Here is a 133,679-nt window from a genome sequence, read left to right on the forward strand (position 1 = left end):
ACAACTTTTGAAACACAGCCAGTATTGTTTTCACATGACTTTTGATTAAATAAAGTGGCAGGCTGCTTTATTTTAAATATTTGGATTATAAAGCAATGCTTGTATGCCTGGCACCAGTGGACAATAGAGCTAAAGATAGCACCACAGTACACACAGACACTTCCACCAAAATGAGAGTACACCTTCTCACCTTTGGAGTCATGCTACTTGTGAGCTGGACAGTAAAGTTGGTCACCACACGAAACCTCTTTCAAGGGAAAGAAAAAATGGCGCCAGGCCTATTCTGAACATATTGATTCATGATGTGTTCCACTGCCACACAGAGGGCCATTTTTTGTGAAGAATGAGGGACAAACTCAATTCTTTTTGTAAAATGTATATGTTAGGCAAAATTGCAAACAAGCACCTTAATATTAGGTGAAATTCACACTGAAATGTTCATGGATTTTCATGAAGACAAACTGATGTGGAAATGCAGAGAGCTGAAGGGGAAACTCAGAGACACTAAAACTGACGGATTCACTTCTCCCTACTATTGTTTTATTTCACGTTCCTTGATAGATTATTTTAAAGCGATCAACTGTTCACCTGCTTGCAGAAATATTCCATAGGGATTAGCCACTATGCAAAATCACTGGAGTTGATCCACAAACAGAACCTTAAATAAATCTAGAGTCCTGATCACAGGTCTGTCCAGAAAATGGTACAGTCCTCAATATTACAATTTCCATATAATCACTTTCAGAAGCCTATCTCATGAGCACTGAGAATTGCATCAGTAACTGCTCTTCATGAACTGTTCAGGAATTCAGGATTCCTATTCAGAAAAATAGCTTGAGTAGCATTAGACAATCTGGTGCTTTAAAAGGTCTACTGCTGTCATTAATGGCTATCAGAATGGGGAAAGGAACCTCTCATTGAATTATGTTAATGGAGAGTAATAAACCCAAGATCCCATAAGTGAACAACTGGGGGAAAGCTTATAGGCAAGGTGGCAAATAAACATCAAGATTTCAAGAAATCTAATCAATGTCTGATTAGGCTAATTGAAGCCTGGCCACTGAAAATTAATGATTTGGAAAATTGCTGTAGTGGCAGGGATGGTGGCATGATAGGGCAAAAACATAGACTGCCAAAGCCTAAGCAAGATAAACAAGTTTAAAAATTAAAAAAATTGTGAAAACCCTCTGTAGATACCCATAGAAATACTATAACAGTGTGTAGAAGTACCAGCTGTACATAACTTCGAACCAAGTTGTAGAAGAGTTTGAGGGACTGTTAGTTGCAAGAGCAAAGGGCCAAATGTAGTATAAAATCCTGAAATTGTTACGTATAAAATATAGCTGTTTTGTGAAAATTGGTGACTTAATAGGATTGAAAAACCAAGTGGTTTTAGAACAAAGCACTTCAGTCTTGAACATACATAGCCGCTGCATTAGAAACATTTGAAACATAGCATGTTCGTCGCTTTTTAGCAAAAATCTAAGTGTACTATTGGATAAATATTACTCAGACAGGAATATGGTCACATTTTCATATTAATTACAGAAGGCTTGGTGCTCACAGAGAAAATTGTGGTTAAAAATAGGTTTTTAATTTAGTAAATCCCCCAGTATTACTCCGTATAGTGAATAGCTCATTCTGCTGAGAAGAAGATCACCCCAGGACCATTTCATTCTTTGTGGTGCATTAGTTTAATCACTTAAAGAGACTTCCAGCAACAAACAATGAAATCTGTACAAGGCAGGAACTTTTGGAAGAAGACCTATTCTGTCCCGGCACCAGATAGCAATATTAAACAGCCTAAATACATTTTATTTTCAGTCACTTCGTATCTTTGGTCCTTAAAAATTAGAATATTATGAGCCCAGTATGTCCCCGACCAGAGGTACTACTCCTTCCCTAACATCCCATGCACTCCTCTTTTAATTACTTACGGTGTAATCTTATGGTCCCTGGGAGGGCATCCCAGGTGCCAGAAGGTTTTGCATATCTCCCTTTCTACAGACAGAACAGGAGGTTCACCAATGGAGACTCCTCATTCTGTCTTCAAAATCTCCAGGTCTCTGATTCTAATAGTAGAAAGGGTAAAAAGGAAGTGTTCCAGGGGCTTGGTTCGGAAGGCATTAGAATCAATAGATACAATAGCCTTCTCTTGCCCTAAGATGCCACAGAAAACTGATGGGAATTAGTAAGAGGATATATTAATTATATTTAATCTACAGATCCACATGTGTTGGTTAACAAACAAAGGAAAAAAACAGCTGGTGCCTGTTTTTAAAACACACAGGGCTAGCACACAAAGAGCCCCAGTAGCAGAGTACTAAGTACAATCATTAAGAAGATTAATGAAGCATAGGACTGGGCTATTAAACCTTCTTTCATTCTGTTCAGCTGTGTGAAGCGGCTGACCTCCCACCCTACTCTCATGCAATGAAGTAGACCACACTCTGAAGTAAGTTTAAAAAATGATTTACTTACTTCATTGACGTCACAGTCGTGCATTTTCCTTTGTACAACAGAAATAAAACAATGCAGGTAAAACATTTGAAATTCAGCAAAGCTGGGAGCTAAAGTTGAGGCATTGCAGTGTGTCGGGGGGGGGGTTAATGTGAATTCTAGGGATCAAATTATGTGATAGAGGAAATTGGAGCTTTCAAAGAAACAATGCGCATATTGATTTTGTGTTCTATTATTGAAATTCAACTAAGTCCATTGATTTCAATAGGTCTGCTCTGAGTATGATTAACATTGGATATTGGTCTGTAAACAGAATGAAGGTGGAGTATATGGGGAGCATAGGGTGGAAGATAAGGTCTCATCTTGCATTTCTTGCTTAGGAAAAGAACCCTCACCTGGTCCTGTTGTTTTCAGATATGGTGAGTAAGCTTTTGCCCTATTACTTTGATAGCTTTGTTTAGTTTGGTTCGTTCTGACAATCTTCATCCTATTTTAATAGTCTATGATGAAAGTATACAATGAAGGATAATTTTTATCAGCATTTCCTCCTTGAGGTCTTATTGCCATTGCGGAAAATCTGTTCATAGACAATGGACAAGAGTAGCTCTATCCACACATACAAGATCCAGATTTCTGTGGGTTAGGGGAGGAGCGTCATGTTTACCTCACCTACTGAAATGTCAAAGGCTAGCTCAACTCTTAACTAATGGATTCTTTTTTCACCCCCTCAGAATTTGATGGGATGATTACTTTGCAGATGAAGTCATTCAACACCCTTAAACTTCTAACAGATGTAGCATCTGCCTCATAATATGTGCATTTATATTATATATGTTGATAACCACATCCTGTTTTCCCAATGGCTACAAAGACATATAGTTGATTCCTGTTACTCTTTTTTCAAAGAAGAATTAAGTTAAACCACGAGCCATCCTACAAGCACAATTTGTTTCCTCCCCAGTCCCCACTGCTCATTGATAGAAAGAGCATCGCCTTTTGTCCAGTACTGTTTCCATAATTATCACTGTAGGATGAGAAACCGGACATGGCATATCACTATGGCCTTAGAGCAGGGGTCAGGAACCTTGTCCAGCCTGAGGGCCACATTCCCTCATAGTCAAACTTCTTAGAGCCACATGCCTGGGGTGAGTGTGGCCAGGGGCCCTTTGTACAATGGTCTACAGGTCTGGAGGTGGTTGAAGGATGGGTGGCAGCTAACAGATTGAGGTTGAATCCTGACAAGATGGAAGAACTGTTTTTTGGGGGAAGGGGTGGGTGGGATGGGGGTGGGGGCCTCCCTGGTCCTGAATGGGGTAATTGTGCCCCTGAAGGACCAGGTGTGCAGCCTGGGAGTCATTTTGGACTCAAAGCTGTCCATGGAGGCACAGGTCAATTCTGTGTCCAGGGAATCTGTCTACCAGCTCCATCTGGTACACAGGCTGAGACCCTACCTGCCTGTAGACTATCTCACCAGAGTGGTGCATGCTCTAGTTATCTCCCGCTTGGACTACTGCAATGCACTCTACGGGGCTACCTTTGAAGGTGACACAGAAACTACAATTAATCCAGAATGAGGCAGCTAGAGTGGTGACTGGGAGAGGCCACCAGGACCATATAACACTGGTCCTGAAAGACCTACATTGGATCCCAGTATGTTTCAAAGCACAATTCAAAGTGTTGGTCTGATCTTTAAAGCCCAAATGGCCTCAGCCCAGTATACCTGAAGGAGCATATCCACCCCCATCGTTCAGCCCGGACACTGAGGTCCAGCTCCAAGGGCCTTCTGGCGGTTCCCTCACTGCAAGAAGTGAGGTTGCAAGGAACCAGGCAGAGGGTCTTCTTGGTAGTGGTGCCAGCCCTGTAGGACACCCTCTCATCAAGGAAATAAACAACTACCTGACTTTTAAAAGACATCTGAAGGCAACCCTGTGTAGGGACGTTTTTAATGTTTGATGTTTTATCGTGTTTTTAATATTCTGTTGGGAGCCACCAAGAGTGGCTGGGGAAACCAACCAGATTGGTGGGGTATAAATTTTTATTAGTAGTGGTAGTAGTAGTAGTATTCAGCTAAGCCTGTTATTAAATGTCTGCGTGAATCTGACCTTTATTTCTTAAAATGCGAGTGAATTGTGGTTTGAGTGGCTGTTTCTTCTACCAACATGAGGAAGAACATAACACAGTGAACTGAATCAAAAGCAGGTTGTAGCATAGTGCTCTTGCCCCCTCCAATTTCCTGAGCTTGTTGAAAGTATAATGCACAAGTGTCGTGATCCTTCATATTCTAATGTGTGGTTAAGTCCCCCTGAAGTTAATGGGATGAAATATGAATAATTGTTTACGGAACGGCAGCCCAGGATATATAAATACCATTATTTATTTACATTTGTTTGAAACTGTAGAGATATTTAGTGACATGAAAGCACTGAAAAGCCTTAATTAGAAATCGGAACAAGATGTCAAAGTAACTAATAGGGCATAGTAATAATGCACTCCGCAGTGTGTAGGTAAGTGGGAGTTAAGAGAAGGGCATGACCCAGACTTCAGTGGGTGATGTTCTCAGGAAGATCTCTAAGTAACAATGTGCACTCTGGGAAACAGAACTTGAAGGGCTTAAAATGAGCTTAAAAAGCAAAACGAAGGAGGGAAGAGCCTACACTAATTGCACAAACCATGTACCCATGATCACATTAAAGTTACTAAATCCACATTTGGGACTAACAAGCGGAAACTGCTGAGCGAATGATCAAACAGATCTCAGCTCCCAATTATCAAACACAAAGCTGGAACTATTTTTATGTCTCGACTATTTTTGGAAACCCTCTATTTTAACTTGCATTCAAACTATGTAGATCGCCACTGAAAGGAGCCACAATGTGATGCTAAGGCTTTCAACTCATTAGGACAAGGAATGTTTTTAATTCTGAAGGGAGGAGGCAGAGAAAGACAACATCAATTACAGGAACATGAAACAACTCCCGAATTCAATACAAGGGATATATTATTAATTTAAGGAATCATGCTCTTTCAACTTGGGATGATTGCCGAGGAGATAGTTGTAACATCTTAGAGATGATACATGTGTGCTGTTTTTACAAGAGGCACTAAATTTCCCTGGGTTTCAGTTTTCTTATCAAGCCTTAGCTCAGCTGTTGGGAATGGGCTATAGGATAGTGCTCTTTGTCCTTTCAGCAGTTCTGCAACTGAACAAAACAGCAGTTAACACTTAAACCAGGGCAAGAAGCTGGGGATGCAAACTGATTTCCAATCCTGGTTAAGCACACACCCCAGTGACCTTTAACTGCAGTTAATATTGTTGTCAACATAATGCTTAACCATAGTTAAGGAGTTAGGGGGTGAAACAGCTGGAATCACTGTGTCCACATAGTTTAAGCACATGGTTAAGCAATCAAAAGTGTTATGCCTGCACTGGGCCAAGAGCGAAAGTGTTCTTCCTTGGTTGTGCTGGTGTTTCATAGATGCGCATTACAGAGGATCCAGGAAAACCTGATACGGTTATTACAACAACTCAATAGGAATGATGTACAGTATGGATTACATGTTAGATCCGGACACACTTGCCATTGCCATGACTGAGGCAGCAATCCTATTATTTTTGTAGTGTGTGCGTCAAACATTGATATATTGCATCTCCAGGCAGTGAACAAACTGTACTCAGAAAACAACCAGTATTCAGATGTACTTAAAACCACAATGCCAGCTATTACAAATCAGCCAAAGCCAAGGCAAACAAAAGGTCTTCAACATGAATTAGAAGTGTTAGAGTGTTGGTACATGCCTTATTTGGGGGCAAGGGCAGGGGCTATTCCAGGGTATGGATGCCACCACAGAAATAGCCATCTTCCTAGCTGTTGCCAGGTAGGCATCTGTAGGTTACGGCAAACTCAGGAGGGTCTCTGAAGATGATACACACTCACCTCCGCTCAACGCAAAGGGGCTTTTGAGGAGTCATGTATGGGATTGCATTGTGGAAAGAAAGAAAATAAAAACCTAAATATATGGGTAAGCTTTAAGTCTACTCTGAAGAGAACATTAGACTGTTCCTCCAGCCTTGAAGAGAGTGTTCTGTCCCCTGTTTGTCCATCAAGTTGGGTAAGTGGAAGTTTTATGGTCCATTTATGGTGTATTTAATGAACACAATAAACGCATATGGGAATTTGTACTCACTGGCTTAGACGGCTTTAAAGGGGGATTAAAAAAAACTCAAGGAGGAGACATCTATCCATGACTGTTAGCTAAACAAAATCTCCAGGGTGGGAGGCCTTACACTTCTCTGAATGATGCTAGCTGCTGAAGGACAGCTGCCTCCACTGTCAAAGGCAGTACTGCTTCTGAATACCTGTAAACTGCAAGAGGAGAGAGAGCTGCTGCTTGAGGTTCTGTTTGTGGGCTTCCCACAGGCATTTGAGTGGCCACTGTGAGATCAGGGTGCTGGACTAGATAGGCCTTTCGGCCTGACTCAGCAGGTTACTCTTACATTCTTATGACAAACAGCATTCTGTTCCTTTGTTAGGGGCTTTGCAGAAGCATCTGGATGGCCACGGCTGACTCATCTTATGTTTTGAATGTTTTGAACTGGAATAAAACAGTGCTAGTACCAGGAAAGGTGAGATAAAAAAATCTAGCTTGCCCTGTCTGTTCCCAACTTCAGGAAAGAGCATTTCAGGTGCAAGACCCCCCAAGATGGCAGTTCAAATTATTATTATTAGTAGTAGTAGTAGTAGTAGTAGTAGTATCCCACCCTCCCTGGGCTCATATTTGTGTATTTTACTTTATTTGCAGTAAAAAAAAAAAATTAAATCTATACCGCCATCACCAAATGAGCAGTGCTAAGAAAGAGTGCATTTGAGCATGTACAAAGCTCTCTGCAGCACCAATGAACAACCATTCCTTGCTATTTGGGATAATGGGCTTCCCTGCTGTGACTTTTGGCATGCTTGAGAACTTAAGAGTTTCAGCAGTATACGTTGCCTCTAATTGTTAAGGACTTTAATAACCTATTCTTTGGCAGTTTTACAACTTTGTCTCTGAAGAAAATTATAAGTCACTTGCATTGCAGCAGCCCCTCCCACCTTAAGCCTGAATCCCACCCAAAAAAAAAAAAGCCCACCTTTATGCAGCAATGTAGCACAGCCTTCCAACCTTCCTTTTTATATAGATTGAGTTTTGTTTTGTTTCTTTAATTCTCTGTGTTTGGTTTCCATGGAGGGGAACCAATTGCGGCGAGTGTGCAAAATAATGTCAGGCCAGAGAGGCGTTTCGTTTTATTTTGCTTCAGACTTTTTCTACAGCCTGATTGGTGGAAGCAGCCTGATTCCAAGAGCACGTTGCAGAGAGACCACGTTTGGAGCGAGGCCCGTTGGGCAATGAACCTTGCGGGCTATTAACCCACAGCCTGCAATTTGTAAATGTGCAGGATACTGAGTCAGTAGAAAAATAATTTTAAACATCTGTGGTATTCTTCAATTCCAGATTAATTACACTGCTCAGAATCTAACGTTAGCCAGAAATTTCAAGCCTTTCCACTGCTATGCTGGGAATGTTGTAGTTCCCTTTGTATTTGTCACTCCTTTCTTACAGCATGAGGGTTTCTTTGCTATCCCTTGGCATGCATCTTGTTTCTCTTACCCTAATTCTCTTCTTTCTTTCTTTCTTTCTTTCTTTCTTTCTTTCTTTCTCACTCACCAAGGGTTATTTATTACAGTTTCAAGACTAAATGTAGGGCACGAACGGCCCTATCAGATTGTTAGCATAGAGACATAGGCAGTTCCCTTCTACCGAGTCAGACCATTGGTCCTTCTAGCTCAACTTTGTCCACACTGACTGACAGCAGCTCTCTGGGCTTTGAGGAAGGAGTCATTCCCAACTCTACCTGGAGATGCCAGGAATGTAACCTGGGACCTTCTGCAAGCAAAGCAGATGCTCTGTCCCTACTCTGCACATCCCCTTCCCCCTTAACCAAATGGAGCATAATCAGGGGGAGACATGTTTGGTGAGGACAGGAGAGAGGGCCTTCTCGGTGGCTCCTCCCAGATTGTGGAGCCCCCTCCCTACCTTGCTCTGATTTCATTTCACCTGCAGCAAAAGGCTTTTTGTTCCGATATGCTTCTGGCCACTAAGTGGCCGTTGTGGCAGGGACTTCTAAGGGTGGGTGTTTTCAGTGCTGTGTTTATTTTATTTAAAAAATATTTATATTTGTTGTGTGCTTTTAGTTGTATCCGTTTTAATTTATGCTGGGAGCCACCTTGGGTCCTGCTTTGGGAGGAAATATGGGCTATAAATAATATGTTTTTAAACAAACAAACAAATAAATAAATAAATAAATAAATAAAGGTAGGGACTGCCATTTCTCCAAAACAGGGGCTAGTCACTACCATTTCTGGTTTCCATGAACTCATGAAAGCACTGGATTGTCCAGACAGTGAAAGGCCTCTTGTGCCCCCTTTTTATTGTTTCTTCTCTCACATCCCAGCATATCCTACCCCTGCAGAGGTGGTGGAGCATGGCAGAACATTTCCAGGCCCAACCTGTGTCACCTTCATAATGCTCCCCCCATCTCCTCCTTCCCACTCAATGCCAAACAAAACAAAACAAAACCTGTAGGAGCTTGAACAGTCTATTGAATACCAATTCTTTCCACACAGCACAAGCTTATGGGCTGTTCAGCACAATATTTCCAGTTTTCCCCACATCAGAAAGGGGTCTGGGATATCTGCAGCCAATGTGCATTATCTGCATGGTTTCCCTGTCCCTGCAAACCCACCCACCCCCCAAAGTCCCGTTCACGAAGCTGCCATCTGCGCAATGGCTTTCTCAAATGTACACATCTCAGCTGGACTGCAGAGTGAATGTGGATTAAGTTTTCCTTCCAGACTGAAGCTGGTTTGAGGGGAACTGCATCGAACAATAGTATTCGTCTAGAAGCTACGGGCTAGCCCTGCATCATGGGTAACTGTGTGTGTACACAGACTCCAAAGCCAGCAGTGGGAGCACCCTGGAGCCAGAGTAAACAGTAATGTGTACACAGCCAAGGCAAGAAATAGTCATCAGGGCAGCTGTTCCTGTCCTCCTACCACCCCACCCACCCCACAGCTGTTTTTCTTCCTGTAGGGGGAAAAAGCTGCTTAAGATTTTGAGCAGAAGAACAGACAGAATGGAGGGGGTTAAGCAGCCCCTTTTGTGCTTTTCCCTCCGCCCTACCACTTCACTGTTGAAATCTGCAGACTCTGAAGGTCTTTCCCTCCTCCTCCTTCTCCTTCCAATGTTTGATGTTTGAGGAAAATATACACACAATTGCAAGCCACATCTAGTTGGGACCAGCTACAACTCTGGACAGGAGAGGATCCATGAAGCCATGGTTTCAAAACAATAATCCAGGGCAATGTAGAGGGCTGCATCTCTCTCTCTCTCTCTCTCTCTCTCTCTCTCTCTCTCTCTCAAAGTTATTGCCACTATTCTTCCACCAGCAGGAGCACAAGCCCTATCTGGTTTTGTTACACACAGAGTCATACATTCTTGCGCTGAATGGCTGCCAGAAATGCCAATCAGAGCCTTTGTTTGGCACCACCACCAGCCGCTTGGGTTGCCAGTAGCTGCTTGTGGTGAGGGCATCACTGGCAGTCAATCAAAGGCTCTGGTAAGCATTATTAGCAATCAAGCTGAGGTAATAATCTACATGTGGGTTGTTTTTAATGGTCCAGGGTTGGATTTTCTAGAAAGCAATTGCTGCTGCATCCCACACCAACCGCAGTCACTTCGACAACCAATAACAAAATGAATCCGGGAAGCTGAAGCCTCTTGACTACAGTCAGTTTTATTTACTTCTCTTTTAAAAAAGTTTTTATTTATACTTTTCAAATTTATACATTTCATTAGTTTTACAATCCATTTAACATTTCGAAATTTGACTTCCTTACCCCTCTTTCTGCGGTTCCTTAAATTTATTTTTTAACATCTTCTGCATATCCAAATTCATTTAAATTGCTCATTTAATTATCTACTGTAAATATATACTGTTACAAAACTGCAGATTGTTACAATAATCCTGCTAATGTTTTTATCTGTTTACAATTTATCTGTAAATATTCAATAAACCATTTCCATTCTTTTATAAAAAGTTTGTAATCTTGATTCCTTATTCTTCCGGTAAGTTTCGCCATTTCTGCATATTCTGTAAGTTTTTGTATCCATTCTTCCTTTACTGGGACTTCTGCTTCTTTCCATATTGGGGCAAGTAACATTCTTGCTGCTGTAGTAGCATACATAAATAAATTTCTATACAATTCAGGTAGTTCTGTCCCTATAATTCCCAAAAGTTTTATTTGTTGATTTATTTTATTTGAAAGATTTCTTACTCACCATTTGTTATGAAGTCCCAGAACAGGTTCCAAGAATAGGATCATACAACTATAAAAAAATAAATAAAACAATTCCAAACCAAAGCAGCAATATGTAAGTTAAACAGGGAGGGAGGGGACAGAATAGGTGGGTCCCACAAAAATACAGAAAGGTCAGGGCAAAGAGGTGTATCTTCAGTATATGGCAGAAGCTGTACAATGAAGACACCAGAAGCATCTTTGTGGGAAGAGAGTTCTACAATTTAGGGGCTGCCACAGAGAATCCCCTCTCCCAGGTCACCATTGAGGGTGGTGGACCTACCAAGAGGAAGTCTCAGCACAAAAAGAGCTTTTAAGCTTGGCATGCCAACTCCAGAAGACTAAGGATCCTGGCGCAAAATCTGGCAGCCCCACAAGAGCTTGCAATAGCATCCCAGAACTGGTGTGTCAAGAGGGCCTTGCCCTCCGAAGCAAGGCAGAGAGCTCAAAAGCACTTTTCGTGCCAGGTCCACTTGGGCTACCCAGAACAATAAGAGCTTTTAAGCTCTCTGCCTTGCTTGGGAGACGCCCAACATCTCCAGAAAGCTAGGGGTGCTTCCGCAGGGGCAGTGCATTTTTGCACCGAACCACCACATAAGATGTGATCATACTGTATGGTGCCTATGCAGCCTGACTCTTTGGGTGATCTTTATTTCACTTAGTAGGGTGGGTCTACTGAAACTGATGACCTATCTACACATACTAGGGAGTTTCAATGTGCTCAGTGGGGCCTATTTCTGAGCAAAGCTGTATAGGACATATTTTATTACTGGATATCTGTGAAAGCTATACAGGAAGCGAAATGCTAAATTTTGCTACATGTGTAAGATTTTCAGCACAAACCTAATAAGAATGTTCAATGTTCTTTTTCTTCAGGCAGTTGTAGTTTGTTCTGATAGATCAGAGGTGGAAAGAATAAATATGTGAAAAAGAAAAAAAGAAAACTGGTCAGAATTGGGGGGAAAGGCATTGCCATAAAAGAATAATGAATGGATTGGAGCATTCATTAGTGGAAAAACATAACAACATTATTCCAAGCAGCTCTAGTATTCAGAACAGCATTTTTGTACACAGTGGAGACATAACCCGTGCAGACGCTGAATTTGGCAGTCTTAAAAGGAATACTGTTTTCCCAACGATGAATTTTGTCAACATATTGGTCACAGATATGCTTTCATTCTTCAGCACAAAATGTCTTCGGGTTCCCCATCATTTTGATTTTAAGTTATCTGCAGTGGACAATTCTATTTACACCATTTCTAAAGGAGTACATCCCATGGAGCATCGTGTGCTAGCTTTTTTGTAGCCAGTTCCTTTATAGCGCAGCAGTCTGACCACTGTAGGTAGCAAGCCCTTAAACTTCATGGACCAATGATCTGATCCGATGTGGCAAATCCCATGTTTTCATTCCACCCGCTTTGATGTCATTCTGGTTCTTTCTGTTCCAAGTGTTGTATTAGTCACAATTAGAGTGTAAACTTCTTGCAGGGGGGAATTTTTTGACATATTTTTAAGAACAACTTGTGCATATGTCAAGCTCTGCAAAGCAAAGATGTGGGTGTCCAGATTTAGGGAAGTGTATGTCTCATTAGCTGGTTTCACATCTGCATTCTTCTATCATTCTAATTGGGGCTTTCCAAAATGTGCTGTGTTTTTTCACAGGAAATGCCAATTTTTCCTTTTTTTGTGGAAGGGGATCCAGATGATATTCCTGGAAATTCTGCTAGCCCTCAAGCCAAAATCAAAAAGAAAATTCAGCAAAGAATGCCTTGTACTACTAAGTAGCATAGAGCTGGTTCACAAATTAATTTCCAACATTTAATGCTGAGGTTGTCAGCATAGTTCCCATGGATGCAATGCCTTTAAGGACTTCCTCTGGTGACCCCACCCTCTTGCTCCCTTCATCATGTGGTGGCAAGGATGGTAACTTCCCCCTCCCCACTGAAAACTCCATAGAGCCAAAGGAGGAAATTTGAGGAGTGACACTCTTTCCTGCTTCCTGTTTAAGCTCTGTTTTTCAAGGCCCCAAGTGGCATCTGGGCAGCTGAACAAAAAGCTAAGCAATAAAAGGAATAGGAGGTGGGAGGTAGGAGTGAAAATTGAGTAATCCAAGAGACTGGAGAAAAGTAGATAGAGCAGCCAGCATTGAGAAAGTGGGGGACCACAAGAATTAGGGGGAAACAGAAAGAGACAGTGGAGAAAAAAAGAAGAGAAGATGGAGTGCCAGAATAGTTTGATAGGAGGGGGGGAACCAATTAAAATTCTGCAGATTCAGTGGTACCTTGGGTTACAAATGCTTCGGGTTACAAACGCTTCAGGTTACAGACTCCGCTAACCCGGAAGTAGTACCTTGGGTTAAGAACTTTGCTTCAGGATGAGACCAGAAATCGTGCGGTGGTGGCGCAGCAGCAGCAGGAGGCCCCATTAGCTAAAGTGGTATCTCAGGTTAAGAACAGTTTCAGGTTAAGAACGGACCTCCGGAACGAAATAAGTTCTTAACCAGAAGTACCACTGTATTTTACAAGCCATGTAACTTGGGTACAATTCTTACTTGTTTACCAAGTTTTGTGCAAAAGCCTCTACATGTTGTTTTGTTCAGGGTTGGAGTTTCTCTTTGCTTATTTGTAGTTCCATGTGTCTAATTCCATGCGCCCCCCTCCCCGCAATCCAGGAACTTCGGACTTTGCCATGTGGCAAACCTCTTTTGAAACTATTTCAAAAGTGATTTGTGATAGATACATAGTGGTTGTCTGTCTGTGGAAGTAAAATGCCATGGGGCATCTTTAATCCCATGGTTATACCTGATGGTTCTTGAGTTCCTGGCCAGTGGTGTGTTTTGTTTTGCTTCTCTCTGCTTGCTTTTGCTGCAATATACAAGTGGCCAATGCTCTGTTCTTCCCATACGAAATCAAATTCATTTTATGAGCACTAAAGATCTACCCTTGATCATTATTAAGGCATCTGCCCAATGTTAATGAATAATAATAGTGCATGAATAAGCCCAGTGATGATTAAGTTTATATTTATCTGGATGTAGGTTATTAAAGGAAGATTACATGTGATACCTACATTTCACTGAGTGATTAGGAAATAACTTTTTTCTTCTTGCAGGTACTGTCACTTCCAGTGAGGCAAGGGATACTAATAGGCCCATTCATCACCGCTTCTTTAGAAATTATTTGGCTTGGGAAATCACTTAGGAGCACTAATTTTCCTACAGTGATGTGGTTTCTGATTGCTGGAGAGAGAGAAAATGCAATGTGAAATTTCAAGTGCATTCAACAATGTTTAATTGGTATCACCATGTAATCTTTTATAGGCCTAGTGAAACATCTTCATTTATATTCAGTGCTTCTGGATTCTACTTTTAAAAAACTGAAGTAGGATCATCTACCAGTTATTCTGCCAAACCAGAAATATGAGAAAACACATGTGTCAAAGAAGAGCCATAGGACTATAGATGAAGAACATGTTGACTTGAAGTATATCGGGTATACCAGCTGAAATAGAAAGCAGTAGAAATCTTGACCAAGGGATAGAAAATCACTGAAATTCCGGGTGGCATTTGCAAGAGAGTCCTGTATGTATTTTGATGGATGGATTGCATTTCTATCCTACCTTTTTCTCCAAAGAGCTCAAGGTGCTGTACATGGTTTTCCCTTCCTCACTGAATCCCCACAACATCCTACTGAATGCGCCTAGGATTGCAATCTGAGTCATACACACTGGGCTGTATTCAGTTAACCTTTACTGGGCCTAATATGATCATGGTTATTAATTTCAGTGACTCTACTCTGAGTAAAAGTGAACTGACTACAACCCATTATTATTGCTTTTCCCAAGTTTTGCCCTTCAGTGCAATCCAGTAAACTAACATTACTTAACTGCAGACCAAACCAACAAACTTGTTGGCTGTTCAGTTGCCAACAATAAGCTTACTTAGCTTACTCACACAAACCATTCTCGTTCCTGTGTATTAATTTATGCAGAGTGACAACTTCTTGCTTTTATCAGTGGAGCCACATACACAATATGGAAGCTGAAGAATGCAGATGGCCTCCGGATGCTTCAGTTTTGTGTGCATGGTTCCCCTGATAAGAGTTTAGAAGCGATCACTTTTGCATACATGAATGTGCAGGATAAGAACGCACATAGCCTTGTGAGAAGAGTCAAGTAGGAATATGGGTACAATAAAATAGAAGTACTCAGGATAACAGGAATGAGCTCTGGGTGTAATTTTAGGCAGTTCAGGGCTTGAAGGAAAGTGGCTGAAAATGACTGAACAAGGTGGGATCAAGAGGCAGGGCTGCTGGACAAAGTTCGGGATCCACCAGTTGTTCATAGTTCATCAGAAAGATATTCTTGGAGGTAGATTCCACGAATGGTTGCATATTTTCAAATGGTAATGTTCTTTTCTTTTCCATCTATAAACCCTATAAGGAAAAAAAGGAAAGGAAAGGACAAAAGGACTGCCAGTTTACTTTTATTATCACTTTATCCTGCTGTTCAGGGTTTTTTTAAACCTTGCAGAGTGGCTAATGGATTAAAACATGAAATAGCAATCAGTTATGTAAAAGCAGCATAAAACAGTAACAGCAGGAGGAGAAAACAAAGAAATCAGTTTAAAAGAGCATTAGAAGTCAACAGCTAAAGCACCTGAGCAAATAAGAGTAATTCACTTGGTGGTGAAAAGACATAAGACTTGGCACCAGGCTAGCCCCCCTGGGAAGCACGTTGCAAGATCAGGAATCACAATGGTATGATCATCTACAGTACACAGATACATTTGAAAGATCTGCCACCTAGAACATTTTCAGGTGCTACAGAGATATATCTCTTCTTGTCTGCTGATGAGTCACTCTTCATTTCATTTGCTTGACAAATATGTTTTGTGTGTTTTTTGTATGGCATTAGAAATTAGTAAATTGAGGAAATCCAGGAAGTGTAAGCAGACTGCTAGAGCCACTCTGGGACACCTCATATTAACAAATTGTTTCTGGGACACTTCATATTAACAAATTGTTTTTCTTTGCTTTATTTTTCATTTCTTCAATTTGCACGTTTAAGTTGTCAACACATTCTTCATTTTCTTCCACTCCCATTCTTCAGAATCTTATAGCTAAGCTTGTTTTCTAAAGCATGCAATTTATTTTTTCAGTTTTCTCATTTCATTTCCACCTTACTGATCTAAAGACTTGATCTTTGATCAACTGCAGAATAACCTATCAATTGTTGTTGCTGTTGTTGTTTCCATACCACCCTTTGTCCAAGAATCACAGACACACACCAGTTTAAAAGGTCATAGGTTGTTTCATTAGCCAAAGGCCTAGGAGGAGGAGAATGTTTCTGCCCGGCACCAGGTAAGCCTCCCTGGGGAAAACTTTCCACAAGTGGAGAGCCACTGCAGAAAAGGCCTGCTCTTGTGTTGCTACACTTTGGACCTCTTGTGGAGGAGGCACACAAAGAAGGGCCTCTGGTGATGATCACAGGTGATGATCGCAGGGTACAGATCGCTTCATTTGGGAAGAGCCAGCCCTTAAATTTGAGTGACATCCAATTATGTCCACCCACCTGCACAACAGAAATCCACTTGCACAATGGGAATTCCAGGTTCTCTCCATTCACCTTCACTCCAGCCCGAGGAACTTTCAGGATGGGGTTGCTGCCATGGACATTATGTGAATGTCTATTTTAATGAGCTGAATAGAGTGGAAGATTATGAGTCATGGGGGTGTGGAGAGTGTGAACTTAACAATGTTTGGTTTATTATTTGGTTGCTATTTTGTTAATGTTGTTAATATTGCTCTATAGATTATAAATGCTGTATTGATTTGTTAATTATATAATAGAACTTAAGCTTTAATTCTGATGTTTAGCGTGTTTTTAGCTTGTTGCTTTGTTAACAGTGTTTTATAGATTGTAATTGTTTCATTGGTGAAGAAGAAGAGGAATTTGGATTTGATATCCCACTTTATCACTACCCTAAGGAGTCTCAAAGCGGCTAACATTCTCCTTTCCCTTCCTCCCCCACAACAAACACTCTGTGAGGTGAGTGGGGCTGAGAGACTTCAGAGAAGTGTGACTAGCCCAAGGTCACCCAGCAGCTGCATGTGGAGGAGCGGAGACGCGAACCCAGTTCCCCAGATTACGAGTCCACCACTCTTAACCACTACACCACACTGGCTCTGATTTAATTACCGTATTCTATGTGATTCTTGCTGTGTTTGTGATGGTCTATTATGTTCTATCATGTTATCATTGTTTGTAAGCCGCTTTGGGATTCATCTGAATGAAAAGCAGCATAGAAATATAATAAATCAAATAAAGGATGCATCACAATGAATCTTCAGGTTCATCTGCTACTGGCACAGTCTGCATCACTGGGTCTTTTGTTTGTCATGAAATTTGCTCAGAGGAGTTCTGAATGTTCTCCTTTGCCCTGTGTGAACTCCTTTGCCCATTATAAAGCTGAGCAGAGAGTGGAAGATCTACTGTCTGGTTTATCTCAAGGAAGTTGAATGCCTCCCTATTTTAACAATGCCTCCTACACTATTTACTAGCATTTGGGGTCTAAGCTGCTTTAGCTGTTGCTGACAAGCCTTTTGAGTTTTTCTACTGAATAACAACAGGACTGATAGGATTATGTTTTGGGCAATGCCTCCACCTTTTCCCAGATCATAATATTCAAATATTTCTGTTGTGAGAGGCTATGTGTTAGAGACATGTGATACTCATTGGGCCCTTCTCATGTAGTCTCCAGTGGTTCCAAGGAAGAGGTAGATTGAAATGTTGTAATTTGGCAAATTTGGTTTCTATACTTACCTCTTCAGCAACTTATTAGTGCATTCTGACAACAGAATATTATGTGTGTGTACATGTGTAGTTATATATAGTTATATCAACTTGTTTGGAGTATTTAACAGATTAATGGGAGTTTGTTTACTTTTGTTAAGTCTGATTAACTGAGCACGATATGAATTGTTGTAACTTTATTGCTTGGCTATGTCATACTGTGTAACACTCTATGGCAGTGTGTTGTTTAATTGAGAAGGTTTAACTATTCATGGTTAGGGAGAAGCTAAAATCCCAACTAATTTTCTGATAGCGCAGCTGCTTGGCTGGTATAACAGTGAGGAGGCTACACTTACAGTTATATCTCAAGGATAAGAATTCATGGAAGTAATGAACAATGATATAACTGAGAAATATCTCTCCCTGTATGAGCCCACTGACCAGCTAAGATTCAGTCATTGACCTTGCTGTCCATTTCCCTCAGCTTCCCTTCTCTCCTCAGAGTCCCCTTCTCCTATGTATCTTCTTGCTTCACAAACTCACCTACCCACTTTTTTCATAACTCCTGAAGACCCTTCCTTCAAAAAGACTTCACATCATTTTCCACAAAGTTTAAACAGACGGATTTGGGCATGTATTTGTCTGGTCCGGTTGCTCAACTTTTGCAAGCCTCCTGTCATGCCAGTAGGAATATTAGAAGGCCTCATTTTGTTTTGCCCTGTATTTATCTCTTGCAGCACTGTTTCCATTCCGTTGCAGTTTGGGGGGGGGAACTACATTATTCATCCCAATGTCCACTGTGGCAAAATTACACCATGTAAGTTATGCTACCATCTTTCATTCACCTCATTCATTTCAATGCAAAGGAAAACAATGTAAATGAAGATAATAATCAATTACATAGTGTTTGCAGACTGAAAGCAACAACCACGGCGAATTCCGATCGTATTCACTAGATTGATTTCCCTTCCAGACATGGGACAAATAAGTGGACACCAGCAATTTCCACTCCCTTGGAAATTATCCAACATCCTTATATTCCATGCAAGGTGCAGGAAGACAGAGGCAAAATGTTACCAGGGATCACTCTTTTCTTCTGTGTGGATAGGTTTTGTTCCCTTTGAAGAGATCACCAATCACCTCTGAAAGGAAGCGAAGATGCTCAAAACAGAGGCTCATCAAAAGAGTGAAGTGCACACCAACCTATCAGCATTGCATATATACTGATACAACGGGCCCTGGTGCTTTCTGTTTCCCATGAGTGATTTTTCGAGAAAAAGAAAAGAAAATAGGTGCCAGCCTGCACTAAGCAGTGCACTTCTCAAGGAAAGGTTTATAGAGTGGAAATATTTACTAAGAATAGCTGACCATGAAAATTCACTAGAGCATCAAGACAGTTCTGTAGTTTGGGGAAAAACCTTTAGAAAGCACATTCTTAAAAGCAACAGAATAGACGATAGCTTGCAGAATGCAATTGTGCTGAAAAGAAAAAAGCTACAGTCTTCTAAAGAGTGGAAGTAATGTTGGTTTTCTGCATGATAAACAAACTGGGAGCAAAGGTACTCTTTAGGGCCCTTTTTGCTTGATCAACATGCTTCTTACTGCTTTTTAGCCTCACAGTCCAATCCAAACAATATTGATATTGGAATATCTCCCTGACAGTGTGAACCAAAGGATGTTTACTCAGTCCAATTAAGTTCAATAGCATTTACGCACTTACATATGCACATTTATAGTATTGCAGACTGAATACTGGTTCAAACTGCATGAAATAGAATAGATGATTGTCAATGAGACAAGAAGTAGCCTTCAGACCATGAAATATCCATCAGACATGGTCTACTCTATAAAAAAAAAAGTTTGACATCTAGCCTATTTCTAACAACACGGTCTATTTGGGATAACCCATGTCTCATTATAGAAACCAGGCAGTCAGGTGGTACTGTCTGTATATAAAACTGTTGTCATATGCTAGATAGGTTTGGTCTAAACATGGCCATGCGGCTTTCTTAAAACCTTACCCAATAAGGGTTCCATGTGTTCTTTGCTATGTTTAAAGGTTCCAGTTCTGGGTGCCACAATTTAAGGATGACAAGCTGGAACATGCGAGGATCAGTTGAGGAAGTTGGGTGTGTTTTAGCATGGAAAAGATGAGAATGCGCAGATCTTCAAATATCTAAAAGGCTGTCACATGGAAGAGGGAGAAAGCTTACTTTCTCCTGCTCCAAAGGGTTGGACCCGAACCAATGGCTTCAAGTTACAAGAAAGGAGATTCCAACTAAACATCAGGAAGAACTTCCTCACAGTAAGAGCTGTTTAACGGTGGAATGGACTCCATTGGAAGATGGTGGATTTTTCTTCATTGGAGGTTTCTGAGCAGACGTTGGATGCTCATGTGTCATGGATGCTTTAGATTCCAGCATTGCAGGGCATTGGACTAGATGATCCTCAGAGTCCCTTCCAACTCTATGATTCTTTGAATATGAATACATCAACCCAGAGTGTTCCCACGACACAGCTGCCTGGTATTCTTATGTGGCATGATGAGCAGTTGTCAACAATTCTGCTTCAATGTGAACTGAAGTGCATGGATATGCTTTTTTAAAAACAATACTTACCTGCCATATGTTTAAACCAGACCCTGGTATAATCTATGTTCTTAAAAGTACTCTACAAATGACTGTTCACTAGACGTTAGAATAAATAAATGAAGTTAAATAAGCTGTTGTAAAAATATTAATACAAAAGTCTATTTCAATGAGAACTGGTTCTCTGTTGTTTCTTTGTGTCATGTTAATAGGTGTTTAAACTGAGAATGTTAAATGAAATGAATTCAAGTGAAAAATCTAGCTATTTGAACATCTCATTAAACTACATCTTGAAGATGCTTTTTCATCTGAATAACAGACAGAACTTACATTGTACCAAAATAGAAATACAGCACCTAAAGCTACTGTTGCCCATACCTTCTGATTTATCAGTCTTTTCTATGGCTCTGTTGATGTGGAAATTACACTTTTAAAAAAGCTCTGGATAAGGACTGTTGCTGGGAGAGGTGAAGGTCAAGAAGGAGCCAGACAGTGGCTCCTTCTCAAAGAGAAATAGATGTCCTGCTTCTGAACTTTTTATTCATGTGAATGTTGCCAGAGTAGAATCTGCTCCACTTCTTCCCAGCATATTAACTTAACAAGACAGTGTGAGCTGTGGGTCAGGAAAGGCCCTAGTTCAAATTTCACCTCAACAACAAACTCTTAATCAGCAAATAAGATGTGCAAAACCCTGTGGTGTCCATAGAAACAGAACCTTGTAGAACACCTTTCCCCATATGAGATCTGATCATCTCCTATGTCCAGCAATCCAAAAGATGGCTATTAGAGAAGAGCCTTTTCAGGTGTGGCCCTCCTGTCTATAGAAGCTCTCCTGCAGTTGACTTGGATGTATTTTTGGTGTCATGCAAAATTCATCTTCTCCCAGGCATTTGAAGGTATTTCAGGGGTGCTTGAGTTTATGTTGGAGAGTGAATAGAGGGATTGGTTTTATAGTTTGGCAGCATCTCATCTGTATTGTATCAGTTTTAAACATCGTACTGGTGTTGGGAGAAATTGCCACTAAAATGCTGGTGCATTTTTCATGAAGACTTTGTTTTTTAAAAAAAGCATTGCAAGCTGAAGTGGAAATGTGAAAAACTGAGCTTATGATTGGAAAAATGAGACTGACAGAAGCTGAAAGTGACAGATTTGTCTACCCCTACACAGGACCAGAAATCCTCTTCTAGACTGGGAATGAAGAACCAATGTAATGACATACTTAGCCGTATAGCCTCTGACCACAATGCAGCTCCCTCCTTTCTTTCTAGGTCATCACTTACTAGTACTGGCACATAGACAGCTTTATGAATTGGAAGCAAACAGTGTGAGAAGGGCAAATTGGTCAAGGGAGTTAAAGTTCATTTTAGTTAACCTTATGTAATGTGTTGTCCATTGAATACAAAATATTGGATTTGGATGTGGGCAATTCAGGCTCAGATTCCAAATCAGTCACAGCTTCACAGGGTAGGAAAACGACTGACACTTTAAAAATATATATATATAAAACATTTTTTAACAGATCTATCAGGGAGGAAAACCCTGAAAAACTCTGGCACAGCAATCTCCTTCTGACATAATACATGCTTTCGTATGTGACCATAGATCTAATAATTTAAAACAATGCAATGTGAGAATCAGCTCTTGAACTAACTGCAGCAGACTGAATATTTTAGAGGGAAAGCATTTTGATGCTGTAGCCTCTTGATTAACCAGAAAGAATAGTTCTAAGAAAGGCAATCTTTTATTAAAGCCTTCAATTTGTGATAGTTATGAACTGTTGTTTTCCACGCCAGACTATCTGTTCTAGACAAGATAGATATGAGAGGATTATTTTCAAAAGGGTGTTTAAAAAGAGAGTGTGTGTCTTTCATTATTGAGACTACTAGTATTTTTGTATTCAGGCAGAACAGTGGTGGTTATAACTGATTTATGAATATTAAAAATAGAGGCACATGGAAGTTGGGACAGCTGCATTTTGATTTTCTGTAGTTCTAAATCAAGAAATGCAGCAACTTTTTTAAAACGTCACAAACTTACGTTGCTATATTTTTTATCATTAAGGAACTGGCATTCATATGGCAGATAACCCAAGATTTCACTGACCTTGGCAGCATTCTAGAGCAATCAGTCAAGAGATAAGCATGCAATGTTCTTGAACAATTGCCTTAGGCACTGAACATACTTTCTTCAATAGTAGGCTAAAGCATGTTTTTGTTCCTTCCCTTATTTGGAACATGGACTTTTTCTAGCTTAGTGGAAAATGTCATGCTTTATGTTCTACCAAAAAAAAAAAATTAGATCTCCAAGTATTTAATAATATTCTGCAAAGGTGGTATCTCTACTCCTGTTTTAGCTGGTTGTATCTTTTAAAACGTGTGGAGAATCTGTAGACCTCCATATGTTGCTGGTCTACAAGTCCCATCAACCCTGACCATGAACCAAGCTGAATGGGACTGATGGGAACTGGAATCCAAGAACATCTGAAGAGCTTCATGTTCCCCACTCCTGTTGCAAAAGCTATAAAAAGAGTGATTTCCCATGTTTCCTGCTTCTTCCATGGCACTCAGGAAAGGTCAAACAATTTGTCCGTCTAGCCTGGTATGCTGAGTAGCAGCAGAGTATTTGGCAGAGCTGTTTCCCATCCCCTGCTATCTGATCCCTTTAAACTGGACATGATTTGGGGTTTAAATGAGGGACCTTCTACATGCAAAACTACAGTCCCTACCATAGGGCGGGGCTTCAAGGGTTGACTCAAACAGTTTCACATCACCAGGAGCACTTTTCTTCCCACAAGAAGTAATTCATGTGTTCAGCTGCTAACATCTAATGGTTAGACATCTAGGGTAAAATGCAACAGATCACTAAGGCAATCATTCTGTCAGTGCTTGGCTCAACAAAACATTTCCCCCCTCTCTTCCTGCTGCATGCCCTCTAAATTTGTTCTAGCGGTTCCCCCAACCCTCTGGAGCAGATTTGGTGAGGGCATGGATAGGCATGGGGCAGGGAGGAAGTCCCATTGCACAGGCAGAAATCCTTGCACTGGCAGGATGCATTAGAATCCTGCTCATAATAATGTAGACACGTGTGTCAACCTACCCCATAGTAATTTCTGTCCGTTAATATTTTTGTCCACGTGAATGCACATTACTTCTAGTAAAGTCACTGGAGCCTATGTATGCAACACACACAAGTAAAGTTATGTTCCCTAAAATTAATGGCATACTTATGAAGGACATGCATATGAAGCAAACATTGTTAGGGGGCGTTACAGATTAAGCCAGTATGTTCAAAGACAGCACAAAATTTGGAATGAAGCTGAAGCAGACATTTGTCATTTTGTCATTTCACTCACTACATCATACTTACCTCTTCGTTAAAGTGTAGAGGACTCTATCTCAAGTCATCACACTTGTCCACATTTGCTGGGGGGGTGATTTTCCTGCCTTGATGTAAACACCAAAGGGTCCCAACAAAGTCAACGTTTGTTGACTTAGAAACTAAGGTGCTAAGTCAGTGGCGGCCAAACTTGGCCCTCCAGATGTTTTGGGACTACAACTCCCATGATCCCTAGCTAACAGGACCAGTGGTCAGGGTTGATGGGAATTGTAGTTCCAAAACATCTGGAGGGCCGAGTTTGGCCACCACTGTGCTAAGTGGTATATATATACTTCCTTGACTTCCCAATCATGGTTTGTTTAAGAGAAACAAACCAGCAGCTCTGTTTTGCACATAATAAAAAGTCAGCCTGTATTATATAAGCTGTTATTCCCCACTTCCCTTATTTTCATGTTAAAGAAATAATATATCACCCTTTGGTTCGGATAAGGTCACATTCATGTCTATTGATTGAACCAACAAAACTTGCATTTTGAACATTACTCTTTATAGTCATTACTTGCTCAGAACTGAAATATCACTATTCAAAATACAGTATGTTTTGAACACACAATGGGTGGTTTTTTAAAAATGAAATGTGTAGCAGGAATGAACAGGCACAATCCTGACCTTAGGAAACATCCCACTGGGTTGTCTTCAATAGGAGTCAACACTAATTTACTCATTAAATTACTTCTGTAATTATTAACACAGCATTCCTTCGACATACATTGCTTCTAAGTAGCTAAATAGTGCACAAAAACCTTGCCCAGAGTGGTTCATTCATATTATACCCAATTATCAAAACAATGTGAGAGCCAACCATAGTGCAATAGTGCAGTGGCAGCAACTAGCCTACTAAAATATCATATAAATTGGCCCTTATATTAGGATATTAGATCAGCACGGCAAATCAGAGAATTAGCACAATAATTCTCACGATAAAGTGCTGACAAAAGCCATATCTAGGTGCTTCCCATAACATGTTCCAATGGTGACTCCAACAGCCCCATGGAAGGGGATGCACTGGTGTGACAATCTTCTACACTGTGGTACCAATCCATGCGCCTAGTCTCTTAAACATAGAACTAGTGTGCTAGCTTTGTCATGCCGAAGTGGTTTCTAAGCAGCAACCCAGCTAAGCATACGGGATATATACTTGGTCCTTTAACCCTTCCCCATATAATATGGCTTAGGCCCAGGCTATCTGAAGGACCATATTCTCCCATTATGAACCTGCCTGTGCTCTGAGATCTTCAAGCCAGTCCCACCACCCTCACAGGGACATTGGGTAGGGACGCAGGACAGGGCCTTCTGGGCGGCTTTGGAGCTGCCTTCCTAGAGAAACTAGACTGCCTCCCTCATTGTTGTCATTCTGCCATCAGAGGAAGACTGTTTAATTCTGGCAGGCTTTGGAGAACTGACTACTAACAAAGGCTTTTAATAGTGCTGTGCTGTTTTCACTATCTGCATCTTAATAAATTTGTTTCTACATTATCTTAATTCTATTATAGTTTAATTACTTTTTAACTACATGTTTTTAGCTATCTGTGTTTTATCCATATTTGCTTTAATTTTTCTGAGCTCCCTTGAGTCCTGGTTCTGGAGAAAAGGTGGAACAACAACACCAAAACCACAGCTTGCCTTCAGGAACTTGATTCCTCAGAGCTTTCTTTTATCAACAATTTAAGTATTTATTGATCATGGTCATAAAATATATTCCCCACTGAGGCCAATAGGACACTCAAGGACTTGTTCACATCAACATTAGCAATGGGCAGCAAGGTAAAGTGTCTCATTAACATCTCATTACATCCCTGCTGCTGCAATAGATTGTGTAACTGGAGAAGCTATAGTTTAATTTCATAATTGCTTCTAAGGGAAAGAATAACTTTCACTCAAACGTGGAATTATTTGCTATGGAGCAAATTGACCCACAGCAAGTTATACTTACATACTTCATCTTCAGAAGCAAGAGTGATATGAGACTAACAAAATGTTTTCCCCTTAGTAGGTAAATCAGATATTGTCAAGGTTTGTACAAATGAGGAGTGTCTTCTTCTAACAGTGTTTACCAGGAGGTGCTAGTCTGCATTGTGCTCTAGCAATTATTATTAATAATAATAATAATAATAATAATAATAATAGAATTTATATACTGCCCTATACCCAGGGGTCTCAGGGCAATCAACCTACAAAATAATTTTAATAGGAATATAATGGGGGAAAATTGAATCTACATATATTAAGGCAGCAATCTTCAACACATTCACCCCAAATAAGCACTCTCCTTCAATGGGACTACTTTATAGGTAAATGGCCTATAATAACCCAGTGTTCATATATCAAGGAACTAAAAATGCAGTAATTTCTTGCTATATAATAAAAACATGAGGTGTGTCACGCTGCAGCTTGCTTGACCACAGAGAGGGGCTGCTGTAAACTACAGTGTGACGACAGTCTTGGGAGAGCTGCTGGGCCATCTCAGCAACAATGGAGGACAGAAGCAGGCAGCCCAGGCAACCCATGAAAAAACAGTCAGGGTAGTTCTTCAGCAATCATCCTGCTCTGCTGAGGCCACCATGACTACATGCCTCACTGATGGTGTTTCAAATTTTCCCCACAAGGAGGACAGTTGCTGAGGAGCCACCCCAGCCTGTTCACCAGGCCACCCACCACTACCTTCCTCTTTCTTACTAGAGAAGGTCTAAAGGGAGTGAGATGGTTTCTTCACAGCTCGCCCAGGCTTCTGCCACCTGCCTCCTCCTCTCAAAAGGTTCAAGGAGAGTCAGGTGTTCCTCTACAGGCTGCATGGGCACCGCCTCCTACTTCTACCTGGAAAAGGCCTAGGTTCAGTAGGAGGGAAGCCTTGCCATGCCTTTTCAGTCTTTCCCTCATCCAGGTAACATCACTCTGTTAATGGGAATTCTCCTGCTCTCTGCCTCAGCCAGCAGCTTTGGAATCTGTACGAATAGCAGCAGCAGAAAAATGAGAAGATCTAATGGGTTATTGGAGGGGGGGGAGACACATACAGAGAGTGGGGAGGTGGGAATCAGGAGGGGAGTATGTGGGATTGGTGAGTAAAGTGAGCAGGGGCACAGCACCTAGTAAATATTATATTAATTTCAAAAGTAACATTACCTTTTCTGCATAATAAACCCTACTCTTTTCCCTTCCACCCATTCATGATGAAAAATACAATCACCTTTTTTATGGCAGGAAACTAAATCAAATATTTCAAAGTCAGAAACCCTCTAGTCACTCAGAAAAGATGGTATTATCTTTTCCCCCCTTTTGTCCTTCATAAAGAATATGTTCCTTGTGAGACTTTTCCACCTCCTCTGAAAGACACACATACCGCACACAAAATTCTAGGAGCAAAAGGGGAAGATAAGAGCTCAGAACGAAACAAGATAGAATATTAGCATTAGGAGATAACTACAGTGAAAGCATTTATTCCCACTGCATGGGGATATTCAGGTGATCAGACAAGAATTTTGCCCATGAATGCAGACCCATTGCAGCACAAGAAATTAAAACGGGCACACTCCTATTAACTATAGCTTCCCACTTCATCCAGTTGTTTTCATAGACTACTTTGTTCCAGAGTTTGGTAACCATAGTTTACTGGGTGCTGATGAAACTGGAAACTATAGGCAATAAAAAGCTTCCTGGCTTAATCTTGGTTTATGTGAAGAGAGAAAAGGGTTTAAAGCAAAAACAACAGTTGAGTAAGGTGAGATATAATCACTTAAACCAGCTCAATGTCTTTATTTTATGCAATACAAGGCATTTTAATAATTTTACTTGCTCTGTGTTGTAGTTTGTTTCTTGTTTGTTTCAAACATTTGTACCCTGCTCTGATGGTGCTCTGATGGAAGGGGGGCGTGAAAGTGTATGTTTAGAAATCAACCCACTGTATAAACATAAATTACATTAATTGCTCCGCCCACATTTGTCTTTGGCTCTATTCACCACTGTGGTTCACATAAAGTTGCCCGGAAGTAAATGAAGGTCTTGAGCTGAAAAAAATCCTGCCCCCAAGTTGCTCTAATTCATTCCTATAGGGCAAATTAAAATGGAGGACAGTGTTGCACCTGTGACATAAGCCCATCTACTACCCATCAGACTGAGTGGCCTGTCCCTGAGTGGCAGGTACCTCACAAGGAATATAAAATGTGTCTGAGCACAGAGAGGTCCTTGAGATATAGAAGATCTTCACACACTTCTTACTGGACTAACTGAAATGTGGTCTCTGCCTGCCTCCAAGATATATGTCAAGAAATCTGTTCACTTCCACAGAACTCAACATGCAACATCTTTGGGAAACTACAAGAAAAAAATGTATTTATTTTACAGGAGCAAAGTCAAATTTGGAGATTTTGACCTTTGTTTTGTATTGTAAATTAGTGCCATGGTTTCCTAAACTCTGATCTATGATGGACTCCTTAACTGTATAATCCTATCTGCTCAGAAATCATATCACATTGGGTTCAATGGAGCTTATTCTTAGATAAGTTGGTATAGAACTGGACATCCTTCCCTAGCAAATTCATGCCACGGCAGGCATACTAAAAACAGTAGCATAGGCAGTGCAAGATTAAAGAACATGCCAGCCTGTGGGCAGAACTGATTTGAGGACATTACAGTAACTTCCCATCCCACAGACACAAGCTGAGAGATCATCTGATGGGAAAACAGTCTTTAATCACTCACTTTCTACCCCAAACAAGTACTGTATTCTGAACAGCCTGGCCATGTCATGAGTCAGGCCAGGTGTGCAAGATGTTGAATTGCTGCCTCTCCTGCAAGTCAAAGCAGCTTTTTGGTGTCTTCATGAGAAATTCAACAACTGAGCCTTTTCCCAGCAGGAAAAAAGATTCCCATTGGGAATTCCTGCCTGCAATGTATTAATAAAAGGCAAGAGGAGCCTTGCTTAGAAGCGGGTGCTTCCCCTCCACTTCAAACGCGGGCGGAGAATTATCATAAGGGGCACACAGCAATCGAGGCAGTGAAGACAAACTATATTCGGGATTCATGAATTTGACAAATGAGGACCAAACACCACGCACTTTGCATATATTACATGTGTGCCTGAATCGGATTAACGACCTGCTCTCCCCTGCTCCACACACACTCCAGTAAATCATGGGAAACTTTTCTCTTCCCCGCCCCCCTTTTTGCCCAGAAACAAGCCCTGTGCAGGGAGGAGAAGTGAGCAGCTTTTCTCTTTTTGCTTACAGACCATTTGGCCTGCCACCCCTTCCTCAAGCAAGTGTTCTTCGACTGCGGTTGCCTGCAGACTCGACGTGTCCTACGTGTCCTCTGCACAGCGGTGCTTTCCTCCTGCCATTAGCAAGGATGCTGATTGCCGCCGCCGCTGCTGCTGCTGCTGCTGCAACCGCGAACATCTGCTACTGTTACACAACGAGTCAACAAGGGAGCGAGCAAAGGGCGGGTGGCAATTGCATTGCCGCCCAGGAGCAGTTGCTCACAGTTCTTGCTGATATCTTTCTCGGCAGAGAGAGAGAGCTAGTTTAATAAAAAGGAAAGCGCCCCCCAAAGTGTAACATGGTGCAAATCCCACCCTACTCACAAATAGGACAGGGAGCCTTCTAGTGAAGGCAAGATAAGGAGCAGGAGGAATGGAAGGCTGCGAAGGATTATGGGAAGAAGGAGGGCTAAGCATAGCTGTGGCTCCTTTCAGACTCAGGGGAAAGGAGCTGTACATTTGGGGAAGGGAGGCTAATGGGGGTAAAAACCTAAGTTTTTCTGAGGGAAGGAAACAGTGTATAGGAACTCTTAGCAGAGCTGCAGTTGAAAGAGGGAGAGATTAGCTGCAGGTTTTTAAGGGTATGCAGTGCCAGTAGTCATAGGTATATCAGTAATCTGAAATGTTAAATTGTGTTATTAGTGTTATTGCGGTTTTTGTTGTATGTGTTTTTGTGGTGGTTGTTATTATTGAAAAAATGATTAAATAAATTAAAATAAAAAAGGGTATTCAGTGCCGGATTTACATATAAGCTAAACAAGCTATAGTTTAGGGCCCCACTCTCTTGGGGGCCCCCCCAAAAAATAAAGGGGGGAAACTGGATGTGCATTTCCAAAATATAATACTTCTTCTTAATTGTATTTCAATTCAACCATCACTTTGATAAAATACATATATTTGATAAAATACATATATTTGATAAAATACATATATACTTTGATAAAATACATATATTCAACACACAAAACAGTGACAATTTGTTGTTGACAAAGGACAGCTGGACATATAAAGGGCCCCTTTACCTTCAGTAGCTTACGGCCTCATCAAACCTAAATCCAACCCTGGATATGAGAAAGGCGTTTGTACCCAAAAGAACTATAATTTCTTATTAGATAAGAATTCTCAGACCATTGTAATGCTTGAATCTTAAGGGGAAAACTGGCAGCAAGTGAAGGACTGAAATCCTTCAATCCCATTCCCAGCCCTGTATTCAGAAGCAGCTCTTCCTGTTTAACATGACATGGGATGTTGTAGCATCAAAACATAGCATCTCGTTTGGTCCTAAGCCAGGGTGTATTTTAGAAACATTCAGTGCCAATCTTGACTTTGCTGATCAGGATCAATTTTTAAAAGTGCCTGTTAATTTGAAACAAATGCAAAGTTAAAAAAAACCCATTGGGGTTCCCTAGCAAAATAGTCCAACTGAATTCAGTGGGACTCGAAGTAGGAGTACAGTGGTACCTCGGGTTAAGTACTTAATTCGTTCCGGAGGTCCGTTCTTAACCTGAAACTGTTCTTAACCTGAAGCACCACTTTAGCTAATGGGGCCTCCCGCTGCTGCTGCGCCGCCGGAGCACGATTTCTGTTCTCATCCTGAAGCAAAGTTCTTAACCGATATACTATTTCTGGGTTAGTGGAGTCTGTAACCTGAAGCGTATGTAACCTGAAGCGTATGTAACCCGAGGTACCACTGTATCTGCCTACATGAAAATCAAGCACCGTTGAAAAATGTTTGCAGTATTTACAGGAAAGATGTAGGAAAGTATGGATGGGCTCTTGTGGATAAAGGAGGGAAAGAAATTGTTATACAAACTGATGCGCTTAAATGCAATGTATTTGTCATACTGCAAGAACCTGCCGTATACTAAGTTGGCCCTTCTTGCTACTTTTGATGGCTTTTCAAATTTTACACATCTTGATGGTGGTATCACATTGTTTTTATTGTGTGTTTCCAAGATACAGTATGTTCATATTCCCAACTCACCACTATATTTTAGTATTGGGAAGCTACATTAGTGTACAATCTTAAATAAATAAATTACATTTAATTGTTGGTTTTCAGCCCACCTCCTTAGCCATAAGACCAAGTTTTCATTCTTTCTTACATCCTAATCCTAAATAACAAACCTGTTGATTTTTAGCAATAATTTAAATATGCCTTCATGAGAACTCATTCACATAAACAGTGTGATAATTCTAGGGATTTGCATTTAAATTTAAAAGAAGTGTTTCTCTCATTATATACTCAGAAAGCAATACTCTTGCCTTAAAAAACATTTGTGTTACCAAGAAAAGCATCTTTTGTGTTACTTTTTAATTTTAATTTTATTGAAGGGATTTCAGTAGAGTGGTATGCCAAACAAAACAATTACAACAATGCAGCTACAGTGATAAATCTTAACTATGAAGTAAGCAAGGATTCCAGTCATGCCCATCCTTCCCTACTCAATTTCCCATTCCTTTTTGCTTCCTACCCCTTATTCAAACAGAATGGGGGAAATGTAAAAAAAGAAGAGAGATGAGAACGGGAATGAGGAAATTTAAAAAGGGTGAAATTACGGTAATTAACTTACTTGTCAAGTTTGCCTGAATAAAATCTTGTTAAAGTTCAGAAATGTTAGCCAGTTACCTGTTGCAAAAATATTAACCTATTTACTTTAATTATGTAGTTGAATGTTCTCAGTAAACATCCTAGCATTAAAAGAGATTAATGGCAGTTCTTAAATAATTGGGTAAGCTTTCTTATTAAAGACAAACTGTCCAGTGGTTAAAGAAAGAGACAAGGTGACGAAGTCAAAAATTAGGGTAGTGTGTTGCATTGAGAGCATCTCAAATGCAATTTGCTTCTCACTAGAACAAGCAGAGCTAATTGCCCACCTCTCACTGATGATGGAGAAATTAAAATGCTTGTTCATCTCTTAATGTTTGCTTCCAGGCAAGAGCAAAAATCGATCACATGAGTAGCTCTTGTAAATTCTAAATGGTGAATCCTATCTTTTTCCACTTCTTAATTGAATGACACTTGTGAACATTATCTCTGGGACAGATACACAATTAATTCATGCTCACTGAGAACCACTTGGTACACATAAAGGATGTGCAAGTGAGTTGTGCATGTTATTTCCTTGTTTTTGTAGTGTCATGTGAAGGAAAAACTCATGCCTAGAATGGATGCAGCTCATTTATCTCCCCAGTGGGGAAGATACACAAATTTCCCTTTAACACGAGACTCTGAGTGTGGAAAAGAGAAGATGTACATATTCTTTTTCCACATCATAAGCAAACATTATCATAAAGGCTTGTGATATAATGTGTCAGGTAGGGACTCTGTTAAGATCCATTAGCTTTTGGCTGAAGATGTAACATTTTTAGAGATGCAGAGATTCTCTGTGTCCCATCCAAATGTACCTATTTCTTTCCAGATCTGAGCTTGGGGGGGGGGGTGTATATTCTAAAATATCAAGGCGATACTAGCAGCGCATAGTTCTAATTGACTTTCCTTCCTCACTCCAGATGTTGCAGTAACCCACCACCCAATCCTCATAGCAGGCTTGCAGTTCTAAAAAGTTTCCTTTCTTAGCTGTTAATATGAGGAACAAATATATAAACCTTTATAAATTAAGGTTGAAGTTTTTAAAAAGCAAAGGCACATAGTCTTTGAGGCATAGAGGGAAGGGCAAGATTGAACTAGAGGTTATTTCAGTTGCAAAGCCAGGAGGAAGCAGGCTCATTATTCCTGGATCTCAGAGATGATATATTTTGTAATTAATGTGTTTTCTCACATAAAATGATTTCTGGATTTTGCAGGGGCTTAGGTGCTCAAGTTCCTCTTCATCATTTTATTATTGTTTATTTATTACATTCCATCCCACCCTTCTTCTCAAAGGAATCCAGCATGGTATCACAGCTTCTGCTGCTTCTTTGGCGATCACTCGTAGCTGAGTAAGATTGTCTTCCATGAACATGGTTTTAACAGTGAGTCCGTAAGTGACTGTAGAGGCCAATTCTGGATCCACACGTCCTTCCACAGTGGGGTCATAGGTTTCCGGACGGGAGTTGATCACGGTGAGGGTTGGCCAAGAGTGCTTTTCTCATAGCACATTTTGTCCTGAGTTTGAGTATCTTCAAAGCCCAGGACACCTTTGGTAAAGGCTGTTCTCCAATTGGAGCACTCGCAGGCCAGTGTTTCCCAGTTGTCAGTGTTTATATGACATTTTTTTAGATTTGCCTTGAAAGAGTCTTTAAACCTCTTTTGTTGACCACCAGCATTATGCTTTCCATTTTTAAGTTTGGAATAGAGTAGTATTAGCCTCATTCTCAGTAATGTATTAACAAATATAAGCAATTCAGGATAGTCCAAGAGTTCTCAAGCTTTCTACCCCAAAGTCCCACTTTAGAGGGCTAGACATTACAGTAACATTCCTGTTCTGTCAGGTCTTCGGCTAATTAAACCAAAGACCTTTTAAACTAGGGGTGGGTGGGGGCCACCAGGGGGCGCATTGGAAGATGGCCGACAATAACATCTCTCCGACCCACACGAGGTCGATATGGGAGTAGGCAGCCTCCCTTCGTTGCCCCAAGGGAATGGGGAACGCTGCCTTGCCTGCTGTGTCGATAATTCACCCCCGGATTCGAAAGAAGGGGGTGAGGGCACTAGGCACAAAGCCCTTGGGTGGGTCCGGCTCTCCCGGACGCTGTCTCTGATCGCACACTGGTTTGCATCAGCTCGAAATATATAATTGGAAATGAAGCAAATGCACATATTTCAAGTGAAGAACAGGAGTGAAGACTGCTAACTGAAGTGACGTCTGTGAAACGAGAGCAACGGGTTGGATTTAATGGAATACAACATGAAGAAAATACACCAGGTTCAGTATGCCGGAGCGGGACTGGATGGGGGGGGGACTTTTTTTCTTTTCTTCTATGTGATTAACCAATAACCCCTCCTCAAAAAGAACCGTCGCATAACCGACCTAAGCAGAATGATTAAAAACTGTGTGGAAATGATTTACTACCAAAAGTTTGGCTTGTGAGATAAAGAACAAGGGCTTTTGATGGTGCAGCAACAAAAAGGGAGTCGCCATTTTGACAGGTCCTGTCGAAAGATTCATGATCGGGAGGAGGAAGCTTTGTTTTCATATTGGATTCCTGGTAGAACCTCCTCGAGGACTGAGAAAGAGGGACAGACCTGTGAAAAGTGAATGAGTAGACAGCAAGAACGTTTTTCTTTATGGAAGCGATGAAATACGGCAGCTGTCTGAAATATGACTCTTGGACGAACGGAAAAAATCCACACAGGAATACGAATTTGTTTCAACCCGCTTATGGAGACAATCAGAGGCCACAAAGACAAAGAGAAAGGAAAAATATATGAAAACAACTAGAAGAGATGTGGAAAACAGCAAGAAAGGATTAGACAGAATTCTGAACATTATTTGGACAGATTTGTGGACTTTTAAAGCAGCAGCAACAAGAGGGTTGGATCCCTTTCGGAACTTGAAATATGGGTACCCCAACAAAAATTTAAAATTAGGCTCTGTAATTCAGAACTTATGTGATTTGATTTGATTTGATTTGATATGATATGATTGGTCTGTTAATAAAAATTATTTTAAAAAATAATAAACTGGGGGTGGGTGGGTGGGTGGGTATTGCTTTTGTTTGTTATGTATTTTTGTTTTTTATATTGTAAACCCCCCTTTTACCCTCCAATGAAGGGCAGTATAGAAATGTTGAATAAATGAATGAATGAATGTTGGCCAAATCAGCAATTTATAAAAGAGTCCTAAGTCCAATCCACTGTGCTGGAAATGTTTAGGCTCCATTGGCAATGAGGAGGGGGATAAGTCCTCTGCTGCCAGAGAAGCAGCAGTATTTCATGCAGCTGATAAATGCCTAGGTGGAAGCTATTGCTGGTGATAATCCCACCTGCAAATCAAAAACCCCTAAAACAAGGCAGAGAGCAGGGGTTGGAGGACAAGGATCCTACGCCAGTCTATCTACCAGCCATGACTCCAATGTGGACCTGGCACAGCAAATATTGACAGTTTTTATGCTCCTTGGCCTTGGCCTGCCATGAGTGGCAGGGCTTTGGAGATGCAGCTGTGGCTCCTCCTCTCCATTAAGCCCGATGCTCCTGGTGAGGAGTTAAGATTGTAGCCCTGGAGATTTTCTATAAACAATGACAGCCTGTTCAATACCAGAATGAGTACCATAATAACACGATTTCACTTGACATCCAGATGCCACAAATGAACTGGCTCATGTTAGTTAAACCTGTATCAAGTTATTTTTTTAACATCTGGGGGGGCAAGGTCAGTGGAATGACATGGAATCCAGTGTCTCTCTTCAGCAGGATTTTTAAAAAATGAAAAGCAGCCTCAGTTGGCTGTGACTCAGAGCAAAAAAAGAGTTGTCTGCATAAAAATCCCCACCAAACTGGGGGGCAGGGAGCGTAGACAGAGGTAAGGAAAAAACGAATACAAATAATGTTCAAACCACACACTAAACAGAATTTAACAGGAAATACCCTGAGGATCAATGAGAATAATTTGTTTGATAGGCTTATTAAAGAACTTCAAGACAAAGTGAATAATGAGGCAATGAAATCTTGTGGCTGCAGCAGAATAGGACGATACAGAGAGATGATAAGACAAGAAATAAATCTACCAAAATGTTAGATAAGATTTCAAGCAGACAAATAGATTCAAATCAAACATTGGGTGAGAGCTATTTAAATTACACATAGGTTTTGAATCCATAGTCAATATTTAAGAAAAATTTCTGTCCAAATACGTCCAATTCAGTGTAGATACATTGAAATCAGTGGGCTTCTCAGTCGTGTTCATTGATTTCGTTGGGTATGGCTTCAATATGACTTAGTTGGCTATAACCCAAAAAAACTCCACCAGTCATGCAGTGTTTAAAAACTTTCATTCATATTCTATTGAATATAAGATATCGTAAATAAAATTTATTGCATGAATAAACAAAAGCAGGGGACGCGGGTGGCACTGTGGGTTAAACCACAGAGCCTAGGACATGCTGATCAGAAGGTTGGTGGTTTGAATCCCTGCGACAGGGTGAGCTCCCGTTGCTCGGTCCCTGCTCCTGCCAACCTAACAGTTCCAAGCAACGTCAAAGTGCAAGTAGATAAATAGGTACCGCTCCAGCGGGAAGGTAAACGGCGTTTCCATGTGCTGCTCTGGTTCGCCAGAAGCGACTTAGTCATGCTGGCCACATGACCCGGAAGCTGTACGCCGGCTCCCTCGGCCAGTAAAGTGAGATGAGTGCCGCAACCCCAGAGTCGGCCCACACAATTTAATGCAGAAGTTCTTGCTTCTGATTTTCATTAACCACAGTTACATAAATTGTGTGGACCACAAACTGTAGTTAAAGTTTACTATGGTTTGCTTTAAACAAGCCAGCATCATAATGTATGGTGGGAATTCTGCTTGTTTCAGACAAACCATAGCAAATATTAACCACATTTTGTCGTGTTCCGATGACACAACAATCTGCATTTAATCTCAACCAGAAGCACAGCTTTTGAACTACTATTCACAGAGCTGGTGCACACATAATGCTAACTAGGACTAGTATGAACAAACTAAAGAGCTGTTCATCTGCGGAACCAATTCCCTTGGGAGGTTGTGGACGCTCCTTTCTTGGAGGTTTTTAAGCAGAGGTTGGATGGCCATCTGTCATGGATGCTTTAGTTGTGATTCCTGCATGGCAGGGGTTGGACTAGATGACCCATGGGGTCCCTTCCAACTCTACAGTGCTATGATTCTGTGACTTAACACAAATATGCAAATGTGTGTGTTCCAGGACAGGAAATCACACTGACTTTGCTGCCCTGGCCCTGCTACTGAGTTCCTCTGAGCAAAGCTCAGTGACTTATAATGTTCTCTGAACTTGGACTCAAGTTTTTCTCCCTCCAGATGAACCGCAAGCTACAACCAACATCTGATCTTGGATTTACAGTTTTTGACAAGCTGCAGGCCCAGGTTTGGACAACACACTAAGCCAATACATCACTTAGGTCACAGCAGAGCAGCGGTAGAAGAACCGAAGGCAGAGAGTGCAGTGGTAGCCATTTCCTCCACAGGAACCCTTATCCTCACATTTTTGTGCTATGCCATTCTTTGACTTAGTGTTACGTGTGAAGCAGCTCCCAGTCCTACTGGAGGGCAGAGGGAGGGCACAGTCCAAGGCTTGCTTTCATCATGCTGAACTGTTGTTTAGCATGGCATCTGAACATGGCCATTGCCAGTTGAGTTAAGCCAGAAGTGACCCCAACATACATTTCTGTCACTCTACATATACAACATAATTTCTTCATAATATATTTGGGTGATTTCAGCATGACAAAGGCATTTTTTCTTGTGTAAAACTTGTAATTATGGAAGACATGGCCTATTTTTTATTATTTGCTGTTTCTCTGATAGTACTGCAAGTAAGCCATAGTAAACTGGCAATTTAGGAAGACATTTTCAGTGAGAGCTTTCTAGGTAAAACCTGAGGACACTGCAGTCAGTGCTGGCAGGGATAATTGATTCTGGAAACTTAAAGGGAAGCAGGGGGCCTCAAGGGCTAACAGCACAGATAATTTAAGAAGAATCTGGGTGTCAAGTATCTGAAAACAGAGAAGAATAGGAGAGAGTTAGTGTGGGGAGGAATTACTGGCAAGGGTTTGGAAATGATAAATTAATTGTAGAAAGTATTTAACCAACTAATCTTCAATAAAACCGGAAGACCAATATAGTCTTAATACTTTTGCACCTCCTGCTGCTAATTATTATTAACATTATTACTGCATTTCATTAACTTAAGATATACACTCCTGTATGTCAAATGATCATGGAGAAGATTTACATTAAACTAATGTATCTTTCATCCAAAAATAGCAGCAGTACTCAAAATATTGTAAGCTGTATTTATTACAATGATCATTTTTAGTTGTAATTTGAACTTATAAAAATATATACAATTTAAAAGAAACTAACAGGAGCTATATAAGGGAGGTAAAACCCATAGAATGCCCCCTGTATGTAGCACTCTGTTACTCTTAATTTTCTCTGGATTATACTGAATATACAAGTCAAAGCGAGGATGTACAAAAACAAATATGTTTGTTGAGATAAGAGAGTATAGAGAATGTTCACAAAGGCTAACATTTCACAAAAAGCAGATATAGAGATACATCTGTTTCTGGGCTACACCACTTCAGACTACTGGATGGTGATGACATCACTGAATGACTCATCAAACAAGCCTTCATGTGAAAAACTAGCACATCAGGGGAAAAGCTAATAGAAACCTTCACCTTGACATCTAGCTGTCTACAAAACTGTTGTATAGAAAAGGTTGGGTGTTTTGGTTATTATTATTTTCTGTCATGGGAGCTGCCACATTTGAACTTGGACAGCCCAGAAATTGGTACAGTGGTATCTCGGGTTACATACGCTTCAGGTTACATACGCTTCAGGTTACAGACTCCGCTAACCCAGAAATAGTACCTCAGGTTAAGAACTTTGCTTCAGGATGAGAACAGAAATCGTGCTCCGGCGGCAGCAGCAGGAGGCCCCATTAGCTAAAGTGGTGCTTCAGGTTAAGAACAGTTTCAGGTTAAGTACGGACCCCCGGAACGAATTAAGTACTTAACCCGAGGTACCACTGTATATTTTCTCAACTACAAACACTAAGCCAGGCATAGGCAAACTCGGCCCTCCAGATGTTTTGAGACTACAGTTCCCATCATCCCTGACCACTGGTCCTGTTACTTGTTGTAGTCCCAAAACATCTGGAGGGCCGAGTTTGCCTATGCTTGCACTAAGCCAAAGTAACAGTACAAATAGGATGCTTGGTATCTTACTTGGTCACAATGCATAAGCTCTACACCAGAAAACAAGTAGTATAAAAATAATGGGCTGCATGAAGGCATAGGGACAGGGGGTGGGGACACACACACAAGCATGTGACTAATACACCACCACTGACAGAAACACATATTGGCCTTGTTTGGATGTTAGCTTCAATCTCTTGCATTCCATCCACTGTCTGCAAGAAATTCATAGAATCATGGAGTTGGAAGAGACCCTGGGGGTCATCTAGCCCAATCCCCACTGCAGTGCAGGAATCTCAACTAAAGCATCCATAGCATATGACCATCCAACCTCTGCTTAAAAGGAATGAGAGTCCACCACCTTCCGAGGGAATTTGTTTCACCATCAAGCAGTTCTTACCATCAGAAAGTTCTTCCTGATGTTTAGTCAGAATCTCCTTTCTTGTAACTTGAAGCAATTGGTTTGGGTCCTGTCCTCGGGAGCAGGTGAAAACAAGCTTGCTTCTGTGTGACAGCCCTTTAGATATTGGAAGATCACTATTATATCTCCTCTCAGTCTCCACTTTTATAGACTAAATATATCAAAATCCCTCAACCATTCCTCATAAGGCTTGGTTTCCAGACCCATTATCATCTTGGTCACTCTCCTCTGTACACATTCCAGCTTATCAATATCCTTCTTAAACTGTGGTGCCCTTCGTTTCATTCAGGCCTTTAAAAGTAATGATAGTGCATACACATAAATACCTGAAAAGAGTTAGCAATCTCTGACATAAATAATATATGCTATGGATTCCATTTTGCTTGTTCTAGCTTGTATGCTTTATATAGTCCTAGATGTTCTGCCCATGTATATGTCAAACGTGTTAAATAAAACTGGATGAGGTTTTTTATTATTTTCCCATTTTAATTTTGATTACAGTTAGAAATATGACTGGTCGTTGTTGGGGTCTTTTGTTTGCTAGTTCTAAAGTTGGTTGAATAGACAACTCATAAACAGTTATCTTTCTTTCAAATCGCCTTCACTGTGAGAAAAGCTGTTCCCAGTCTCCAATTTCATACGGGAGAAGCTCTGGAATAGGGAAATGATGGCTAACCTCCAGAGGCATGAAATTAATCCTTTTAACTTTAAAGGAAGATGAAGCATTTTAAGTGTGCTGGAACAAAACTGAAGGAAACAAATGGTGCAAACAGCAATGTTCACTCTGTGGTTTAAAATCAAATGTGTTCTATGCTTAACAAAAATTATATTTCAGATTCATTTTCCTTCCAGTTCATGACTGTTTACTTAAGTTTTTATCTTAGGCCAGATATCTGCTTTAATTTGGTTCAGGTTAGGTCCAAACTAAACATAACATGGCATTTCTGTTCTTCCTGCCTTTTTTGTGGTTTAAAAACAGCTGCTGAGGGGTGGGGACAATTGGATCTGGGCCACAGTAATGGAGAAGAATAGGGTAGCCCTTTTTGGTGTGTCAATTGGCTGGCTGACATCACACGCACACCCTAATCGCCACAGGGACAGGCAGGGAGAAGGTGAGTACAATACAGGTATCTATCTCCCTGCTTTATGATGGAGAAAATTTTAGTCAGGGAAATGCTGTAAATGAAGAACTAGTGCCAAGTCCACCAGTACCCCCCAATCCAATTTGTGGGCCCTACAGTTGCTTTTTGAGAGCTGGACCATAAAGAAGGCTGATCGCCGAAGAATTGATGCTTTTGAATTATGGTGCTGGAGGAGACTCTTGAGAGTCCCATGGACTGCAAGAAGATCAAACGCATCCATTCTTAAGGAAATCAGCCCTGAGTGCTCACTGGAAGGACAGATCGTGAAGCTGAGGCTCCAATACTTTGGCCACCTCATGAGAAGAGAAGACTCCCTGGAAAAGACTCTGATATTGGGAAAGATTGAGGGCACAAGGAGAAGGGGATGACAGAGGATGAGATGGTTGGACAGTGTGCTTGAAGCTACAAACATGAGTTTGACCAAACTGCGGGAGGCAGTGGAAGACACGAGTGCCTGGCGTGCTCGGGTCCATGGGGTCATGAAGAGTCGGACATGACTAAATGACTAAACAACAACAACAGTTGCTTTTTAACAAAGATTACAAACATTGGGAGATGCAGTCATAGATGTGCAGTTTGGCCCCTAGTTTAAGGATGCAGTCACACACAACACATTCCTGTTCATCTCTCAGTGACAATATCACATGGGCACTTGTAGCTGTGAAAGAGCCCTCACTGTGCAACAGTACATACAACTTTCACATCAACTCATACACAGTATTTTTCATTGCAGGCAATGTATATGTATGGTGAGCCACCTCTTTTTTCATCTATGCTGCTTTTGATATTTTAATAATGTTTTCCATTTTAGTTTGATGCTATTCCATTTATTAATTTTATTGTCGGGAGCTGCTTTGAGTTCTTTTTGAAGAGAAACTGTGGTACAGATCCCTAGAATAAATGTATGTATATATGAGGATATAACAGAGAAGCAATTGGGAAAAGATGGATCCTTTATAGAATTTATCCAGCTCCCAAAACAATGTGCATTGATAATCAGAAGGTTTTTTGAGCAACAGTGAAGGCTCTTCTCTGTTCCAACTATATTTTGAGAAATGATAGCTCCCAGTGAGTCATCAGTAAAAAGGAAGAATAGGAAAGATTGGTGGACATACCTAGGCCTGGTCATCCTCTTGTTGCTTAAGTAGAGCTTTGCCCTGCCAGCCACTCTCAGGCTGCTGTCCATCAAAGAAGTCCTCTGTGAAGAGGATTCCTGAAGTGATGCTGGAAGTGTCCATGTTTCCCTGTGACTGCTGCCATTCTATCACTTTTGTTCTGATTTTGCTCAGAAATGTTCTTGGCTACTTGAAATAAAAGTTAGACCTCTCTTCTCCTCAAAGCATGTGATAAGACTAAGAAGGAAACAACACTCAGGGTTGAATCCAACAAAGTAGCAAGAGTAGTAGACACAGCAAAATCAATGGACCTTAAGTCCATTGACTTCAAAGTATCCAATCTGTGTATGTCGAAGGGTGCATCTGCATTATACATTTAAAGCAGTACTGTATCGTGCCACTTTAAATAGTCAAGACTTCCCTCAAAGCATCCAGGGAAGTGTAGTTTCTTAACGGTGCTGAGAATTGTTAGGGGACCCCAGCTACAATTCCCAGAGCTCTGTGAGGAGAATGTGGATCTCTTAGCACCCCCAGACAAAACTGCAGCCCCGAGTATTCTTCGGGGGAGACCGTGATTGTTTAAAGTGAAATGATTTGGCTTTAAATGTATAGTGCAATTGGTAGCTAAGTTGGTTCAGCCCTTGATCAAAAAAGTCTGCAACATATTGATTCTTTCCTGGAATCGATTTGTTAACAGGCTTCTTCTAAAAAAACAAACCAACAGCAACACACAAAATATTCAGTATTCAGAGAAAACCAAACCCTGAATTGCACTAGTTAGCAATATAAGTATGTGCAGCTCCTGTTACAAAAGGGTGGGAAGAGCCTGTCTTGGCCTTAAATTCATTCTGCAACATCAGTTATCCAATGTGACTGGCAGAAGTCCAGAGAATGTAGTATCCATGTGAGCAAATGCAGGCAACCCCCGATTTGTGCTGGAGTTGCGTTCTTGGCCTCTGTGCATGTCAGTGGAGTGCACATAGCCCATTATGGCCCCGCCCCCCTTCCTACCGTCTTCCAGGTCCAAAAGGATCCCCACATGGGTCAACGTAGTCGTGCGTCAACTGAATATGCACAAAATGATCGCCACCTGTACGTTTTTAATAAAATATTTACCCTCTAATCCCATTTTATTTTCAACAATATGGTTAATGGTTTCTTTTCGTGTGTTTGTGTTGTTCTGTTGCATGTATTTTGTTTGTGAAAGCTCTTAAAAATTAAAAAATATGCAGTTTTTAAAAATTCTCAAGTTAAATAGTTATCATTATATTTATTTTTCAAATTATACTACAAGTTTGATTTTGTTCTGCAGAAAATGTGTCTAAAGTGATTCAAAGTGGATCAGTTGTGTCTGGATCAGTTACCACATTACTTTTTAAGGCAAGTAATGTGTTAAAAAATATTTAATAAGAACCAGAACTAAATTCATATTTTAAACTTTTGATTGAATTTTTAATTTATATACAATCTTCCTACACAAGATTCATGTTAAAGTTGGTTTACAGTATAGAAAACAACAACAATGCATCGACAGACACCAATGAGCATTTCAATAATATCAACAACATAACAATGTACTTCAAAATAATAAGCAGTGGTTGACTCCCTGCCCCTCACCACTTTAAATATAAATAACTCCACTGTTCTGAACTGTACAGATGCAGTTGTGAACAATTAATATTCTTTGCCACCCTCAAATGGACTCTAGATCATGTTGAATTACATTTATCATGAGTTTCCTTCCACTATGGCCCCATGCACTACATTGCCTTGCAGCTCTGTGGTATACCATGGGGTTATATGAGCTCCGTGTAGACATGGTACCTTTCAAGCATATTTGAAGCACATTTCACCCCTCAGAGAATTCTGGGCACAGTATTTTGTTGAGGGTTGGCTGGGCACTGTAACTCCATGAGTGGTAAACCACAGTTCCCAGAATTCTTTGAATGTTCTTTAGTCCAGCTATCTGAGGCAGCTGGCACATGGGGACTCCCTTCCCACCACCCATTGTAATGAAACACTGCAAGTCCCCATGGAACAGGCATGTCCAAAGTCCATTTCGGGGGCCTAATCCAGCCCCTGTGGCAGTTTATTTCCAACTTCAATCCTAAAAGAAACTCAAGAACTCCAACCTTAAAAGAAGCTCAGCAACTTTGGGGTAAAATCATAAAAAAGCTCAACAACTTCAATCCTAAAAAATAGGTCAACTTTGCTCAGCCCCCATGGCCCTTCGCTTCATCAAATCTGGCCCTATTTGAAAAAAAGTTTGGACACCACTGCCATAGAACCAACAGGATGATGTGCCATCATGTGCAGGAGGTGGGGAACATGGCTGGGTTATCTTTTAAAAAAAAAAATTACAAGAAGAGACCAGTTAGCAATGTGGTTGTTGGGTCTACTCTGTAAAAGGATCTGCAGGACTAATAATTCTGAGGAACTGATCTTGTTCATGAGTGGATCAAATCAGGTGAATTCACTTGGAAGATTTGTCCCCGGGTCCCTAGTAAATACCTAAGTCAAGACGTGAGTGACTAGGAAACCAGGAGACCCAAGCTGATGAAAACCTTTCCCATCCTGTTTCTGAAACCTTTCCCATCCTGTTCCCTGATGGTGCAACCTTTATATCAAGAGACCAACCTCACAGAAAGAACCAGAGTTTAAAGTGGCCAGGTTATGTTTCCTGCTGCCAGTGACTAACAAGGGATGTCACAGCGTCAATGTTGATTTCTCACAGGATCACCAACCTGGATGTCCCCAACACCATACCCCAAGCCACCTCTTGTGCAAGGAGACTGTTAGGCAATGTGACAGAATTCCTGCCTGATACACCCAAGACCAGATAACATATACCCAAAATTGGCAGATTGCTGGGCACAATACCTGAAAAGAAAGGTGGAATCATGATAGACATCACTGGATCAATGATACTGTTGCCAAAAGAAAAACCCAAAAAGCCAGCTAATGTAACTGGAAGAGTTAAACTACACACCCTCCTGCCCTCCTCCCTCAGTGATTCATGCAAGGTCAGCATACTGATCCAAGATTAAATTCCGGAGGGCCCATTGTTTTCCTGTTTAGCAACAGTAATAATACCAAATAACCACCCACATAATTTAGCTCTCAGCATCCCCTGGGACCAAGCGTCCCGTTTCACTGCAGTTTAATCCCCCACAACTCACGGTGTGTTCAGATGAATTCCCATATGAATACCAGAAAAAAGGAAGGTCAACTAATAATAAACCTTCTTCCAGGACAAAACTCCACGCTGTCAGCTTCACCCTGGTCTTGGCAAACAAAGCTCCACACAAGGAGACTCCCTGCACTCAGGACTGCTTCACACATGGCATTTTCCTCTAAAGATGGAAAGGATGGAGGAAAGTATACACACCTGATATCAGAGACCTGAGTATCTGTCTATAACTTTGATCTGGCAATTATGCAAGATAAATTACTCCAGCAATTATTTTAGCTGGCTGACTGTGTCATTCTGCTCTATTACTTTGTAGCTGTAAAGACAAGTCGACTTCCTTACACCAGTGTGGTGTAGTGGTTGAGAGCGGTAGTCTTGTAATCTGGGGAACCGGGTTCGCGTCTCCGCTCCTCCACCTGCAGCTGCTGGGTGACCTTGGGCCAGTCACACTTCTCTGAAGTCTCTCAGCCCCACTCACCTCACAGAGTGTTTGTGCTGGGGGAGGAAGGGAAAGGAGAATGTTAGCCGCTTTGAGACTCCTTAAAGGGAGTGAAAGGTGGGATATCAAATCCAAACTCTTCTTCTTCTTCTACTTCTACTTTAGCGAATAAGGTACTTTTTGTTGTTGTTAGAATAGCTTTCTCTGCTTGCCCAACTCTAATTTAGTGATAATGGTATTGACAGCATAGTCTCTGTTCTCATCAGAATCTTCTCATTCCAGCAGCCAAGTAGATCGGGGCAGCCAATGCGATACCCAACATTTGTTGTTACGATTCAACTCTCATCACTCCCAGCCATCCTCAACATCCCACCCTCAGCCCACCCTCAACATCTGGAGGGTACAACTTTTGCTACACCTGATGTAGCAATGTAGAGCATTAACAGAGCAATCCTATGCATGTCTACTCACAAGTAAGCCTCGCAGAATTCAATGATACTTAACTGTCACCTTTGTGTGTATATCGAGAATGACTACCTCGCAGGCTAGATTTGGGCTCTCCAAGACCCCAATAATTTGGCAATTAAAGAAACACATTATTTATTTATTTTAAATTGTTCTGCCGGGTTGTTGTGAAGAACTCACCAGCCCTCCAAAAATCAGGTGCCTCTGCCTTGAGTCACCTTGCAGCAGCAATTACATTATATTATTATATTATATTATATTATATTATATTATATTATATTATATTATATTATATTATATTATTATTATATTATATTATTAATTATATTATATTATATTATATTAATTATATTATATTATATTAATATTATATTATTATAATATTCCCCATTTTCATTCTTCCTTTCCCTATGTCATCCTTAAAACACCCCTGCTAGGTGGGTGAGGCTGTAAGACAGTCATCCAGTGAGCTTGAACCAGGTCCTTGTCCATCACTCTAACCATTTGGCCACACTGCTTTGAAGGCCATAGAGCACAGGAAACAGGAAAGAACACTTATTCCTAAGACTGCTTTGCAGCTGCACAGCACCAGAAGATGAGGCTCCTTGGCATGGGAAAATTACAACACTGTAATGGGAAGCAAAATGCTGGAAGCCCACCCCCACCCCTGGCTGGTCTATTTGCTTGAATGGGGGTGGGGGGGTGTTAGTGTTAGCTGACCCTTGTATGTAAGATTACAGCCCAAGAAGGCAACATGCCTAGGTGGGACAACCTTAGGAGTCCATCTGGCTTCAAATCCCTACTCAAACATGAAGCTCAGCTTGGCTCAGTTACTGCCTCCCAGCCTAACCTACTCCACAGGCTTATTGTGAGGATACAATGGGGAGGAAATAGGCAGGATGTGCGGCAGTTGCATTAAACAAACAAATGCAGTATTAAATAGGAAGGTGCATGGTGCCTTGAAGGACGTCCTTTGCTAACTGCCACAATACTTGAGGATGCATTTATTTATTATTATTTATTAAATTTGTATACCAACCTTCATCCATACATCTCAGGGCAGTTCACAGCATTAAAATACGTGTTGAAAATGCAAAATGCATAATAAAATCAAGAACGAAACAAACCAATAACACCCCCCCCCCAAAAAAAAGTACTCAAGAGAAGAATATTCCAGTACTATTGTGGATGAATGATTGTGCACCTCATTACTTTTGGATAATCCAAAGGGAACCAATACTGGACTTTGCTCCCCATTCTGTCCTTCTGCTTAGTATTCAAGAAGCTACAAAAACATCAGTACACTATGGATTATCTGTACCAATACTTTAGGTCCAAGTCAATACTACCCTATCAAGGATCTGACCCAAACGAACCCAGATCATTTAGTGTGAGCCATCCTCAGCTCTAGAGTTGTTTTTGTGGGATAATGTGCAGACATGCTCCCCATGGGGGAAAGTGGTAAAGTTTCAAACTTGCGGGTTAATATTTAAAGTTCACTGTGGGGTGGGGGTGGGTGGGTGGGTCGGTGGGTGGGTGTGTGGGAGAGAGAGAGAGAGAGAGAGACGCGCAAGGTTGTCTGCCAGAGATGGGCTTCCGTCCCTGTATTATCAACTGTCTTGACCCTGCTAAGCAACGCTTCCAAGAGGGCGCGAGCACCACAGATGTAGAAAACATGCGGGCGGGTGGGACGTGCTTTATTCACAGAGCAATTATCGCGTAGCCTCCTTTTTACAGCCATATAAACCTGCCATGGGTGTTTGCTTACTGCAAAACCGATTGCCTCCGTAGATACCGGGAGGCCGGTCAATCCTGCAGAGCCGCCTTTAGCCCCAACCTCCCGAAGTAAGGGCAAGTACACACTGCTGTGGCTCATGTTTGTTTACTAAAAAAAAAAAAAACGGAGAGAGGGATGCCTGGGCCGAGGATCACTGGATTTGTTTGCAGAGCAGAGACGCCTCCGTTTGAGTGCCAAAGCTACCAGCAAAATGTGCACGGAGAAGCCGCGCGCCACCTCGAAAGCGTGGCTTGGATCTGGTTGTGCGTGCCCCGGAGGACGCGCTCCTCCAGGAATCCTGCAGGCTCTTTTTGTGCGGGTGTGCTTGCGCGGGCGCAACACACCACACCAGTATGCCTGTGCAGTAGGCAAAGGGGAAAGGCTGGGAATAAGTTAGCCCTTGCTCGAAAGTAGCCCTATTGAAGAGCCCTCCCTGTTACCACGTGCTGGAAGGGAGCGCAGCCATTGTGGGAAGATAAAGAAGGGGGCCAGCTTTCTGTGAAAATGCAAGGGCTTCAGAGTTGCCTCTCTCCAGGACTGGGGAAGGACGGTGACATTATATACAGATGGCTAATAATAATAATAATAATAATACCCATATCGAATAGCCCTGCAATAAACGTCCACGCTGGGAATGTACGACAGCCAGCACCCTAATAGCGTGATAGATCAGGGCGAGGGAAGGGATGTAAACAGATCGCGGCTGAACACGAAGTGCCGCTCCATCCATAATGGTGAGCGATGGCTCTCGCCGCGGCCAGGGTTCCTGTTCCCTCTCATCGCTCTTGCCCCCCGGCAGCCCCCCGATCCATTTCCGAGATCTGTGAAATGGAGGTCCTTAGCAAAGCGCGCCGACCGGAGGACATCAGCAAACCCACGTGTCACTCAGGCAGAAGGAACAGGATTCTTTGGATTCCTTCCAGTTCCGCCTGGCTTGTTGGGTTTTCTCCCCCCCTTCTTCGCCTGCTCCAGGTTTTACTTCTGGTTGCCTGTGAAGGCTTTCGCTCCTCCCTTTTGAAATCCTATATTAGCTGTGGCCAAAGCTGGGTAGGAAATACAGCTCATTGTTGGCAAGTGCTGATGAGAAACGCGCCGAGGAGGGAAAGCAGCGGCTCTGAGACTGGTTTATGCAGCAGCAGCAGCAGCAGGAATAGCAATAATATAAAGATTATACTCCACTTACGCGAGCACAGAGGAGGGGAAAAGACAACCGCTTGCTCTATGCTGGGAGATCTTTACTGACTGATTTTAGCAACACGTTTGGAGCAAACAAGACAGAGGGCGTGAGGTGAGTGGCGCGCAAAGTGGGGGTCTCTTTTTTGACGGGGGGGGGGGGCTTCTTCCTGCAATGCGATCAATGGGGATGTTTGGAGGGGAGAGGGGGCCAAGGAGTGCATTTTCAGCAGGACCCCTCAATCCACTTCTTCTCGGATTGCAAACAACCCTTGCAGACTTTAAATCCCCAAAGTTGCTCTTGACAAGGAGAAAGGGAGAAGGTCGCGCGCCGCTCTGCCTGCCTTATGTAAGCCGTTTTGTGCAAGGGCATGCTAAAAAAAAAATTTAAATAAAAGAAACGTACGCGGTTGGAGGCAAATGAATTCTGGTTGGGAGGAAGGGGGATTGTTGATGGTGTGCACGCTCATTTAGCTCCGGGGTGTGCACGAGTTGCGGTGGGAGGGATAGGCGGCTGTATCCTTCCCCTTTTACAAGGTGCCTTCCTGCCTATTGCAGGCTGGAGAAAAGAAACCCAGAGCCGCCTGAGAACTGTAAGGAAACATTGCTGTCAGGAGGGAAGGACCTGTCCGGGGTAGAATTCGTGCCGCGAGGCGTCATTACCCTGCAGACGGTTTCCTAAGGAGAAAGGCAGTTTAGTGAGAAAAGCGGCGCTGGTTGCTGGCAAGCGCGCACGCACACCCAATGTTTATCTCTTTCTTTCTCTCTCTCTCTGTAAACATTAACTTTTAAAGGCTGGAAATGGCAGACCACATGATGGCCATGAACCACGGGCGCTTCCCCGACGGAACCAATGGGCTTCATCACCACCCAGCGCATCGAATGGGAATGGGTCAGTTTCCCACCCACCACCACCAGCAGCAGCAGCAACATGCCTTCAGTGCCTTGATGAGCGACCATATACATTACGGAGGTGGAAATATGAATGCAAACAGTGGGATCCGGCACGCCATGGGGCCGGGGAACGTGAACGGGGGGCACCCTCCCAGCACCCTGCCTCCGACGGCGAGGTTTAACAATTCCCAGTTCATGGCTCCTACGGTTGCCACCCAGGGGGGGCCCTTGACGGCCAGCATGCAGCTGCAGAAGCTCAACAACCAGTACTTCAGCCACCACCCGTACCCTCACAACCACTACATGCCGGACTTGCACCCTGCCAGCCACCAGCTCAACGGAGCCACCCAGCATTTCAGAGACTGCAACCCAAAGCACGGCGGAGGCAGCAGCGGCGGAGGCAGTGGCGTGCCGGCCTCTGTGCCCCACGTCCCTGCAGCAATGCTGCCTCCCAATGTCATAGACACTGACTTCATCGACGAGGAGGTGCTTATGTCCTTAGTCATAGAAATGGGCTTGGATCGCATCAAGGAGCTTCCCGAGCTGTGGTTGGGACAGAACGAGTTTGATTTCATGACGGACTTCGTTTGCAAACAGCAGTCCAGCAGAGTGAGCTGCTGACTTCTTGCCAAACAAGATTTGACTTTTTTTATCTGTATGAATGAAAACATTCCCTCTAGACACAGTATTTCAAAGGCTTTTAGGAGCTCAAGTATCTGGGAAGCAGAGTAAACTATAAGCTTGTATAATTGTTTCCCCCCTTTTAAATTTGCTGCCACTTTTTTCTTCTTCTTAAACGTGGACACTCCATTATGCCCTCCCCTTCCCTATAATAATTTTAACTGATTCAGTCTTTTTTAGTAATTCCTCAGCTATAATTTCTTCACTGGCAACATACCAATTATTTCAACTGTTAGATATGAATATTGGCAAAGTGCTTAATATTGTGGATTTTCTATAGGCTATCATTTCAGATGACTGAAAACTGCATTCAAATTCTGAGTTGAAGGACAAAAATCTTGCATTAGTTGGTTGCATGAACTTCAGGGTAGATTCCTGCACAAATACTGCCCTCTTGCTTTGTTTTTAACTATGCATTTGCAGTGAAACTATTTTTTTTTTTTTTTTAGTCTGCTGAACTGGAAGCTTAACAAATGTGGGCCAAACCCTCTCTGATCAGGAAAAATAGTACTGTTACTTAAACTCTGCTGCCTGCTCCCTTTCTTTCCTCCCTACCCCCCAATCTGTACAGACAATAATATAGTGTGAATGGAATGGTGTCTAGTTGTTGGGGAAAGCATTTCATAGGATTTTATTTTATTCTGGTTCTATCGTCAGCATATTTTCATTTTGGCATTGTGCTTACATAGTTTATTCAGTACAGGGGGGGCAAACTACTGTGTTGAAAGCTTTTTAGGAAATTTGACAGTATTTTTGTACAATTATTTTGAGAACATACTTGTTAATTTATTCTATTTTAATTTGCCAATGTCAATAAAAAAAAGTTACCTGCTTTAATTTTTTCTAGACACCAGTTACCAAATTTTTTTCTTTAGAATTCTATTTTTTTCTCCTCTCCACCTCACAAATGTTTGATACATATAACCCATTTAACTTGTTGAGCTGTTGGGTTGTGTGAAACATTCTGAAAGAAAATCTACATGACACCATTGTATGCTATATGTCATGATCAGTGCAGAAAGTTTTTTTTAAAAGGATTTAAGCCTAATTATGACATCAGTCTCATAAGTAACATTGTAACATGCCTGTGTGATTTTATCTAAAGTGAAATTGCCAAGAGGCAACAACTTTGTGATTTGCCAATTTACTTGCTTTAAATGTAGTCGTCCAGAATTATGATGCATAAAAGTATTTATTCTATTTATCTATTAAACTTTAATTTTATAAATACTCTCACTTATCTTATCCATAAGACTTGATTCTTCACGTAAATATATTTGCTGTCATGCAGAAGGGTTCAACAAAAGACAGGTTTTGTTCCCTCTTTAGCATCTAACGCTGTTAGCAAATGATAACCAAAAAAAACCCTTGCATTCCATGAGTTTTCACTGGGCAGAAAGAAGGCAGAAAGAAGAGAAGGAGAACTTTGGTGGGAAATGTTTTCATTGGGCAAAGTTAAACAAGTCTTACTGTCTAGAAGGTGAATCCTGACACCAAAAATGAATAACTTCCACATTTTGGCATAGAAGAGCAGAAACTGTGTATATACATTAAGGCAAGAGTAGGCACTATTTCCCCCCCAACAATAGCTAGGATCAGGTGAAATGCCATTTCAATAGTAATACGAGTAAAGGAGGTGGTGTCTTTGACAATAGATTTAATCACATATTTTTTTTACAAGGTCACAGCAATTGAATGCGCGGACCTGACCCATCATTCACCAAACTCTCTTGTAGAATAACACTGAAATACATGCAACAAGTTTAGACCTGTCCCCCTATCTCATAGTAACTTCCAATTCAGATATGGTGGCATGTCATGGTTCAAGACTCCATGTGGGAAAACCTTCTGGGAACAATAATTGTTGGGTTTGAACTCTCTTGTACCATGTTTATAAAATAGAAAAAAATAGAAAAAGGTTAGCTGGCCAACCATTCTTATTACTGCATCTAGATCTGTGGCAGTCAGCTTGGGGGTGTGTCTTGGTTTCTGTACTTTTTCTGTTGTAACACAAGGCTTGCCTTTGTCGCCTATCAACATTTTTTTCTTTCCAGGTGCTCTGCACCTGTTCTCTGCCATGTGGCCTTGGGATAGGTTCCTATAGAGGGGGGAGGTGGTGGTGAAAGATCAGGTGGTTGTGGCTTGAGGGAGAGAACAACTGGACTAGAACTTACTTTGGTTCTTCTAAGTCTTCCATATGAAGATAATTCAAAAAATTCCCTATGGTTTATGCTTGTGCATCAACAAAATCATTGAATATGGGATGGCAAGGGCAACTGAGAACAAGGGCATTGACATAAGCAAATAATCAATATTTGGGGTTGTGAATGCTTGGTTTCAAGCAGTAATTGCTTCCAGCCATCTTACCATTACATTAGGATTTTATATTTTTGTCTGCATGTGTTATTTACAGGAATACAGGTATAGCTGTGTTGAAACCTTGCATCAGTTTATTTTAAGGCTCTCTAATCTGCATCTTTGACTTAGACTTAACAGAGGTCAAGTTTTGACCTGGATGGCTTGGGGTATTTGGCTAGGAAAGTGTGTGGATCCAAGATGTCTGACATTCTATACTTCTAAAAAATAGTTGCCTGGCTAATAAAGCAACTTAGGGGCCTAACATTACTTAACAACATGTTTTTAAACTAGAAGGTGTACTATTGTAATTTAAATACTCTGCATAAACTTCATGGGATAGTTCTGCTTTCTTTGGTGACTGATAGAGCAAAGAACTATAAAGTTATGTCTACGTATTTCTTTAGGTAGGAGATCCTTCAATAATTGGCATCTCTTGATCATACAAGGAAAAAGTTCTTGTTTACATGCAGCAAACTGCATAATAAGTTTCAGTTTATCAGGTGCTACGAAGCTGTCAAACTCTGCTATCAAGTGTTTTTTTCAAAAAATATTTAGGGTTTTTGTAAATTTATTTAAAGGGAGAGCAATTTCACGTATTACACGGCCACAAGCTCAGATTTTTCCAGTGAGTGTACATTTGATAGGGAGTTATAGCCAATATTGGCTCTTTTGAGTTTCCCTATGATATTATGACAGTTCAAAGGTACACCTACAGCAGAATCCTGTGTACAATTACTTGGTAGTAAATTCCATTCACTGCTTTTAGAATTGCAACCTTCACAGATCTTTCCATATAAAGCAACCCTAAGCTCCTAGAGAAGCTTAAAATATACTGGGAGTTGGATTACTCTAATGTTTGTTTTGTAACAGTATATAAAGTCACAACACAGGTTCACATACAGCTGAAAAGCAATGTTTTGCAAACATTTTCCTGAACCCTGTCTCTGAGCTGAAGTTTGGGAAGCGTCAGAGCTTGACTCCTCAACTTCTGGCAGAACAGATCAGGTCCAAGCTGCTCCATAATATTTTCTGTAACTTTCTCTAATAATAAAAATAATAATAACTTTAAACCACTTATTTACACTAGACCAAAGTGTATAATTATGATGTGAGCAGTGACCTAGTTTGCCAGCCATTGCCAGATTATTTTGCAAACTAGGCTAGGGGAAAGAGTGTTACGTTCCTGTTTAAGTTGCTTATAGCACAGGAAACTTGACCTCTGTACTTTGGCTCTTTTTCAAAAAGTTCTCATATGGTACATGAGCTCTACTGTTCTTTAAGCCTTGGCCATAAATAGACACGGCGCTTTATTTGCAATGGAGATCAACGATAAGCCGTGTGCAGAAGCAGCACAAGAGACACTTGTTAAGAAAATAGGTGCTGATGAATAATAAAACAGCGTCGCTCTCTTGCGGCGAGCGGTGACAGCCACTTTTGCTGGTGCTGAGAAAGACGTCTCGCTGCTGCGATGCAGCTGGCAAGAACAGTTAGCTCCTCACAGCTGTTTATGAGGTGCTCAAGGGAGGCACACTAAGAAGAAGGTGACATCTATTGTGCAGTTTATAGTCTGGATGACTTTTACAACTGCAAAAGCCTACGCGGCACATAAATTGATGTCAACAGTAAAGGCCAGATCCTTTAGAGCAAAATATTAATCCGCTAATCTGTTATGGGTGGTCAGCTTTGAAATGTAAACACTCGTCTTCATGCCTGAATATATTAGGCGTTGGTGCCACCTTGTGGAATGTAGAGCGGAATTCAATGAAAAGAATTCCTTTCTCCCCATCCTCCACACAAAAGGAGCCATATAGAGATGTTAGGCAAATACCTAACTAGACTACGGTAATTGTGTGGAAAACGGGGCCTGAGAGAGAAGAAATTATTCCGGCCAATGTGACATTTACCTTTCAATGTACTCCTGGATTAGTTGACCCCTATACTAAATTTTTAAAAAGTTTCAGTTCTTTTGGTGCAGTAGATTTAGCCCAGAGCACTTTGAATCTGGAAATTGGGGTTTATATACTAACTCAAAGCCAAATGACCCAGTGCAGTAATAGCATGCTTAGGAGCAACCATGCTTCTTTCTTTTTTTAACAAAAGCAGCTGTGATCTAGATTTGGGACTGCAGCACAGAAGCAGGGTTGTTGTTTTTTAAAACCCTTTCTCCCTGGGCCAGGCTCCCAATCTGCATCAAGGTCCCCATGCTAGGGATTATCAGAAAAGGAATTGAAAATAAAACTGCCAATATCATACTGCCATTATGCAAATCTATGACGTGACCTCATTTGGAATACCGTTTATAGTTCTGGTTGCCTCACATCGAAAAGCATGTTGTAAAGTTGGAGAAAAAGTTGAGAAGTGGGCCAATTAAATAATCAAGTGGATGGATCAACCCCCCCATGAGGAAAGGTGACAACATTTGGGACTTTTCAGTATAGAGAAATGGTGAGTTGCAGGTAAGGTGATATAAGTTTATAAAATGATGCATGGCATGGAGAAAGCAGACTGAGAAAAGTCCCCCCCCCACACATAAGGCTAGAATCCGTAGACGTCCATAGAAGCTAAATGTTGGAAGTTTCAGGACAGTATGCCCCTTGCATAGTTGTTTTCTTCAAAGTATTTTTTAAAGTATTTTTATTAAGCAATTTCAACATAACAAATTATCAAACCATATAATCACATACATTGTTTTCCCCCCCTTTCCCCCCTTCCATCCCTCCCTCCGCCTGCCCCACCACCAGGGACATCCCTCAGCTCTTGCATAGTTAAATTATGGTGCTTGTTCACACAAGAGGCAGTGATAGTCACCAACTTTGATAACTATAAAAAAGGATTAGCTAAATCCAGGGAGGATGTGTCAATCAATGGCTACTAGCCATGATGAAGGCAGTGCTCTGTCTCCATGGTCGGAGGCAGTAATTCTTCTGAATACCAGTTGCCGGAAACTGCAGGAGGGGAGAGAGCCCTTTTGCTTGTGAGTTTCTCCCAGGCATCTGACTGACCCCTGTGATGCTGGAGTAGAAGTTGGCTTCATCCAGCAAGCCCTTCGTATGCTTTTAAGAGGTGTGGCCAGTCCTAAACATGCTGTTCATGTCATTTGGCCTCCAGGGCTTTATACTGATGGGAAATGAGCCAAGTGGGGACCCGCTCCAGAATGGCCCGTGTTGGAGGCCCCCATCTGTTTCTTGCTGAGAAACAACTTTCCCCACCGCTATCTGGCCTCAAAGGGCACCTCTGAGGCAAATATAAATTGGGGAGGAGATTTTCAGCAGGAAACCAATGTGAGGGCTCCATTTAAGTAAGGAGCGTGTTTTGGATTGGGGGTCCCATGTGATTGTTCTTTTGTTAGTGTTAAAGCTAACCAAGTTTACGCACATTGGATTCATTAAATTTATCTCTTATATTCATTCACCTGTTGAACCAACCATCCTTTTCCGTGTAATGCCAAACACTTCCATGACCAAGGGGCAAGCGTATGTAAATGAAGGGGTATGACTTATAAGGGTTAGCTCCGTTCTTAGTGGCTACAACTGCTTTTCTTAACACCTGTCATTTTTGAAAGTCGAATCCTATTGCTGCAGTTTAGCTTTTTGTTTCACCACATCAAAGACAGACACAACAGCATATTTTAAACAGAATATTTTACTTAGCAGTACCAGGAGTTTCTAGATATAACAAAAACAAGCAAGGGAAAGAGAAACTAGGCAGGCAACTCGGGATGCCACTTAGCTTTTTGTTCATTGGTATATTAACCATTCCGTGGCTGGTTTTCTCTCACTGCAGTGGATGTTCATTAAAAGCTGCGGCTTTTCCCAACAGTTGCCAAGACTGTCAGTCAAGCGTGACCCCTTTTAAAATAGAGTCTAAAGCATCATACACATATGTCGACGAGATTTCATGAGTTCTTGGGACATTAAATCCAGAGTATCTTTGATCTCAAGTCGAGTTTTACATAGTTCAAATGAAATAGGAGTAATTTAACATGATAGATGACAGGCCATGGCCGTGCCTGTGGGAAATTTGCAGTAACCTACCTGCAGCCACTAGATGTAGCTGGCACTCTGTGCACTTTGGATTCTAAGTTGTTTGTAGATTGATTTCTAATACAGTGGTACCTCGGGTTAAGAACTTAATTCGTTCTGGAGGTCCGTTCTTAACCTGAAGCAGTTCTTAACCTGAAGCACCACTTTAGCTAATGGGGCCTCCCACTGCTGCCGCATTGCTAGAGCATGATTTCTGTTCTCATCCTGAAGCAAAGTTCTTAACACGAGGTACTATTTCTGGGTTAGCGGAGTCTGTAACCTGAAGCGTCTGTAACCTGAGGTACCACTGTACAAGCCTCAATTTGTGCTGCAATGTCCTGCTCTGCCCAATTTTACCTGTGCTATTTAAAAATGCTTTTCAGCCTCTTCCACTGTTAACGCACCTGTGTGGAAGGCAGACGCTCTTGTGATAGGTTTCTAAAATGAACTGATGGTCAGAAAAGCAGGTAGATCTGCAATCAAATTTAGTCTTCCGCCAGTAATTCCACACACACCCCTCATTTGGGAATGGCTTTAAAAGAAACCCACAAACATTTTAACCTTTCCTCTCTGCATAGAAATGACTCTTTGGTGACAGGTGTGCTGTTGGAAGTGCCCAGAACAATGGTTCTGGATGATTTCAACAGCCATGCTGAGGCTGCCTTGATGACCAGGGTAGCAATGCATGGGTAACCTCCAGGTTGGATTACTGCAATGCACACTGTGTGGGGCTGCCCTTGAGGGTGATCCAGAAACTGCAGCTAGTGCAAAATGCAGGGACTTGACTGCTCACCAGAGCAGGATATTACTACCATGTTATACTGCTGCTGCAAGAATTGCACTGGCTCCCAGTTAACTACAGGGCTAAGATAAAGGTGCTGGTTCTGGTGTATAAAGCCCTATACTGCTTTGAACCAGGATAGCTAAAAGCTTGTCTCGCCTCTTATACGGCTAATCCATCCCTATGCACTGCAGGTGAGTGCCTTATCAGGACATTCATTCCACGCAAGATTGGAATTGGGTTTTTAGAGTAGGAATCCCCTCCCCTTAAATATTAGACAGGTGCCGTTTCTGTTGCCTTTTCAGCACCTTCCTGAAGACCTTCCTCTTCCAAAAAGCCTTCTAAGTAAAGCTGTTTCCCACTTTGCATCTGTATCAGAATCGCTTTTAGATGTTTCACTTTATCCCTTGTGCATTTGCCCCCCTGAGCTGCTTTGGGAGGAAAGACGGTGTCAGGGCTGGCTCCTGGTCCCAGCTCACAGAGGACCAACGCTGGCTGGTATTTATGTACAAAAGTCTTTATTGAAGTACAGTTTCCATTTCCACGCCGCAGAGCTCCAGCTCTACGTCTAGACTTTAGACCGGCGAAGCTCCATCTGAGTCCCCGCCCCCTGTACACCAGTTTAAGACTCTGGCTTTACTCCACCTCTTCTTTCTCCTCTGGGTCCTGCTGCCCTCCGGGGCCCCTGTCTCCCTGGATTCCTCTGAGGCTGACGATGACCCCCCTGACTCCTCCCTCTCTCTTCGGCGGGCTTTAGGACCTGGCTCTCTTCCCGGGCTGCCCACTGTGCCTCCCTCCTGTACATTTGAACTTGGCGCGCGCGCGCGTTTAACTTTCCTGATGACCGTTTCCTCACTCCCCGACGGAGGTGTGGTCAATCCTGCCTCACGTTCTCCCGCTGGCAGCGCTCCACCTGATCCCGATGCCTGGGACTCCTCCCCCCTACTGCACTCTGGGGGGGACGTGGGCCCTGATTTCCAACTGCTACTCTCTGAGTCCCCTCTCCCCCCTTCTTCCCGAGGTGTCCCCCTGGGCACTCCCCTTGCCCTGACCATGGGAGCTCCTTTCTGTGAATCGTCCGATTCACTGGAAAGACTCAGAGACCTCGGATCGCTGTCATCGCTGACATTTCCTTCGGACTCCTCCCCTTCACTCTCCATTTCCTCCTTATCCTGTGCCTCTGCTCCTGAACCCCTGACAGACGGGTTATAAATTTAACAAATCAATAAATATTAGAAGTCCTTCTGTTTTAAAAGTTGGAAAATTCCACTCCTTCACCACAGTCTATAGCCCAGGTTTGTTCTTGGCTGCAGATCATGGTTAAGGAGGAGAGAAATTCCACATTCGGAATCTAACTATACTACTAACCATCATAAAAATAATTCTGCATTTTAAACCACATAATTCAATAAATGTATCCAAACAATGTAGGTGACAGTTATACAACCCTTCTATTATCTGATTTCTTTCGAAAACCTCTGCTGCATTTAGGGCGCAAAATTATTCCTAATTCTGAATAAAATACAATCTACAGTGTCTCTTGTACCGGTAATTATCATAGGTTATGGCTTGGAATAGGCTTGGAAATCTAGGTTTAAATCCCTGCTAATTCATGAAGGTTATCAAGCGACCTTTCAGTTTGCCCAACTCACATGGCTGTTTTGAGATACTTAAAAACCAGATAATCCTGCATATTCCACGCTGAGAAAGGTTGCACTAGAAATGTGGATGGATAGATTTGCTTTCACTGGGTATGAATCTGGCTCCTTCAGCTTTGATTGATGATACACACCAGGCTCCCCCAACCTTCGGCCCTCCAGATGTTTTGGCCTACAACTCCCATGATCCCTAGTTAACAGGACCAGTGGTCAGGGATGATGGGAATTGTAGTCCAAAACATCTGGAGGGCCGAAGGTTGGGGGTGCCTGATATACACTGAAATTACCCTCAGTAAGTGTATGCAGATCTACTCAGAAGAAAGCCCTGCTGAGCTCACTAAGGATTGCTAACAGGTTAAAAGAGTATAGGATTGCAATTTAAAACTCATGTTTTGATTTATTTACATAGTACTAAGCCATAGTAACTCTTGGTCAAGCCTTAGTCAGTTCAAGGCTTATTTCCTAGATTTTTCATAATAATAATAATAATAATAATAATATCAGTGCATCTGTGGGTTGTATCTGTGACTTAATGATTACATGCCTTACCCAAGGGATACACTCACATATTCACTCACTCACTTCCTACAGACTCACTCGCTAACTTACTTGAATAGCGCAGAGTGCTGCATAAATGAAACCATAATAATTAATTCCCACCCACCTTGAAAGACTTGGGAAATTTCAAAACTCTTAAATCCAGAGCCAGTGGGGAATTCCTCCAGATCCTTGGAGCAGCTTTCTTACACAAATCCAACTTTATACATAGGTTTAGAATAACATTATTTGCAATAAATCTGTCATATTTAAAAGGTTTTCTGTGTCACCTAATTGGTTCTGCAATAGTTGGCCTCCACCACCTGGGTACTGAAGAAGAAGGCCAAAGAAACTGTTCAGCTCATTAAAACCTTTTCAGTAATTTGATGGTGGAAAACTGGGGAAATAGCTGTTATAAAAGAAACCTGATTGGAACATTCAAAAGATGTATATTATCAAAACCTCACTTAGCAAAATGTACTGGTTCCTATTGATGACCAAGTCAGATTAACACTATGTTCAGAACTTTGTAGGATAAGATCTGTGTCCCTTGATATGGGACAAGGTTGTGATGTTGTCTTGTCCTCCAGAGCTTCTGGGTTGGAAGATCATTGGTAGTATCCCACTTTCTCTTTCCTTTAGTGTTTTCTAGAAGGGACTGGTGCACATCTGGACTGGTGAGAAGGCAGGGACCCCAACAATAAGTGGAGTCAGAGACAATGGCTGGTGGAGCCAACCAATTCTACTTTTGTCCCCATCTTCCTATTGCTCTGTTCTATAAGAGTAACTGCAAGGGTGGCTGAGTTTTTGTCAATAGCATCTCTCAGAGTGGTGAATGGTACTATTTATCAGGAAGAAATTCCAATGAAAATCATCATTATTACATATTTTTCATGGCTGTTTATTTGTACATTTTATATGGATGTTTTATGATTGCCTATACTTATAATAGGCAATATTATACTTATAATAGGGATGCGGGTGGCGCTGTGGGTTAAACCAGAGCCTAGGGCTTGCCAATCAGAAGGTTTGCGGTTCGAATCCCCGCAATGGGGTGAGCTCCCATTGCTCGGTCCCTGCTCCTGCCCACCTAGCAGTTCGAAAGCACGTCAAAGTGCAAGTAGATAAATAGATACCGCTCCGGCGAGAAGGTAAACGGCATTTCCGTGCGCTGCTCTGGTTTGCCAGAAGCGGCTTAGTCATGCTGGCCACATGACCTGGAAGCTGTACACTGGCTCCCTTGGCCAATAAAGTGAGATAAGCACCGCAACCCCAGAGTCGGCCACGACTGGACCTAATGGTCAGGGGTCCCTTTACCTTTATACTTATAATACCTAATAAAGGTTTGCGAAGAAGAGAGAGTAACACTGATGCCCCAGTGAGCAGGGAGTGATCTGGGGGGTGTTTTCTGCCCGCATCCGCTTTGGGGGGGAGAGAAGCTGTGCGCCGCCAGCCAGCTCTTTGGCAGGAGCGCAAATTCACCTGATGCCGCTGCACACAGTAAGCACTCCCTGGATCGTTTCCTGTGTGTGGTGGCATCGGGGGAGGTTATGCTCCTGCAAACCAGATGACTGGAGGGAGTGCAAATTCACCCTATGCCGCTACGCCTGGGAAACGATATAGGAAGTGTTTCCTGCCCACAGCTGCATGGGGGGAAAGGGTCAACAACCTTGGCCAATCTCCCCTCATTTTCTTAAAATTTAGCCCCCCAAAATTGGGGGGTCCTGATACTAGGGGGTGTCTTATACACGGAAAAGTATGGTATATAGCATAAAAAGCCATAGTAACTCTTGGTCAATCCTTAGTTAGTTCAAGGCTTATTTCCTAGATTTCTCATCTTATTTAGAAGGAGAAAGCATCAGTGGAGGCTTATGCACAAATCGGATGCTCTCCCCAACATCCCCAGTCGGCACTATGCATTTAAAGCAACACCATACCACTTTAAACAGTGGTCACTTCCCCCAAAGAATCATGGAGCTGTCAGGAAACCCCCTTATTCGCCTCACAGGGCTACAATTTCCAAAGTTCCCTGGGAAAGACGGATTGATGGTGAAAGCATTCAAAGATTAGCAGCTCTGTGGGGGGAAATAGGGGTCTCCTAAGCAGAGGCGGAGCTAGCTGCTCCGGCTCCTGGAGCGGCGCACATGCTGTGCACCTGGGGGTGGGGCTAGCTGCCCACGGGGGTGAGCCAAGCGTCCCAGGGGGGCAGCGCAGCGATGTCACATACACAGACCCTCAGGGATGACACCTGGGGCAGACCGCACCTCCCGCAACCCCCTTCCTCCACCAGTGCTCCTAAGCAGTCTCAGGAGCCTTAACGTCCTGCTGCCATTTGGGAACAGCATTCTGGAGAAAGGGCAAGTGGAGGACAAGGGGCTTCTCCCTTGGTTGCCGGGAAGAAGGCAATGCTCCCAATTCTTGGGAGCAGAGGAGAATGCTTTCAATGTATGGTGTGTGCGGAGTGCAACTTTTCCCTGCCTGTGTGTTGAGCTGCACCTGCTGAAATTCCTTCATCATTCCACACAGTTGTTAAAGGCCCAAGAGCTCTGTTCTGTTTGGCATTTGGTCTTGGGAGCTCGCAGCCAAACTCTGGAGAGGAGTATTCTTGCCTGCTGTGTCATCCACTCCTCCCGCCCTCTGTGGCAGGAACAGAGGGAAAGTTTCCTTTTGCTCTTGGTTCTTCCTCTCTTGTCGTTCTTTTGGGCCTCCTCCTGCCATCTTCTTCTCTTCTGCTCCTTTTTCTCTCCTCAGGTAAGTGTGACAAAGTCGATAGCTGGCAGCATGGTTGAGAAACAACTATGGAAGTTTTCAAACAATATTTTGGGGCACGAGCTTTAAATAGTGTGAGCATGTGATTGCGACTATGGAAGAAGAAACTACAGCTGCAAGCCCGTATCCACTAACCTGGGAATAAGCCCCACTCAATTCAATGGGCCTTACATTTGAGTAGTCACATATAGAATTGCATTGTGAGGTAAATAGCCTTACCGGAGCTTCCAGTGAAGGAGGCCAGTGTGAAGTTGATGTTTTTTGGAGGAGGGAAATTTAAAGCAGGATTAGGATAAGACTGTGCAGTATGAGGAAACTCTTGTATTTTCGTTGCAAAAATAAATAATGGTGGTTAGGATTTAAGCACAAAGCAAAGCAGCCTATATGTGTTTCTAGAACAGTTTTGGCTTGGGGGCTGTTTTGAAACTCTGACACTATGGATTTCACATCTCTTGAATTCATTGTGCATCAGAGTGCCTTTCCGACGTCCGTTTTGACAAACTACAGTGCTTAAAGCCTTACAGAAATTGCACAACTGTAATTCTGTATACAGAAGAACCATGCAGCAAAAGCAGCACTGGACACTTGACAGGTGTGTTGTTTAGCTTTTGACAACAAACAATAATAGAAGCGCACTGTTTGCTTTTCTCTGTGATGCTCAACTTTTAAATAATCTGCACTCAGTGGCTGACAGTGTAAGCCTATACCTGCTTACTTAGGGAGTAATTTTCACAGAACATAATGGGACTTGTTTCCAAGCACATAGGCCTAGGATTTGGGCTGTGAAATATACCTATGGTGAGCTGGCATGGTAGAATTCTTTATTTGTTTTGTTGGGTGAATGTGAGGAATAAAGGCAGTTATCAAGGATCATCACTGTCATCCTTTTTTTAGATGGGCTTAAAATAACTCATGACTTCAGAGCAGGTGCCATGTGTCTTTCTGTTGGATTTGAGGGGAGGGGGGCGGGAAGCTAAAAATAGGCAAGTCCTGCAAACTTCTGAACTCCTCTACTGGGAGAAAAAGACCTTGTGACAAGGAAAGTGGCACTTTCTGTAATTCATCCCTGCAGTAAAGAGGAAGACCCAAAACACATTTTTTAAGGCAGCTTGCTTTTGTTGGTTGATAAGTTGCTCAGAATCTATTTTAACATGAGTACCAAGTATAATGAATTGGTAAGAGAAGCTTAGAAAGGGAGCTCCCTCTTGGAAAGGGAGAAAACTTTTGCTCCGACTGTTAACAAGAACACCATTGGAAAGGAATGTGTTAAATAACTGCTGTGTTTTTAGTGGTAAACAAACTGGGTTCAGCCACAACCTCCTGAAGTGGGTCAAATACAGGTTAACAGCACAGGGCTTCCCCATGTATAAACGTACTCTTTCCACATCAGTATACCTGTGTATGGGATACACTACTATCAAGCTGTGGTTAGCAAGTGGACATAGGTGCATAGATTAAAGTTGCACATGGCTTGCTTATTTTATAAACTAGATCAGTTTCCTTTCTGCCACAAAAGCAATATATTCTTGCATGCTACCCCAATCTCTGAGCAGCATGAGATTCCAGGGATTCCAGGCACATACCCAGAGTTCGTGTTTCCTTTTGGAAATGAGGCACAGCAGAGACTGTGGTGTCTTTACGATATATGGTTTATTTACACATTTATACAACCTGAGCCTACGATGGAGGCGTTCACAGCATTAACACCCCAAAAGGGTCTTGTTTCTCCCATAGCTCAAGCCTTAGATTCAAACAGAAATCAAGCATCGCTCTCAAACATTGCTCTGACTCTCTCTCTAGCTTGCTACTTTACTTCTAGATTACAAAACTCTGTCTTTGTCTACTAACTAACTGGGAATGGTCAGCAGGTCTTGAGGCCGATACGAAGATTATGCCCATGACTGGTGTGGGTTGCAGTTCTGCAGTCTATCATGTCTAAAATAGCATTTTATTTATTTATTGTTTGCATGGGCCCTACATGGGTCCACCACTTAGTAAGGAGCCTGCAGCCTTTTACTTCAGCTTCAGCCCTGACAGCCACCATTGATCCTGAGACTAAATAACAATACGAGGATTCTTCTTCTGCATTGAGCTGCCCTCAAAGGCTGTTTGGTACAGTCAAACCTCTTCTTACGTCCACCTCCACTCGCGTCCATTTCGCCCAATGTCTGCGGCAAACCCGGAAGTAACCGGCAGGTTTGCCGCCATTCACACATGCGCAGGAGCAGCAATCGCTGCCTGCACACAACAGCGCCTCTCTCAGCGACCCGTTTCAACTTCTAGACGGGCCTCCAGAACAGATTGTGGTCGTGAGTAGAGGTTCCACTATATTTGCATCTGTTGTAGCACATGGGGGACTGTCTTCTTCATAGTGACTTGGGCCCACTATACCATAAGCCTGGTGCCCTCTAGATGTTTTGGGTTACGTGTCCCATCCAGCCCAAGGCAGCATTGCAAATAGTCGAGAATAATGGGAGTCGTAGTCTAACAACAAGATTGGGGGAAGCTGCTCTATGATATGTTGATCCCAGTTTCTCTCTCCTTGCTTATGTTCCAATCACAAAGTCTGTGATTTTCTACCAGCAATTTCTTGATGATGCCCTCTGTTGAAGATAAAATTGCCACAGTAAATCAAAGAGGTTTTTTTTACTAATGTGTGCTAAAAAGAGATAGAGAGAGTCAACACTGGGCAAAATAATGGGGCATGGCTTTTTGTTCTGCAAAAAAATAATCTTTTGGGGATTAAGGGTTTGGTTTACTAATGGGAAATGATTTCTTACATAGCAATTCACGGCAAATTACTGGGAAGAAATTCCCCTTGGTTTGAGTACTTTCAAGTTAGATCATGCATACAGTAATACGTTGGATCAAATTGGCAGACAAGACATGTGACAGAATTTGAACCACAGTAATTATGAAGATCAAGAAACGTATGTCTGCAAAAATACATTGCCTGCTTAATAGAGATGACACAGAACCAGAGCAAATAAAAGACTAGATGACAAAATGGGCTCAAAATATTGGAGAAAACATACCACTCGTTACCTGGGATATTCTGTGGTAAAAGGCACATTGGTTCTCCTTAGATATGGGAATAAGAGGAAATTCCTTTATCACCCCAGTTCAAATACAAAATATATAAATAAAAATTAGCCTCCCACACATTGGAACTACCAAAAGGAAAGAGGAGATTACTTTCATATATGATACAACAAAAATATATCTCAGGGAAAAAGAATGAGACAATTTAAAAAATCTTAAGGTGTGAAATTCCTCTTCATCCTTTGTTCTTGTTGAACTATGGAAAGTTTGGCTACGCCAGAACATAAAGAATTAGCTGTAATAAGAATAAATGTGCTGGCTGAAGGAAATTTTCTCTCTTTTTTGCAACAAAATATTGTGATTTATTGATTAAGGAAATAACTTTTCTCAGCTTCCCATTTCTTGTACAATGAAACAGTCCTCTGAAAAGCCTTTAGGCAAAGCTGAAATGAAACAATGAATACCATGACTATGACCAATGAATCTTGTTTAGATAAATCTATTGATGCTAAAAGAAAGACTATGGCCAAGTAGTTTCTGATTAATCGCCATTAATTGGGACAAATGCACAAAACCTACAGTTTTTCCAGAGGGCTGCAGTGAATGGCAAAACTGTTTGAATGTGTGTGGAAGGAAGATACATGAAAGGGCTAAATAAATAAATATCTAGGTTGGCTAAGATGCCAGTGCTAAATATAATCTTTACTACTATCAACAGGCATGGCCTTCTTTGGCAGTTTTTACTCTATTCTTGATTGCTGGTGTAGATAAAAGCCTAACTTTGTCTCACACCCAGGTAACATCCCAAGAATGGAGCATGACCAAAATGGAGCTAGCCCTCAGCCTGACCAGCAACCCCCACCTCCCATAAGCAGCTCTGAAGCGCTGCCTACTGAGAATGGTCTAGAGAAACAAAGTGAAAAGTCGCCTCCGAGGCCTCTGTCCCCTGAGAACGCAGCGCATTCTCAGCCTGAAATAAAGCTGTGCGATATATCTGAGGAGTTGAGCCGACAGCTGGAGGACATTATTAAAACCTACGGGTCAGCTGCCAGCCTGGTGGAGGAAAGGAATGCTAAAGCGACAACAGACAGACCTGAGAAAGGAGATTCCTTTAATAATGAGGATGGAGAATATGAGGATGCCCATGACGAGGCTGAGAAGGAACAGGCAGCTTCTGGGGATGCGTCTGGATCAAAGGAATCCAGCAGCCAGAAAGAACAGAAGCTGGAAAAGAAAATCCTGAAGGGACTAGGCAAGTAGCTCCTTGCGTAACTGAAATGCAGAACTTAATAGGACTCATTGGCTATGTTGGATAAGGCGCCGCAGTGGTCGTCTCCATAACATTTAATTGTTTGGTACCAAAAGTACACATTTTCTTCTTGGCTCTGGCCAGAAACCAGTTTTTATTTTTATTTTTAATATGTGACGCAATAATGGACATACATGGCAATTAACTGATGGTACAATTCTGTACATCACACCTAGACTTGTATATTTTGTGGGTGCAATAATGCAAAGCAGCATTTACCAGCAGTTCTCAACCTGTGGGTCCCCAGATGATGTTGGACTACAACTCCCATCATCCTTGAGCTCTGGCCTTGCTAGATAGGGGTGATGGGAGTTGTAGTCCAACAACATTTGGGGACCCACAGGTTGAGAAAGGCTGATTTAGGCTATTATTATTATTACAGTCATAACTTGGAAGTTGAATGGAATCCGTCCAGAAGTCCGTTCGGCTTCCACAGCGCTCGGAAAACAAAGCGTGGCTTCTGATTGGCTGCAGGAAGCTCCAGCAGCCATATCAGAAGCCCCGTTGGACGTTCGGCTTCCAAAAGAACGTTCGAAAACCGGAACAGTCACTTCCGGGTTTCAGTTATTTGGGAGCCAAAACATTCGAGAACTAGGCTGTTAGAAAACCAAGGTACGACTGTATTGGATTTATATACCGCTTAATTGCTAAAGTATCTTCTTCAGTGAGTGTTTCATCCATCTTAAACTTGCACTAAACATCATACTAAAAATTAGTCTGGCTATCTGGCAAAATTGTGGAAATAGAACCACTGCAACAAGGATCACCAACCTTTTGGAGCCCATGAGCCCATTTGCCAACCAGAAATCACGTGTAGCACATGGGTAATGTATGGGTAGCCACAACCAGTGTAGCACAAGGGTGCTACAGTGACAACCCCTACGCTACTACCATACTTAAAAGAAGGTCACCTAAAGTTGCTTCAGAAGCACCTGGCAGAAATCTAAAGAGAAATGTTCCACACAAACTGCTGCTAACATTTCCGAATATAGAAGCCAAAACCAATCTAAAATGCAACTTCCAGTTGTTACAAATTCTTGTATTTTGCATGAAGTGCTCTCTGAGAATGTCCTTTTTAAAAATTACTTCAGGAAAAGAAGCTACCCTGCTGATGCAACATTTGAACAAGCTGAATACCCCAGAAGAGAAGCTGGAGATCCTATTTAAGAAGTATGCTGAACTGGTTAGTATAGCAGCTATGGAGAAAGGATAGAGACAGCCCCACTTTAAAGTGTATAACATCTAAAAATAATATTGTAGAGCTGGTGAAAGAGCAGAAAGGGGACAGCTAAAACAACTTTTCCTCTCCTGGGGGCTTTTTAGCAAGCAAGGAAGGATATGTTAAGTGTTTGAAATGATGCATGGTGTGAAGAAAGTAGATTGAAAGAAGTTCTCTCCATCTCTCATAGAATACAGCCCAGGGCCATCCAATGGGGATGAGATGTAGTGATGGCCAGCAGCACAGACAACTATAAAAGGGAATTAGCCAATATATTATTCACAGAATACCGGTTGCTGGGGTGCAACTTGTCCTCATGTCCTACTTGAGAACTTCCTTTAGGCACCTGGTTGGCCACTGTGGGAACATTAGGAAGGGCCATAGCACCGTGGCAGAAAATCCCATGTTCAATCTCCAGGTGGGGCTGGGAAAAGCGCCTAGCCAAAACCCTGGAGAGCCACTATTGAGCTAGATGGGCCAGTGGTCTGATTTGGTACAATATGCCTTTATATGTTCTTAGCATATTCCTGGACTTGGTCTTATCCAGCAGGCAGGGCACTTTGTATGCTCTTATATGTGATGCGCTGTTGGGTTCTTGGGTTACAACCTGGGGGCTGATATTATGCTTCTAAGAGCCCTGCTGAAGCAATAAGAAGAGAGAACCCCTCCCCCCACACACACATATGGTTTTTCCTTGGACCTCTCATTTGACCCCTCTAAGGTCTGATGTTGGGGTCCTGCTTGAGGCAGCAAGTAGAGGTGAGGGGTGAGGATGAAGGAGCAGGGCATATATAAGGAATAGACCAGCATAGCTTCAGCCCCATCATGTCCTGCTCTTGCTTTATCAGGCTTGCAACTTGGCAAGCTTAGTTCTGAGACATTATATTGTTAGAGGTTTGTGGGGGCTGAATGCCTTGGTTTAGTAGTTGGAATTTAATTAGAGCTTGTGTGTTACAACCAGGGGAAAGCCGGACTCTCTGTGTTTTAAGATAGATTCATGTGTGTATTTCACCTGTGTGCTAGACACGTCTAGTCATTTGTTGTTGTTGTTTAGTCGTTCAGTCGTGTCCGACTCTTCGTGACCCCATGGACCAGAGCACGCCAGGCACTTCTGTCTTCCACTGCCACCCGCAGTTTGGTCAGATTCATGTTTGTAGCTTCGAGAACGCTGTCTAACCATCTCATCCTCTGTCGTCCCCTTCTCCTTGTGCCCTCCATCTTTCCCAACATCAGGGTCTTTTCCAGTGAGTCTTCTCTTCTCATGAGGTGGCCAAAGTATTGGAGCCTCAGCTTCACGATCTGTCCTTCCAGTGAGCACTCAGGGCTGATTTCCTTAAGAATGGATGCGTTTGATCTTCTTGCAGTCCATGGGACTCTCAAGAGTCTCCTCCAGCACCATAATTCAAAAGCGTCAATTCTTCGGCGATCAGCCTTCTTTATGGTCCAGCTCTCACTTCCATACATCACTACTGGGAAAACCATAGCTTTTACTATACGGACCTTTGTTGGCAAGGTGATGTCTCTACTTTTTAGAATGCTATCTAGGTTTGCCATTGCTTTCCTCCCAAGAAGCAGGCGTCTCTTAATTTCGTGGCTGCTGTCACCATCTGCAGTGATCATGGAACCCAAGAAAGTAAAATCTCTCACTGCTTCCATTTCCTCCCCTTCTATTTGCCAGGAGGTGATGGAACCAGTGGCCATGATCTTCGTTTTTTGATGTTGAGCTTCAGACCATATTTTGCGCTCTCCTCTTTCACCCTCAATAAAAGGTTTTTTAATTCCTCCTCACTTTCTGCCATCAAGGTTGTGTCATCTGCATATCTGAGGTTGTTGATATTTCTTCCAGCAATCTTAATTCCGGCTAGGGATTCATCCAGCCCAGCCTTTCGCATGATGAATTCTGCATATAAGTTAAATAAGCAGGGAGACAAAATACAGCCTTGTCGTACTCCTTTCCCAATTTTGAACCAATCAGTTGTTCCATATCCAGTTCTAACTGTAGCTTCTTGTCCCACATAGAGATTTCTCAGGAGACAGATGAGGTGATCAGGCACTCCCATTTCTTTAAGAACTTGCCATAGTTTGCTGTGATCGACACAGTCAAAGGCTTTTGCATAGTCAATGAAGCAGAAGTAGATGTCTTTCTGGAACTCTCTAGCTTTCTCCATAATCCAGCGCATGTTTGCAATTTGGTCTCTGGTTCCCCTGCCTCTTCTAAATCCAGCTTGCACTTCTAGTCATTTAATTAGCATTAATTAATTATGCTGGGCAAACTTCCTAAGTTGTGTCTTAGGTGGTTCTTAACCCTTGGAAATCAACAGGAGTTGAAAGGTCATGGAGTCAGCCTAATTTCCTTTGAGGGGATGGCCTGGGGATAATGAGCCACACATCGAAAGGGCAGGAACTCTCCCTAAGTTAGAAAAGGCAGAGACCATAAATGCTAAGGGAGAACTGTTTGACAGGAGGAAGTTAGGGGTCAGAGAGAGCTTTCTGCTGGCTGCAAGGCTGCAGTTGTTGTGAGAGGAACAGAAACTTACTGGAAACTGATGCTGCAGAACCTCTCAAATCTACACTCAGGTTGTATATATGTGCAAATAAACCATATATCATAAAGACACCACAGTCTCTGCTGTGCCTCATTGTCCAAAAGGAAACACAGGCCCTGGTATGTGTGCCTGGCACCCCCAGAATCTCACACCGCTTAGAACATTATAAAAGCAGAGATCAGGTTCAACAGACACCATATAATACAAAGAGTCTGATATTATAGAGAGATACGGAATAAGCCATAAGATATTAAAATCAAAACTTTAAAAAAGCATTATCCAGAATATTTTTCAGGAGTAAATTGGGCTGAGGGAGGGGAAACAGCATTTTGGTTAAAAATGTTTTTAAAGAAGACTGTAAAAATTGATAAGGCAGAACATTTGCTTTTGAGGTGATGCATGTCCACCCTTGTTCAATAAACTTGTACAGGAATGACTGAACAAAGCCTGTTTTGACCACCAATGCAAAGCCTTCCAGCTTCTCCAGGGGGGAAAGGAGCAACCACAAGTCAGATAATTGTTTTCCTTTCAGCAAGTGTTAAAATTACTTTATCATTTTTTAAAAAATGAAAAAGGCTTGCTACAAACCTCAAACCACCTGTTCTGAAATGAACAGTTACAGCTTCAGGTTACAGGAACCAGACTTTGGTCTGACCTCATATTTCCTTTGGCCAGCATCTATTTAATTTGGAACAATTTCTTTTGGAGCTGTCCACCTTTAAGTAATGCTTATTGAAATCTTGGTTTTTCAGCCACTTTCTTTTATCATTGTCTTGTGCTGTGCCCAAGGGGGATGACAGCTTAGCAAAATCTATGCCTGGGCTGAGATGAGTGAGGTCAAGGAAGCTGCTGAAAGGTCTTGCAGTGATGTCATGGGTAAAATTGTCAACTTTTAAAGTGAATTTTAGTCTTGTGCCTCTTTACCAGCTGTGAAGCCATTAGTAGGTGGTGATGCTTATCTCAGTTCTATAAAAAGCTTTGCCTGGTGATTTCTGCATAGCAAGCTGCTGTTAAAAGGTGCAAGCTCAGGCAGCCAGGACAATTCCCTCCATTCCCAGGGCAGATGCAAATGCCGGTCATGGCCACCATCCAAGAGTTCTGCTTTCTAAAGGTAAAAACCACTATACAGCTAGCGGCCTGATTTGCTGGGAAAGTGGTTTATTAGGAACAGGATCGTTGTCCTAGCAACTTATCAATCAATTAAGCACAACTCTCATTTTATCTCTTTGCTGTAAAAACAAATGAGAAAGGTTTTCCAGCAGTCATGGGAGGCAGATGATTTAATGGTTCCCTGCAGCAAACCAGAACTCCCACTCAAATAAATATTAGTTTCTGTTTCTGTCCTCCCTTTACACACACACCCCTTTATTTTTTAGCTGGAGGAACACCGTACTGAACAGAAGAAACTAAAGTATCTGCAGAAAAGGCAGGCACAGCTCACAAAGGAGAAGGACCAGTTGCAGAGTGAACACAGTAGAGCCGTCCTTGCCCGAAGCAAACTGGAAAGTCTCTGCAGAGAGCTACAAAGACACAACAAAACCCTGAAGGTAAAACACTTCCTCTTCTCCCGTTGCTTTCCCCCTGGGAAAGCCACTCTTAAACCACTCAGAGCCATGCTTTATAGGCATGGAACAAGGCCTGAGAAGAACACACTGACAACTGCACTAACTTGTCTATTCCCAATCCAGAAAGTCTGGCAATTTGTAGTCCTGTGGATAAGTGAAGTGTCTTTAGCAAGGAATTTTAAGCATTCTCGAATCCCAGTTCAATGGTCTTCAGAAGATGCCATGACACTATTTCAAATCAGTTTAAATATATTGTGGCTGATGGCCAAGGATTCTCTTGTGCAGTAGATTAGTTTTTCAATGGCGGTCAATGTTTGGGAGTCAACTGGCAAACTCTGACAGGTTTGGAGTGTGTGTGGAGAAATGGCTGTTTTTACACTATTGGAATGAAGAGAAAAGAGGGCTGTGAATTAGCTCAAGTCTGGAAATGCTTGAAAGTACAGGACCGCTTTTTGAATAGCCTGGTAGCGGCACACTGCCTCAATTTTTGCTCATATTTGTACATTTGTAAGCAAAGTAAATGTAGGTTTCCATTGCTCCAAATCCATTTTGTGCTGCCCAGGCAACTTTACAATAGTATAATGTAGATGTGCTCCCTGATTAATGTTTTTTTGAGTGACAAGCATGCTGACTGGAGTGCACCTTATTCTAAGGTTACCAGATTTTTTTCAATGAATCCAGGGACACTTTTCAACTTCAATCAGAATGGATGGATTTTGTCAGGGGACTGATTTGTAAATGTGGGGACTGTCCCCGAGAAACAGGGACGTCTGGTAACCTTACCTTATTCCCACCTCTCACATTAGGAACAATGACCATCTCCTAGTTACTTATTAATGCTGTGCCATAATTGCAATTTTTGGGCTGTGCTATTGTTTCCAGTATTTACAGTTTTGTGCTAAAATGACTGAATCGTAAGTATAGGTATATGGCCCAGATTGAGCATATGGTAAATTTACTCAGCATCTCTCTGGATTGCATTATGAGATTCCTGTTGATTTATGTATGACAGATGTGAGGAACCTTACAGATGTTGATGGACCACAACTCTGTCATCATCAATCATTGGCTATGCTGCCTGGGATTGATAGGATAGTCCGACAATATCACAGATGCCCATCTGTTATTGTATGGAAACCAATGTCATGTTAACAGTGCTTTTGATTGCATCTGAAGTGAAAGAAGACAGCTTTGCTCCCTGTTAAGGAAACAAATTGCAAGGCATTGAGGTGGGCACTTTGTGCTTTGCTCAGTTGGGTTACACCAGTGAAACAAATGACAGTGTTATTTGTATTGCCAGGCCAAAGTGCTTTTCAGATATTTGTGTCCTTCTTGCCAGCAGCGTTTTAGCACTGAGGCACTTCTGCAAATATCTATTGCAACACAAGCCACAGAATGTATATCCAGTCATTCAGTGTAGCCAATGCATTTAATTTTGATAAACCAATTTGGCACTGGGAAAGACCTTTTACTTGACCCACCTTGGGGGGGGGTTGTTGTTGTTTTTTGTATTTCCCATGTGTCTCTCTGGCATAACATTGCACATGTTCAAATGGGAAGATGTTGAAACAGTGGCAATGGGGACCTATATGCAATGAATTTATGCTATGCTGCCACTGTAATGTTTTAAACGGCCAGCCAGCACATGGGTGCATAGTCTGATAACTGCTCCCAATCCTAGCTAGAAAACAAACAAACAAATTAAATACAGTGCTATCTCGGGTTACAGATGCTTCAGGTTACAGACTCCACTAACCCAGAAATAGTACCTCGGGTTAAGAACGTTACTTCAGAATGAGAACAGAAATTGCATGGCGGCGGCACAGCGACAGCGGGAAGCCCCACTAGCTAAAGTGGTACCTCAGATTAAGAACAGTTTCAGGTTAAGAACGGATCTCCAGAACGAATTAAGTTATTAACCCGAGGTACCACTGTAGCTTCAACATATTATATCAACAATCCTTCTAGTGTGTCACAAGAGTGGAAATGGGGAGGTAATCATTCCAAATCCTATGTGTGCTTACTACAAAGGAAGGGCTGCTAAATTCAATAGAACTTCATCCCAATTAAGTGTGCATAGAATTGGAGTCTCAGCAACATTTTTGCAGTCTCCACATCCATGTTTGTGCCTTTTTGGATTAAATGAATTGCAGCCAAATACTGCTTTCTTAATCTATTTTTTGTCCATTGAGGGTACCTGATACCGTAGCATGGGGACTACCTTCAGCTTAAAAGTACTCTGCTAGAAACCTTAGTCTTAATTCAGTTACTATATCTTCTGTAACAATAAATCTTTGTTTGTGTTGGTCTGCCCAGATGTAACTCCTTGCTCTTTTCAAAGCTACTATCTCATTAGTGGATGTTTTTATGCTCATTATCTGGCTTCTACAGTGCACTCTTTTTTTGCAGGATACACTGGTGACAACTCCCATTTGTTCTGCAGCAAAAGTGAACCGTATAAGCAGCTGCCCTGCTGTTTTTGATCTTGTAATCTGAATTAAAGTGGCATCTTAAGTCTGACAAGTGAGATGGAGCCATGCAGCTCTATCCCTGTCTACTGGCCAACTGTTGTCTTGAGTACAATACAGGGCCCAGCTCCACAACCCTGCCAGTATTATATCAATGGCCGGAAGCCCTGCCAGGCACCGTGGTACAAGTTCATTGCTCAGATTCAACCCACCAGCACACGGCCAGCAGCTTCTGGTAGGAAATCCTTTGTTCCCAAACCCCATGAATCCTGAGAATAAAATGCCAGCTACAGACATAGGCTGTTAGTTACTGCCTTCTTGGTCAACGTACTGTCAGCTTTTGCCTGATTTTTGGCAGAATGTGACTGAAATTAATTGTGTGCCTCCACCTTGCTTCCAGAATAGGGCCAGGGAGGCTTCATAACATGAGAGGGCTGCTGCTTAACAGGAGAATCCCTGAAAGACATACACCCACATAGATACACACATGCGCCCGCACACACAAAATCGAGTGGAATAGAACAAATAAACCCACACACTCCCAAGCCCCTTAAATACAGGAGATAGTGGTGTACAATGGTGTAGTGTTAAATTTTGAAGTGCAGGAGCTCATCAAGAAAGCTCTCAAAGCCATGTTCCCAAGAAGAGTCACAGGCATTCTCGTAGTACCCAAATTATTAGGAACACCGGAAGAACAATCCTATATAAAATTTCCAGGGAGTGGTTTCCATGGAACTCAGTGATTCTGACTGCTTGCATTCACCTTGGAAGACACAGTGAGTCTTAACAAAAGATCACCAGCCTGTTGAAATGAAGCCTTTGGCTTTTTCTTGAGAAATGCAAAAGATCTTGCTGAGAAGTTTTCCTGCTGAAATTGCTAGCATGAAGCCTATCAGAGAACAGAACTATCCAGCCTCTCTTTGATTGATTGATTGATTGATTGATTGATTGATTGATTGCTTTGTCCAAATCTGCTACAAATGAACTTGTCAGCTTTATCACCTCATTTATGTGACAGGTCAAGGAGGGTCCATTGGTCTAGTATATGACACTGGTGGTTTTATTAATTTGTGAATTGCCTTTTATATAACTCTCCAAGTGATTTGCAATCCAACAATAAGAATCAACTAAAAAAGATTTTTAAACTATACAAAACAACTTGAGGTGGGATTAAAAGCACTGCAAATAAACACCCAATTTTTTTCATATAGTTGGAACAGTTTGTAGAAACAAAAATGTCTTGTTTCTAGAAAGTATAAGTAGTCCACACCTGTACAAAGGGTGGGTGCTTGTCATATCTCTACAGTCTTTGAGGTAGGAATGGGGAACCTGTGGCCCTCTAGATGCTGTTGACTCCAACCCCCATCATCGTTCTGGCTAGAGATGAAGGTAGCTGGAACTGCAGCAACATCTGGAGTGCCACAAGTTCTCCATCCCTGCTGTGTGTCTACAAAGTTGACTTCATGGATCAGGAAAGGGATGGGAGCGGGGGGAAGAAAGGTAGACATATGTTGTCTTTTATGCATGTGTTCACATACGTTTACCCCATTTTTTGATCTTCGTCCTGAAGGTCGCCTTCAAAGATTTCCCACACTTACCATAAAATAAAACCATCAGTATTTTAAACAGTATTTTAAACTTGGCAAAACACAACTGGAAAACTTGCATAGTGGTACAATCCTGTGCAGGTTTCCTTGGAAAGAAATCCCACTGTGTTCTGTGGTGCTTACTCCCAATGAAAGAAATAAAATGGAAGAAAGCTTTCCCCTTCCTTTTTACATATACAGAGACAACAAGGGAGGGAAACCCGTTTGTAATGTTTATTTAATTGCTGTTGCAAATTCTAAGTCCTCAAATCAGAGCAAGAAACATTTCAATCTCAATATCGTAAATGAGGCGCAATAATGAATATGCCCCCAAAAGTCATTATTTTGTCTGCCCTCCCATTCCTGTTTGAAGGGCACCCAAATTCCCCCACCTGCAAAAGGATGCATCTCTCATTCACTACAATAACAAAAATCTGGATGCTAATTATCTCCTATGGAAATAATAGCATTTGCTTTTATATATTGCATTACAGGAGGAGACCCTTCAGCGAGCACGAGAGGATGAGGAAAAAAGGAAGGAGATCACTAATCATTTCCAAGGCACCTTGAACGATATCCAGGGGCAGATTGAGCAGCAAAGTGAAAGGAACATGAAGTTGTGCCAGGAGAACAGTGAGCTGGCAGAGAAATTGAAAAGTATCATAGATCAGTATGAAGTCAGAGAGGAGGTGAGAACAACATGCAAATACTGCACAAGGCTAACTTGTGCCAGATCTGTTGCTGTAATTTCTAGTCTTCTCTGTTCATTCCTCTTGCAAGTGCATTCAGGTTTTGGCAAAAAATCAGCATAGCTATTTAGTGTATATGCTCACCCACCCATTCACTGCAGGTAAGTTTCAAAAAGCATCTCTAAAGAAATATGCAAACCAAGAATCCTTCTCTCCTTACATGCCCAGTTTAGGAGCACAAATTAGTAGCTTATTGATTTGATTATTTATTGGAGTATGCTCCATACTGGGTATACCCAGGGTATCTAAAATCTAAATTTTAAATATCTAAAATATTTGCCTTTGGCTGTTGTCACGCTGGTGACTGAGTGCACATGTAGTAGCTAAGTTTAAACAGGGTGAGGGAAGCCTGAGAAGCCCCAGGCAGAGCAGTCAACCCAAGCAGGTCTTCCAATGATCTTCCTGTTGTCATTGCTGCCACTGGTGGAATGAAGGGGGGAAATGTCCTTGTCGTTGCCACTGCTGAGAGAAGCCCCAGAAGAAGGTGGCAGGGACTGAAGGGAAGAAAGCCTTTCTGCCCTTCATTCCCACCCTGGCAGCTAGTGGCCCACGGTCCGAACAGGAAGAGCGAGTGAGGAGGCAGAGGAAGTAAGCCAGGCCCAGGCAGGCAGGAGGACTGAGTGGGTGGAGAAAGGGAGCATTCCCTTCCCAATATCACTGGCTGCTGCCCCTAACCAAGGCGGAAGGGAGGTTGGTGCAGTAAGTGGCAGCAGAAGCATCAGATTGCCTCCATCGCTGTACTCCCATGACTCACTCCTCCCCTTTCAGTTAAGTGTCAGTGACCCAAGAAGTCAGTCAAGCAACAGTTACAGGGAACCAGGCAGAGGGCCTTCTCGGTAGTGGCACCCGCCCTGTGGAATGCCCTCCCACCAGATGTCAAAGAGAAAAACAAGTACCAGACTTTTAGAAGACATCTGAAGGCAGCCTTGTTTAGGGAAGTTTTTAATGTTTAATAGATTGTTGTATTTTTATATTCTGTTGGAAGCCAGATGGGCAGGGTATAAATAAATAAATTATTATTATTATTATTTTTTATTATTATTATTATTATTATTACAGAGAGCCCCACCTGCATCATCTCAGCAGCCACTACAGTTGGAGTTTAAGATGTTGTGTGAGCAGGAGTTCAGGGTACGGTGGGTAAGCAGAGTTGGCGAGCAAAGTGAGCAGGGGCAGAAGCCCCAACATTTAAATATGTCATGCTTACTTGACTGTTAACCCTGCTATATTCAGTTAGGCCAACCTTAGATAAATGTGCATAAGGACTGCAATTTTATATGGAATTTTTAAAATCTAAAAAGCCATTATTTCTATAGGCAGGAAAATCACTACATCTACAAACAAAATGCATTGCAATGTGTTTTCTTCCAGCACCTAGATAAGATATTTAAGCACAGGGAGCTTCAGCAGAAACTGGTGGATGCCAAGCTGGAACAGTCGCAGGAAGTCATGAAAGAAGCCGAGGAACGACATCAGCGAGAGAAGGAATATGTAAGTTCTTGCCTTTAGCTTTATTTTTCCCTTTAGGCCAAGCACAGGTCTGGAATGCCATCTTCCCATTTTAAGTAGTTGTTCCTGGTCTGAACTGAGACTAGTGGCCTCCCATCTCAGCACTGAGTGGGATCCATCCTGGTTTAAAATCTGTAACAATACACAAGCTGGTGCCACTGGGCCTGATAGGGCAGAAGGCAGGGGGTAGGGGGCGCCTGAGCCAATGGCAGGCAGAGGCAGCTAACTCTAGTTTTGCTTCCATTCTCTTCCCTGTTCCACAAAGTTGACACTGAAGGGGAAGCTGACAAGCAGTTTCACCACTGGAGTGGTTGTAATTTTGAGAGCAGGCAGGTGGGCTCAGGACAGACCAAAGCCAGTGCAAACAAGCCTACAGTTTGCTCAAGCATCTGATGCCCCCATGAGAAATTATGTTTGTTTGCCATAGCGATATCCTACAGCTCTCTGGGTACACATGCTGTTATCCATGCTTCTGCTTACTTCAGTCTTGTGATGTCTATTAGACCGAGACAGGAACTAGCCTGAAGGCACCCAGTGAGATTCATGACCAAGAGACAATTCTGAATCCAGATCTTCCCAGTCCCAGCATTCTTCACACTAGGCTACACTGGCTGTGTTATGTTTTTGTGCACTAGGGCACTTGGAAATTATAGCTATCTAAGCATGAAGCTTACCAAACACAAGACTCCTTTAACATCTCTGCTTCTTTGCAGTCAAGTACTCCCCAACTGAATTATAACCTACCTACAAACAAATCGGAGTGAATGGTCGGTAGCCAGCTGTGTCTAACCTCTCCACGTTTTTTTGTGCGGGGTTTTGGCAAATAAATCCTGATGACTGCTCAATAAACAGGTGATCTGGAAGCAGCCTTCTTTTCAGAGGACAAATTGAGAGCAAAAAGCAAAGGCTGAAAGCAGTCGCCATCAGACAATGGAATAGCTCTGCTGCCTCCCTGTGGCATAGGGGAAGCTGTACTCACTCATGTGGCTGTTTGTACAACTAGTCGTGTTCGTCATATTATTAAAAACTGAAATGTTGAATGCAGTACTCTTATCCTTACAACTTAAAACATGCCTTAGGAAACATTTTCCAGGGATGCACACCCCTTTTCCTAGTTATCATGAATTTCAAGAGCTCCGTAGACATTTTATCATTACAAAATTGGCAACTACTCTTAGCTGCTGAGAGAAAGACACCCCCGCCCCAAATTTCCCTAAGATAACCAGCTTAGTATCCATACAGAGGGGCTTGATCTAGCATTGATACAGCAGGTAGCCAGTTACCATCAGCATCATACTTCATCCCCAAGATCAGGTCTAGATTTAAGTGGAGGCCATGACCGCATGCATTCATCCAGATAGGTATTGCTGCCACCGAACCAGCTTCAGCATTCGTATGAAGGGGGCCACTCCAGGGAGCCAATTCCAGTTTCATTTTACTAACCCAGCTTGATGGGTCATTACTAATTTTTCTTTAGAAAGGGGACGAGTTCCATTTTGACAGGTTGCTAAGCGTTTTGCCTGCAGGCGTTGGTTTCACAGGAAAAGGCTGTTGGAAAATACCTGGGCAGGTGGGTGTTGTTACTGGTATTGCCTCAGACAATATGTGAACCAGTAGATAAAAGCCGGCTAACTTCTTAATCATGACTGCAGCATTCTTCTGGTTTTTTAGTGACTCCTGGTAGAACTTTATGTCCAGAACCTTGAGGTTGTAAATTCAGTCTCAAGCATGACTGGAGGTTATAAATTCGTGAGGGGGGTGTTTGCTAGCCTTCTGAATTCATCTAGCTCCCCAAAGCAGACTTGCATCGTGAGAAGAGAAACTGTAGGTCCCCCCCCCCCATGTTGCTTATCATAATACATATTTTTCCCCTGAGGCTCAATGGTGCTAGTCACCACAGTTCAAAGTTCCAGGCTCTTTGGGCAGCCTTGGAATTGACAGGTTCTGCATGACCCATTGCTACCTACAGCCACAGCAACATTTGCTCTCAACACCAGTGCTATCAGCTTATTAGAATTGCAGATGAACTCCAGGTTCCATTGACTAATTGGCAACTTCCCTCTGTCCATGTCTTGTGAATTCCCATTTATTGAAATTAGGCCAGAGTGCCTTTCTGGAGCAATGAAAATTGTCTGTGGTCATAAGAAGTTTGGAGAAATTCTTCTCTGAAAGAGTTATTTACTACATCCCTGTCTTTTAATTAGAATGCCAGTTTAGACAGGAAAGTTCAGGCAGAAGGGAATCAGAGCAGTCCCACTGAGGCTGTGCTAAGCCTAGCCTGGAGCAGTTCAACTTTAACAAGATTCTTCGGACGTTTCTATAATTCTAGGAGTGGGCAAGAGCTGAAGAACAAGCTTTATGGGTGTAAACTGCATTCAGTAGCACTGTACTATATTCTTTACGAATTGGTTTCTGCTTTGAGTCCTTCCTCATTTCTGCTTCATGTTTTATTAATAAAAAAATACCAATATTTGTGTCTGGCTGAGCAGGTTAGCTTCTGAAGATTACCTCAGGCTGCATTTTTTATTTTAATTTTTTTCCAAAAAAAAATCATGCTAATTTAAAACACTGCTTTGAACATTTGCTTTTATTGCAGGGTAACTCCTAGGTGTTTTTTTAAATAAATATTTAAGAGAAACTTAAAATACATTTGCTACAGGACATCAATAAGACCAGAGAAGGGGGGGGGGGGACGACTGTTTAGTGAGCCACAACAGATTACTGGAAAAAATGATTTCTGCCTCATCAGTTATGCTGGACTTCTTCAGCATCCCAGCTGGAATATGTGACAGTGAAGGCCTGATGAAATTTTTAAGCAGTGTCAAAACCCAGACAGTTTGCAGGATAAATGACTATCCTGAAGCCCGACTTGGCCCTCAGGCTATTCAGCATTTTGTTTCATACCGTTAAACACAAGCTACCTGTAATTCTCCCAAAAGATTTTATTTTTATCTTGCTGCTTTTTTTTAACCTCTGGTGAAGGAAGTAAAAAAAACTCACACCCACCTATCATTTTGAAACAGCCCTTGTGTATATTGCTTAACTTCATTGCTCTAGCTTTTGCAGGAGTTGTTTGGAAAGTTAGAATGCCAACAATGGCAGACCATGCTAACAATGGCAGACCTTGGGGTCTCAAATTTCAGCAGTGCCAAAATTTGGTGCCCCCTGCCTCTTTCCTTCTGTTCTACATCATAGTTGTGGCACCTCCAAGATAGTAATGTGTGCAGTGCTTTTTTTTCTTTAAAAAAAATGTTTAGGGGTACTCTCATTTTCCTACTCATATTGAAATACTGCCCCTCAGTGAGGCCAAACTTAGATTCACAACATGTTTAGGGGTATGCGTACCCTCAGAAAAAAAGCACTGTGTGTGTGTCTGTGTGTGTGTGTGTGTGAGAGAGAGAGAGAGAGAGAGAGAGAGAGCGCGCTTTGCAAGTACGTAGGTGGATTCTAAAGACTTTTGACTGAAATGAAAAGTCCAAGTATTCCCCTGCTATTCCTTTTGTGTCAAACACAGCTACTTAACCAAGCTGCAGAGTCGAAACTACAAGCAAAAATGCTGAAGGAGCAAGAGACAGTTCTCCAGGCCCAGGTGAAGAACAGCTGCTGTCTGTATGATGTGCCTCTTTATTTGAAGGGGGGGAATGAATGTACTAAAGACAGGGGAGAGTTTAATATATGGTTGCGCTTTACGCTTCATTAAAGCATATCCTCTGCAAGCAAAGGTCAGATGAGCGCGCACTTGGGAAGTATTTGCATTGATCTGTCCATAATCTAGGCCACATCTCAAGGGGCAGGAAGAATCAAAACATATGATGACCAGGGTCAGAGGAATATTATTATTTTACTGTATGGGGTCATTTTCTCTTTAACTTTACACCAGCAATTATTTATTTAGTGCAGAGTGGGGAACCGATGGCCTTCCAGATTTTATTGGATACCAGCTTCCATCAGACGCAGCCAGCATGCCCAGTGGTCCCTGCCCCTGCCTTGGTGGTTTCTTCCATTGTCCCATGTCAGAGGCTATTAATTATTTGTTCTCTTTTTTATTATTTTTGCAAGCTACTTTAGGTATGTTTCACTTCATGATAGTTTTATTTCTAATGGGTGGTTAGTCTACGGGCCATATCCAGCCCTCTCAATCATTTTCTTGTGGTTTCCAACCCACCCTTTCCCCCCATTTTTTTAGAAAAGTTGTTTTTTAAAATTGAAAATGCAAAAATATTTATGACCCCTCACCTCTCCAAATGTGCCCTTTAAAGCAAACTAAAAATTAGCTATACTTCCTTTTATACCTCGGACAAGTCCACTTTGACATGTTAAGTCCCCCTTGTTTTATAAGATTATATATTCTGCTTTTTAATCAACTGATTCTCAAAGCAGCTTGAAATTGACTGTAATACCACGTACCTCGAAAATGGAGGCAGACATGGGGCAGATCATATGGCAAGATGAGAGTTGTTGTTTTTTAATGGATATGTGATGTTCCTACTTCCTGTTTTCGAGTCAGTTACTCCTGTGTACCACGACCTGTCAGCTATAGAACAAGTAACAATAAGTGGAAGACTTGAGTGCAGGGATAGTCTTAGTACTATTCTTATTGATACTCTCAGACTAGGAAGTTTTGCTAGATGGAGAAGGCATTTCAAGGCTTTAATGGGCAGCAAAGTAGTAACACAATTCCATAACTTGTTTTCATGTTTACAAGAAATAGGTGAAATCATGCAAATGCTACTAAAGTCTTTTAAATAAATTTGTTACTGGATTAATTTATTAAGAGAGAGCCACCCCTGTTATGTACTGTGCCCTTATGACAAAACAGCAGAGGTAAGAGAAGAACTGGATTTATGAGAGATTGAAATACATAAGGGAGAGAAGACATAATCTGTTCAAAGGGAGGAAAGAACGCATTTAAAAAATGCAAAAGTCTTTTGCCCTGACCACTAGAGGTCCCTCGCAGACCTTATCAAGCTTCAGAGCATCCAGCACATCTTATTTACTTACTTTGAGTGATGCTGGTGTTTTAACCTAATAACATATGTGTTGGGTTTTTTGCTTCCAAGTGCCTTTTTCCTATTTTTAGTTTTTGATATCCTCCTCTCAAAAGATCATTTGACCCAAATAGATTAAAATATTCTGTAAGTATAAAATAAATTATTTGCTAAAAATCATAGTCTCTTTCATCTTGCTCTCTTCCTGCAATAATTTGAAGGTTTGGGCAGGGGGTTCACCTTTCTCGTTGTGGAACGGTGAACGGAATTTGTGGAACTGACTTATGTTTCCTTTCTCTGAATGCAGCTTGCGCTCTATTCTGAACGATTTGAGGAGTTTCAGAAAACCTTGACAAAAAGCAATGAGGTGTTTGCCAGCTTCAAGCAAGAGATGGATAAGGTCAGTTAATACATTTTGTCTCTCAAATCTGTTCTGGAGGGCTTGCCATTTTGGTAGCGGAGGCCAGTGAATTTTCTTCAGGTTCACATAAGACTTGTTCTGTTATGGAATCAATCAGAAACACATTGACATTTTTCTGTAAGGTGCAATGGATACCATTAAGAGTCAAACTCAAACAATTGGATGCAGGGCAGTATTGATATTTAATAAATAGTAATAATTAACCCTGCATTGCTGTCACACAGGTGTGTGTATACCTTATCACCATTAAACATTGCTGGAGCACAGAAACTGCATTTAGTGGCCCAAATATGAATAAGACATTTCATCATCAGCATCATCAATTTGTATGCCGCCTTTCCATAGATAAAACAATGCTCAAGGCGGCTTACAACATGACAAGATTTACATACATAACAAAAGTCATAAGCAATAATTAAACACATCAAAAAGTACACAACCAAATGGAAAACGATTTCCACATAAATCATAAAATCTAAAACGAAGAATACAGCATTAATATCAGTCACAATGTAAAATGACATAGATAAAAAATAAAAGCGATTTAAAAACAAAACAAAAACAGAGCCCTCTCTGCCTAGCAGCAGTAGCAACAGTCCTTTATGGAGCCTGTCAGGCCCCGCCTTAAGCCAGGTGGAGAGAAGCAGGGCAGGGCCCTTCAGGCTCCCGGCAGGTCAGTCCTGCTGTATGATAATCTATTATTATTTAGCAATAGGTAAGAGAGGGTAGGTACTTTTTGACTGTTCTGCTGTGTATGGAAAGTGTGCTAGGGAGAAGAGATTTAGATCAACTTTCTTGACATACTAACTTTTCCACAGGTATTTACTTGCATGTCATTCTGAGCAGGCTGTCCTTCCTAAAACAGCATCACAGATATCTCCCGCTGCATAAGTCGAGCATTTTATGAGCTGCCTTGCATCCTCTGCCAGTACCTGCTTGCACTGCCAAAGTGTCCGTGGGTCCATATGACTTAGTTGTTCTGCCAGCTATCATTCACTCAGAGATTATAAATATGGATCAGAACAACTGACCCTTTTATTTTTTTTTAAGAAGGTGTTCAGTGCTGACACTGTTGCAGACTATCATGGGGCAGCTTGTAATTTGTGCAAAGCACTTAAAGATTGATTTCCAAGCAGTAAATTATTTCCCGTGTTAATTATCCACAAAACCACACTGCCATTAAGGTGCTGTAATGTTTGTGTTATTCATTTGAATTAAGTGACTAATTCATTGAAAGCAAGAACTAATAGAGTAAAAGAACTCTAATGGATTGGCAGTGCTATTATAGATGCGTGTTGCTCTTGCAACAAACATTTTGTGAAATCACTGACTTGTTACTGCTTTGAGGCAAGGTGTTCCACATACATGAGATATTGATGTGCGCACACCTTGATGTGTGGGCTTTCAGTTGATCTCTGAAAAAAAGGAAACAGTAAATCTGACAGGCAAGTAGCACTTGGGGATCCAGTTGACAATGTCTTTTTATTCTAAGACCTTTATTTTCCACCAACAAATGTATTTTCACATGGGCAGAGTACAGTCAGAGATTTTTGTGAGCTGATCCCAAATTGAAGTTCCCCCATTTCATGGTATGATAAGTGATTACAGTCGTGCCTTGGCTCCCAAACAAATCAGCTCCTGACCACCACAAACCCAGAAGTGACTGTTCCGGTTTGGGAACTATTTTTGGAAGCCGAACATCCACGACTTCCAATTGGCTGCAGGAACTTCCTGCAGCCAATCAGAAGCTGCACTTTGGTTTTCAAACGTTTTGGAAGTCAAATGGGCTCCTGGAACAGATTCCATTTGACTTCCAAGGTACAACCGTACTGCCATAAGTCAAACTAGAACCCTTGACTATTGCCAAGGTTGGGATCAGCACTTGTTCACATGGGATATGTGTAAATGCTGGCTTGTTCCTGATGCCAACTGGATTTTTCCCTTCTTAGATGACCAAGAAAATGAAAAAGTTGGAAAAGGATACAGCTACGTGGAAAGCAAGGTTTGAGAACTGTAATAAAGCTTTGTTGGACATGATTGAAGAGGTGAGAAACCATTCCTTGAACAATTTTAAATTAATTACGCATCAATGACGCAATCTCATAAATTGTTCTGAATAATAGGTCTCTGATACAGCTTCCATTGTAAAGTTCATAAAGCATTCACAATCACAAAGGGGCCATAGTTCAATGGTACAGCATCAGCTTTGCATGGAAACAGTCTCAAGTTTAATACCCAGCATCTGCATGCTTGCCTGAAACTCTGAAGAGCTTGTACCTGTCCGTGCAGACAATACTAAGCAAGATTGATCAATTCAGTCCGACTTGATGTATGGCAATGCAATGGAAAAAGCAGTGGGAAACAGCTCCAAAAGCTTAAAATCACTATTTTGGGGAAGGTTTCCCCAAAAAAGCTAGACGATTTTGGGGTCTTCCTAAAAAGTTTTGCAGGTGTCAGGAACGTTACATTTTGAAATATAGCAAGAGGGTTGGGGTGGGTGTTTTCAGAGCGGTTAAAAAAAGATGGTCACCTTCTTGCAGAATGTTTTGGGAAATTAAATTCTAACTTAAAAAAGGTAAAGGGACCCCTGACCATTAGGTCCAGTCGTGGCCGACTCTGGGGTTGCAGCGCTCATCTCGCTTTATTGGCCAAGGGAGCCAGCATACAGCTTCCGGGTCATGTGGCCAGCATGACTAAGCCGCTTCTGTCGAACCAGAGCAGTGCACAGAAACACAATTTACCTTCCCGCCAGAGCGGTACCCATTTATCTACTTGCACTTGACGTGCTTTCGAACTCCTAGGTGGGCAGGAGCTGGGACTGAGCAACGGGAGCTCACCCCGTCGCGGGGATTCGAACCGCCAACCTTCTGATCTGCAAGTCCTAGGCTCTGTGGTTTAACCCACAGCGCCACCCACGTCCCTAAATTCTAACTTAGTTATTGGCTAATTAGTGGCAACTAATAAACGAGGGGGGGCAAGTAGTTTATTGTATGTGGGATGTTTAAGCACCTGAATGACTAACATAGAAATGTAAGTCTTTCAAAAGGAAGCAGATTGGTCCTAGTTCTGAGATGGGGATGCTGCCAGTATGAATGGGCAGGGTGCTTTCTTGACTGTTTTGTGGTCTCTGGGCTGTGGAAGTAACTAAAAATAAAGTATCACCTTTCTTTGCATGGATGATGTCGGGTGTGGAGAAAGCTATAACATTTTCTCTGAGCAAGATGGTTCGGGCAGGGAATTAAAAATATATATACAGAGATGTTTTAACATGACATTCTACTCCAATGTGAACTTCACATTGCAGAAGTGAAAGTCTAACAGCATATGCTACGTGTAGTTTGTAACTTCCTGACTTGACTCCCTCCCCGCACCCCATTCTGCCAGTAAATGTTTACTTCTGTAACATTTGGCCAGCTCCAAAGATTTACATAAACTATTATAAAGACCCCAGAGCCTGTAGAACCACCCCAGAGAACTGTAACACCTGCGGAAGTTGCGAGAAATAAGACTGTGTCAGCAGGAAAAACACTTTGCAGAAGTGGCCAGGCCACTTCTTGATTGGGGAGGTCACTTTTCAAGCCACGTTCTTTAACCATCTTCCTGATTTTTGCTTGATCTGTTAAACTGGCCCCTCTGGTTGTCCTGTGCCATTTGTCGACTCAGCAGCCTTCAAACGCTTTGTTTGCTCTATCACAGAAAGCCATGCGAGCCAAGGAGTACGAGTGCTTTGTAGTGAAAATTCAAAGGCTGGAGAATCTGTGCAGAGCTCTTCAGGATGAAAGGAATGTGCTGTACAAAAAAATAAAAGATGCAAAATTCCCTGAGGAGAAGGAGGAGGAGGAAGAGGAAGAGGAGGAGGAAGAACAACCACCACCACCACAACTAAGTGGACAGGACGATGGTCTGAAAAATGAGGCTAGTGTGAGCTCCTCTGTTGTAGACCAGGCTGCTGCTGCTGCTGAGCCACCTGCCACTGATGAGAACATTCTGAAGGATCTGGCTGCAGCTTTCATGGTGACCCATCATGAGGGAATGCTCCCAATAACCGCTGATGTGGACACACCTGAAGCCCTGGTAGCCACTAATGTGTCTGAAGAACCGTGTAATCTGCAAGCATGTGGTCCAGTTTGTCCCCCAGAGCCATTGCTCCCGATGCCACAAGACACAGAGAATCTCTCCATACAGCCAGCAGCATCCACACCCACAGCAGAAAAACATGAAGGGGACACAGCGAAACAACTTGCTCAGGGTCATCCGGTTCTGCAGTTGCTGGATGCTGACATGGAAGGAGTCGATTAGTATAAATGTGATTATATTTCTTTCCCAACTGCCACCCTTTCATATATTTTTGTTCTAATTATGCGGCTTTAAAATGTTCACAGATTTGCTCCTCATAATTGTGGGACGTGTCTTGTGTCTGTGACATCGAGCCCCGTCAGTAGCGATGCATTTTCAGTTTGCCCACTTTTTCATCAAATCAAAGCAAAAAAGTGCTTTCCTAAAGTGTCACAAAATGCATGGTGTTTGGTCCCATCAACCCGTTTTGAAAATCCGTAAGACTCCCTACTTTAAGAACGACAGCACTTTAATTCAACATGCTCTCACAAACACCTGAGTGTGTTAGTTTGGTCTGAGGTGCCACAATGTTACTTCTAAATATAGGAATAAATGTTACATGGGGAGGTAGAAGCTGGAAAAGCAATCAGGTGAGGGTCAAATCTTATCCCAAAGTAGCTACTAATTAGTCGGACAGATTCTCCTGACTTCAAGCAATTGTGTGTATCCCTGGGACCCTGATTCTTTTCTTTACCCCCAACCAACGCAATCCTTTTCTCACAAGAAAGAATAGTTGTCTATGAGTCGCTAATGAAGTGTTAGATACAGAGAGATATGAAAAATAGTTAGTGAGATTATTATTTTTTATTTTACTGTAGGCCAGCCTACAGGCTCCTCAGTGTTGTTGGACTCCCAACATCCATCAGACTTGATGGCCTTACTAGTTGGAGCTGATGGGAGTTGGGAGTCCTACAGTATCTGGAAGACTATAGGTTAGCTGCCTCAACTGAACTATTTACCTATGTGCCTTGCTTTAATACTTTACCCTATGTCACTTACAGTGTCACCATTTCAACAAGTTTGGTCACAGTTGATCAATTTGTCATTAAGTCTCATTGAATTAAAGTTGTAACTGTGCCCTTGGTGTACTGCATAACATAAAAATTGAAGGGGTGGTTTTTTTCCCTTGTAGGATTGGATGGATTAAATCTGTAGAATTCTATCCTGAATTTGATAATTTAACTGTTTTGCTTGCTTATCAGTAGTTTAAACACTGAATTAATACAGTTTCAATACCTATTACTTTTCTGCTTTCCTTGTTTCCTCTTTTATTTCCTGATTGTCCATTTTCTAACATTCCTACAAAACTTGTATTATGTACAGGGGTTCCAAACACACATTTGCTGTAGGCTTCCTAATTATCAACCTTGATTAAGTAGGTTAGAATGGACAAGCCGTATGATACATTCAGAAATGAGAAACACCAACCTGTTGGTTTTTTTCTTTACATTGTAGGGGGGATGGCAATGATTGGGAATCACCAGCATATAGGCGTCATTAAGCCCAGCAGGGGTCCTAATTAGGCCCACAAGGCAATTTTCCTCAAACCTCATAGGCCTTCGTAACACCTAACGTCACAGGTGACATCAAGCGTGGGCAGGTAAAGACTTGGCTAGCATCTAATACACTAGAGACGTTCCCCATCAGGAACTCCCTAGTGCAGCCAGTGGGGCTGCTGCCAGGACCTATCAGCTGACAAGCGCTGACAGCACACCTTCAAAGACACTTTCTGTCAGTGCCAGGGTCAGCTCCTTTGAAGTCAACTGAGATTAGGACTCATGGTACCTGCCAGATCTCACCCTGATGGAGGCTTATCCATTTAGGCCATAACTGCAGAGGGATTTGAACCAGCGACCCCTCCCTGCCTCACAGCACAAATCCTTAGCCATTAAACTACACCAATTCACCTTTCAGTGCTGCTGGCTAGATTTGGGACTCCTGGGAGAAGCCTAGCAGCTATAAACACGTTTGAGGACATGTCTCCTTTGTAGGCCTAAACTGGAGTAGACTTGTCCTTAGCATTGGGCAATGAATAAACCTGAAAGTTTCTCTGAGCAAATGTATCCGAATGACTACTTTATTTCAGAGGGCATTTCTGGGTGTGTGAGAATTGGCATGTCTCCAAGACAGATTACAAAGGCTATAAAAGACTACAAAGCCAAAAAAAAAAAAGGAAAAAGTTTCATGTAGGCAGAGTAACATCAAACTTTTTGATCCTTCTCACATAATATCCGGGAAGAGTCCACACAAACCAGCCAAGGGAATAATTAATGGCCTGCAAGTCTATGCGTGAAGTCTGTGATTCAGCAGCCACACCTGTGATGCAGAATTAATGAAAGGCAGCAAGTAGTAAGCTTGCAGGTTTTGAAAACTGGGCACGGGTCCAGAACAATAGCTAGATGCTCATGCATACTATTGCAAATGGAAGAGACTGCACCTGTGAATGATTTTTGAAGTTTCCTACTTGCCTTTCTTGTCCTACACACCATCTCTCATGAACCATCTTGGCCTGCATTGTGAAGTATACCTAGAATACAGCAAAGTCACGTACCTGAAAGCTTCAAAATACCAGGTGTTCTGGGAGAGGAAATGACTGTTAGACCAATTTTAAGTCTGTGGTGTCAGAGTTTTCCGCTGTCCCCCTTGAACCCTTTCACCATTAACTGCCATGCTTTTGTGTATGAAGATTTAAACAAAACCTTAATGAAGGAATGAATTTTTTAAAAAAATGTAGAGCCATCTTAAAATAATCCAGAAATGACCAATATTATTAATGACCAACTGGAGCTAGAACAGTATCTTCATTCAGGTCCAACTTGCAGATCATTTCAAATCTCTGACCTTGCAACACCAGCGGCTTGTTCCTTTGTGCTTCTAACACTTGTTGAGAGCTAGTGACCCACCCACACGGAGAGCACCGAAATAGCTTACCTTTATGTAAAGAACGAATCGACAGTAGAAGCACATCTTATATTTTGATCTCAGCAGGTCAAGTGATTCACACCCTTGATTCCAGAAAGCTGCATTTTCCTGATGTCAGCAGAAGGGTGTATCATTACTGGTGTTAGCTGACGCTATTGTTGGCCGTTGGGCAGGGACGTCCCAGCGTACACAGCCCTTACGCGAAACAAAATTAAGCTCAACAGCCAAGACAGATTGACAAAAATGGAAAGGAGCAGAATGTGCCCACGGCTAAGGTTCAAAAATAGCAAGCCCCTGTCCACACAGCTAAAAGACTTTCCAGCATTTTTTTAAAAAGCAGCTTAACTTTTATTGTTCTGTTCTGTTTTCAAAAGCTATTCCTTCTGACCCCCCCCCCAATGGCTTAAGTGAGAGGAAATTTCATCTGCAGAACTTGTAAATGAGCAAGTGAAGATCATGAAAGCTGAGGTAAATATTCCTATATTCCTAGCCAAAACAATAAAACTAGTTACTGACATATGAGACCAACATCTGCCATTAGTTTAACTTGCTGTTCCTTCTCTTCATAATACAGTGGTATCTCGTGTTACAAACACCTCGGGTTACAAACACTTTGGGTTAGAAACTCCGCTAAACCAGAAGTAGTAGCTCGTGTTACAAACTTTGTCCCAAGATGAGAACGGAAATCGCGGCGGCGGCAGGAGGTCCCATTAGCGAAAGCGCACCTCAGGTTAAGAACAGACCTCCGGAACGAATTAAGTTCGTAACCTGAGGTACCACTGTACTCTTGTAAATTTTTGTTAGGGGGCACCAGCCTGATGCTTCTTTTTGCCCCAAACTGGCTTCACGCAACAAGATGAAAGTGCTGCCTGTCTTTTTACTTCGTGTCCAGATAGCACTCTAGAGAGTCTGCCAAATGTATTTTTGCATTTGCAAACACTCCATTTCCTTGGCACCTTCCCATTAAGTTACCAACATTCAGACTGACTGACACACCTGTTCCTTTTCTGCAACCTTTTCTGCAGTTCCTTTTCTGCATCATCTACTGTGATGAAAGACTAGAAGCACATTTGGGTACTATTCAAAACATTCCAGGATGCTGATCTACCACAGTCAAACATAATAATAATAATAATAATAATAATAATAATAATAATTTATTATTTATACCCCGCCCATCTGGCTGGGTTTCCCCAGCCACTCTGGGCGGCTTCCAAAAGAATATTAAAATACTGTGATACATCAAACATTAAAAGCTTCCCTAAACAGGGCTGCCTTCAGATGTCTTCTAAAAGTCTGGTAGTTGTTGTTCTCTTTGACATCTGGTGGGAGGGCGTTCCACAGGGAGGGCGCCACTACCGAGAAGGCCCTCTGCCTGGTTCCCTGTAACTTGGCTTCTCGCAGTGAGGGAACCGCCAGAAGGCTCTCGGTGTTGGACCTCAGTGTCCGGGTAGAGCGATGGGGGTGGAGACGCTCCTTCAGGTATACTGGACCGAGGCCGTTTAGGGCTTTAAATGCTGGAACATGCTGGAACATGAGCAAGAACCGTTCCTTGTGGTGTTAACCCATTCTTTTCTCTACTGGGGGAAATACTCAATACGTAGAATAGGAAATCTCTAAGATGCACCATACAGGCCACACATTTAAAGTAGATTTAAAGCATACACACACCCAAAGAATCCTGAGAACCACCATTCATTAAGGGTGCAAGGAATTGTTCCTCTGTGAAGAGTAAACTACAGTTCCCAGGATTCAGGGAGAGGGTGCTTTAAATGTGTACACAGACTAAAGGTGCTGAGCATTTGTAGTCATAGGAAACCTCTGCCCATTCAGAGCTGGAGATTATGGCCATTATACGGGAGCTGAGGTAAACACCATCATTGTGGTTTTTTGTATTAGTTGCTGAAGCTATTTGCCCTGACAGAGAAAGTTTGCAAGCATGCACACGATACACAAGTTTTCTCCACAATATCTTCTGTGGGAGGATTTTAATCAGAAAAAGCTTAGTGGACAACAGTTCTCCAATCTCCACACCCAAGTGCCATGCAGTTATTAAAACACACACACACACACACACACACTTGGAAGACTCTAATCATACTCCCCCACATCTTGTCTGGGACCTTTTTTCTGTGGTCATGCAATTCCCTGGGTAGCAAGCAATCATAACATACTACTTCCAGAGTAAGGGGGCTCAAAGTGTAATATCAGCAAATGAACTAATTTGCTTGGCAAGAGGAGACAGTCACAGGGAGAAAGCAGAATGGAAATTCACATCTTGAGCTGCCCTTCAACAAAGATGTTTGCATAGGTGTAAGGCCACTATGCACGCAACAGGAAATTCTGGTGTATAGTTTCCTCCACTGTAGCTCCCATATACAGCAAGACAACCTGCAACAGTTTTAAAACAGGCTTGAGTCACTGGGGTAGGGCCACAACTGTGGAGAGCTTGGGGCGGGGGCAAGCACAGTGGGATGTGCAAATAACTTGTTCTTTGGCCCCCTTAGACTTAAGCTGTGCCCATGTTACTAAAAACAACAGGTCAGCTGCACATCAGTTGTGTGCCAGTGCACAGTCACTTGCTGCAATTTGTACTGTTCTGTTCTCATCTGTTCTTTGGCTACCACTACAAAAGATGCATCTGCGCTGCCACATGAACAGTCTTCCTAAGAAGAATTGTTGTAGATCAGACTGTAAATTTTTAACCACAAACACCCTCCCTTTTCCTTGGAATTGCAGGAACTGGCAGGGATCAGATGCGATGGCAAAAAAATCAAACAGATTATTAAGGAGACTTGGCTTTTGATTTTAATTGCCTGTGGCTGATCATCAGGGAAGGTGGGAGGTGTAGCCGAACAATATCTGGCGGGACACAGCCCTGCTTTAGGCATTCCAGATTAAGATGCAGTAGATGGTTCATTCAGCTACTACCAAAATCCTGGCAGTGGCAACTAGCTTCAACAGGAAGGCTTGCGAGATCAGTTTATCTCAGCGATGCAGCTCACTGGGCTACTTGCCCTCTCTCACCCTGAAGTAACTCACAGAGTTGTTGTGAGGACAAAATGGATCAGCCCTGTGTATGCTTCGACAGCCCCTTAAAGGAAGAGTGCGAAACAAATATGAAAATAAAATTTTAAAAAGCAAGCAGCGATTGTGACACATTATCAAGGGCTAGTGCACAACATGGTGAACCTGTAATTATTATTGCGGTTGTTTCATTATTTATACCCCACCCATCTGGTTGGGTTTCCCCAGCCACTCTGGGTGGCTTACAGCATATATAAAACATAGTAAAACATCAAACATTAAAAACTTCCCAATACAGGGCTACCTTCAGGTGTCTTCTAAAAGTTGTGTACAGTGGTACCCCGGGTTAACTTAATTCATTCTGGACGTCTGTTCTTAACCTGAGGTACCACTTTAGCTAATGGGGCCTTCTGCTGCCGCTGCGTGAATTCTGTTCTCATCCTGAAGCAAAGTTCTTAACCTGAGGTACTATTTCTGGGTTAACGGAGTCTGTAACATGAAGCGTCTGTAACCCGAGGTACCACTGTAGCTCTTTGTCTCCTTGACATCTGAAGGGAGGGTGTTCCACAGGGAGGGCACCACTAGCAAGAAGGCCCTCTGCTTGGTTCCCTGTAACTTCGCTTCTCACAGTAAGGAAACCAGCAGAAGACCCTCGGAGGAAGTCCGGGCTGACCAATGGGAGTAGAGACGCTCCTTCAGGTATACTGGGCTGAGGTATAATGACACCACACAATAATCATGAACACAATTCACTGCAATTTATTCTTTTATTACAGATAAATCACAACCAAAAAACTTAACACCACACAAAAATGGCATCATAACCAATTATTTTAAATTTCATCAACATTCATTTGCTATGTACATATTCTTTCCTCTGCAAAAGTGCAATCCAAAACTGTTTTGTTTTTTTCCTTTTGGAAAAAAAGGCTTTTTTGACAAACGTAGCGGGGCTGGCTTTGTAACCTCACAACTTTGTCCTTGAATACCTCGTACAATAAAATCAGAGAGAAATGAACATAAGCTTGCGACATGTCTTCCCATCAACAGAACACACTGACAGAATCACATGTTGCCTCAAACCTTGCTCTCAGAAATCCACCCATTTCATGTGTTAGTTATTAACAGACAAAAGCCACAATCTGACACTGTCTTAGGTACACTTAATGGATTAGCAGGGCCTTGTTTGATTGTTGCCACAGAATCATACTAGATGAAGTCAAGCTCTACACTTTAGGGCTCTACTGGTGCTAAACATCTTAGGACTGCATGTAGATTTTCTGCGCTTTTCCCTCATACCATTTTAAATGTACTTTTACAACTGGGATGGGGGCACCTGTTGCCCAACTCAAATTCCCATTAGTCCCAGTTTTGGCAGTGATCAGAGATCATGGCAGTGATCAGAGACTCCAACAATATCTGATTCCCAATGCCTTTTTTATAGCAATAGTAGGAACAAAATTTGGTTTATATCTGCAAGTGCCAAAAAAAACCCCCAAACCCTCCCATTTTCAACGTGTTAAGAGGTGTGTGATATACGAAGCTTTCTGTCATGTTTCTGGCATAGCTTTATCAATGTGAGTGCCTCGGTAAATAAAAGCATCCTGATATTTTGGGGAGAAACTATATGAACATGGAACTTAGGGGTCTGTTTTCTCACTAAAACAAATAATGGATGAAAAATAAAGACTTCCCAGGTGCAATATAACCCAGGAGTTCCCAGAGAGGCCTTCGCTGCTCCCTTGCCATGAAACTGTCTTACCCCACAAGGCAGCTTGGCCGCAGAGCGTGAGAATCGTAGCAGAAGATTCACAGTAACTCTCAGCTTCTGAAGAAAGGATTGCTTACCAGGTACAGAACCGTGTGCATCTTCCTTGCATGCTTCTTTTGCCAGATTAGTGCTGATTCCTATGTGAGGCTGGCCAGGCCAAAATAGAGCAGGTAAGGAGCCACTGCTTACCTGGCAGGCATTCCTCCCATCAGGATGTGTGAGCAGAGTGCCATGAGGAAGCAGGTGAGAAGTGATGCCATCATGCCTTGCACTCTGGCTGTAACCGGGAGAGCAGTCCAGGCACCTTCTGCAAACCACCAAGTTGGCCATCCCTGCCTGGAAGTATTACATTAAGCAACAGAACAAGACAGCCAGGCCCATATTAACTCAAGGACAATTGCCTTAAAATACAGAATTTCATGGCTATGCTGGTTTCAAAACAAAAATACTCTGATCGTACTAAAATACAGTGGACAATTGTGCATGCTGCTAATATAAAACTGCTTGCATCTTTTATGTGCAACATGTTACTCACATTTGTTGCACATAAAGCCACTGATACTTTTTGCTGGCAAAATTTAATATCCTTTTTCGCACAGGCCTCTTGGTTTAGCGCCTAACCTTTCATCTGATTAACACTGTGTCCTTGCAATTTAATTCCTGCAAATACTGGTTTTTTTAGATGGTGACACACAGTTATGCAGTGGTATCTCAGAAAACACTGAAATTCCATCTTTGAGGGTCTCAAGTGCCACTTTCCAGTGCACCCGGGAAGATGCATTTGAACAGGGTCTGTTACGCTTTCGTCAGTACAATCGAAGTGTCCGTAAGAAAGCCACCGATTTAAAACAACAAGGAGTTAAAAACCTTACCTAGCCTTGGATGGGCTAGACCCATAAATTATGACTCCTCCTTAAAAGGCAAATTAAATCTGGTAGTATGATCTGCTTTACCACTTTCGGCTGGAATATTAAAACTTAGCCTGAATCTCCCTTGTCATGGTCATCTGTAGTTTCAGATACCAACTCCTACCACTCTTGTGCCACCATTACCTTAAACTCTAGGAATCAGCAACTTGAGAGCACAATCTGGCTCCCCATGGAGTGCCACTTGGCAATATAGGTGCGTGGAAGGCCTAGGAGCTATGGCAACAGGGCCTCCTGGCAGTTCCTGTTGAGGAAGCAGGGGAAGTGGAGGCCTGGCACACCCTCTGTGCCCTCCTCTCAATGGCCGTTCTGTGAAGCTACTTACTGAGCACAGCCTTCTGTGTACAAACTGCAGAACAGTGAGGCTGTTTGCAGAGGCGTGGGCTTAAGCATGCATATAAAACATGCACATTAAGTGTGAGCTCAGGGCCTCTGTGAGCCGCACACAGATTTCTTGAGGGCAACCTAATCAAAAATGCAAATTTGGAAGGAGTTTCAGGCCTCAAATAGTGAGGCATACAATGACAGAACTGCCACCATTCTTCCCTTCAGATGCAGAACAGTCAGTCAGTGCCACATGATTTGAAATCCATGCAAAATGCCTAGCTGTATGCAGTATACAAACTGGAAGATAAAATCTGAAAATGCTTATATCCAGTTCAGCTGAAAACAAACAAAAGCTTAATTGCAGCTGACCTGCCTTGATTGCAGTTGTTCTGACCTCTTGATTAACAAAGAAAAATATATATGAAAGTGAGTATTTTGGGAAGTGAGAATTCTAAGTAGCATTATTTTGATCCAAAGACTACATCAGCTGTTCAAGCAGTCAGAGCTGTTGCAAGGACTGGACATTTTAATATTAAGCAGAAGCCTTAGTTTACGAGGCAGCGTACTGTGTGTTATATATTCGCTTTATTAGGTTTTTGCATTCTTTTGAGACTGTGTGACTCATTTTAAATCCATAGCTGCCTTAAGTACAATGGAGGAGTCACATCTTTGCAAACTATATTTTGCCAAGCTACACAGTGTCTATTATGCAGTAGGGAGTTTGGGCTGATTAGATCCACTTACGGTAAATTTCATGGAGCTTAAGTGTGTATTCTCGTGCACTGAGGTTGTGCCAATGACTTAGGATCAACCTTATATTGATGAACTGTGATTTGCTCTTCCCATGTCATTTTCTGCACCTAAAAACAGCTCAGGGGGTAGATCTGATCAGAGCTTCAGTGCACAAGGGGGATGGCTAACCCCACTCCATCCAAATAAAACAACCAGGCAACAATGTAGTGGCCTATGTGTTCCACCGGCTACAAGGACATTTCTGCTAATTTACAGAAAGTAATTTAAGCTACTTCTCTTAGGAATTTTTTTTATGAATAATAGTCCCATAAAGTTTTCAAGCAGATCATCCATTTTCAATATCTGTTCCAAAAAACAAAATACTCCAGACAATCAGAATTTAAAAGATAACATATTCCCTCCTTTAAAAACCAAACATCTTGCACAAAATCATAAGGAGCCTATGATAAGAATTAAAATACAAATATCATGTGAAATTTTTGTTCATAAATCTCACTGGTTTTGATTCTGAATCTACTGGGAATGCAAAAATCATTCAGTTCATTAATTTCACTTTGGATTCCTCAACCCAATGCTAAATTACAGGTTTTACAAGTTAAGTAAAAATGCCATTTCAAAATAGGTATCCAAAAGTAGAAGTCAACTGGTTTAAAATAAGGTAGCATCTACCTTCATATTTTAGCACCACCTAGATCATGGCCAGGGTAACCAAACAAGCAAAAAGAAAGAAAGAAAGAAAGATGGAATTTAATTCCATGCACCCAAGGGGTCTTCAGGGCACTACTACATGACAAAGTGCTGCAGTTTGTTATATGGCACAAAGACCTGTTAAAACAGAAGCCCATTCTGTGATCCAAAGATGCTCTTCGGAACCTTTAGCCTGCCATTCCAAGGCATCTCAGCTGATTCCACAATTCCCATTTACACATGAGCCTACACACAATCTTAGGGCATGCTTACACCAATTCTAGTTATTTTTTAAAATGGGATGTTTGGACAAACCCTGTACCACTGGTGCATACCAGCTTGGCTCGAGAGAAGGGTTATGTTCTTTAAAATGTAGTATTTCATTTAGTTTATCTACCCTACAGGAAAATTCAGGCATCCGAGTGAACCACTTTAAGCAACACAATCCATTTGGTTTGTACCTCATTTCCTACATTTGTGCAGTAAGAGACAAAAGGGTCAAACCAACCGATGCACGGAACCTCTTAATAACAGGTTTTGCACCGAGCTCAATAATCCTTCTGAGAACCGCAAGAATTTTTTTTTAATGCTTTCAAAGAAGCTGAACTAATGCAACTAATTAAGATCTCAGTGTTTGTTTTGGTAGAAGCAACTTCCCTGACTACTAGAATTACAATGTTAGCGGAAACAGTATGATCTGTCAGTGAGAGTAGCTCCGATTATCAAATATATACTCCAGGAAGACACTATGCAAAAATAAGGGGGGTTGTTTTTTTGTTTTAAACAGTGCATTTTCTGACATAGCATTACATTCATTTGTCAACGTTTTAAGTTCACCTCATCAGACAGAACCTCAAAGTATATGAGCTAGCACTACTTATACTATCAAGACAAGATCTTGCTCCCAGGGATGACGGTGGCAAATTCAGCAGGGAACAACTACGTGGGAGTTTCTCTTGCGAAAGAGGCAAACACTGGGATCTCATCCAGCCTGACCACCAACCTCATCCAGACACAGCAAATGCACAGAGTGGATCTAAGGGTAAGATGTGAGGCTTTGTGGTTTAAACCATGGAGAGATTATGCCAACTTGAGACCCTTCAGAATGCCTTTCTCTTCTCAGTGGCCCACACATCATATTGGAATGTGGAGTGTATTTGAGTGCATGGGGCCAGGGCAGAAATAACGACAAAGAGCTCCTTAGCTAGGAGGTCCTATCACCCTGTTCCATAGATAATACTCCATCCATCTGTAAGGACAGTCATAGGATTTTCCATCCACTTCTTTGAGCCATTTATGAAGATCCTCCCCCTTCCCTCCAAATCTACACGTACAACAAGAAAAGAAATCTATTTGGAACCAGTCGCTGGTTTCCGTAACTTCTCTCCATGTCTTGAAGTTACTCTGCCCTAATTAGAAGAGAGTGGTGTTCCCCCCCTCCCTGCTTAGATGAGCGCAGAGAGCGAGAGACAATCTGTTGCCCCATCCCTTGCCTTCAACTGAGATCATGGCAAGAGGACCACGGTTTTGATGACACATATCTACATTAGGAACACATGTACACAATCACACAAAGCTGCTGCACTTTCTTTCAGTTAGAAAAAAAAAAAGCCCCCTCCCCTCCCCCTCACAGAACAGATCTTATAAAAGATATGTAAAATAAAGGAACAATACTCATAAAATAGCTATTACTATGGCAAAGCTTTTGTCAATAAGCCTCCAGAACTTTAAACGACGAAAATGGCTTCACAAAATGGTAGTCCAAGTTTCCGCAGTGTGGGCACTGCTGAACATTGCTGTATTCAGAGAAATACTGCATTCCAATACGTACATCTATAACAGGTTTCCCACAGTGTTTACAGTTCAGTCGAGCCTGGAAGAGGGTGTGAGGAGGCAGGGAGACAAAACAAGAGATGTCTCAAAAATCATTTACTCGCATACAATTCAGCCAGGAACTTGATACAGATTCTCACTTAATTCTTTGCACTCGGGCAGACATGTGTGCCCCAGTAAGTGTGAATAGCATATATGTTTGGAGTCAGGCAGGCATGTGTTTCTTTTAAGACTTAAAACAGAGGGTTGTTGTTTATAACTGTTTTGCCTACTTGTGCAACAGAGAAGTAAAGACATATTTGATTAAAAAACAACAGAGGGTGGTATCAAAAGTTGCCATTGCACTTGTGCAACAGGCTTCCGTTTGCACAACAGAAGTTCCTCCTCCTTTCCTCTCCCCTGCAGCTCCCAGCACACCCTCAAACTCTGCTCCAGGGGGTTGGGGGGACCCTCCGGGGCAGGTTTGGGGAGAGGTGCAGGGATAAGAGAGGGAAAATAAGTTCTGTTGTGCAAGCAGAAATCTGTGCATGCAGTGCTGCATGCAGCCCAGAAACACCGAAAGAGAAACTGTGTCAGGATTTGTTTTGTGGGGTTTTTCCAACAAGCTTTCTACATATGCCTACCTTTCGTACTTGAAAGGCCGTGCATCTATTTTGTTTTCAGGTACATGTGCCGAAATACAAAGAAATAAAGTAAGAATCAGTCCTGAGTAGGGAGGGATTGGAAGTGCCTTTTTATGTATTCTGTCTTAGTCTCTGACCTTCTTGTTACCAAGATAATAAATCTATGGGCCCTTTTCAAGCATTCAGCTGTATAAAAGGAACAAGGCAGGAAGGAGGGACCACTGATGCAACAGACTCTGCCTCTCCCTCATCAGAAGGCTTTCAGGAAACCCCCATGCATAACATATATACAGTGGTCCCTTGCATCTTTTCTAATTATTGCCGCCCTCCCCTCTCCCCCACCCCCAATGCCTTTTATCTAGATAAATTGAATGGAAATCTCAACTGTCTTACTTTACCGATCAGAAATCTGACTCTTCTTCTTTTCTGCCTAGTTAGAGATAAGACAGAAACTGTAATTCTCTATACTAACCTGACAACAGGGAGACGCTGCTAGAATATCATACGTGTACATGGTTCCCAGTTGATGCCAGCTTCCATCCCACCGGGACTTGCACTTTATGCAGATAATTTTGTGAACTCCTTCTAAACAGTCTACACAAACAGCATAGAGGTGCATGAGCCTTCCTGTAAAGAGGAAAACAAAGATTTGGTACTCTGAAAGACATTTTTGGTAAGAAAATGCATTCTGAAAATGTTAGGTATGTTCCTAGATACAATAAACGAAAAAGGGGAAGTTCCAGTTTCCAGACATTTCCAGCTACCGCTCCCCAAGTACTTTGGAACTGCAGTAGCGAAGTATTTCATCCATCTATGGTTAGTTTGGCCATTTTATAGTGGCAGATCTTAGGAAATTTTTGAGAAAGACAGAGAAAGATCCCATGTTCTACTTGTAAGAGACGTACACTGTGTGTGTAGAAATGAGAATGTGGTAGCATCCTGAACTCTAGAATGTATTTATTTATTTATTGCTGTTTTTAATATTGTATTGTGGATTTTATACTTTTGTGATCACCTCCCTGAAGCTCATTTTTGTGCCGTATGTAATATCTTAAAAAATATAATGCAAAACTGCCCTTTTTAACTGTGTATGTTATACAACAGGTATGTTTCACAACTGGTTTACCAAATTTTAGGCCTGTGCTCTGGAAGTACCTTAATAATTTCTGGAAATTGTACCTAAATGCATGTGTCTACTTAGATGTATCTACTGAGGTACTGCAATAATTATATACATATAAAATTACTGAGAAATACCCAGCTTTTGGCACATATAAAGGAACCCCTCCGTGCTCCCATTTGGCATGTTAAAAAACGGGCACATGAAATCTCACACGCTACTTTTCCAAAAATATATGAATAACATGAAATGTTATTCTCACATCCCACTTTTTATTCTAGAATATTAACGACAGCCACTGAAGTTAACAAGGGAAATATAGTATCTTTGGCTATGGAGGGGGAGGGAGAGAGACACCGCTTCAAGAGGTTGAGAATTGTTAAAGTATAGATGGGAGAGAAACTAGGTGGTATAGTAATAAAACTTTGCAAGATTATAAATGGCCTGTAAAGGCAGAGAGAGAAATGATTTTCTGTTTTGAAACAGTGGAGTTCATCCTGTAAAGAAGGCAGGAAGTTAACATAATCAACAGTAACTTGCAGAATAGGTGGAATTCATCATTGTGTACCATGGTGGCTATTAGCATACGAGAAGGTTAAAAGTTTATTGTAGAGTTTTAAAAGTGACCAGTCATGGTAGCCCACAGAGGAATTGATATAGCCAGGCAGGTTTACCTCGGATACCAGCAGCTCTAGACTAGAAACGGGGAATAGACGTGCCTCTGAAGTAGCCTCCAATTCCATGATGGTTGGCCGCTGGCCACTGGCCGTGCTAGCTGGGGCTAACAGGATCCAACCGTAACTGGCAGGCCAGAGATGCCTCAGCCCTACTCTAAACAACAGGGGATGTCTACCCTGAGCATGTCCTCACTCTGAGCTTCCTAAGGCCCTCTGGTTGGACCTGCTGAAGACAGGATGCTTGCCTAAATGTAGCTTTGCCATGATTTAGCATGGCTATTCTGATCTGATTATGCAATATATATGTTGAGAAATTCCATGACTGGCATAATTTGATAGGTCAGTTGCCTTTCTGTCTTGCAAAAATTTCAGCAAGTGAAGAAAATAACAGAACCGATTTGGGAGAAGAGGGAGGGGACATTGCATTGCAAAAGTGGAACGCCTTCTGTGAACAAAATGATTTCCTTGGCTAAAACCCATTGAGTGCATTCAAAGCTTGAAACCTGCATATAAGCCTTTTACACAGTCGACTATTAACTATTCAAAGAGTAGCTCACACTCTGACTGTTAGTAAGCAACAGTCTTAAAACACTGGCCAGAAGGTACCAGTGAAGTAAAAAAACAGAGATTTTTCAAAATATTCTCACAAACTGGGCTTTGTAGGATTGTAGTTCTCAACCTGCCTGTTCCTCTACAGCCAATCCCACCAGCAGCAGCCACTTCCTTGCTATTAATCGGCAATTATTGACTTCACCACTACCACTGTGGATTGTTCAGCAGAGGTTACTCTCTAAAAACAGTAATGCGAATGTTCAGATCTAAACATTTAATATTAGAATATTAATTTCTGATTACTATTTAAATGTTTAAAAAATGCAAGCATTGAAGTTGTCTAAAATTAACTCTGCAGAAAATATGTTTAGCATTTATGCTACACAATTAAATCATATAGATCAACAGCACTAAGAACCAACAAGTGAGCATGGTGTAGCACAGGCTTCCTCAACCTTGGCCTTCCATATATTTTTTTGGCCTACAACTCCCATGATCCCTAGCTAGCAGGACCAGTGGTCAGGGATGATAGGAATTGTAGTCTCAAAACATCTGGAGGGCCAAGATTGAGGAAGTCGGGTGTAGTAGTTAGCATGTATGCCAGACTACGATCAAAGAGACCAGAGTCTGAATTCCCACTCAAGCATCAAATGCATTGCATGACCTTTGACCTTTCTTCACACATCGATCCAAACCACAATTGTACATGGACATGATGCACCCTCCCCTTGCTCTCCTCCTCCCGCATGGCCAGGAAAAGGACTTCTGTGGAGATTAGCTTCCCTTTGAAGGAAGAGCAGCTCCTCTTGTAGTACAAACCAGGAAACCTGACTTACAATGAACTTTAGTAAGTTTTGAAACAAGCCAAGTTCAATCCATGGGTTACGAAGCTGGCTTTTTTAGCTAACCAAACTTTTAAAACTAATTATGTTCATCACCTTGAGCCCCTTGAAGAACAAAATCATGGAAGAGAGATGTAATTTCTTCTAAGCTGCTATTGCTATTGCTACTGCTACTGCTACTGCTACTACTACTACTATTATTATTATTATTAAGCTGCCATGAACATCTGCCAAGTTAGGTTAGTATGAATTAATGAAATAAAAGTCTTACATAGATGTCCTGGTTGGGCAGAACAGAAAATCATATAAGCCCTTAGAGAAAAGTATTCAGGAAACGCAAAAAGTATCCCACTGACCAAAAAGTATGCCATTTCTCCATACCACAAAGTCACTGCTTTAACTCAGTTCCAGGAAATAAAAGAAGAGCTCAGACCACAAGAAATGAATCAATCTGTACATGGGCTGGGTGTGTAAATATAGAGAAGATTCAAATGTGAAAGCAGGAAAGTGGTGCAGTGTCTATACAACTCTACCTAATTCAGAATACCCAGGTTACTCAAACCCTATCTTCCTTCTGGAGGCTGTCAGTGCCCCACCACTCTGGCCACTCCAGATTGGTCCAATTCACAACTATTTTGCAATCCTCTAAACCAGGATTGGAAGCATGCTGCAAGAGTGAACCTTGTGAGCAGATTTCATGACATATGAAGTGCGTGAACTATGGTTAACACACAACTTCAAACTATGATCTGAAGTAGTTTTCAAACTCTGGTTTGAACACTGCCCAATGTAGATACAGGGAACCAGAGTCACAAAGAACTAAAAACCACAACCTCTACCTTCCTCCACTCTATAAACACGTAGTTGGAATATTCTCTAAACTTTCATATATCCATCACGGCATACCACTTCATTCTTCTTCTCCTGTCCCTAACCATGTCATTTTTCACTTCTTTTGCAGGGACATTCCACCCCACCCCCATCAACTCTTCTACCCATATCACTTCATCCCTGGCAGAGATCGACATGTTTGTGAGAGTAAATAAAAGTCTGTAATTGAGGGCTGAGGCCTAACAGTAGGCAGAGAAAGAGCAAAGCAACCCATATTCCTTTCACATATTAGCCCGACTCAGAATTGGAGAATATGGCACATGAAAAGGCCACTGTGACAACACTAGATCCACTTTCTTTCCACCCCTGCAATCCCTGTTGTCCTCAACTGTATGAAGCAGAGGAGCCTCTCATGGAGACAACCCATGTGATGTTGAATCTTGAAACCCCTCTCTGTAACAAGAACTTTCACAAGTAGAAGCAGCTTGCTCACTTCAGACTTGTAACTAGCATGGACTGATGGAGATAGAGATGGATCTAACATCTTCATCCCCGTGTTCCCACTCCTGTGTTAATATTCTTCCATTTCTCTTACACCTGAACAAGTATAGAGCTTCTCTGCAGTTAAGCACAGTTCCATGGTAAGGTATATTTCTGCCAGAAAACGCAGCACAGTAAATGAGATATAAATTGCAAAGTTTTCATTAAGAAATGAAGCAACCCATACCTTGAAGGTGACAGGGAACATCATATTCAATTTCATCATGTCTTGATGGGCTAAGAAACAAGGTTCCATCCACCAAAGGAAACTGTTCAAATACTGGCAATGCCCTGTGGCATAATGCACAGTTGACAACATTTCGGTGACTGGCACTGAGCGCTGCAAGAATGAATTTCCGTAGATCTTCTCCTTGACCAACCTGGGCATCATCTTCCATCCGAACATGGAAAGTGTTCAATTTATGCCGGGGGATGTGAGCAAGAAGTTCCGATAGGTCAAGCCTCCTCAAAAACTGGACAGGGGCATCAAAATGTCCCGACCTGTGTGCTTGTAGCCCAGATGCCCCATAATCGAAGTGGGCATTCCGGAACATGCCGCTATTGGCCATGTTCTTCCTGTGAGGTTCTAGATGAATGGCGTTCTTCAGAAATTCTCCTAAGTATCGTGAAGAGCGAGGCCCACTGAAATGTGTGGGGGCAAGGACAGAGTAGCCGGCGGGAGGGGACTGGCCTGGAGAACCACAGGGAGAACGGACTGGGTAGCTACTGCTAGCAGTGCCTTTCTCTTGAGAGTTCTGCCGATCCATCGAATGCCGCCGCTGGATATCGTGGTTTAAACCTTTCTGCGGTTTGTTGGCAGGTCTGCACTTCTTAACATCTTCCGAGGACTCCGAGGTTGACCTCCCAGTGCTCTTTTCGGACACAGACTTCTTCTTCTTCTCGTCTTGCATCCGTTTTACTTGGTACCAATCGGTGTCTTTCTTTAAGTGGCCTTGTCCACACCGGCAAGAGCAAAAACGAAAGGCGAGATCATATCCCTTCTTGGTCCACATGTTTTGTCTACACTGCTTCTCATTCCAACTCCTTGCTCTCCCGATGCAATTGAACTGGGCCAGAATGCTGCTCTCCCATTCATAAAAACACTGAAGATGCATCCAAGTGCTGTAGGGACAATGTTCATTGTTGCATACCACTTTCTGGTAGTCGTCTTTTTCGAGGTCAACAGGCCGTCCAAAGCTACATATCAGTGGGGTAGCACAAGCAGCTTCTGCAGGACAAAGAACAGATAAATGTATCAATTGTATTGTATTGTATGCAATCAGTATCTGCCATTGTTATTCAAAGGGTTCAAGAGCAAGTTATCCTGAGACAATCCAGGGCTTCTGGTACACAAATGAAGCTGCATGAACACACTGGTACTATTCTACAAACTGAGGAATGTGTAATGGAGGGATCCATATCGTTTCAAGGAAGGGAGATATCAAGCCACTTAACATATTTTTCCGTGTATAAGACAATGCTTTTTGCTTAAAAAAAAAGATGGCAAAAATTGGGTGTCGTCTTAGACACAGATAGTGAATGCAGAGAGGGGGTGTGTGATTAATGGCTGCAGCAAGCAGGCGATCGGCAGCAGCAATTGGGTGAGTGATTGGTGGATGCGGCAAGACCTGTTGGTGATTGGCTTTGGCTGTGGCAACTGGGCAGGCGATTGGCAGTTATGGCAAGGCAGACAAACAATTGATGGCTGCAGCTAGGTGTACGATTGGCAGTGGCTGTGGCAAGCATTCAGCAGTGGGGGGCAGGCGGGTGAGCAATTGGCAGAAGTGACCTCCCCCACCCCCCAAAAAAGCTAAACAACTTAATTTCTTAATTTTGGGTTTTAAAAAACAGGGGTCATCTTACACATGGGGGCGTCTTATACACAGAAAAATATGGTATGTTTTGCTCTCGACAGTGACTAAGTGAAAATTCCTCCAGAAGACACCAGGAATGTCTTGTTTAAGATACCAGGTTCAACAATTATTTATTTTACTTAGGGTGTTTATACAACCCACTCTGTAACAAAATTCTCAAGATGACTCACAACATTAAGTAACATTATCAATTGCAACACCATGTTCATTGAATTAGTAACAAAATAATTTAACAAGTTCTGTGTTGCATTGCTGCCTAAACATAATGCATCCTTTATAAAAGGACCCACAGCTCATTATTTCCAGGTCAGCCTTCATCCTAAATGTTTTTATTTTAGAGCCCAAAATTAATCAGAAACAAGATTAAACTCTGATTGCTATCTTCTCCAAACTGTGCATGTCATAAAGAATTTATTCAATCAAGCCATATGGGTTAAATCCACCTTTTAAAAAACTGTGTCTACGACTAAGCAAAGACAAGCCTAAGAGTGAGAAGATGTTTTCAAGCTCTACAATACTAAAAACAAAACATGCTTGTGCATTCCAATGTCAGAATTTCCCATGGCCTTTAATACACTTGATGAACTTCAACCAGCTGTTCTAATAAAACACAGACTTCCAACAGTAAAAGTCTTTGCAATTTCACTTTCAGAAATTAGACCTCCTGGTGTGAAGAAAATTGTACCTTAGGAAGACTAAGAGGTATGAGGAAATAATTTGAGTTAAATATCTTGCATAAAAACATAAGGTGGCTAGCTCAGGTTCTACTAATTCTTCCAGATCGAGACCATAAAATCCACTAGCACACAAGTAAAAGAAGTGCTCAGAGAGGAAACACCCCTTTTTATACAGTCCTTGAAACTAGTGAACCATTGCAAAGTTGGCAATTAAAGAAATCCAAATCAATTAAATTTGCAAATGGCTCAAACCTAGTTTTGCATAGGTGCCCCAGAAGATATATTCTTTCCTATGCGAGATAAAAAGAGGAAATGCCTCTTCTAAGATTATCCCTACAACTTGCAATTTTAGAAGCATTTGTATACAAAATAGGGGTTTTTTAATTTTTTAAAAAACCAGCATTTCCTGATTAGTTACATACTTTAAGTTAAATTAAATGGCTCAAACTTTCAAGTCATTTAAAGTGATCCATTTGATATAATTAATAAATTAATTTCAGCCCTACTAGGAAGGCACAGCAGATCATATATTATTTAGTAAACTTTTTACAAATGCAATTCTATACATGTTACATTTAGTTCAATGGAACTCCCAGGTTGCGTATGTATACTATTCAATAAAGACTGGTAACACCCACTTTTGCACCATGGGCCTCAGCATACTAACCACGGGCTAATGCGGAACACATCCCCAAAAAGGTTAGCTATCCCTAATGGGCTACTAACATAAGTTTGACCAAACTGCAGGAGGCAGGAGTGCCCGTCGTACTTTGGTCCATGGGATCACGAAGAGTCAGACACGACTAAACAACTAAACAACAGCACAACAAACCCCTAATGGATCAGACTGCCATGTTCTGAACCCTGTAAACTACCCTCATCTCAACTTGAAACAAAAGCAAGTAACTGCATTTGCTCACATTCATTGTTGCCTCTCCTGTTCCTCTTCTCTCAGTTTGTTTTCTATGCATCTGTGACTGAGAGAGATACGTACATGTAATTTGTGATAGAGAGACGGGAGAGATTTGTGGTGTTTATGTTGGATGGAAACAGAGCAAGTTAAAGAAGACAGTAGTACCTCAGGGTAAGAACTTAATTCATTCTGGAGGTCCATTCTTAACTGAAACTGTTCTTAACCTGAGGTACCACTTTAGCTAATAGGGCCTTGCGCCGCTGCTGCACGATTTCTGTTCTCATCCTGAAGCAAAGTTCTTAACCTGAGGTACTATTTCTGGGTTAGTGGAGTCTGTAACCTGAACCACCTGTAACCCGAGGTACCACTGTACATCTATTTAGGACAATATATATACTGGGGAGAGAATATCAAACCGAAGAATACAGCCGGGGGGGAGGAGGAAATAATAATGGGCCACCTATGGAAAACTCAGCTTCATAATGAAAAATGAAAATTTCTCCTCAGATCTGAAAGCTATGCACACATTCATTACGTGTATATTACCCCTAGTGTGTTATGGAGCACAGAACTGGACCATGACACAAAGAAACATGAAAAGGTTAAGAGCAATGAAACATGCCCTGGAATGAGCAATGTTAGGCACATCATTAAAATAAAGAAAAACTAATAATTGGACCCAACAAAGATAAAAAGTTACAGAGCAAGTGGGAAAGACTGCAAAGTTGAAACGGTCACATGCAGGGCATGCGGCAAGAGAAAGTTCAGGTTGCTGGAGCAAAAGCAGTGCTGGTGTGGAAACCCTACAATATTAACAGACCATGGGGACGGAAATATATGTGATAGATGGACTACTAAAACTAACAGCAGGGTTTGTGTGGATGCAGCAAGAGCAAACAACAGAGAGAACTGGAAACAACTTGGAGGTGTATACCCAAATATACAGGTGAGATGCTGTAGAAGATGTTTGATGGAGGGAAGGATATATATGTTTTCTGTGTGCATGTGAAACAAAGGGGTATAGTCTAATGCAGTCAGATGTAGTTGGGCAGAGAGGGAATGTGTTTGAGAGAGAGAGGAAGAGGAGGTTTATGTGCATGGGCAGTGCGTGTGAGAGAGGAAGACATGTACCTGAGGAAATAGAGACATATTTGTGTGGTTGTGTGTATCTGAAATTGCTTGGTGTGAGAGACAGACATATACACAGAGAGATGCATGTGTGACTGCATGTGCAGGCAAGAGTGTGGGGTGTGGCTGCCTCGTACATTTTCCCTGGTGCAGGGAAGGCTGCTTTTGCTATTCGACAACAGCATCATTGTGTGTGCAAAATCAGTATCCTTTCATCTCCACAATCGGGACCAGCAGGACACAGCTGACTTCCCATGGAGTCCCTATGAAGTAGGGCTGGGGGAGCAGTGATTGTACTGTAATCTCACTAATTTATTCCTATGCCACCCCCACCACCCCCCATGGTTTTAATAAAATATTGTCTATAAGGTGTTGAACACTGTTATTTTATTATGTGTATTTTAAAAAAAATTATTTTATTTTTAATCGTTCATAACAAATTCAGTAGAAAAGGGAAGAAAGGGCTCGGAAGAGGGATGGAAGAGGCGTTTTAAATTTTATCAAGATACGAGTAGTCCTAAGGTACAAAATACATGCAACACCAAAATTACATATGCAGATTTTTGTTGAAAAATTGTATTTCAAAAAGAAGCCACATTAGCAACTGGCCACTCCAGAATCTGTTAAAACCATTGAAAACTGCCTAGCATGCAAATAAACATAAGCCATGAACTATGAAATCTGATTAAAACATAAAGCCAAATAAGTTTAAAATGCTTACTAGTGTAGAACTCCAAGCTGCCAGATTCATGTTTAAATCAAAACCTCAGTCACTATGCACTATGAACTAGGAGTTCACCTCCTAGGTAAACAATTTTAGCCTGCCTAGGACCACATTTAAACTGTTCTTCAGTGATATTTTAAAAGGTATTCACTTTAAACCATTTCTCACTCCAGATTCAGCACCAAACCCAAGTACATGTGCTGTTCAGAAAAAATCAACACCGAGGCAAAAAAAAAAAAGGTAAAGGTAAATGATCCCTGGATGGTTAAGTCAAATGTGACTATGGGGTTGCGGCACTCATCTCACTTTGAGGCTGAGGAAACCGGCATTTGTCTGCAGACAGCTTTCCGGGTCATGTGGCCAGCATGACTAAACCGCTTCTAGCACAATGGGACACCATGACGGAAACCAGAGTGCATAGAAACACCGTTTACCTTCCCACCGCAGTGGTACCTATTTATCTACTTGCACTGGTGTGCTTTCGAACTGCTAGATTGGCAGGAGCTGGGACAGAGCAATGGGAGCTCACCCCATCGCAGGGATTTGAACCGCCGACCTTCTGATCGGTAAGCCCAAGAGACTCAGTGGTTTACCTTTACCTCACCAACATCACATTCTAAATTGTGTAGACTACTAGAGGGGTCTATAATCCCCATTTATCATACCTGGTGGCAAAGGGACTATGACATAATTTGCCTGTAAGAAGGGAAACAGATTCAGATAAGTCATGTTTCTTGCATCTATGCATATTATTAACACTCAGTATGAGGATACACTTCTTTCTAGTGTGTGGAATGGTGGGAGACTCTGTTCAAGACTATGTTTTGGACATTAACCACTGGGAACACAATAAGGTCATAGTTTCTTTACACATAGCCCTGACATCTGATCTACTTAAAAAACTGCCAAGTACTGGGGTGGAATGGGGCCAGAAAACTACACAGAGATGTCTTCTTACAAAATTATGAAGAAAGCCTAATATGTATCTGTAGCATCCTGTAAGAAAGGTGAATAGAGATTGATTTTACATGTCAACTATGCAGTAGCAATACAAGAGGCTAGATGATGATGTAAGTCAAGCAATCTTCTTACAAGAGTTATTCCGAAAGGATTTGTAGATAATATGAAGTGATATTCAACAGAAAAAATAGCTTTAGATTGGCATATATGTTGGAAGCAATTTTGTAACATGGAATTCAGAAAACATGCAGCTCTCTGAAGACAAGAAAGCAGTGAGCTCTGGAATTTAACATTACACTATTCTTGTCTTGAACGCCTGCTTCCCAAATCTATCTCAGAACTTCCAAAATAGGTGATCTGAAGATTGAAGTAAATATTCTAAGAATTTTATTTACCACCTTTGTTCATAAAAAACCAAGTCTTACACAAAGCAACACTCCACATACCTGAATGATCAGATATAGCTTGCAAAAAGGTAGCAGTTGCCCATCTAGCGTAAGGGGAGGGAGATTATTAGACAGTATAAAAAGTGTGTGTGTTCGAGTGTGCAGGTAAGAACATTGCTGTTTTCACTTCACTTGGTACCTTTAATGTTAGATATTTTAAACTGTTGTCATCTGCCCTTTGTGGTGTTAGGTTTATACTGTATGACTCAATAAATTAGACTTAGTCGAAACTGCCATCTTCCCAAAGAATGCTGCTGTTCCCAAACCACAGCAGCTGCCTGATCAGATTCTTGCTTATCTCTTACCACCAGCTACTGCTTCTAAAGTAGTTTGTAATCGTTCAAAGATAAGTAATAGAATTGTGCCCAAATGTCTTGCTAAAACTTTAATCAGAATGTTAAAAAAGCACACCACATTTGGGCAGTTTTTTCAGGAATTGTGTCAAAAGGACAGCAGAAATATTAGTTCTGTGATCCATGATTGTGACCTGAATAGGAAGCCTTGCCTCTCTGTAAATGGACTTGATCTACTCTTAGTGCAGTAAGCAGCCAAGTCTGAATGGATGCACAGGATTGTAGCATCATCACATCCAGTGATCTGATTAGGTGGGATCACATGAGGAGAGTGAAAGGGGGGTAGCTACTGAGGCAGCAAAAGGCTGATAAACTGCAAATACCGACCCAGTCATGGAGGCTAAAGGTAAAAACGATAGATTTTCAGGGTCTCCCATATCACTACTTTTGAGATTAGAAATGAGAAACATTCAGCTCAGCTTTTATAACCACAACAGCAATTACATCTTTGTACAACAGCTATGAGGTGAAATATAGTACGTACACGAGCTCTTAAAAGAGACATGGTAAAAGGAGCAGCTAAGTACAGGCCTAATTAGGTAACACATACCGTACATTACAACTTGCAACAGTGGAGCTTTTAGTAACTATAAAGTGACAAGCAAGTTTTTAAATGTTGCATTAGCCAAATCCCCTTCAATCAGATCACTCAAAAAACTCAAAACAGGTTAGTGCTTGTACAGGAGCTCTAAAAGCAATCAAGCTTCTATAGAAAGAAGGATGAATGCAAATGTATTCCATTTACAACAGTAAAAGGAAAACAGTTCTAAATGGGGTATATTCAGGTTAAACCAAGTACTGCTGTCAATGACAAGTATTTGGTTCACCCACGTGCCTCTCTCATTTTTCAGGTAGAAATCAAACCCTCTCTTCTCCAGGCCAGGGGTAGGGAACCTTTTTTGATCCTGAAGGTCAGATTCTATTGTCGCCATCAATCCAAGAGAAGGAGGCCAGTGATGGGTGGGGTCCAAAAGTTGGTTGGACCAAAGTTTGCCACACAGATGAACCATAGGCAGACACCCGCACATCTGCACACACCCTCACACACACCCCATCAGCAAAATCTCCAAATGGGCAATGCAGTTGAGGAGGGTTAATCTATTATTATTATTATTACATTTATATCCAGCCTTTCCTCCAAAGAGCTCAAGATATACACTTTCCCCCTTTACATTTTATCAACAAAAAAAGTCCCACTGCCAAGAATGGAACAGATCCCAATTTCCAGCTTTTGATTTGGACCAAGCACTTCTTAGATGCCCACACAAGCTTTGCTACCAGCGCTGATTTATCTCTGATCTTCAACTCAGATCCACATTAACTTCCTGCTGCCCTCTCCTCTAAGATAGTGACCCAATGATAGCTGTATCTTGAGCAGGAAATGGTTCCAAGTCTTTCCACCTTGCAAACAGGCAAGCATGTGCACTTATACACATGCACCCATAATTAACCCATACTTCTTAGCATCCCAGCCAGAGCATGAACTGCAACAGGGAATTTTGGTGCATCCTTAGCACGTTCCTTACTGCCCATATATTGAGAGAGAAGGATTAAAAGCTGCATGAGCTTCTTCTCTCTAAGTGACAAGGTACAGTGGATGGATTCAACAAGCCGGCATAAACTCAACTCAAACACCACCTCAGCTTGAACCTTCTCGTGTATGAACAAGCAAACCGTGATTTAGAATTGCTCTGTGCTTTCATTTTCTGCTGCTGGCTCACCACTCAACTTTGAAAGTTCATTTCCATCCCCATAGTACAACAGCCTCTGGAGGCAATTCTAGGAAGTACTGTATAATGAATACAACATTTTTTTCAGTCACTTACAGGAACGGAACAAAAGATACTGTTTCATACATCGCAGAAATCAGCCCATGTATGGCTCAATGTCTAAGCAATCACGGCCAACCCTCCATGGCTGCCCAGCTGTTAATCATATGACATCATATGACATCAGGGGGCTCCAATCCCAAGCAAACCAAAGCAGCTTGCATTCAGCACCCAATTTAACAGTACCAAAGGCAAACCACGCTTGCTAAGCAACAATCAAGAGTGAGAGCCCCACACTTGCAGAGGGACAATCAGGACCCTTCACTCCGAATTGAAGCAGCAATAGGCAACCTTTCGTCTGTTGATGGCTGCCTTTCTTCAGGAGTAGTATGTTGTGGACCACATGCTGCGGGCAGGACGAAAGCCAGCAGTGGGTGAACCAGAACCAAAAGTGAATCAGGTCACCCCATCTCTTTCTACTCCTTAAAGCCCAGCAGGCTGCTGAGGAAGCAACCAGGAGATCTGATCTGAGTGCTTGTAGAAGACTTTTGAAATTGGGTCAAAGGCTGCATGTTTTCCACCCTTGCTCAAAAGCAGAGAAACAGTAACAATAATTAAGTCAGAGAACTGTAAGATAGCACTGAATGGCATTTCAGGACAACCTTGAATGCAGCCTATATAAGGCAAACCTTGCAGGTCTGGGGTTGTTTTGTTGACTAGCTGAACAAACAAACCGTACTTGTCAGGGATTTGTAACATTTTGCAATGCTGATTAATATCAGCTAAAAATGGCAGCTTCTGTACAACTATGAAGAAATAAAGCAAGTCTCTGCTAGCATTCATTCCAAATTGGTCTAAGACATTGGTCCAACACACTGGTAGAGCCCTCTCATGTGCCTATACCACCCCTGAAAAACATCAAAACCTCCATTCATGTGGAAATCAAGGTGGCATGCTACCTTTATACATACAGAAGCTTATAAAGTGATGTGGGGTGTTTTCAAACACCCAGTACCTGAATACTGAGCTGGTAGAAAGCCTTGAGAAGACAGTATTACATGCTAAAAGTTGCGTGTTTGAATTAGCTCTCAGCCAGTAGAATAGGTGTAAGAACAAATCGTAATTTCATAACAAAAGGAGTCCAACTACTCTACAATTTCACGTTTCTTTTAGTAGGGGCTACTTAAGGGCTTTTTTTAAAAAGGCAAGGGCTGCAACTGAGTGATGGAGCATCTGCTTTGCAGGCAGAAGGTCCCAGATTCAGTTCTCGGCCTCTCCAGGTAGGGCTTGGAAAGATCCCTGTCCAAAATTCTAGACAGCCACTGCCAGTTAATGAAGAGAACATTGAAGCTTGATGGATCACTGGTCTGACTTAGTATAAGGCAGTTGCGTATATACCTAGGTATGATATATATGGCAGGACATGGGCTATGTGACCCTCTAGATAAGGATTCCTCAACCTTAGCCCTCCAGATGTTTTTGGCCTACAACTCCCATGATCCCTAGCTAGCAGGACCAGTGGTCAGGGATGATGGGAATTGTAGCCTCAACACATCTGGAAGACCAAGGCTGAAGAAGCCTGCTCTAGATATAGTCAGACACCAACTCCCATCAACCCCAGCCAGCATAACCAGTGAGCAAGGGTGATGGAAGTTGTAGTCCAGGAACATCTGGACTTCCTCATCCCTCACATACGGACAATCCATAAAGTCATTATTTTTTAAAAAAGAAATCTACCCAACATGTATATTTTAAAAGGAGATTCAACTCCAGTCGAGAGGGTTTTAGCAAAAGAAGTTGACAACACAATATACTTCTACAGCAGCCATGAACATTTCATGAAGATCTAAAAGCTTAAGACAACAGCGGTGACAGGTTATAGAAAACGGGTTGTGCAGAAGTATGAGATGCTGGTTGCATTTGTATGTAACAATGAACCAGAGGTGACTATCTTTTTTTTGGCTCGAGGGCCACACTGAGGATTGTCAACACTCCAAGTGTGATATGCCAGCCGTGGCCATGGCCAAAGCAGCCCAAACACTCAATCACACTTGTTCATACATATACACACATACACACACAGTCACTCATGTACACACACATGTGCATGCACGTCCTCATGACACACACAAACACTAAGGCAGGCAGGCAGGCAACACTGTTGTTCCTCCCCATTAGTTTAACCTCTCCTCCCAGCTTACTGTTGCATTAGAAAGAAATTTACTCTTTCCTTCTTCTTTTCCCTCTGGTGCAACATCATTGCAAGATATTACAGCTCAGTAAACAGAAAAGAGAGCCAATTTTTGGAGGGGTAGCAGGTCACCGGCCAGATATTATCCATGGGCTTGCCACCCCTGTGAAAAACCAAGAATCTTGGCTTTTACTGGACTTGAGTTGCAGGCTAATGCATGCAGCACAATTGCTCCCACTTCCCTTCTTTTGAATGAGTGGGTAAACAAACCAGGAAGGGTATAATTTAGTGTTACATCCAAACCTGGGATCCAAGTTTGTTTCTCCCTAACAAGCTGGGGTGGGGGGGGACCAGCCTTGCACCAAGGTTTGTTGTTGGCTTACAAATCTTGGGTTGTTAATGGAAAACAAACGATGATTCTTTTTCCTGAAAGAGCAAAGTGGGAGCATAGACTGCATATTAAGTATGGTTTATTAAGCCAAGGTTCTTGATTTATCATTATGTACAAACATGTACCTTCCCTTTTATAACTTAACAAGTTAATGGCTCATAAAACAGGGACTGAAGCTCATTGCAAACCTATTCTAAACAGCAATCTTTTGTTAAGTGTAATACAGTACAGTACACATTACAATTAAGCCTGCTGTAGTGTATAGTAACTTTGGCTCGGTTTGTTGCTGAGAAGACTACTAAGGCAAATGCAGGGCTAGTTCACACAGTATGCTCACCACTTGATGGTGGTAAACAATCGTTATAATGTGCACATGTGAACGACCCATCAGTGATCACACACAACAGGTAGAACTTTCTTATTATCCAAGACACCATGATTTCTCTTTTAAATAGCATCAGTGAACACATTCATTTGTGAGTTACCAAGTGTTCTGTACTCCACTGATATGCATGTCTGGATTCCCCCATAGTCTCATTAGCAGATCTGAATACCCACAAGTGCTTTAACACTACAAAAAATATTCAAGGTGAGTGAGCATGATGTAGCGAGGAATACAATGCCAGGCAGAGGTTAACAGTTTCTTTGACCTCAGGACTCAGCTTAAAATATATCAGGGCCTGAAGGGTTCCAGACAATTTGCATTCACCTGCTTCTAATCTTCCATCAGATACTGCACTGTACACTTAACTCTGAAATTCTTACCTTATTTACTTTTTTATAGGAGTCCAAACCACAATCTATTTTTTAAAACACTGTAACTTTAGGAAATGCTTTCTGATTCATGGTGGGTGTGTGGGTGGGTGTGGGTGTGTTTCTGTTTGCTCTTTCTTGAAACTTTCTGTGCCATTTAAACATTTCAAATTTATCTAAGCCACTACAACAGACAGCAAGCCTTGTAGAATCTGCACACTGGAATTGTCAGGAACCCAGAAGCATACAGCAAGCATCACACCAGTGTTTTGATGACTACCAGGGAGCCTCTGGGCCATGTCCCAATATAATTTTGCTACAAAAACTGTAAGAAAATAAATCAGAAAAGAAATCCTATTAACATGAGAGCTAATACTATTGTAGGATATAGATGCTCCACAACAAACTAAGTACTGTTTGAAAAACAGATGGATTTGTGCACCAAGTAGTGCAATAGATAGGGGGTGGAGGATGGGGGAAAGGACCACAGTATCCCCCTAATTTTTAGAAGCTTCAATAGTGTACAAGTTGCAGAGGGAGCAAATCCCACTCCTGCTCCTCTCATGCTCGCCCACTCACCCACTCTCTCTACACACTCTTTTCGAAACATGCCAGCTTGAGGAAGAGGAGCCAAAGTCTGGGAACATATCCTTATTGAGATGCAAAAATAGCCATCCTTACACACATGCACTATCAAACCTCATCCAAATCTGTCCTATATTTAGCACAAACTATCGGATTGCTATATTTCATCACTAGCAGGCATTGTGCCAAAAGCTACTCCTGGTGACTGCAAATTTTCTGATTTTGTTTTGCTGGAAAGGGCACTAATAATAACTGGAGACAGCAGTTATTGTGCACATCACTGTAGAAGGCAGGAGAAGCAAAGCACAAATTCTTCCTATTTCCTTCAAACTCCTATTCAACACTGGTCCAGCTCAGAGAAGACCCACTGAAATGCAGTTAATTATGTCCATTGATTTCAGTGGCTCTACTCTAAATAAAACCAGCGTTGAATACCAACCCTATTCTTAATGTTTAAAGCATGCAAATAACCATGTCTAGGTGCAGAAGTTTTACATCGCTAATTTCCAAACTTTTATTCATGGGTCCAATAGTTCTGTTTCTATTTACACACACCCTTGGACCAAAGCAATCCAAGCACCCACCACTACCTTTCCAAAGAAGAAAATTCACCTACAAAATAGGCATCTCATTCCACTCAAACCTGAAGGACTCACAATGCAATATTATTATGGGCACAACCATTCCCACCCCCCTCCACCCAGGACCTACAGGGAAGGGTCAGGGAGAAGAGAAAGCAATAGTTCCTGTTCATTACAGATGGTGGTAGGTAAGTATAGAGAGATCAATGGCACAGTGGCAGCTGGGCCACACATCAGTCCTGCTGCATATATAGGAGTTATTTAATCAATCTCTTGTTCCCAGCAATTCAAACCATGGTACAATGAGGTCAGCTGGCCAAAAAGGCTCAGCAACCTGGCCAAAGCTTGAGGATCAACACCAATTGCTCAGAATCAAGGGCATGTTCAAAGTGGTCAGCTAGGTATGCACATTTGATAATCATGGACAGGATCTTTATTTATACAAAAATTTCTACGCTGCCCTATTAATACAAATAATTTCTATTCTGCCCTTCTAATGCTTATTCAGCATTCACTGTCTAACCTAGTTACTCGGCACCTAATATATTTAATAAAAGTAAGGGGAGCGCTGCACGGCATGCAGATGAGTGGGGCCTCAGGTAACAGCTACTGATGGGCAGGGACGCCCAGAATGAGAGAGTCAGGACTAAACGTATGGACACGGGACTATCTACCGACCAGTCTTATAAACAAAAAGCACCCCAGCATTTGCACATTTCTTTCAACAGAACCAAACGATTCCGGCTGTGTTAAAACAAAGGCCAGCTGCCGAAAACTGCAGGCCTCAGAAGCGGGGTGCGCACGTGTGCAGCATGCTAGATGTTAGGCCACTTCCCCGCATCTCCCGACTTCACACACACACACACACACACACACACAGCCTTGCACGAGGATGACTCAAATCCATTCATGGTGACTTCCGACACCTCAGGCCCAGCAGTGTCTCAATATGCCACACCGGGCATGGGAGCCGAAAAGGCTGTCCACCCTACTTTCGGTTCCAAGCGTCAATCGCAAGCTTTTGAAAATAAAGAGGGGCGGAAGGTGGCCGAGATAGGGACCCTTGCAATTAAGGGAGGGAGGCAGGGTCTCCCAGTGCACGCTTCGGAGCCATGTGCATTTGCAAGCGAGGCGAGCGCGGACAGGCAGGCCGCGCACGCACTTGCGGCCGCCCTCGGAGCACGGCCCGCGCTTTCCTTTCGCTCGCCCCCCCCCCCGGTCTTTCTTTCTTTCTTTTTTAAACATCCTCGGACTGCTGCGCCATCGAAGGCCCGGGCAGCTTCGCAACTGCTAGGGCGCCGCCAGTCAGAGTCCGCCCGCCCTGCCCATCCGCAGGAGCAGGAAGGAAGCGAGCGAGATGGTGCGCGCAAGAGGGAGAGCGAGAGAGTGGGAGAAGTTGCGCGGCCGCCCGCGCCGCCCCCCTCTCGGCCTCCCCGGGTGCCTACCGTTCTTGGAGTCTCCCGGCGCCGAGCCCGCGGCGGCCGCCGCTCCTCCCGAGCCTCCGGCGCTGCCCGCGGCCGCCGCCGGCCCGCTGGCTCCCCCCGCCGCCACCACGGCGGCCAGCGCTGCTCCTCCGCCCGCCGCCCCCGCCGCCGCCAGGGCTCCATTTTCCTGCTCGTCCCCGCTGCTATTGGCGCGCTTGTTCTTCTTGCCCTTGCTACTCTTCTGGTTCGGCATCGCCGAGGGAGGAGGAGGAGGAGGAGGAGGAGCGGGTCGCGGCAGCGGGAAGCCAGAGAAGGCGGAGAAGGCGACGGTGGCGGAGGCGGCTGCTGCTACTGCTGCCTCCTCTCTCGCTGTTGCTGCTGCTCGGCTGCTGGGCTCCGCCACCGACCGCGGCTTATTGCAGCTCCATTGTCAGGCGGAGGAGCAAAGGCGCCCTCCCGCGCGCTCTCCACGGCCCCGCCGCATGCACACCCACCCCAGCCGCCGGGCCGCGGGAAGACGCGCGAGCGAGGGAGCGAGCGGGAAAGGCGTGTCTCGCTTGTTTTGATTCTGCTGCTCCCCCCGCCTGCTCCGCGGCGCTCCTTTCCCCGCCCGCCGCTGCCTCCTCTTTCTCCTCCTCCTGCTTTTCTCTCGCCTGCCAGGCCTTGGTGACAGGGGAAAGCAAAGAGCAAGTGAAAGGGGAGGGAGGGAGGACGGAGGAAGGCGCGGCTCAGAGGCCGGGCTTAGCGGCAGCGGGGAGGCGCTTCGGCTTCCCCCCTCCTCTCCAAAGCCCGGAACTGACTTGAGGGTTGTGCTCGCTGCCCGTGGGGAAAGGGGTTCCTCCAGCTGCGCGGCCGGATCCGTCCCTCGTGTCGGGATGCCAAGGTCTCGTGATCACTGTGGAGATATGTTTTGCTTGTGGGCACCCTTCGTGGTGTGGACTTGATGCTCACTCCGGATGCCTCCACCCCGACCCCCAGTTCATATTTTGGGGTAAAAGCAGAACTAGAGCCCTGCGGGATCAGTCCAAAGGCCTATCTAGTCCCGCATCCTCTGCTCTCGCAGGGACCCCCAATCGGGTGGAGATTCTGATTGCTTTGTGAAAATAGGACCAGGAGGCGTCAGTGCAGATTAGCGGAGGGCTTTAGAAGTGCGATCTTAGGTGTGCGAAAGAGGCGTTTCCTTCTCCCTGCACAGGTGAATACCAACAGAATATGTCAGGGATTGCCCCAAGCCCAGCTGGAAGCAACCAAGGCAGAATGTGCCAGCATCTAGGGAGGCACGTGTGTCAATGTCTCCGCTACATGGATGCCTAGACGGTTGTGACATGGGCACACTGAAAGCAGGACAAGTAAGATGTGTGTGATGTGCAGCGAACAGTGGGAATGAACATTGATAAAAGGAAGAGTCCTCCTAACTGATCATTCAAATGCTTTAAAATTAGTAGGATAGAGAGCCTGAAGTTCAAAATGTTGTCTATTCTTCAAAATAAGTGGTTAGAAAGCCCACTACCAAGTCAGTTTCTATTCCAACAATTTTTTATTTTTGAAGCTGTTAGGATTACTTGCCATAATCATAGCATTTCAGAGGCGTTGCTTGTTCCTAGCCCTCTGGGAAATTGTTGTGGGGACTGAGATGGGTTTTCTCAGAAATATGCAATACCTTTTCCTGGATCTTTATCTCAACTTGCTTCCAGTATTTCAACCTTTGGAATATCTGGGCAGATCTCTTGATGTGCTGCGTGTTAAGGCAAGGGTTGAGATGGGTTTCCACTCTTGTAACCCAAACTGTGCATGCCAATCTTACAATCTGATACCAGTCTTGAGTTGTGTTTTGCTTTTTCGTCTTTCAAAAAACCTAGTATGGTAGTCTAGCTGGCATTCAGACTTCAAATGTAGAATCAACATGTGTTCCAGATTTCATTCTGATATCTCAGTGTTCAGTGACTTGTCATGCTACAAAGAGACAAAAAGCCACATGGCCAGTGGTACGGGTAAAGAGAGCTGGTTGTCATCTGCATATGGCTGTCATAGCTCTCCAAATCCCCAGAAAGCAACACCCATTTTCATATAAATGTTAAGTAGTGTGGGGCACAGAATGGAAAACTGTGGTATCCACCAGGCCAGAAGCCAATGGCCAAGCAGAAATTCCTTAATGCCACTGTTTGGCAGCAGTCCTGCAGATAGAAGCAGAAACAATATAACTTTATACCTCCAATTCTCTGAAGAACTGTTCCAGGAGGATACCATGGTTGATGGTATCAAAAGCCACTGATAGAAATGAATATGAATAGAGTTGCACCCTCCTCATCTCCCACTCGGTATAGGTAACCAACCAGGATGACCAAAGCCATTTCACTGCTAGCCAGGAGTTGTCAAACACCTTAGGGTTCAGAGGAGGATGTCTTGAGAAGGAACTGTACCACCATCGCTTTCATAAAGGTTGCATCTCAACCCCTCACACAAAGAGGTCTCTACTAGCCTCCAGACCCAGGCAGCCAAGTATCACTGGCTAGTTCTTGTTCAAGAAAGACAAGGATCAGGAAGGCAAATAGTCAAGAAACTGATCCCAGTAAACTAGACAAAATATCTTGGACCGGTTCTATGGACAACCAGCTATTTGCTGCTGCTAAACCTCAGTGATGCTAAGTGAATCACTGGTCTGGGCTGTCAAGAAAGAGGCAAGCCCAGAGTAGTGAGTCATGCAGAGAGACACAACAGTTCCTACTAGAGTGGGTGACTCTGTCGTTTCTTTGCACTAGGAATGATTAAATGGCCCAGTCATTCCCTCTGTTTCCAACCTTCAGCGAGAGAGTGCTGTTGCTTACACAAGGATACCACCTTGTGTAAAAAAACTGAAGGAAAGCAGAAGCCACCCAGTGGTGGAGGCTCATAGTGCAATCTTTTGGGGGGAAATTGTGAAGAGTTTGCCTGTCACACACATAATGCATGAACAAAACCAATGTCAATACAAACAGTTTATGGAGGTAATAAAAATCATGCAACAGGCAATTGATTGTGATGCAGAAAAAGACAGTGCTTCACGTACACCACACCCTGACCGCTAAGCTCACATAGTCCTGAGGATAATTTGAGCAAGCTGTTGCGTGGGTTGATTGATGTCAGCTGTGAATTGGTGCTGCTGACATGCTGCTCAGTCCTTCATTTGGATCTTTGCCACTGTCCAGGCACAAAAGCTCTTCTAGAATTGCCATACATCCCCTTTTTCCAGGATACGTCCTCTTTTTCCAGGACACGTCCTCTTTTTCATGCGTATGTAAAATGAGAGTTGTCATAGCAATCCATAGTTAAAAGTAGAAGTCAACAAATGTGTACTATTTTTTGCTCTTCAAAATATGGCAACCCTATAAGTAGCCAATGTCTTGCTGTTTCTTTCCATTTGAGCATCCCCAGCATGCTCAGAGATAACTGGTAGATCTGGAAAGCACCCTGTCATCTTGCCTACATGTCAATAACACATGGCCATCTGGTGTTTTGAGTCCATAGCTTGGGTCACAGTTGCAGGAATCCATGTAGCACAAGGGCCATAGTTTCTGACATCCACAAGGTCGTCTGGGGCAAACATATGTGCAGGTCTTTGGACTGCACCTGATGCTGATTGTCAGGGCCCTACAATCAAGCAGAGTTGTTAGCCTCCTGTTCTTTAATAGCTCAGCAAGTCTCCTTCCAGTTGTGGAATGTGGTGTGGTGTGTTCTGTCAGGAAAAAACTTGCAAGGCAACAGTCTCAGTCACCCTAAAAAATCAGCTTGAATGCATCCTTTGTTGTCCTGACCATCTGCTCAGACTGGCGATTCAATGCTGAATGAAAAGGGGCTGCTGAAGTGACCTGTCGGATCAGTCCAATGGGCAGAATTCCACAAATGTGAACTGGGCCCTGTTGACTGCGACAATGGTGTTTGGCAGCCTGTGTGTTATAAAGAGTCTGCATAATGCCTTGACGACAACACAGGATGTCATTGATGAAACAGAAACCACTTCCAACCATTTGAAGTATGAGTCAACAACAATCAAGAAGGTCTACCCTTGGAAGGGGCATGAAAAGCTAATATGAGGGGGGCCACTAGGGGCGCATTGGAAGATGGCTGACAATACCATCTCTCTGACCCACACAGGGTAATTAAGAGGCTGTTATGGGAGTAGGCAGCCTCCCTTGTTGCCCCAAGGAAATGGGGAACACTGCCCTTGCCTGCTGTGCCCATAAATCACCCCCTAATTCGAAAGAAGGGGGTGAGGGCACTAGGCAGAATTGCCCCCGTGTGGACCTCGGCTCTCCTGGACGCTGTCTCTGATCGCGCACTAGCTGCAGCAATTTGGAATAATTAATTACAAAAGAAGCAAATGCACATATTTCAAGTGAAGAAGGGGAGTGAAGTCTGCTAATTTAAGTGACCTCTGCGAAAGAAGACGACGAGTTGGAGAAACAGGAATATTTTACGATGAAGATACACCAAAGGCTGGGTATGTTGACAACGGGACTGAATGGGGGGGGGGGGAATACCTTTTTTACTTTCCTTCTATGTGATTTACAAGAACCCCTCCTCATTAGAATCGTCGGTTGAACTGACCCAAGCAGGATGATTAAGGTCTGTGTGGTGATAAACCTTAACCAAAAGTATGCTTTATGGAGATCGAGAAGCAATAAGAGCTTTTGGAATGGCACAGCAATTAATTCAGAGTCGCCATCTTGCCAAAGGATTTATAGCCGGGAGGAGGAACGGACTTGTTTTCAGACTGCATTCCTGGTGAATCTCCTCAGAGGTTTTGAGAAAGGAGGCGGATTGGTGAAGATTAATGACGCTAAGACTGTCTTGATGTATGGAAGTGATGTTATATGGAAAACGTCTGCATATGGCTACTGGATAAAATAATAATATCCATGCAGGATTACAAACTGTTCTAACCAGCTTGTGGAGACTATCAGAGGTCACAAAGAGAAAGGAAAAATATGTGAAAATAACAAGAAGAGATGTGGAAAAACAATAAGGACTGGATAGAACTGTGAACATCATAAGGTTAGATTTGTGGACATTAAAACAGAAGCAAGAAGTTGATTGGATCCCCTTCAGAACTTGAAATATGGGTACCCCCCAACAAAAATTTAAAATTCGGCTGTGTAATTTGGAATTTATGTAATTTGGTTTGATTTGATGTGAATGGTCGGTTAATAAAAAATTATTCTTAAAAAAAAATATGAAAAGCTAATATGAAGTCATGAGCATGGCATTTTTGTTGATTCCCATTGTTTCACTGGAGCACGTAGTGGCAGCAGTCTTGAAGCCTAACACTTGTCACACCTCTTGACGCATTCTTTAGCTTCCCTGTCCATCTTAGCTATGTCCAAAAGCCATAGGGAATTAACTGAGACAGTTCCAAGGCTGGCATAGTTTAGGCCCTGTTTGGAGGGGATCAAAGGATTCTGCAGTTCCATAGACTCTGTGATGTCCTAGTGAGAGACTCTATTTCAGCTCCACAACCTGCAGAACACCACTAGCCGGAGAGGAATGGAGAAGGATCTTTCCACCACCATGCTAGGAGGTTTCTCCAGTGGCTGGCCTCCCTCTTTGAGGGGGGGGGGGCAACCCTTCCACTACTTCCTATGTGGCCCCTATCTGCCCTCTCAGGGAGCATAGGATTACTTTTTGTTTAGAATCAGTATAACACTTAAATTTTACATCTCTTGCCTTTCCTTGTAGATCTTTGGCTTCACTTCTGTATTTATTTTTGTTCAATTTCTCTTGCAAATACCGGTAAACGCATCTCTGTTTGTTGTTGCTGTGGTTCTTATTGGTGCTTGCTGGGAAAGGCAGTGAACAAAACACAATTATCATGAAGCCAATAAAATATGCAGCTCAAAATGGGTTATAGCCTGAAATGCAAGAAGATTCTGTGTCTTCTCTTTGATCTACATGTTTATAATTTGCTTTTTCAATAAAAGATTCTTTTTGCTGTTTCACCTGAGCCATACGTGGACTCAAAATCTTTTGAGATTAGTAGAGGGGTTGGTTGCACAATACAGCTCAATATATTTTTCATTACACCTTAAAATATGTGTACTGTGGTTTTCAACTAGAATAATTAATTTTATGTGCAGGTATTAAACAACAACCTACTCTTGTTTACCCCTGCGATTGTCTTTTTTCAATTATCTGTTTAAAACCGCTGCCCAGTTGTAATGCCAATAAAGAAGTTTTATTTCTTTAGCACTGCTACTCTGTGTTTTTTATATCCAAACAACGCCACCTGTACCCTATCAATGGCAGCAAAAAAGCAGTTCTAGCCGCTGCTGAGAAATGATCTTTGAGAGCTAATCCAAGCTAATCTTTCTGAAAATGCACAACACATTTAGGGGCCTACATGTCTGTGCAGATACTCAGCTAAAGCCTTAAATCTGTTGCAGACAAGCTTGCAAAGCATTTTTGACATATTTCCATATTAGAAGACCAGGGAAGAGATCTAGAAGATAGAGGCCTGTTTTTTACTGTGTGTATGCAGCGGCAGAGACTTGCATTATTGTGAGCATACAATAATTGAGTTTAAAATAAATCCTTGCGTCCCTGATCCTATGAATCTACTTCAGCTGTATATCCACTGTTAGGGCTTGTACAAATCTTATCTTTCTAGAGATGTGGAAGCACTAATCCTTTGAAGCAGGCTTTTCTTTCACTAAACTCGCCAGGGCTTACATCTGAGTAGACACTCACAGCAGGGAATGGCTAACGGGTGGTCCTCTAAATGTTAGATTTCAATTCCCAAGAATGGGATGTGTAAAAAAAAAAATTGCCATAGGGGGCAAAAGTCTGCACTGCCAACACACACCACCTCTCTTTGTGAACACCAAGGGTCTATAGTCCTTCTATTTATCAGAATATTTATAATCTGTAAAATATATCAATAGCAGGTTGTTTGTTCCCAACTCCTCTCCCACTCACACCCCCACCATCCAAGCAGCAGCAAGTTAGCCATGTCAGGGATAATGGAAAAGAACGGGGACTTTGAGGATGAACACACACATGAACAAAATGATCCTTGACAAGTTGCAAAAATGTTTCAAAGGAGAAAGATATGAAAGAATCCTACTGAACCTGGTCAATTCAGTTCAAGGGCTGAGGAGTAAATAAAGATGATTACCTTAAAGATAGTTTTGCCATTTGCAGGCTGGCGCGAGTGGGCTGTGTTGAAAAACAACTGGAGAACCGAGCCACCTGCTTAGCCATTTGGAGTAAGTCTCACCCTAATCAAACCAGCAATGAACGATTTTGTGAAAACTTCCATCCAGTGGTAAAGTTGCCTTTGTATCTCCTTTCACGTTTTGATCTGTCATCCTGCAATGCATATGAAAGTTCTGCAACATCTGTGTCATGTAAACCTCAGCAATCAAATAAACTTGTTTTTTGTTTTTTTAAAAAGATACTTTGGTGTGTGCTCTGTAGTCTCTCCCTGGTGGAAGGCAGGGGAAAGAAAGGTTCCAGGCTAGTCATTTTTAAAGACGAGCCTCTCCAATGCTTAATTTTTTTAAAAAAGATGAAAAGTGAAGTCAAGACTTACTGGTTTGAAGGCTCATCTCTTTCCTGTCAACCAACCCAGCTACCTCAGCAGCAAGAAAGAGGCATTCTGCACATGCTCAAAGGCACTATTTTTATATTGACATCACACATTTCAGGGCTGAACATTTAACACAGATTGTGGAGGAGCTGGTCTTTAACAGGTGTCCCACAGTCACCCACTCAGTCTAGATGAATGGGTCATAACTAAATTGAACGGTCATAGCTAGTTTGGCCTCTCTTATCAAAAGGCTTCCCCCCCCATTCCCTGGCACAGTGTCAGTAATGATTAAAGTGCAGTAAAGACCATCCCTAACCTGCTGTCCAGGGCAAATGCCCTTACAACAACAACAACTCCTATCCTATCCAGGCCTGCATGAAAGAACAATACTATTCCAAAATGTAAAGTTTTCTTCTGGAAAAACATTAAATATTAAGTGTAAACAAAATAAGAAATAAAAATGTAATTATATTTGTCCTTGCATACATCAATTTCAGATCTTAAAATGTCCTCCTTTCTATTTATTAGACATACTCCCAATTAAAAGCTGCCTATTAAATACACACCTTGTACAACATAGAATTATATTATATTAGTCACTACAGTTAATAATGATGATGAAAGGGATAAAACCTTTTCCCCCCTCTGGTCTAATTTTGGCTAATGTATTCTCAAGAGGAATTCCCATATTTATTGTATGCCTCCCTGAAAATTCAGTTCACTTCCTTCCTGCTGTGGAAGGAAATATAAGCCTCTGAATTCCAAGAGAGTGGTTGTTTTTAACATTCCCTAATGTGGCTGTTTATTCCTGCTTTCTATAACTCCAGACTGTGCATCCCTCTTGTTAACAAAACAGCAATACAGAAAGCTTGCACATTTTTTCAGGTGATATTGCTGGATGAGATTTTGGAGATACATACCTCTCCCAAAAATGCTTCTCAGCAGTCATGTAGAGTCGCCTACTAGGAGCTCGATATTTATTCTGCCCACCCAAAACTGGCACCACAAGGAAATTTAGAGCACCTGACATGTCACAATACATAGTTGGTGTGTCACATATTGTGCAGACTTGTGTAGCGGGGAAGGGCGGTGCTATAGATCTAGCACCCCGATGGTGGTGTCACTGCTGCGTATCAGGACAGTGTAGGAGCAGAGCAGGGCAACAAACCAATCCAGAATTTCCACTGCTGTACCCGAACTGTCCCAAACTCACCAGCGCCCTGCCACGTCCCTGCACCATCTTGGTCTGGGGCAGCAATGCTGCTGCTCAGAGGACAGGTCCATGGGGTCGCCATTCCCTGCCAGCTGCTCCTGTTCAGATACCACTGAGGGAAGAACTAGATTCTATGAAGGTATCAGGGCTGTGATGTGGGTAGCAGTATGAGGCAAACTAGGAGCCATGGGTTGAGCCAGGAATCAGGAATGACGAGTAAGTCAGAACCAATAGGCAAACCAAGAGGCAGAATCAAAGAGCAAACCAGAAGTCAGGGATACACCAAAGCTCAGGAAGACCACATGGCTCAAGCACGGCTCAACTTGGAACAGGAAGCACTTTATACTACTTCCTGCCTGCCCCGGATGATCCGTTTGGCCAGCCTGGGTGGGCAGAGTCAGACCATAACCTGCAGGTATTTCTCCAACAAGCTGCCACCTGCTGTTTGGCAGTTCACCACACCAAGGAGCGCACACAAATTCAGCAACTCCTGACAGAAGGAAACCAGGGGTCCCTTTGTCTCTTCTCATGGTGTCATGCAAAGGCTGGGGCACATTTACAGGGAAGAAACTGAGCCAAGCTCATTAGCTGTGGGGGTGGGGAGGTGGCTTGTGTCCAGTGCTGTTTTTCTAGAAAAAGAGGTGCCGGAACTCACCATGAATGCCTCCCTTATTCTTTTATAATGGCCATGGCACCCACCTGAAAGATGTTGGAACTGAGTTCCTATGAGTTCTGGCTGAAAAAAATCCTTGTTTGTGGCCCAAGAATGGACAGGCATGGAAGGGGTTCAGTGGCCATACTGCTTGCTTGCTTGCTTGCTTGCGAATGTTACCTGGAAGAGCATCCTACTCCTGCATTAACAACAACAACAACATAATATATAAAGAAATGTGGGTTGAGGCTGTATGTTTGTTTGTGTAATGACTTGTGTGTCCCTGAAATATGACAGAAATAACTGAAGGGATTCTTGGTTTGGCAGAAGAATGGGCAAAACAGTATAAGGTGAATACAATGGAAATCAACATTCTTGGAAGCTAACTGTGAAAAGGCCAGATAAAACACTTCCTGGGATTGTCAACTGTGAAACAGCACCATTCAGGAAATGTAAGCAGAGACTACAGAGCACAGGACATTACAGCAGCAGCACCATCTGGTTTATTTGTTTTATTATTTATTTATTTATTTATTTACTTACTTACTTATTTCAACAAAGTATATACCATTTAACACCATAGTTTCTAAACCATGTACAATGTGGTTACACAAGAGATACAAAGAATAAAATCACTTAAAATTAAATTTCTTAAATGAGAAACGTTTACCTATAATCCCTGCTGAAATAAAGTAAAAGGCATATTTCATGAAGTCTTTGATTAAGGCAGGTAAATTTTGTTCCATTTGAGTCATCCCCAGCACTGACAGGGGGGCTTTTCTAGCCAAAAATGAGGGAGGCAGGCAGAATAAATGCTCTTGGCTGGTTTCAAAGCAGCATTTAAGAATGTAGGGGGTTATTTGTTAACCACTATTTTAAAACACACAAAATCTTTTCTGTGCTCAGAAATTTTCCAAATAGATTCTATTAACCAGATTTCCTGTGCTCGGAATTTTTCCAAACAGATTTCAGCAGACCTCCAAGAGCATTTTTCACATCTTAGCTGAGGCTTGAATCGATTGAAACAAGCACGGCTTTAGCCTCATGTGTGAAAACACCCCAAGTCTCCACTGTGCCTACTTCCTTCAGTAATTTCATTGCATTTATGTTCTCCAGGGACTACCTGCCAACCCACAAGACTGCTAGCAGTGAAACAATAAGAGAACACAGGGATGGGGGAACAAACATTGCATATACCAGCTAAAACAAGATGTTTCAGACAACTAAAGGCCTCTCAAGGGACTGCAATTGATTTACCCTACATGCGCACCGATAGCTCCTTGCTTTCTGGCAGTTCTTCTTATTTGCTCCCGCGGGTTTTCTACTAGCGAGGTTCAGCTCAACAAGATTTGAAGTCAAGTTATTGTTTATTTATGGAATTGGGAACTTGAATTTATGAAGGCTCCTGTAGAGCAACTCTGACAAACACATGACTAACACCATAGCCTTCCCCACCCCTGCAATTACACCTTCACAGTATCTATACTTTCTGCCTGCTTCTCAAGGCTGGAACATTGTCTATGTGTTCCACTTCCATTGCACATGTTTATTAAAGCCAGAAGGCAATAGCTGATTAAAACTGCTAATCATAGGACATACATATCCTTGTTACCTGGCTCATGTCATCCTTACCACCATGCACCTTTCCCTTTCTCCTTCTCTTCTTATTTCTCTTTCTCAGCAAAGAGATGGAGCCTTTGAAAGTCTGTAACAGCTCAGATGAAACTCAGGGCAGATCTACACCTTACGTTTAAAGCACATCCAACACACGTTTGACACCCATGACTTCCCCCAAAGACTCCTGGAAGCTGTAGTTTGTTGTGGGTGCTGAGAATTGTAGCTCTGTGGGTGGGAAACTACAGTTCCCGGGATGCTTTGGGGGAAGTCATGGGCTTGAAGTGTGCACTGGATGTGCTTTAAATGTATTGTTATGAGTTTGGGGGGGATTAGGCTGGATGCCTGGGCCCCCTTCTCATTATTGGACTACCCAGGCTAACTTCCTGGTGAGTTGATAGCCTGAGTGAACAAAGGGGAACAAAATAAAGGGCAATAAAGGTCTGTGTGAGACAGCAAATGGGTGCGGCTCCTCTCCCTCAATTTGCAGGTAGCTGGAAGGACAACGGCAGAGTTGGGAGCAGAGAATTGGAGTGATGTGAGCTAAAAGCAAAGCATAAAACTGGGAAGAAAGAGAGAGATAGAGCAAAGTTTGACTGATGTTTGAATCCAAGGCTGTGGCTGTGGGGGAAGCAAAGCCCCCTTGGGATGTTAATGCTGTGAACGCCTCCATCGTAGGCTCAGTTTGTATATATTATATATACTATGTATGCATAAATAAACCATATATCCTAAAGACACCACAGTCTCTGCTGTGCCTCATTTCCAAAAGAAACACAAACCCTGAGTAATGTATATACCAGAAAATGCCTAGAATCCCTGGATTCTTGTACTTCTCAGAGACTGGGGTTGTATTCAACAGTGTGGTGTAGATCTGCTATTTGGAGTACTTGCTAGCTCCCAGTGACCAGCTCAAGTTCCTGCCAGCCACAGGTCTAGCCTTTCTTGTGTTCCAGATTTGAGATCTCACTCCCACCTATGGGCATGTATGCACAGTACAGATCTGGGGCTGGAAGCACCACAAAAAACACTGACCCAAGGCACAGATCCTCATGGACCTTCATTATTCTTACACAGGATGGCAACAAAAGCACCAACAAATCAGAGGAAACATGTGGTTTTTACAGTTCAGTTAATGAAAACTCATGTGACTGGTTATTTAATTGGAGGGAGACACTTTAAAAAAATGTACTGTATTTTTATGTGAATGTTTTACCAGATTCAGCTTTCACTCTGGTGCCCCAGTCCCTCCCTGTCTCTGACACTTCCATACGCTCTATCTCCCCTGACTCCTGGAAGCAGCCCTCTTTCTTCCCTCTACCTGCCACCCTTGGTAGCTCCATTTCTCTCCCCCTCATTTTTCCAGCTGCTCCACTCAAGTCACCTAACATGGAGAGATAATATTCCTCAAAGGAAGGAAACGGCATTTTCAACTGCATGTGTGAATCAGCCCTGAGGCTGTTAATATGTGTGTAGAATAGGAGAGGAGGATCTATATAAAACAGAACAAGGTTCCTGTGCTCAAGTGTCTTCCAGTACTGAAAGAAATACATGAATACTGCTGAGATTTGTAGACTTGAAAATATTTATCGTAGAGCAGGGGGAAAGTTGAAACTTTTATTGAACCAAATTCTGCTGGTGCAAACATACAAAGTAAAGTCTCTCGAGTCAAAGCGAAATTATTTACACAGAGAAAGGATGGAAAAAATAACTATCATGTTTGTATTTTTTATTTTATTTTTACTATTTTAGCTGGGGCTTTCAGGACTGTTGGGAAGCTTTCACAGAAGACCACTTTGCCACTGATTCAGTAGAGAAAGAAAGTGCAAAACCAACAGACTCATCAGTGCATTTCAAGTTCATGACTGAACTATGGAGAGAAGTTCACCACAGACTTAGAAGGTAAGTAGCAAAATATGGGTGGTTATTGTACTGCCACTTCCTTAAAGCTATTGGATATTCCCCCTGAATGTTTATTGGGACAGAAATGCCATATTAGTTCTCTGAACAAATGACACATGTTTGAAGAACAGTTCAGTTATCCTGAGCAGAGAAGTGGAAGATCATGGAATGTGCTTGTAGAACAGTTTGGTTTTGTTTGTTTGTTTTGGCTGATTCTCCAGTACAACACTTTCTTCTTTCATGAGATGCTCCTCCCATCATTCAAAGCACATTTAAAGCGCACACCCCCCCCCCCAAGATTCACATAGCATATCCCTCACAGATCAACAATTCCAAGCACCCTTAAGAAACTACAATCTCCACAGAGGCTTCAAGTTAGAAAGAGGGAGCCCTTTCTCCCTTATACACTCACTGGTGTTCTCAAACGGACCAAGGGCTGCACCTCCAGCAGCCTGCAGCCTATAGGAGTCCACTCAATTTCCCTGGGGGAAAACAGGCATGAGTTGCCCATTTTCCCAGATGGGCAGCACCATCAAGTTCTATAGAGGAATCGGGCTCTCTAATAACCGTCCTACACAGCGGTCATTCAAAATGAAAGCGTTGTGCAGTTATCTTGTTTATGGGGCCTCTAAGACATTTTCTATCCCTTGCACAACTCTTCTGAAGTGCTGCAGGCCAGAGAGATACATCACATAAGACTATTGTGTTGTGCCTCTCAAATGTTACATGGGAAGAGTCTATTAAATACAGACTTTTTCGAGCTTCTTTGTGTGTGTGTGTGTCCTTCTGTTCTATTACTTTGTTTTGCCTAGAGTAATTGATGCTGGTTTGAAGGCCTCCTCCATTTGAAGGGTTGCCTTGTCCAAGCCT

At 42.4% G+C, this 133,679-nt stretch overlaps 4 protein-coding genes across 5 annotated transcripts in view; 2 read left to right on the top strand and 2 right to left on the bottom strand.

Annotated features, from left to right (window-relative positions):
• Nucleotides 1–48,199: 48,199 nt before the first annotated feature.
• On the top strand, nt 48,200–51,252 carry CITED2 (Cbp/p300 interacting transactivator with Glu/Asp rich carboxy-terminal domain 2). The gene is made up of 2 exons (XM_083435126.1): nt 48,200–48,564; nt 49,244–51,252. Exon 2 carries the CDS (start codon nt 49,251–49,253, stop codon nt 49,962–49,964), a length of 714 nt encoding a protein of 237 aa, XP_083291252.1. The 5' UTR covers nt 48,200–48,564; nt 49,244–49,250; the 3' UTR covers nt 49,965–51,252.
• Nucleotides 51,253–61,384: 10,132 nt separating this feature from the next.
• Nucleotides 61,385–88,906, top strand: TXLNB (taxilin beta). 2 transcript variants are annotated; one of them, XM_083434979.1, is made up of 10 exons: nt 61,385–62,131; nt 65,988–66,443; nt 67,592–67,683; nt 71,642–71,812; nt 76,379–76,573; nt 78,005–78,124; nt 81,657–81,731; nt 83,438–83,530; nt 85,501–85,596; nt 87,248–88,906. In XM_083434979.1, the coding sequence occupies exons 2-10, from the start codon at nt 66,002–66,004 to the stop codon at nt 87,848–87,850; spliced, it is 1,887 nt and encodes a 628-aa protein (XP_083291105.1). In that variant the 5' UTR covers nt 61,385–62,131; nt 65,988–66,001; the 3' UTR covers nt 87,851–88,906. The 2 variants fall into 2 exon arrangements, with proteins under 2 accessions (XP_083291105.1, XP_083291104.1); XM_083434978.1 differs by having other exon boundaries at nt 61,618–64,458.
• Nucleotides 88,907–94,369: 5,463 nt separating this feature from the next.
• Nucleotides 94,370–120,537, bottom strand: HECA (hdc homolog, cell cycle regulator). Its single transcript, XM_083435030.1, has 4 exons — nt 119,889–120,537; nt 105,286–106,326; nt 101,009–101,163; nt 94,370–99,953 (listed from the first exon to the last, which is right to left on the bottom strand). The coding sequence occupies exons 1-4, from the start codon at nt 120,118–120,120 to the stop codon at nt 99,789–99,791; spliced, it is 1,593 nt and encodes a 530-aa protein (XP_083291156.1). The 5' UTR covers nt 120,121–120,537; the 3' UTR covers nt 94,370–99,788.
• An 11,937-nt stretch (nt 120,538–132,474) lies between these two features.
• The window catches only part of ABRACL (ABRA C-terminal like), a 7,609-nt gene continuing 6,404 nt past the window's right edge, over nt 132,475–133,679 (bottom strand). The window contains exon 3 of the mRNA XM_083435171.1: nt 132,475–133,679. This exon is cut by the window's right edge and continues 817 nt beyond it. The gene's annotated coding sequence lies outside the window, so the exon portion shown is untranslated.

Source organism: Podarcis tiliguerta (assembly GCF_965153285.1).
Source record: "Podarcis tiliguerta genome assembly, chromosome: 3".
Taxonomy (NCBI): Eukaryota; Metazoa; Chordata; class Lepidosauria; order Squamata; family Lacertidae; genus Podarcis; species Podarcis tiliguerta.

Coding starts and splice junctions, on each gene's coding strand:
- TXLNB (XM_083434978.1), top strand. CDS start 64,314: ATGTCTGCGGCAAACCCGGAAGTAACCGGCAGGTTTGCCGCCATTCAC. Junction 76,574..78,004: donor AGTATGAAGTCAGAGAGGAG/GTGAGAACAACA, acceptor GTTTTCTTCCAG/CACCTAGATAAGATATTTAA. Junction 78,125..81,656: donor ATCAGCGAGAGAAGGAATAT/GTAAGTTCTTGC, acceptor TGTCAAACACAG/CTACTTAACCAAGCTGCAGA.
- HECA (XM_083435030.1), bottom strand. CDS start 120,120: ATGCCGAACCAGAAGAGTAGCAAGGGCAAGAAGAACAAGCGCGCCAAT. Junction 106,327..119,888: donor GCCGGGAGACTCCAAGAACG/GTAGGCACCCGG, acceptor TTTGTCCTGCAG/AAGCTGCTTGTGCTACCCCA. Junction 101,164..105,285: donor TGTTCCCTGTCACCTTCAAG/GTATGGGTTGCT, acceptor TCCTCTTTACAG/GAAGGCTCATGCACCTCTAT.
- CITED2 (XM_083435126.1), top strand. CDS start 49,251: ATGGCAGACCACATGATGGCCATGAACCACGGGCGCTTCCCCGACGGA.